We start from the raw sequence: 124,505 nt of genomic DNA, 5'->3' as shown, positions 1-124,505 counted from the left end.
GTGGGAATTGCAAATATTTTGGGGACTACCACTGGGCCGTGGGGAGACAGCGATGAAGCGCTTTTGGCAACTGACCCAGGTTGTGGGAGAGAATGAGGCAGTGGAAAGAACTTTGGGGCCTGGCACAAGTTTGTGGGGAGAGAATGAGGGAGGGGTTTACTTTGGGGACAGACACAGATCTGTGGGGAGAGAATGGTTCAGTGGGAGCACTCTGGGGACTGAGACACGTCCGTGGGGAGAGAAGGGGAAGCGGGAGATGTTTTGTTGATTGACACAGGTCTCTAAGAAGAGGGTTGGGCATTGGGATTATTTGGCGACCGGCACGGGGCTGTGGGGAGAGAGTCAGGCAGTGTGTGTAGTTTGGACTGACACTGATCTGGGGGTGGGAGTGATGAGTCTGAGTACTTAAGCAGAAAACACAGGCCTGTGGGGAGACAGCAAAGCAGTGGGAGCATTTTGAGGACTGACATGGGGCCTTGGTAGACATTGGCGCTGTGGGAATACTTTGGGGACTGACACGGGCTTGTGAGGAGAAAGTTGGGTACTGTTATTATTCTGATATCAGAAATCGATCTGTGTGTAGAGAGTGCGACAAGGTAATACTTTGGTGTCTGACACAGTGCTGCAGGGAAAGAGTGGGTCAGTGGGAGTGTTCCGGAGACTGACACAGGGCTGTGCTGGGAAAGTGGCGTTATGAGAGATTTTGGGGTGCCACAGGTCAATGGCGAGGGAAGGTATCAGTGGTTTGGGGAATGACTGCTGGAGCTGCGTTGAAATTTTCTACCCCTCTTTGACAGGAAGGTGGCTTCGAATGTCGTGTACGGGATGGACGATGAAGACCCCGAATGAGGTGTAAGTTCATATGACTTTGAGAATAAAGCTTGCAGTCAGGTTCGTTATCGCTTCATCTTTGAGAAGTCTGCAGCTTTGTGCCCAGATATTTCTGAAACGTCCAGGGTCTCTGTCAACAACCAGTGGGACCGATTTGAATTTAATGATAAAACACTCTTTCTCCTCCATTTCTCCTAATCACTCGCACTACCACTTCCGCGCTGCTGCCCCTCACCCTTACCCTATTCTCCTGTTTAATTCTATCACAATCTTACTCACCATCTTGTGCTCTCTTTGTCCTCGTCACTATAAAGTCTCTCTCTTATCCATCTCCACTCCCACCTCCTCTGTTTCATCCTTATTTTCTTCACTGTTCTCCTCTATCCTTCTATCGCAATCTTACTCACAATTTTGCCCTCTCTTTACTCGCGTCAGTATAAAGTTTCACTCTCATTCCTCTCTTGTCTCGCCTCCTCTCTTTCATCCCCATTTTCCTCACCCCGCTTTCTTGCTTTCCTCTCCCCCAATTCCCCGTTCTGTTCCCGGTCTCTCCCTCCATTTTATCTAACCCGGCTCGCTCCAGACTTCTGTCTTTAGCTACTCTCACCTCGAACATGTGCGTTAATGTTCTCGATACCCCAGTCCTGGGGAAATAGAGTGCACGCTTTCGCCTTATCTGTGTCTCTCGTGGTTTTCTACACCTCTGTAATGTCACTGAAAAAAGTCTCAGAATTCCCAACCTCGCTCCATAACTCATTCCCTCCTGTCCCGGCAGCATCCTCGGAAATCGCCCTCTGCAATCTTTCCAGTTCGTTGAGATTTCTCTTAGAGCAAGGCAAGCAGAACTGAACTCCATACTCCAAGTGCGGCCTGACCGACGTCATCTGCAACTGCAACGTGACCTCCGACTCCCGTGCTCAGTGTCCTGACTGATGAAGGCCAGCGTGTCAAATGTCCTGTCCACCTGTATCGCATCTTTTCGACCGGATTCACGGCCTGTTTTATTATCTGAGAATTAGACCATCTGAGATTTGTTCTTTTGAAGAATCAGTAAGGCACAAAAATGTAAAATTATTGTCAAATGCAAAAAGATCATAAATGCCGGACATATGAGGAGGTGGAGCTGGTGCGTTCAAGAATATGCTGGCGGAGGGGAAGAAGGTGTTCCAGGTTTATTGAGTTTTCAGTTTCCAGTTCGTCGTCAACCCTCCTTCCCAGTCGTCCATCCTCGTCACCGTCATCCACGACTTTCCCTACAGCACTCCCTGATTCCGCCACCGCCATCTTCTTCCACATACCCTGTCTCCGCCATCCCTCCGTCCCCTACTCTCCGTGCCGTCTCCGTTATCTCCTCCTTCCCCAAATCCTCACACCGTCTCCCTGGCCCGCTCCATCCACTGCAGGTATTGCAGGTTTCCACTAACGCTCTTCCTCCTCTGCACGTCTCCCTCTCTCTGATTATATGGATTTATTGGGAGGAAGGGTGAGAGATGACGTCTGGTGTGACATCACCCAGCCCCCTTCCACCGGATATCGAGCTCTCGGTTCTGAGCCTCTGCACTGTTCTATGTGAACAGGCTGATGGCTGAGTTCGATAACACTTCATCCCAGTGACTGATATCTCACCAGCACGCCCGGTCTCCTACCAAAACCACCCTCTCTTCCAATTCTCTCCTGTTCCCTGCACATTCACTGAACAGAAACACTCCAAGCCGGACTTACAATTCAAGTCTACTGGAAAGGCGGAGTTCTGTGGACTGGTGAAAGGGAAGGAGCTTCTGAACATGGGAGTTTCTGTAGGGACCCAGGGGGAGCAAGCTTCAATTTGTGTCTGAACCCGGGTGTGTGCGATAGGATGGTCGGGAGAAAGCGTCGACCAGTGTCTGACTTCAGGAGAGTGTGATGGACTGTGTAGAAGGAGCTTCAGTCTACGTCTAAACACAGGTGTGTTGGATGGGAAGGGTATGGAGAGATTTTCACTCAATGTTTGAATGTGTGTGTGTGTCTGTGTGTGTGTGTGTGTGTGCGTGTGTATTTGTGAGCGTGCGTGTGTGTGTGTGTGAGAGAGAGAGAGTGTGTTTGTGTGTGTTTATTTGTGTGCGTGCGTGTGTGAGAGAGAGAGAGAGAGAGAGAGAGAGAGAGAGAGAGAGAGAGAGAGAGAGAGAGAGAGAAGGAGAGACAGATGAGCAGGAGTAGAGGGTAAGAATTGGATTTGAGTGGAAGTTAGATGGTCCATCTCTGAATCTTCAAGGATGAGACTTCAGGGAGAGAAAACACAAAACAGGTAATTGGTTTGTTTTCAGTTGAAATATTGTTTCTTACTATGTAATCGCACGATCAGTGCCTGGCAGGAGAGTTGAATGCTTGCCTTGAAGGTTGTGGGAACGAGATTCCTCGACGGCATTTTGATCAGTATATAGGGAGATAAATGGAGGCTGTTCTCCAATATTATGTATCTGCAGGTGTAGCCAAAATTAGAAATAATATTGAGTTTAAAAGTGTTAGGGTTGGATCGAGGTTTTCTGACATGTGCATCATCAGCTCTCTTGCTCGGAAGGTGCGACTTCTACAGACGAGACAGTTTCATTTCATTTCAATTCAATTCAAGTTCAATTGCAATTTCATCGCACATGTATGCCCATATGTATATACAGTCAGGACCAAGCTGCAGACACAATACCAACTCACACGCGCGGCAAAAAGCGCACATAATATCCATAAAATAGAAAGATATCAAACATATGTAGGATATCAGTAAAATACATTCACTCATTACGTACACACGCGTACAGTAGCGCGCGCGCACACACACACACACACACTCTCTCTCTCACACACACACACACACGCACGCACGCACACACACACACACACACACACACACACACACACACACACACACACACACACACACACACACACACACACACACATATATAAGCAGCTTGAGGTCCTAGGCACTTTAAAAGTGACCCGTCCGCGTAACCCACCCCATCATTTAAACCCCAACCCGTCTTCGTCAAACTCTCCTTCTCCTGCAGGACTCCCTGTCTCTGTCACACACTCCTTACACTTACAGTCAGATCTCCCTCACAGGCTGCCACGTCTCCGTGACCCATTCCATCCTCTCGCTTATCGCCTACCTTCCGGCAGGGGCACCTCGCATGTCTCCGTTACCTCCCTAATCCCCTAAAACTATCTCCATGTCGGTCGCCGCCGCAGACAACTGTGGGGACTACGACGGAGAGATGGCGTCTGTTGCTACACCTCCCGCCTTCCACTGGATATCTCGCACCAACTCCTGAGCGTCTCCACAATTCTGCACGCACAGGCCGTGTGGTTCCAACACCAATTGGATGAGTGACTACAATCTCACCACACTTTAACTGGCCTCCCCTCTCCTGCCCTTCTTTCCTCTTCCATTAGCACGCCATCCGGTTTCACACACACACTCACACACACACAAACACACCTACTCCGAGAGTCACACACAATTCGAGAGTTCTCGCCAAGTTCGGATTGGGCAGACCGAGATAGGGAGCTGCGCACTGTTTCTGACTGCTCCCCACCGTGACAGCCGCACGTCATTTATAGTGACACCAAAGCACGGACACGCCCTGCCTCGTAGCACTGACACACCCCGTCCAGTCTCCATTATCCCGTTCCCTCCATTAACGCTTCCGATCTCCCTGACTAACGCCCTTGCCTGCACAACTGCAATTCCCCGTCATCCCTTAACTCCACTAAGCCCCCACCCCAGTCTCCGTGACCAAATCTGTCCCCAAGAGAACTCCACATCGTAGTGTTTACACCTGCCCCCTTCCGCAGGTTATTAATCTCTCGATTCCGAGTCTCCCCACAGCTCTAAATGCACAAGTCGGTGGTGTGTACGGACACCACTCCCTCCAAAGTCTGCAATCTGAGCACTCTGTCTATGGGCTCCACTCTCCTGCCTTCCTTCCTCTTCCCTCAGTTAACCATCGGGTAACACGCATACTCAATCCCCGGGAGACATACACAATTCGGGACGACTGAACGCCGAAGTGCTGAGTATTGATGAGAGGGGAGAGTGGGGGACGGAGGGAATTTCGCCCTTTCTTTGACGCTAGTAGAGTGTGAGGCGATGATTCGGCGTTTAATCAGACTGCAGACAGCGGCAGGGAACGAGAAATTGGAAACCCACACATTCTGCGGACTGCCTGGAAAACAGTTTCGGAAGTTACGGCGTTTGAACAGCGACCAATCACGGAACGGGATTCATCAGCAAGTGCAAAGAAACACAAGGCAGAGCAAGCGGAGCGGCATCTGTTGGAGAGGACAGTGTCCAACTGGTCTTTAGAGGCTTTATTACTGCGATGCTTCAGCGAGTAGAGGTTTCAGCGAGATCAGGCATCAAACTTCAGAAACATTTTTGTTGCCGTTTATTTATTCTTTTCTTCTCGATGATGCTTAAGTTGGTGTTCTGACAACTGTAGGTCATGGTCCATGTACGGACCAATGACATCGGTATGAATAGGGAGGTGGTTATGCAAAGTGATGCCGCCAATTTACCTGTGAATTTGATTTCCCGGACCATTACTCGTCCCAGTGAGGCCAGACTAGCGCTAGGGTTTTCTTTGTTAGGGGAACAGAGAAAAGGAATTCCAGACAAGAATGTGGTTTCTCGATGGTATGCGGTCGTTATAGGTACCTGTGTTACAGCTAGGAGGAGGGGGACGGTTCTGTATCTGCTGGTGTGGCCAGAAATAGAAAGAACATTCAGTTTAACAGGTAGCTGAAGCGTTAGAGTCGGGACGAGGACTTCAGATATCTGGATGATTGGGCTCTCTTCCAAGGAAGGTGCGACCTCTACAGGCGAGACGGTTTCATTTCTTTTCAATTCATTTCAATTAAAGTTTATGACGTCAAAAAGCGGAAGAAATTAAAGGACGAGGGGTGACATTACTGGGCAGAGATAATGTCACCGCGGTGCTCAGTCAGGACAGACATGATAACTCGTCAAAATCAGGCCCGATCGTTGGAAATGAGGATTAAGAAATAAATGACCATGTTCTTGGGGGTACTTCTATATAAATACGAGAGACACAGGTAGAACAGGCATGCGGTATATTTTTATTTTCTGGAGTGGCGTAGGCTGACAACAGAGAGACATACAGACAGACATCCTTGATTGATCCAGAGGGAAATTGGGGTTCGTTACGGTCGGACCAAACAACAATAGTGTAGAAATATAGCAATATAAACCGTTAAAAATTAAATAATAACAAGTTAATTATGCCAAGAGGAAATAAGTCCAGGACCAGCCTATTCTCACTCTGTGTCTGACCTACAGACACAGGGTGTCTGACACTCTGAGGGAGGAATTGTAAAGTTTGATGGCCACAGGCAGGAATGACTTCCTATGACGCTCTGTGTTGCATCTCGGTGGAATGAGTCTCTGCCCTAATGTACTCCTGTGCCTAACCAGTACATCATGGAGTAGATGGCAGTCATTGTTCAAGATGGCATGAAACTTGGACGGAATCCTCTTTTCAGACACCACCGTCAGAGAGTCCAGTTACACCCCCACAACATCACTGGCCTTACGAATGAGTTTGTTGATTCTGTTGGTGCCTGCTACCCTCAGCCTGCTGCCCCAGCACACAACAGCAAACATGATAGCACTGGCCACCACAGAGTCGTAGAACATCCGCAGCATCGTCCGGCAGATGTTAAACAACCTTAGTCTCCTCAGGAAATGGAAGAGAGCAGATATAATTCTATATCACTTCGGGAGACAGATATAGACGATATAAACTGTACATTTCACCACTAGGATGGGAACTTCGGATACTGCTGAGTTAAAGGTGAGAGGGGGTATTCTTACAGGAGCTGTGATGGACGAGGTCTTGTTCACACAGAAAGCGTGGTTGACTGGACTGTGCTGCCAAGGGTGCTGGGTGAGACAATTCGACAGAGGAGATTTAGTAGTTCTTTGACAGGCACGTGGATATACAGGAAATGGACACTGAACAGGCAGAAATGATTCAGTTTAATTGGTTTAGCACAAGATAGCGGACAGAAGGATCTCCTTTGGTCTGTTGTCCCATTTCTCTGCACTGGAGGAGGGGAAGAGAGTGATTTCACCCAGGAGGTGGGAAGAGCAGGGGTGGGGTAGAGCAAGAAATATGACCATGAATTGACATAGACAAGAGGTGATTTTTCCGCAGACGACATGGACAGTGAATGACCCACACGGAGAGTCCGATCAGACCCAAGCATATGGCTAATCTGCGTTTTAACACCGACCCTCATTATCACGTGTATCTTCTGGAGGATTTAAGGTGAGTTTTACACCGGTCCGAACGACCAAACCACAGAAAATAAAAATGGCCACTGTAACAGCAACACCTTTCCAACATTAACCAGAAACACCCTTCACCGCGAGACCAACACAACTCTTACTGTAACACCGAGATGCCTGTCACCGTGACACAGACACACTACTCACCATTACCCTGGGAGTGTGTGATAGGTCGGTGCGGAGGGAGATTCACTCTGTGTCTGTCCCCTGGAGAGTGGGTTTGCACGGTGTGGAGGGAGATTCACTCTGTGTCTGACCACGGGAGTGTGTGATGTGACGGTGTGGACAGAGATTCACTCTGTCTGACCCCGGGAGTGATTGATGGTACTGTGTGGAGGGAGATTCACTCTGTGTTTGAACCCGGGAGTGTGTGATGGACGGCGTCGAGGGACAATCACTCTGTGTCTGACCCCGTTAGTGTGTGATGGGACGGTGTAGAGGGAGATTCACTCTGTGTCTGAACCCGGGAGAGTGTGAAGGAACGGTGTGCAGACATTCTCACTCAGCGTTTGAATGTCTGTATGTATGCGTGTGATGAGCTAGATTGGAGGGAAAGAGTTGCGGGAAATTGTATTTGAATGGAAGTTAGAGGTTTTATATCTTTGAATCTTTAAAGAGGAGTGTCTTGTCCGAGAAACGGTAAAAAAATAAAACTGTAAGATGATTTTTTTTCAGTTTAATTATTGTTTCTCTCTTTATAATCACACAGTCAGAGCAGTATCAGTGTCTGGCAGGAGAGTTGAATGCTGCTCTTGCGAGATGTGGGAAGGCATGGAGACCTCCAGAGCCCCTGACAACTTCACCTGTAAGAAGCTGAGTTGGTGACAGTGAGGACACATAGAAAATTATTAACAGGTGAAGAATACAGGAAACTGGGTGACAGAGCGGAAGGTGAAAGGGGTTAAATAGACAGAGCCAGTGCAGAACCCCTTGTGGCCAACCCGTACAATAACAGGTAGACATCTTTGGATACATCCGGATGGGAGGAGAGAGGTGCAAGTGACCAATCAGGGGAAAGTCTCACCGGTAATGTATCTGGAACTGACTATATTTCTGTGGCACAGAAGGGTTGTCTTTGTTATGGGAACGGTAAAGATGTAATGTGGACGAGAACGAAATCCCTCGATGCTATGTGGTCGTTATCTTGGCCAATATCTAGTTAGGAAAAGAGAGCCGGTTCTCTAATCTCATGTACGTGCAGGTGAGGACAAAATTAGAAAGAACAATCAGTTGAAAATATGGCTAAAGAGATGGGGTTGGAACGAGGTCTTCTGATATGTATATCACTGTGTTATCTCCCTTGGAAGGTGCGACATCTATCAGCGAGACGGTTTAATCTCATTTCAATTCAATTAAATTTGAGTTTAATTGCAATTCCATCACACATGCGTGCCCATGAATACAGTCAGTACAAGCTGCAAAACACAATGCGAATTGTCACATAATATGCATGAAATAGAAAGATCGAAAGCACCTGCAATTTTTCAGTAAAATACATTCACGCATTATGTGCACACGCACACATGCACCGCACGCGCGCATATATATCAGCAGCATGAGGTCCTAGGCGGTTTAAAAGCTACCGACACCGACAGACTGCAACAACTGAACTTGTCTTCTGCCGAGCGAACGCTCGGGGGCAGCACAGAGTCCTGCTTGGAGGACGAGCCACACCTCCCCACGTTGTGCGGCCTTCATTTTCTCCGCCATCCAACAACTCTCACAGTTTCCACCTGAACAGAAGTGGAACTAATGTCCCAGCGGGAAGGTTTGTCCTTAAAATAGGGGTCGTTGTGGTGTTTAATCGAGCGTTGCGGAAGGATGATAACCAGAATGATTGAACAGATGGTGGAGTCATTGTCGGGACAGATGTTGTTAAGACCTCAGACAAAGTCAGGAAGCAAAACGTTGAGCCTGCTGGGACTCATGTTCGGAGCGGCGTACGTTTCAAAGCGGTAAGTACCGTACGGAAGACAGATGAGCTCAGGGTAGGGGCCAGCGACTGGAAACATGACAGTTTAGCCATTAGTAAGACTTGGTTGCAGGAGGGGCAGGTCTGTTAGCTCAACCTTCCAGTTTACCGTTGTTTTAGTCGTGATAGCACATGCATAATTTAGGCAGAGTCGAGGCTTTCAAGACTGAACTGAGGAATAAGAAAGGTATGATACCGTCCATGGGTTTACATTATTATGTTTCAGAGCCGACAGGTAATGTTGCAGAATTTTAGACCCCTGCTCAGGTATTGGGGGTTACTTGACATTTGACCTGCGTACCAAGCAGTTTCTCGTATTCTCTCTCTCCTTCCACTTCCTCGGTCTCATCTCCCTATTACCCGCCTTCCACCTCCTTCGGCTCCTCAACCCTCTGTCACTTTTTCGCCCACCCCCCATGCACCCTCCTTCAATTCCCGCTCTCTCCCTCCACAACTTTCCTCTTCCTTTCTCCCCGATTCCTTTTCCTTTCCTCTCCCTGTTTCGTGAATTAGCATCCATTGTTTCATTGTGCAGAGATTTCCACAAGTTCACCACTCTCTGAGAATAACACCTGGTCCTCACCTCCGTCCTCAATCTCAACCCCGCATCCTGAGGCTACGTCCCTCGTTCTCTTCTGACTTCCAGTGTCCCTCACTTCCCGTTTTCTCCCACCACACCTTTCCTCTTTCCTTCCCCCCGATTCCTTTTCCTTTCCTCTCCCTGTTTAGTGAGGTAGCATCCATTGTTTCATTGTGCAGAGATTTCCGCAAGTTCAACACTCTGTGAGAATAACACTTCGTTCTCATCTCCGTCCTAAATCTCCCAACCCGCATCCTTAGGGCTATGCCCCTTCTGTCTAGTCTGACCTGCAGTGAAAACTGACTCTGTCTTATCTATCTATCCCTTTCATAATTTTATATGCGTCTATAAGATCTCCTCTCATCCTTCTGAATTCCAGCGAGTACAGTCCCAGGTGACGCAATCTCTCCTTGCTCTGCACAGGGCCTTGGAACATCTGGACAATAACAAGACCTACGTTAGGCTGCGGTTTACTGACAGCAGCTCAGTGTGAAAGTAATCATTTCCCAAGTTCTAATCAGCAGGCTCCAAATCCTGGGCCTCGGTATCTCCCTCCACAAGAGAATGTGTGACTTCCTCAGACAGACAGACGGACATACCAATCATGCCAAGTGGAAATAAGTCCAGGACTAGCCTATTGGCTCAGGGTGTATGACACTCCGAGGCAGGAGTTGTAAAGTTTGATGGCCACAGGAAGGAATGACTTCCTATAACGCTCAGTGTTACATCTCGGTGGAATGAGTCTCTGGCTGAAGGTACTCCTGTGCCTGACCAGTACATCATGGAGTGGATGGGAGTCATTGTCCAAGATGGCATGCAACTTGGACAGCATCCTCTTTTCAGACACTACCGTCAGAGAGTCCACTTCCACCCCCACAACATCACTGGCCTTACGAATGAGTTTGTTAATTCTGTTGGTGTCTGCTAACATCAGCTTGCTGCCCCAGCACATAACAGCAAATATGATGGCACTGGCCACCACAGACTCGTAGAACGTCTTCAGCATCGTCCGACAGATGTTAAAGGACCTCATTCTCCTCAGGAAATTGAGACGGCTGTGACCCTTCTTATCGGGAAACCACAGACAATGTAGATCTGTCATAACTGTTCCCAGCTACAGGGAGTGTTGAAGACAGCTTAGTGAAATGGGCAAATGAGTACAATGGAGTACAGTGTGGAGAAGTGTGTGGTCATACACTTTGGATGAAGAAATAAAAGTATAAACGATTTGCCTAAGTGGGGAGAAGAGTCAAATATCTGCTGCGCAGAGGTATTTGGGAATCCTGTTGCACGATTCCCTGATGGTTGACTTACAGATGGAGTCGGTGGTGAGGAAGTCAAATCGAATGTTCGCATTAATTTCCAGAGGGCAGGAATATACAGCAAATGCAAGGATATAATCTTAAGGCTTTAAAAGACACAGGTCAGGCCTGATTTGGGGGAATGGGAGTAGACTTGTTTTCCTTAGAAAATAATTATAGGAAAGATGTCAGGAAAATAGAGAGAGTACCGAAAAGATGTACTAGAATGTTACCTGGGTTTCAGTACCTAAATTACAGGGAAAAGTTTATCAAGTTGGGCCTTTATTCGTTGGAGCGTAGAAGGTTGAAAGGGAACTTGATAGAGGTATTTAAAATTATGGCAGGGATATATAGAGTTGACGTGGAAACCTTTTCCATTGAGAGGAGGGGAGATTCAAACAACAGAACAGAAGTTGAGAATTAGGGGGCAAAAGTTTAAGAGTAACATGAGGGGAGATTTCTTTACTCGGAGAGTCGTAGCTGTGTGGAACGAGCTTCCACTAGAAGTGGTAGAGGCAGATTCGGCATTGTCATTTATAGTAAAATTCGATAGCTATATGGACAGGAAAGGAATGGAGGATTCTGGGGTGAGTGCGGGCTAGTGGGACTAGGTGAGAATAAGCGTTCGGCACAGACTAGAAGAGCCGAGAAATCCTGTTTCCGTGCTGTATTTGTAGTAAAAAGGTGTAGTAACAAGCCCCAAAAAGTGTTACTGCACCTTTCCCATTCCTAAAATCCACTCTAATTGCCTCCCTTGAGGAGCCCTAGACTTTGGAGTGTGTTCCACGTGGGTGAAGGAAAATGATTCCGGGATTGAAACGCTTCTCACAGGAGGAGCATTTGATCTGGGTCCGTCCTGAATGGAATTCAGAAGAATGAGGGGTGACCTCATTGAAACTGTGAAATGTTGAAGATCTCGATAGAGTAGCTGTGGAGAGAAGGCTTCCTAAGGTGGGGGCGGGGGGATACCGAAACTAGCAAACACGGCCTCAGGATAGAGGGATGTCAATTTACAACAGAGATTGGGAGGAATTTATTTTGCCAGAGACGGGTGAATCTGTGGAATCCGTTGCTACAGGCTGCCGTGGACGAGACGTTCCTGGGCATATTTCAGAAAGAGAGTAATAGATTCTTGACTAGACAGAGCATACGGGGATACGGAGCGAAGGCTGGGCATTGGGAATACGTGTGCATTTGGCGTGATCAAATGGTGGACTGACCCGATGGAGCAAATGGATTAATTATACCACTCTGTCGTATATTGATGTTTGATTTTCCTGGGATACGGGGTATCAGCATATCAGGGGGTCTACACTGGGCGCAACATATTCATGTAACATGAACATGTGTCATGTTCCTGACAAAACAGTCTCAGGCATCCAGGTATTAACAACCCCATTGTTCGGAGAGTAATTCGCTGCCATGGATAGAAAACTGGTTGGCAGATAGAAAGCAAAGGGTAGCAGTGAATGGGTGTTTCTCGGACTGGCTGGAGGTGACTATTGGGGTACCACAGGGCTCTGTATTGGGACCACAGCTCTTTACGATTTATGTCAATGATTTAGATGAGGGCATTGAATACTATATCAGCACGTTTGCTGACGATACTAAACTGGGTGGCAGTGTGACATGCGAACAGGACGTTAGGAGAATACAGGGAGTCTTGGATAGGCTGAGTGAGTGGGCAGATACTTGGCAGATGTCATTCAATGTGAATAAATGTGAAGTTCCACTTTGGAAGCAGGAACAAGAGGGCAGAGTATTGGCTGAACGGTGTAGAGTTAGGTAAGGGAGAAATTCAAAAAGACCTAGGAGTCCTAGTTCACCAGTCAATGAAGGTGAATGAGCAATTGCAACAGGCAGTGAAGAGGGCAAATGGAATGTTGGCCTTTGTTACAAGGGGAATTGAATACAAGAGCAAGGATGTCCTTTTGCATTTGTACAAGTCCCTGGTGAGACCACACCTGGAATATTGTGTACAGTTTTGATCTCCAGGTTTAAGGAAGGACATTCTGGCAGTTGAGGAAGTGCAGCGTAGATTCACTAGGTTGATTCCTGGGATGGCAGGGCTGTCTTACGCAGAGAGATTGGAGAGATTGGGCTTGTACACGCTGGAATTGAGGAGATTGAGAGGGGATCTAATTGAAACGTTTAAGATAATTAAGGGATTTGTTAGGATTGAGGCAGGAAATATGTTCCAGAGGTTGGGAGAGTCCAGTACCAGAGGGCATGGATTGAGAATAATAGGTCAGTTATTTAAAACAGAGTTGAGGAAGAGCTTCTTCTCCCAGAGAGTTGTGCAGGTGTGGAATGCACTACATCGGAAGACGGTGGAGGCCAATTCTCTGGATGCTTTCAAGAAGGAGCTAGATAGATATCTGATGGATAGGGGAATCAAGGGATATGGGGACAAGGCAGGGACTGGGTATTGATAGTGAATGATCAGCCATGATCTCAGAATGGCGGTGCAGACTCGAGGGGCCGAATGGTCTACTTCTGCACCTGCTGTCTATTGTCTCTTGTCTATTGTCACTCACTTTCTCTTTTAGACTCAGACTGCCAATTATTGTCCGCCGATGTTCCTTCATGGAATGTCTGTCGGTGAAGGCCTCTCGCCGAGCACTCAGTGCTCAACCGTACGGGATCCATTTCTTGTACTGTTGTTTGTGACTTTATCTTTGGATTTCATCACTGTGGTCTTGTATAACTCGAGTCTGCGCCGGAGTCTGTTCTGGACTCTACCATTCATACCTCTCTCGGTACAGAGGGGATTGCAAGGTTAGGAGATCGAGGGGATGTGGTCTTTCATTGAGGACTCGCCAATTTCTCCGGATGTACTGTAGAGAGCGTTCTGACTTGTCTCATCGCCGCCTGGTGTGGAGGCTGCAACGCAGTGGGTCGCCAGAGGCTGCAGAGGGTTATAGGCTCAGCCAACCCCATCACGGGCACAAACCCTCCCCTCCATCGAGGACATGTTCAAGAAAGAATGCCTCGGGAAGATCACATCCATCAGCGAGGACCCTCTCCAGCCGGGAAATGCCCTGATCTCATCGGTACGATCGGGGAGTGGGTACAAGCGCCTTTAAACTCAACAATGTACAAACAGTTACTTCCCCTACGCCATCAGATTGCGAACGCTCTCTGAACAGAAGCACTCCCTCGATATTCACCTTTGTTGGAGTATTTATTAATTCTCCCAATTAACGTTAATTTTACATCTTTGCACCGTATCGGGGTCACATTGAAGTTGTACAAGGCGTCACTGAGGCCGCACATGGAAAGATGCCACTGAGCAGCAAAGAGTGCGGGGGGAGATTTACGAGGATGTTGCCGGGTCTCGAGGGTCTGGGTTCTGGTGAGAAGGCAAGAATGATGTGTCTGCGTACCTTGAAGCGTGGATATGAAGCCAGGAGGGGCACAGACAAGTTGAATGTGTACAGTCCTTTTCCCCTGGGTTGAGGAATTGAGAGCCAAAGTGCACACAATTGAGGTTAGAGTTTGTGGAGAGAACGGAGAGAGAAGAGGCAGAGAATGGGGACTGAGGGGAAGAGGAGGGGTGGAATGGGAGTGAGTTAGAGAGAAGGGGAAAAAGAGAAATGGTGTAGAATGGGGGAGTAAAAGTGGGAGCAGGGGAGCGGGGCAGAGAGGTATGGATCAGAGAGGGAGAGTGGTGGGGGAGAATGGGGATACCAGTGGAGGAGGAGACTGGGGTAGGAAGGAGGAAAACAGCAATTGGAAAGAGGTGAAAGGATGGGGGTTTGAGAGTGGGGTATATAGAATGGGGAGAAGTGGGGTGAATTCACTTGATTGAATTCAGCCCAACAGGCTATTGACAGAGACCTTTAATCTCTTCAGGAACATCCGGGTATAAATGTGTTGACTTCTCGCAGATGAATCTGTGTTTCCTGTTGCAACTGTAAGTGTGACTCCAACCGTACAAGTCACACTTACTGCAGGTGGGCGGTCTGTTAAACGTCTTATACAGAAGATTAGAGTCCACATTCCTATCAAAGAGATCAGACAATTTCATCAGAGATAAAACAGCTCGAGCAGACAACCGGAGACGTCGCCAAACCAATTCCTCTAATCTGCGCTCTCCCCACAGCCCCTTGTCAGCCACTGAACTAATCCCATGATACCGCGCTCTCCCCTCAGTCCCGGGTCCATGGCCGTACGAATTCCACTGCACCACACTCCCCCACAATCCCGACTCAGTTCCCAAACTAATCCCACTGCACCACCCTCTCCCGACAACCCTGAGACAGTCAACAGATGAATCCCAATACCCCACTCTCCACACAGACCGGTGTCAGACTCCAAGATTATCCCACTGACCCACTCTCTCCCCACGGCCTCGTGTCAGTCCCACACGACCGAAATGTAACTGCCCAAACCTCACCCGTATCTACATTTTCCAATCCAGTACGTTCTGAATCGATGGCCGATAGATGTGGAAAGAAATTTCTGTGAAATTAAATCAGTTAGATTAATGTGGATGTAACGCCCTGGGAAAAGTTTTACTGCTAATGTAATGGTTTCTCTGTAGAAGCAGTGTGTTTGTGTTATGACGAGAGATATGCGTGGCGTGGCGTTCAATGATGGGAGGAGTTTTCGTTCCTGTGTGACCGAAAGCGAGGGACTCGCGGGCTTTTGTTCGGCAGAAAATGGAGAGAGAAGATGTCAGAACGGCGAAATCGTAGACTGCAGGCCTGAGCGAACTTGGAATGCGGTCGGGAATCGACCACGCCCGGGGGAAATCGATGGAAAACGGACGGACGGGAAAACAGTCAGCTCCAAGGAGCGTATTAGACTGTTTCTTTAAAATGGGCCCTTTTCCTCTTTGTTTTCTGTACTAACCCTGGAGTCAAATGAAGATTCATAAAGCTCAACCGTTTAATTGCAAATGGTGTACTGTTCGTTATTTCGTGGGATTGATTTGTAACCGGGCAACACATCACGCAGCAACCACACAATCGAGATTTCTCAGTCTGATCGGTCCGGAGGCAGTATCGCCCCCGAATCCCGGACAAACGCATGCTGGTCAAAGCTGAGGGATACATTTATCCTCCCTCCATGTATAACCACAGGAACATGAGAAGAGATGGCACAGAGATGGATTCATCCAGTGTCTGATCGCAGGAATGTGTGATGGGACGGCGTGCAGGGTGGTTCGCTCTCTGTCTGACGCCGGGATTGTGTGATGGGACGGTGTGGAGGGAGATTTACTCTGTGTCTAACCCCGGGAGTTTTTGATGGGACCGTGTAGAGGAATAATCACTCTGTGTCTGACCACCGGGAGTGTTTGATGGGAGGTGTGGAGGGAGATTTACTCTCTGTCTAATCCCGGGAGTTTTTGATGGGACCGTGTAGAGGAATAATCACTCGGTGTCTGACCCCGGGAAGTGTTTGATGGGACGGTGTGTAGGGAGATTTACTCTGTGTCTAACCCCGGGAGTTTTTGATGGGACCGTGTAGAGGAATAATCACTCTGTGTCTGACCCCGGGAGAGTTTGATGGGACCGTGTAGAGGAATAATCACTCTGTGTCTGACCCCCGGGAGTGTTTGATGGGACGGTGTGGAGGGAGATTTACTCTGTGTCTAACCCCGGGAGTTTTTGATGGGACCGTGTAGAGGAATAATCACTCTGTGTCTTACCCCGGGAGAGTTTGATGGGACCGTGTCGAGGAATAATCACTCTCTGTCTGACCCCGGGAGTGTGTGATGGGACGGTGTGGAGGGAGATTTACTCTGTGTCTGACCCCGGGAGTGTGTGACGGGACGGCGTTAAGGGTGATTCACTCTCTGTCTGACCCCGGGAGTGTGTGATGGGACCGTGTAGAGGAATAATCACTCTCTGTCTGACCCCGGGAGTGTGTGACGGGACGGCGTGGAGGGACTTAATTCGGTCACACTGAAAAAAAACTTCTATAGTTGTACCGTGGAGAGTATTCTGACAAGCTGCATCACTGTCCGATATGGAGGGGCTACTGCACAGATCTGAAATAAGCTGTGGATGCTTCTAAATCTAGTCAGCTCCATCTTGGGCACTAGTCTACGAAGCACACAGGACATCTTCAGGAAGCAATGTCTCAGAAAGGCAGCGTCCATTATTAAAGACCTCCAGCACACAGGGCATGCGCGTTTCTCTCTGTAAGCAGCCGGAAGGAGATACAGAACCCAGAACGCGCAGACTACGTGATTCAGGAACATCTTCTCCTCTGCCATCCGATTCTTGAAGCTTTACACACTCCTTCACTTTTTATGATGTGCGCCATTTCTGTATTTTTTTTACATTTTAAATAATCTATTCAATATACTGAATGATTTACTTGTTTGTTTTAATTCTTTTTTTATTTTATTTATTATTATTTCTCCCTGCTAGATTATGTATTGACTTTGATTGCTGCTGCTAAGTTAACAAATATCACGTCACATGCCGGTGATAATAAACCTGATTCTGATTCTGCTTCTAGTGGGAATTTTGCTCTGTGTCTGTCCTCGGGAGTGTGTGATGGGACGGCGTGGAGGGAGTTTCACTCTTTGCCTGTCCCCGGAAGAGTGTAACGGGACGGTGTGGAATGATTCAATCTATATTAGAACCCGGGAGTCACATACCATTTCGAGGTTAGAATTTATTTCGAGGAGCCTTGCATCAAAGTTTGAACAATGATCCCTCGCTCCATCATAAGATTTCTCAAAGGTGGATATGAAATAACACCGATTTTCGTTTTCATTCCAGTTCTGTGGACACGTTTGTTCTGCAAATCAGGAACAAAAAAAAAAAAACAAAACAAAAAAAAAAAACAGTGAATCTCCTTCCATAACTCCCATTGAACCCACTGGGATCAGGAAAAAAGTCCACCTCCCTCCACAACGTCCCATCCCGGATTCAGACAGCAGGTGTCGCTGCTTTCACACTGTCCCATCATGCATTCTTGCTGCCAGACACAAAGTGAACCTTCCTCCGCACCGTGCCATCGCACACTCCCGATTCTAACAGAGTGCGAATCTCCCTCCTTACGTCCCATCACACAATTCCTGGCGAGTCACAGTGAGGCTTTCTCTGAAACGTCCCATCACACACTTCTGTGTTCTCACACAAAATGAAGTTCCGCGCACAACGTCCCATGGCTTACTCACGGGGCCAGACTCCCTCCACAATATCCAATCACACAATCCTGTTCCACATAGAATGAACATCCCTCTGCACTGTCCTATCAAACACTCGCGGAATCGGTCACGGAAACTCTCTCTCTACGATCCCATTTCACACTGTGACAGTGAGACACAGAGGGAAGCTCCATCCACACCGTCCCATTACACACTCCCAGATTCAAACACAGTATTTATCCATTTCTGCAACTTCACATCACTCACTCCCGGATTCAGACACAGAATGGAGCTCCCGCTGCACCGTTCCGTCAAACACTCGGATTCAGAGTGAAACTGCCTCTCCAAGTGTCAGACATGGGGTGGATTTCTCACAATCCCGCTGTCAGACACAGAATGAAGCTGTATCTATACTGTCCCATCAAACATTGCAGGAGTGAGACATGGAGTGAAGCTGTAATGTTAAGTCTCACAATCCCGTGGTCAGACCCAGAGTGAATCCACCTCCAGAACGTCCCATCGCACTCTCCTGGATTCAGTGATAGAGTGAAACTTCTTCCTCGCAGCCCTACCACACACTCACCGGGTCAAACACAATGTGAATCACTCTCCATACCATCTTTTCACACACTCCCGATGTCAAGCACAGAGTGACGCTTCCTCTCTCCATGCCTGCCCTGTGATGAGGAGCGGGTGAAAGAGGGGGATGATGCCTCACCTCTTCTGCTGGTCAAGAGCTCACAGATTTGAGCCTTGGTTTCATTGACAGATCTGTACATCGTTTCCATCTCAGTGAACTGGTGACGGAGATCGCTCTGCATTCGATTGAGATCGGACAGATTAGAGTTGAGCGCAGAAAGCTTGGATTGAAGGGTTTGGTTTAACTCATTGTAGTTTCGGTCGGAGATGACCCTAGACTGATGGATCTGTGATACTAAGAGAGATGGTGAAGGTTGTTTAGCTTTTGCAGTGACACCTGAATCAGCGTCACGCTACCGAAAAGTTCACAGAGAGTGTTGAGTCAGTGTCACGGTGAAGGGTGGAACAGTAAATGATGAGCAGTTTGCACAGTGAGAGGCGTCACGCTGAGGTGTATGCCGGTGTTACCGAGAGCACTTTGTCGGTGTCATTGTGAATTTAGGTGTTTATATCACGTTAAGGGGTTTGCCTGTGCCAGGGTGAGGTGTGCTGATTACCTCAGTGAGAGGTGCATCTGTGTTAATGGTGAGGGGTGATACTGTCTCGGTGAGGGGTGTTACAGTGACGTGTGAGATAAAATTAAGAATGAATGGGAAAAAATAACTTTAACTTTCCTTACCTACAGAGAAATGGGAGAAAATTTTACACTTCGTTAACTGTTCCTCTCTATGTGCTAAACACGCGTTGATACAATTTAAGGTGGTGCATCGGGCCTATACGTCTAAAGACAGAAATGCTCGTTTTCACTCCCAGAATAATCCTATCTGTAAAATAATCCATCCCAAAGCAGCCTCTTTGACTCACATGCTCTGGTCTTGTCCTTGTTTTTGGACAAACATTGGAAAGATATTTTGTTGGTATTATTTCAACAGTTATGAGTATTAATTTACATTCTCCCACTACTTCTGCAATTGTTGGCTTACCAAAGACGGATAAAAGTTATTTATCCCCATCAGCTCGTGGGATGATTGCATTTGTTGCATTAATGGCAAGAAGATCCAATCTACTGTACTGGAAAGAGATAAATCATCTGACTACATTCTAATGGTTTTCCTAAACTATATCTTGTTTTAATTTAGAGGAAATCAGAAGTGTTATTTTTGACCCTTCGATTAAATTTGAAGAAAGCGCGAGACCATTTATGCAACACTTTCATATGAGCTAAATCAACATTTCCTGAACCGTTTTTATTATCCTTAAATATTTGGATAGATGACCGGAGTTGTTGATGCGACTGTTTATAACCGTTATAATATAATATACTATTTTTGTTCAGTTTAATTTGCAAGTTAGTTAGTTTTTATTTCAATTTGTTTTCTGTTCTTCTATACAAATACGGTATGAGTTTGGGAGTGTTGGGACAGTTGTGTTATCAACAATTTATACTTGTATATACTGCTATATTAACTATGTATTCCCAATTTCCCTGTATTTCTAATGTTACTATGTTTTGTATGACATCGTCAGGAGCATGTCCATGTTAGTGAGGGGTACATTGAGGTCAGTGTGACAGCAATGTGTCTGTCATGGCGATGGTCGTGTCAGTGTTGCGTTTAGGAATGTATTTGTGTCTCGTTGAAGGTCGTGGCCATGCTGCGGTCAGAGGATTGTTGATGTGATGGTGAATAGCGTGTCGGTGGCAGGACAAGTCTTGATTTTGTTATTGTAAAAGCCATGTTTTTATCACGGTTAGGGGTGTGCCCGTGTTATAGAACATAGAACATAGAATAGTTCAGTACAGTCCGTTCGGCTCACAATGTCTTGTCGACCCTTAAACCCTGCCTCACCTATAAACCACGACCTTAATTTACTCCATATACCTGTCTTGTAGTCTATTAATTTCACTTGTGTATCTGCCTCCACCACTGACTCAGTCAGTGCATTCCATGCACCATCCACTCTCTGAGTTAAAGACTTTCCACTAATATCCCCCTTGAACTTTCCTCCCCTTACCTTAAAGCCATGTCTTCTTGAATTAAGTAGTGGTGAACTGGGGAAGAGACGCTGGCTGTCCGCTCTGTCTCTTCCTCTTAATATCTTGTACACCTCTATCATGACTCCTCTCATCCTGTTCCCTCCAAAGAGTAAAGCCCTAGCTCCCTTAATCTCTGATCATAATGCACACACTCTGAACCAGGTAACATCCTGTTTAAACTCCTCTGTTCCCTTTTAATGCTTCCACATCCTTCCTATACTGACGCAACCGGCACTGGACACAGTAGTCCAAGTATGGCCTAACCAGAGTTTTACTCTATCCCACGACTTATGAAAGCTAACACCCCATAAGCATTCTTAACTACCCTATCAACCTGTGAAGTGTCTTTCAGGGATCTGTGGACATGTATCAACAGATCCCTCTGCTCCCCCCCACTACCAAGTATCCTGCCATTTACTTTGTACTCTGTCTTGGTTTGTCCTTCCAAAGTGTACCACCTCACACTTTTCCAGTTTGAACCCGATCTTCTACTTTCAGCCCACTTCTGCATCTTATCAATTTCTCTCTGCAGTCTCAGACAAACCTCTAAACTATTCACAACAACACCAACCTTTGTGTCGTCTGCAAACTTACCAACCGATCCTTCTACCCCCTCATCCAGGTCGTTAATAAAAATCACGAAAAGTAGATGTCCCAGAACAGATCCTTGTGGGACACCACTAGTCACAGCCCTCCAATCTGAATGTACTACCTCCACCACGACCCTCTGCCTTCTGCAGGCAAGCCCATTCTGAATCCACCTGGCCAAACCTCCCTGGATCCCATGCCTTCAGACTTTCTGAATGAGTCTGCTGTGTGGATCCTTGTCAAATGCCTAACTAAAATACACGTAGATCACATCCCCTGCACTACCCTCATCTATATGCCTGGTCTCCTCCTCAACGAAATGTAACAGGCTTGTTAGGCGCGATCTGCCCTTCACAAAGCCATGCTGTCTGTCTCTTATCAGACCATGATTTTCCAAATGCCCATAGATCCTTTCTCTAAGAATCTTTTCCAAGGACTTTCCCACCACAGACGTAAGGCTTACATGTCCATTGTTACATGGACTATCCCTACTAAATTTATTTGAACAAGGGGACAAGATTCCCTTCCCTACAGTTCCCCGGTACCATTCCTTTAGGCAACGAGGACATAAGGATCCTATCCAGAGCCTCAGCAAACTCTTCCCTCGCCTCGTGGAGCAGCCTGGGGAATATGCCGCCTTACTGCATTTTAACAAATTCAACACCTCCTCTTCCATAATATCAACATACTCCAGAACTTCAGTCTCACTTATATTGTCTTCGCCGTCAACAAGTTCCGTTCCACTCACCATAGATTGAGAGCCCGGCCACTATCGTGACGAGACCAAACGTAACTAAGCAGAGCAGGCAGATCTTACGGCACGATCTATTTCCGGTGTTCTGCACCGGCTCATGTTTCTGCGCACCTGTAGAGTGACCATTCAGCGTGTGTGTGAATTCAGCCATCTTCCCCAATTGGACTCACTCCCACACCTCATCCGCGCTTTCTTCTTACACCACATTCACCCCCTCCCTCTCTCAATCTCATCGACTTTCAGCCGTCATCACCGACAGTCCCAATTCCTTGATTTAGCAAAGGCTGACAGGTGTCTGACGGATTCCAGAGATCAGTCAGATCTCCCCTGAGCCTCCTCGGCTCCAGAAGAAGCGACCCAGGTGTCCGACCTCTCGTTGTAACACACGCCACCGAATCCCGGCAGAGTCCTGTTAAACCTCTCCGGAGGCTCCCCAACGCCCTGACATCCTTCCGATAATGGGGTGACCAGAACTGTAAACAATACGCCTGATTCAGCCTAGCTAGTGATTTTTATAAAGTTGCAACATAACTCCCTAACATTTGTACTCAATGCCTCGACTAATAATGTCAAGAAAGCCATCGGACTTAACCATCCCATCAAACTGTGCAGCCCCGTTCAGGGAGCTATGAACATGGACCCCAAGATCCTCTGCCCATCTAAAGTAAGGACATGTTCGGCACAGCACTGTGCTGCGAAGGGCCTTTGTTGTGATGTCGGTTTTCTGTGTTTCTCTGTTTCAACACTGTGTGTCATTTCTTTCATTTGACCTACCAATGTGCAACATTTTAGCGATACACACAAACTGCTGGTGGAACACAGCAGGCCAGGCAGCATCTATAGGAAGAAGCACTGTCGACGTTTCGGGCCGAGGCCTTTCTTCAACGACTAACTAAAAGGAAAGATACTTTGAGATTTGAAAGCAGTAAGGGGGGGAATGCGAAATTATAGGAGAGGACCGGAGGGGGTGGGATGAAGGATGAAGCTAACAGCTGAAGTGGTGATTGCCAAAAGTGATACAGCTGGAGAAGGGAAAGTATCATGGGACGGGGAGGCTTATGTTGAAAGAAAGAGGGAGGGGAGCACGAGAGGGAGTTGGAGAACAGGCAGAGTGTTGGGCAGAGAAAGAAAATATCAAACAACTAAATATGTCAGGGATGGGGTAAGAAGGCGAGGAGGGGCATTAACTGAAGTCAATGTTCATGCAACATTTTAGGTTTGTTCCTGTTCAACTCTATCTCTCCGTCTCCAAGCAATATCTGTAACTCAGCTACATCCTACTGAATTCCTTACCAGCCTTTTCCGCTCTCTACAGCACCAACTCTCGCCGTATCATCTGCAAACCTACTAAATCTACATTTGCATATAATATATACAATTTAATGCAGGTCATTTATTTACATTTAAGAGCCGAGTGGTAATTTTGCAGTTCTATAGGATCCTGTTCAGATCCCACTTGGGAGTATTGTGCTCAGTCCTGGTCGCATTGAGAAAACGTGGAAAACATATGACGGTCGCAGAGGAGATTTACAAGGACGTTTCCTGGATTGGACAGCATGCCTTGTGAGAATAGGCTGAGTGAACGCGGCCTTTTCTCCTTGCAGCGAAGGTGGATGAGAGTTGAACTGTTAGAGATGTTATGAGAGACATTATGAGAGGCTTTTCCCCAGGGCGGAAATGACTAGCACGATAGGGCCTGGAGTTAAGAAAACCAGGAAGAAGGCACAGAGGAGATGTCAGGGGTAAGTTCTTTAACTCAGAGGGCGGTGTGTGTATGGAATGGGCTGCCGGCGGCAATGGTGGAGGTGGAAACGATAAGGTATTTTAAGAAAGTTCAATTTGGTTGTATCGAACTTAGAATAATAAACGACTATGGGTAAAGCATAGTTTTTCTAAGCTAGGGACGCGCTGTCAGTTTTGTGGGCCGAAGGGCCTGCATTATGATGTATATTTTCTATGTTTCTAGGTTTCTAACCCACCCATCTGCAATTTCATCGAGATCTATTAGATACATCACAGACAGGGATTACTTGGGGAGCCGTGTGACACAGTTTTATTACCCTGATGGTGGTCAGGCTAAGGGTGACAGAGGAATTGTTCCAGCCAGATGCACTAGGAACTTGGACACCTGGGAGTATGGCACTCCGGACTGACGTCATCACGGTGAACTCTGACCTGCTTGTGCAGTGATTGGCAGCCCGCCGCGTCCGGAGGAAATGGGTGGATCTTGGTCCTCATCGATGCGCGGTTCCTCTTTCCGAAAGTTCAGCTCTGAGTAGGTGGAGTTCAGACCGTCTGGGAGAGAGAGAGAGGGAGAGAGCAGATAAGAAAGAGAGTGAGTGTTAGAGAATGTGGGAGGGTATCGCGAAGAGAAAGAATAGAGAACGTTGAGAAAAGAGAGAGAGACAAGTGACGGAGAGAGAAGGTGAGAATGAGGGAGAGAGGGTGAGGACGGAGGTAGAGAGGTGAGACTCGGAGGGCAGCAGAGGAGAGCGATGGGCAGACAGGAGGAGGTGCCGACAGAGCGATGGGCGGGAATATGTAAGAGAAATAATGGGGAAGGAGAACGGGGTGAAAGAGGCGGAGACAGAGGGGGAGAGAAAGGGGAGAGAGTCCGGAAAACGGAGAGATCAGATGGAGGTGTGAGAGAGGGCGAAAGAGAGGGGGACAGAGAAAAGGTGGAGAAAAGTGGGGAGGGATGGGGAAGAGAGAAAAGAGAATTTGAGATAGAGTGAGAAGAGTGAGGGGAGAGTGCGTCGGGGAACGGAAGAGAGCCGTGGATAGAGAGGAGGAGAGGGCGTGAGGGAAGTTGAGGGGCAAATGTGGGGACACAGCGAGTTTGGAAGACCCGGGGGGGGGCGGACCGGGAAGGATGAGAGGGAACGGAGAGAGAAGGAAAGAGCGCGAGGTGGAGAACGAGAGTGGTAGAGACGGTGACTGTGATAGAGGAGTGATGACAGGGAGAGGAGCAATGAGAGAGGATGAGGAGAACGGGACTTGTGGGAGACAGTAGGGAAAACGGGGAGAGGGAGAAAGATAGAGAGGGAGAGCGGAGAGGGTGTGACGAGGAGAGTGAGGGGTGGGAAGGGGAGAAAGGAAAAGAGAGTGGGGTTAAGAAAAGTGCGAGCGTTTATATATTTATACTGCTCTCCTTCCACAACCTCATCCCACAGAGCCCCTTCCTCCACACGGCACATCCCATGATACCTCTCCTCACCGACCCTTCTCAGAGCACACCCTCTTGAAAACATTCAACGGCGCTCCCTCTATACCGCTCCTCACAGGGCGCTCACTCCTCACAAATACCTCCCCATCGTCACGCCCAAAAATTTTACCCCTTTCCATCGTCTGTCCCACGCGTTCCCTCCGTCTTATGCTCAAACAGGCAACCATTAGGGTAACTACACTTTTGCCCTGAGATCTCTCAACAGGACTGGACATTACAGCTAAACAGGGTCAAAAGAACAAAGACAAAACTAACCTTGATCTGTCCGGACCCGGGACGCCGAGAGGGTCTTGAAATTAACTTGGGCGTACGATACATCAGGTTCAGCTGGGGACAGAACAGCGGGGTTCAGAGACAGAGTGAGGAACCCTCCACACCGCCCCATCACATAATCCCGGAGATCAGACAGAGAGTGAAGCTCCCTCCACAACGTCCCATCACAGACACCGGGGATAAGCTGCAGAATAGTGTTGTCTCCTGTCTCTCTGCCCCACTCACCTCGGGAAGGAGACCTTGAGTCCTTTTTGCCGAACTTCACATTCATGTGCCTCTCGCTCCGGTCCATCCTGCCGAGGATTCTCTGCGTCTCTGAGCTCAGACAGGGGAAGCAACCGTTGTCAGAGGAAGCCTGTGTTAACAAGCGGGTTAGACCGGCACCAACCAACGCCGGATGAAGAGTTGATGAATTGAGGAACCGAGAGCAAGGGGAGGAAGTGCGGGGAGCAGAGAGATTGAGGGTGTTGCAGTGGGTGGTCGTCAGAAATGAGAGTGGTTGGGGGAAGAGTAATGAGAGTGGGGAGAAAGAGGGGAGGATTTAGGGTCGGATTGAGATAGAGGTGGGTGACAATGGACAGACCGGCGAGAAGGGAGCGTGAGAAGGGGTGTGAGGGGAGAGGAGGGAGGAATGAGTGATGGAGACGGGTGAAATGGGCGGACAGAGTGAGACGGAGAAATAAAGGCAGCAGAGCTGGACAGTGATTGGGAAGAGAGGGCGACAGGGCGGGACGGTGAACGGAGGGGAGAGAGTGAAATCAGGATGAAACAAGGCAGAGGAGAGGAGGAGAGGAAGGATGGAGATCGGGAAGGAGATGAAGATGGATTCTGGGAGGACTGAGGGAATGTGGAATCGAAGGAGAGACATAGAACGGAAAGGATTTGGAGGAGGTGAGTTGAAACGGAGGGCAGGAATGAGGAAGGAGCGAACGTTCAATGGATTTTCTCAATCACACTGAGCCTGAATTATCCGGGACAGTTGAACCCACATTTGGTTCCTGCTTTGATGACTGAACGCTCCCACTGCTCCTGCTCATGACCGGGGCTTCAGACTCTCTGTCTGCCAGAAAGCGGGGCAGCAGGAGGTCCACCCAAAACCCCCCGATGAGAGTGAACCCCCTCCCTCCGAGTGAGGTGAACAGCTCTCCTCGAAACTCCTTCCCTCCACAGCCTTTCCTCGCTTTCCTCGTCCAGTGGCGCACTCTCTCTCTCCCTCCTTATTCCGTGGCATTCTCAGTGTCTTCGTCTCGTTCTCCTTCGACAAGCTCCACTTTTCATTCTCCCTTTCCCTCCCACCATTCTCTCTCTCACTTTCTATCCCATCTCCTTCCCCTCCTCAACACTTACTCTTTTCTCGACCTCCTCTCGCCCACATTTGCCCCAATGTCTCCTCTCCCCGATTATCTTATTCCACTCTCTACCCCATCTGCCCCTCACTTTTTCTTCTCTGCACGACCGCCACTCCTGTCGCCCTGACGCACAGATGTGCTTAAACACCTACCGATGGATTCTCTCTTCCCCCGACCCTTCCGAATGTCCACATTCATCTCCTACGGCTCTTCACCCGCCTCCCATTCTCTCCCATCGCACCTTCCCTCTTCTCTCTCCCACTCTTCCTCTCCCTTCCGTCTCCCTCATTCCCTCACTTCTCTCTTCACCATCGCCTCGCACTGGGTCCTTCTGTCCCGCTTACCTCCCCCCTTCACGACTTCCCTGTCACGCACCTTCCCTCTCCAGTTCCTCTCTCCTCTACACCTTCCCACTTTTACCTACCTTAATCGCTTTCTTTGATCCTCTTCCCTCATATTTCCTAATCCACCTCACTTTTTCCTTTACTCCTCCTTCCTCCTTTCACCCTTCTGACCCTGCACCTCCAACCCTCCCTCCCTATCTACGCCTCGCTACGCAACTACCGATAACCAGTTGTGACCGGCCCCCACGGGACGAGCTTCCCTGGTGGAGCGCTGAGATAAGGCAGCTCCACGCCACAATGCCCAACTCGGCATTGGCGACGCCGTCCGGCTCCTTTACCCTGGAGCATCAACACCTCCCTATGGAGCAGGTGTGACCGGCCCCCACGGGACGAGCTTCCCTGGTGGAGTGCTGAGATAAGGGAGCTCCACGCCGCAATGCCCAACTCGGCATTGGCGACGCCGTCCGGCTCCTTTACCCTGGAACATCAACACCTCCCTATTGAGCAGGTGTGCGAGCGGAATTTTCAGGACTGCTGTTAAGAGAACGAAGTTTTGCCGTATATGGGAGATATTTATTTCTCAAATATTGATTGGCCTCTCCCTAGAGCATGGGATTTAGAAGGGGTGGAGTCTGCTAGGTCTGTTCAGAAAAGTTTTTGACACAATATGTAGACAGGCCTACAAGAGGAGTGGCTCTAATTTATTTAGTTTTGGCGTCGCACTTGATAAGTCCTGATCTTCCACGTCTTATCCTCTTCCTCTTCACATACTTGTGGAATGCCTTGGGATTTTCCTTAATCCTGCTCGCCAAGGCCTTCTCATGGCCCCTTCAGGGTCTCCTAATTTCCTTCCTAAGCTCTTTCCTGCTAGACTTATAATCTCCCAGAACTCTAACATTACCGTGCTCTCTGAAGGTATTCTAAGCTTTTCTTTTCTTCTTGACTAGATTGATTTCAGCTATTATACACCACGGTTCCTGTACCCTACCATAACTTCCCTGTCTGATTGGAGCGTACCTATGCAGAACTCGACACTGCTAACCCCGGAACATCTGCCATCTTACTTCCGTACATATGCTTCCAATTTAAGCGTCCAATTTCATGCCTGATAGCCTCATAATTTTTCCTTTCTCTAATTAAACGCTTTTTTAACTTCTCTGTTCCTATTTCTCGCCAATGCTATTGTAAACGAGATAGAATTAACATCACTATCTCCATAACCCTCTCCAACTGAGAGATCTGACACCTGACCAGGTTCATTTCCAAATAGCTCTAGGGAGATACCAATCAATATTTGGGAAATTAAAATCTCCTATTACACCTTTCCAGGATTTGTTTCCCTGTCTGTTCCTCCATATTCCTGCTACTATTGGGCGGCCTATAAAAAAAACGCTATTGATCCCTTCCTGTTCCTAATCTCCAGACACAGAAATTCCGTAGACAATTCTTCCATGGCGTCCACCTTTTCAGCAGCCGTGACAGTCGTGGTCCATTTTGGCACCTTGCTATTTACCTTAGGAGATAGGTCTCAATGACGGTCGCAACCTGAGCACACACCCATCATCATCAGCGGCTTCACAGTGCAGAGAGCGGAAAACATCAACTTCCTTAGGCTGCAGATCTCCGATAATCTCACCTGGTCCAGGAACACCCCTGGGATTGTGAAACGGGCCCAGCAGAGATTGCACTTTCTGAGGAAACTTAAACAAGCATCACTCCCCACTAACATCTTAACTACATTCTACAGAGGCGTGGTTGAGAGTGTGCTGACCTTTTGCATCACAACCTGGTACTACAGCTGCAGTGTTGCCGACAGAAAAGCTTTGCAGGGGGTGGTTAGGGGAGCAGAGCAGGTTATTGGTGTCTCCTTACTCTGTGTCCCAGGCCTCTTGCAGAGTCGATGCCTCCAGAAGACAAGGGACAGCATTAAAGACTCCTCACTCCCTCTCCATAAACTGTTTGTTCTTCTGCCATGAGGGATACGTTACAGGAGCAAAAGAACTAAAACCACAAGGCTACTAAACAGCTTATATTTTGATTTTAACCGACATGTGGCTGTTGTGTTTTACTATTTATTGTTGTATTTACTATTTATCGTTGCGTTTGTTATGTTATGATTGCACTTGCCACTGGGAAACGCTGTCTCATTCTGCCCTGCAGAGCTGATGTGTTTGGAATGACAATAAAGTTTTTGAAACTTGAATCTTAATTCCCAATAATTCTCAGTTTCCACCTGCTTCCCGTTAGAAACTGCAGGATAAACAAGAATCCTGTGATCACAAGAAGGAGCTGCCAGTTCGTTAGTTGACTCCTGTACAAGTTTCTTTGGACGATCAGTTCTAAGTCTGGCATTGCTCCTGAATCCTCGACAAAAAAAAAAAAAAAAAAGACTGCGGTTAAAGAGTCCCTTGGCATCCATTCCACGCTCGCTACGACCGTAACTCCTCCCCACTCGGCCTCCGCGCCCGTGTTCAGCAGTAGGTCGTTCCACGGCCACGTTCTTGCAACAACTACCCAATTACTCATCAACAGTGCCACGCAGCAACCTCTCGCCTCTCTTCCTGTCCTTTCTAAAACATCCAAATTTCCGTCACCTGATGTAACCATTCCTGTCCCTGAGCCATTCAAGCTTCTGCAATGGCCACCACATCACATCTCCAAGGGACATAGCGTTTAAAATTCTGTATCATTTACCACAGCATTGCAGAGGGATAGAAACTAAAAAGTTAGCAAATCGTCGAATGCAGTAGGGGAGAATTTGATCCTGTCAGGCAGCAAGTTGGAAGCATAAATTGGGTTCAGGTCTCACAAAGCTGTACGAAATAAATGTGGCAAACCTTCAGTTGATATTTGCGTGGGGTTGTGCATCGGTCCGTTCCAAATAGAAAGGAAAGGATGGTGGAGTACAGGAACCGTGGCGTTCAAAGGCGGTTGTAAATCCAGTTAACAAGAAAAGAAGGCCTTACAAATGGTTCAGAAGACAGTTGATGACTGAGATCTAGAAGATTATAATATATGATGGAGCTTAAAAAATAAATTAAGATAGCCAGAAGTGGCCTTGGTGAGCCGGATAAATGTTACCAACAGTACATTCTATAAGTATGTGAGGAACAAGTGGATAAGACGTGAAAGAATAGGATGAATCAAGTGTGACAGTGGCAAAGTGTGCATGGAGGAGGTAACAGAGGTCCATAATCAATACATTGCTTCAGTACTCACTGGGGTAAAGGATTCTGGCGATTGTCAGTGTGTCTTTTAGCGGACTGAAAAGTTTGCGTACGAAGATAATAAAATCAAGTTGCCGAAATCACCGGGGAAGGAAGACAAGGCGACAGCGCGAGCCGAGGGAAGAGATTGCTGAGCCTCTGGCGATGATGATTGTGTCAAAAAATGGGGACGGGAGAGGTTCCGGATGATTGGAAGATTGTGGACGCTGTTCCTTTATTCGAGAAAGGGAGTAGAGTTAGCCCAGGAAATTATAGACCAATGAGACTTATTTCAGTGGTTGGTAATTTGATGGAGAAGATCCCGAGAAGCAGGATTTATAAAGAACTGCAGAGGCATGAAATGATTAGCAATAGTCAGCATGGATTTGTCAAAGTAAGAAAGAAAAGGGCACAAGGGGACATTGTTTTGTGGCTCCACAGCTGGCTTGCCCACTGAAGCAAAGAGAGTTTAAAGACTGGTTATATTGTGCATGGAGGACGGTGAGCAGTGGAGTTCATCAGGGATCCGTTCTGGGAATACTACTCGTAGTGATATTATAAACAACCTGGATGAGAATATGGATGTGTGGGTTCGTAAATTTGCGGATGATACAAAGGTTCTGGGTGTTGTAGATACCCCGAATTATGAGGTCCCTCTGATCATACAGCCGGACAGTCACAGGATGCAAAAGGGGGCTGAGATGTGGCAGGTGGAGTTCAACCCTTATCAGTGTGAGGTTGTACTTTTTGGCTGCTCAAATATGATGACAGAATATAAAATTAATGGTAAGACTCTTGGCAGTGTGGTGGATCAGAGAGGTCTCGTGTTTCCTGTCCATGTGGCACTCAACGCTGCTGCGCAGGTTGACTCTGTAGTTAAGAAAGCTTACGGTGCATTGGCCTTAATCAATCGTGAGATTGAGTTTAGGAGCAGAGAGGTAATATTACAAATATATACGACCCTGGTCAGACCCCACTTGGAGTACTGTGCTCAGTTCTGGTCGCATTACAGGAATGTTGTGAAAACGATAGAAAGGGTAAAGAGGAGATGTACAAAGATGTTCACAGAATTGGGGAGCATGTCGTATGAGAATAGGTTGAGTGACTTCAGCCATTTTTCCTTGGAGCGACGGAGGATGAGAGATGACCTGATACGGTGTACAAGATGATGAGAGGATTTGATCGTGTGGATAGTCTGTTTCATGAGAATGTGCCCTCTTCTTTGTTTTTGTTTCTTTACTAACCATATATTCAAATTACGAATTATAAATCTCTATCGGTTAATCTCATTTTGCGTACAGTTTGTTATTTCTTGACACTTGTTTGGAACAGGGAACACACCGCAGAACATCCACGCAAACGAGATTGCGAATCGATGATAGCATTCCCACTTATTTTGGTTTTGTTCTGTGCCCTTTCTTTAGCTGTTTCCAAGAGCTTTGAGTTCCCTTGTCAGACAGAATTGAATACTTCTTGTGTATTGAGTATTTCTTCATTTCTGCAATGCAGATGTCCTGCACCTTCCTCATCCCCCCCCCCCCCCAGAAACGAAAGCCACTGCTGCTCTACTGAAATCCTTTGCAGATAAGACGGAAAAATGACAGATAGAGTTCAACTCGGAAAAATTCAAAGAGATAGCACAGCAATAAAGACAAACCTGTTTCGATGACCAGAGTGATCTTGTGGCCCATGTTCGTAGCTCCCTGAACGTGCCTGCACAGTTTGCAGACGATATGAGGATATGAGGATATCAGGTAATTTTGAGGAAGTAGACAGGCTACAGAAGAACTTAGGGCAAAGACACGGCAGATGTACTTTTGTGTTGAACGATGCATGTTCATGCACTTTGGGAGAAAATAAAAAGGTTGACTATTTTCTAAATGGAGTGAAAACACACAAATAAAGAACTGATATTCAAGGGGACTTTAAAGTCCTTGTGCGGAAATCCCTAAAGTTTAATTTGCAGGTTGAACATAGAAATCTACAGCACATTTCCGGCCCCTCAGCCCACAAAGTTGTGTCGATGATGTAACTTTCTCAGGTTGAGTCTGTGGTGAGTAGGGCAAATGCATGTCAGCTTTTCGACTCGAATATAAAAGGAAAGGTGCGATGCTGAGGCTTTATAAAGCACTGGTGAGGCTTCACCTGGGGCATTGTGAACAGTTTTGGGCCTCTTATCCTAGAATGATTGTGCTCAAAGTGGAGAGGGTTCAAACGAGGTTCACAAAAATGCTTCTATGACTGCAAGGAGTCATTTGAGAAGTGCTCGATATCTCCAGGCGAGTACTCACCAGAATTTAGGAGTAAGAGGGTAACGACATTGAAATCTATCGAATAATTAAATGCCTTGATCGAGTGGGTGTGTCGCGGATGTTTTCGGTGGTGGGGGTGTCGAAGACCAAAGGTCAAAGACTTGGAAGAACAGGGTGAACTTTTAGAACGGAGATGAGGAGAATTACCTTTAGTCACACTGTGGTGAATCTGTGGATTTCTTTGCCACAGGCGGCTGTGGAGGCCAAGGTTTTTTTTTTTTTTTGTATATTTATTGCAGAGGTTCTTGATTTGATGCGGGCTTGGAGGAATACAGGAAGAAGTCAGGGGATTGACGTTGAAAAGTAAATTGGATCAGCAACGGTGAAATGTTGGAGAAGACTCAATGGGCCAAATGATCTAATTCTGCTTCAAAATCCTACTTTCTTATGATGTTACTTTGTCCTATTGTGGAAAAGCTAGATGTTGTTTCTTAGCTTGACAAGCTGAAGATTGAGGTCACGAAGGTCACAGGATAAGATGCAGACACTGCCTTGCTTGTGGGAGCTAACAAAAGCAAGCAGCATTTCATGCCGAGAATGAGGTATTGCTAAACGTTGTCCGAAATTGTCCTGGTGAAAGAGGAACTTACTGTAGACATGGAGTTCTGATTTTGTGCACCGTCCGGAAACATTCGTAGACTGTCTGATATTTAGCAAGTGCTTCTTGAAATCGCTCACTGAGTATATTTGGCTGTTGGCCATTACTCAAAATTCACTGTCTAAATTTAAGATATGACCTGAAATTGGTGAAGTCGTAAGACAATGTGATCACCTATTGAAGGGTTAACCGAACACAGAGGTCTGTGTCCTTATTTCTTGTTTGATCCCGGGATAAACCCTTTTGGATTCCAATTCGGTAAAATCGGGCGAAGCCTTCGGGAGTAATGATGTGGGAGCCAGGGAGAGATGACTGGCTGATTTGTTTGTGCAGGAACTATATCTCTCTGTTGGTATTGAGTTAAGGCCTTTAATGATATCCCAGATGGTATACACCCTGGAAGATGGAGGGTCAGGAGAGACAGAAATGAGCTGTAGTAGTGAGAGAGGGAAATAGATGAGGAGATCGGGAGCGTGGAACATAGAATAGAGAAGGTGATGCCAGATGGCGTGAGACGCAGGGAGATTTGTCGGTCTGATTTGACCGGGGATGCTGCTCGGCACGGGTAGTAGAGGTAACTTTCATCGATTTTAATAAGACCTTTAACAAGCTTCATGTTGTAGACTACACTGGAGGATGGCATGGAACTGGCTAAGACCTCTCTGACCAGTTTGATTGCGGTCAACAATATGGCGGTTTGTACGAGAATGCACAAGGAGCAGTTAATATCCTTACGAAAGACTTTAATGTTGGTGGTTTTGACAACAGTGAAGACAGTTCTCATATACAGGGGGATCTTAATCAGCTGAGGAAGTGGGTCCTGCGGAGTCACATGCAGTTCAATTCAGATATCGGCGAGTTCACTCAATCTCTTTTCAGTCAGCATGCTCCCCAGTCCAGACAACATCCTTGTAAATCTTCTCTGTACCCTTTCTATAGTTTCCACATCATTCCTGTAGTGTGCTGAGCAGAGCTGAGCACAGTTCTCCAAGTGGGTTCTGACCGGTGTGCTATAGGACTGTAACATTACCACTCGGCCGTTGAACTCAATTCTGCGGTTGATGAAGATCAATGCACCGTATTCTTAAACACAGAGTCACCCTGCGCAGCAGCTCTGCGTGTCCGATGAATTTGAACCCCAAGATCGCACTGATCCTCCACACTGCAAGTTTTACCATTAATACTGTATTACATTTGACCTATCAAAATGGACCAGCACGCACTTATCTGAGTTGAACACAATCTGCCACTTCCCAGCCCAGTTTTGCATCCTATCAATATCCCGCCGTAAACTCTGACATTACTCCCCACTATCCACAACACCTCCGACTTTTCTGTCATCAGCAAACTTACTAACCCATCGCTCCACTTCCTCATCTCTAAGAGTAAGGGTCACAGAACAGATCCCCGAGCCACTCCACTGTTGACGGACCTCCATGCAGAATATGACGCATCTACAACTACTCTTTGCCTTCTGAAGGCAAGACAGTTCTGAGTCCACAGAGCAACGCACACTTGGATACCATGCCTCCTTCCTTTCTCAATAAATCTTGCATGGGTATCACACCAAATGCCTTGCTAAATTCCAGTAACACTATATCTACTGCTCCGCTTTCATCAATCTGTTTAGTTACATCCTCAGAAAACTCGATCAGGCTCGTAAGGCCCGATCTGCACTTGACAAAGCCATGCTGACTATCACTAATCATTTCATACCTCTACAAATGTTCATAAATCCTGCCTCTCTGGATCTTCTCTATCAACTTAACAACCTCAGAGGTAAGAAGCACTGGTCTATCATTTCCTGGGCTATCTCTCCAGTGACCGTTGATGGTACACACATCATAGACAGAAGCTCAGCAAGTTCCCCGTCCCCCGGCTCGTGCAGTAGCCTAGTCGTCCTCTCGCCGGGACTTCGGCAGCTTGATGCTTTCTAAAAATTCCAGAATATCGTTTTTACTAATAGTTACGTGCTCAAGATTTTCAGTCCGCTCTAAGCCACCCTGATAATCGCAGGAATCCTTTAACCTAGTGAATACTGAAGCAAAGTATTCATTATGTACCTCTGCTGTCTCTTTCGCATCCATACCCACTTTTCCACTGTAAACCGTGATTCGTCCTATTCACTCACGTCCTATACATCTGTTCTTCACATACTTATAGAATGTCCTGCGGTTTATCTTAATCCTGTCCTCCAAGGCCTTCTTATGGCCACATCTGGTTCTCCTAATTTATTTCTTCAGCTCCTTCCTGATCTTCTAGATCTCTGTCATCAAGTAGTGTTTTGAACCTTTAGTCAGGTCTTATTTTCTTCTTGAGAGGATTTACAACAGACTTTGTACACCAACTTTCCCGTACCCTACCATCCTTTCCCTTTCCCATTTGAAAGTAGCTATGCAGAACCCCACGCAAATATCCCCTGAACATTTGCCACGTTTCTTTCGTACAGTTCTGTGTACACCTGATCCCAATTTATGCTTCCAACTTCCTGTCAGATAGCCCCATATTTTACTTAATCCAATTAAAGGTTTTGCTATCTCATCTTTTCCTGTCCCTCTCCAATGCTATGGTAAATGATGCAGAATTCTGAACACTATCTACGTTGGAGATATGATGTGGTGGCCATTGAAGAGACATAGATGGCTCAGTGACAGGAATTGTTACTTCAAGTGTCGGGGTTTAGAGGTTTCAGAAAGGACAGGGAGGTTGGCAAAAGAGTTGGCCGCTGGCACTGTTGATCAGAGATAGTGTCAGGGCTGCAGAAAAGGTGGACGCCACAGAGCGATTTTCTACGGAGTCCCTGTAGTTGGAAAGTATGAACAGGAAGGGATAAATAACTTTACTGTGTGTTTTTATAGACCGCCGAATGGTAACAGTGATATCGAGGAGCAGATAGGGAAACAGATCCTGGAAAGTAATAATAATAACGGAGTTGTCGTAACGAGAGATTTTAAATTCTCCGATATCAACTGGCATGTCCCTGGAGCAAGAGGTAAAGATGGACTGCAGTTTGGTAGGTTTGTCAGGAAGGTTCCTTGACACAATATGTAGACAAGCCTACAGGAGGAGAGGCTGTACTTGATTTGGTATTGGGAATTGAACCTGGTCAGTTATCAGAACTCTCAGTGGGAGAGCATTTTGGAGATAGTGATCATACTTCTATCTCCTTTAGAATTGCATTGGGGAGAGGTGGGAACAGACCAGTTAGAAAAGCGTTTTATGGGAGAAAGGGAAATTATCAGGCTATTAAGCAGGGAATTGGAAGCTTAAATTAGAAACATTTTCTTAAGGAATGGTACGGAATTGCATTGTCTGCATTGGTACTTTCCAATGAGAGAGGGTAGTTATGGTAAGCTACAGGAACAGTTGTGTACAAAGTCCGGAATATAGGAAGTCAAGAATAAAAGAAAAGCTTACAAAAGTTTCAGAGAGCTAGGTAATCTTAGAGATCTGGAAGTTTGTAAAACTAACAGGAAGGAGCATGAGAAAGAAATTAGGAGAACTTGAGGTGTCCTTGCGAAGGTCCTGGCTGGCAGGGTTAAGGAAACCCCAAAGGCATTCTACAGGAATGTGAAGAGTAAGAGGATACGATGTGAAAAATTAGGACTTACCAAGTGTGAAAGTGGGAGAGTGTATGTGGAAGTGGAGGAAATTGCAGAGTACTAATTGAATACTTTGCATCTGTATTCACTGTGAGAAAGGATCTTAGAGATAGTAGGGCCAACCTGCAGCAGACTGAAAAGCTTGAACATGTAGATATTAAGAAAGAAATTATGCTGGTGCTTTGCGAACGCAGCAAGCTGGATAAGGTGCTGGGAAGGGATGAGATGTATCCCGGGCGATGTGGGAGGGGGTTACTCAGCCTCTGGCGATTATCCTTGCATCATCAATATGGAAGGGAGAGGTTCCGGAGGATCAGAGGGTTGCGGATGCAGTTCCTTTATTCAAGAAAGGGAGAAGAGATAGCCTTGGACATTATAGACCAGTGACTCTTACCTCATTGGTTGATAATTTATGGAGAAGATCCTGAGAGGCGGGATTGATGAGCATTTATAGAGGTGTAAAATGATGAGGAGTAGTCAGCATGGCTTTGGGGGCGGGTCGTGACTTACGAGCTTGATTGGATTATTGAGGATGTGACTAAATATCAATCTCCGAGTAAAAAAAAACATAACCCTGCCATCTCCTTTGTACCTAATTCCAAGCACATTAAAATTAGGCTCTCTCGTGCTAACCAATTAATTTCCTTTCCTTTAACCTTTCCTTTCAACCTAACAGGAACATAACGATTCTGTACCCTCAGAAATTCACGTTTAAATGACCTCCATTTCTCCATTACATCATTTCCATTTAAAAATAAAATGTTCCACACCACTCTTTCTCAACAATTTCGCATATTCTCAGTGTTAGCTTTTCTCCACTCAAATGTCTCAACTCTGTGTCCTGTCCTATCCTTCCCATAATATATTGAAACTAACGGCATTTTGATCACTGGACCCGAAGTACTCCCGAACACATACTTCTGTCACCTGACCTATCTCATTCCCTGACAGAAGATCTAACACTGCCACTTCTCCAGTTGGTACCTCTATGTATTGCTGCAAAAACGATCCTGCTCACTTTTTACAGAATCCAATCCATCGCCCTTTGACTGTATGGGCTTCCCAGTCTGTGTTTGTAAAATCAAAATTCCCACAATCACAACTCTGTGCTTACAACAAACATCTGCTATCTGCTTGCAAATTTGTTCCTCCAACTCTCGCTCCACATTAAGTGGTCTATAATACAACTCTATGAGTGTTACTACACCATTCCTATTCCTCAATTCCAACCAAATAGTCTCTCTGGACGAGCCCTCTATTCTATCCTGCCAGAGCACCGCTGTAATATTTTCTCTGACAAGCAATGCAACACCCCCGCCGCTTACCCCTCAGATTCTGTCACACTTGAAGCAACGAAATTCAGGACTGTCTCAGTAATCTTCTCCCTCGCCTCCCAGAGTAGCCCGGTATTCATCTCATCCGGTCATCTTTCGGAATATCTAAAGGCTCCAGCTTTTCAGTCTGCTGCAAGTTGCCACTACCATAACTGGGATCCTCACCCACAGTGAATATTGAAGCAAAGTATTCATTAAGTACCACTTCAATTTCTTCCAGTTGCATATACACTCTCCCACTGTTACACTAGATAAGTCCTCTTCTTTCACACTTTTTCCTCTTACTCGTCACATTCCGGTAGAATGCCTTGGGGTTTTCTTCATCCTCCCCGCCAAGGCCTTCTCTCGGCCCCTTCAGGCTCTCCTAATTTCAACCTAAGCTCCTTCCTGTCAGTTTTATAATCTTCCGCATCCACATTACCTAGCTCTCTGAAGTTTTTTCTTTTATTCCTGACGTCATATCTTACGGACATTGTACACAACTGTTCCTTCAGCTTACCAGAACATCCCTGTCTCATTGGAACGTACCAATGCAGAACTCCACACAAGTATCACCTGAATATTTGTCACATTTCTTCCGTACCTTTCCCTGAGAACATCTGTTTCCAATATCGTGCCTGCTAGCCTGATAATTCCCCTTACTCCCATCAAACACTTTTCTAACGTGTCTGTTCCTATCTCCCCCCAAAGCAATTGTAAAGGAGATAGAATTATGATCGCTATCTCCAAAATGCTCTCACTAAGAGTTATGACACCTGACCAGGTTCATTTCCCAATGTCAAATCAAGTACAGCCTCTCCTCTTGTAGGCTTGTCTGCATATTGTGTCAAGAAACCTTCCCGAAGAACCTACCAAACTCCAGCCTATCTTTAACCCCTTGCTCCAGGGACATGACTGTTGACATCGGGGATTTTTAAATCTCCCATCACAACTCCGTTATTATTATAACTTTCCAAGGTCTGTTTCCCTATCTACTCCTTGATATCCCTGTTACTATTGGGCGGCCTATAAAAGCAAACTGTAATCTTATAGATCCTTTCCTGTTCCTAATCTCCACCCACAGACACCCTGTAGAATATTGCTCTTGGGCGTCCCCCGTTTCTGCAGCCCTGACACTATCTCTGATCAACAGTGCCAGCCCCACAACTCTGGCCACCACATCATATCTCCTACGGAGATAGTGTTTAGAATTCTGTATCGTCGGAGAGGGACAGGAACAGATAAGTTAGCAAAACATTAAATTGGAGTAAGGAAATGTATGAAGCTATCAGGAAGGAAGTTGGAAGCATAAATTGGGATCAGGTGTTCTCGGAACTGTACGAAATAAATGTGGTAAATGTTCAGGGGATATTTGAGTGATGTACTGCATCGGTACGTTCCAATGATACAGGGAAAGGATGTTAGGGTACAGGAACTGTTTGTGAATAAAGGCTGTAGGAAATCTTGTCAAGAAAAAAATAAGGTCTGACGAAAGGTTTAAACCACTGCTTGATGACAGAGATCTAGAAGAATATAAAGCTGGCAGGAAGGATCTTAAGAAAGAAATTTGGAGAACCACAGGTGGCCATAAGAAGGCATTGGAGGACAGGAATAAGGTAAACCGCAGGCTGTTCTATCAGTATGTGCAGAACAGTGGATAAGACATCAGAATGCACAAATCAAGTGTGACAGTGGAAAAGTGTGTACGGAACCGGAGGAGATAGCAGAGGTATATAATGAATATTTTGCTTCAGTGTTCACTGGAATCCACGCTCATTATCTCCTCCTCTCTCCCACCACTCCAGCTCATTTCTGTCTCTTCTAACCTTCCATCTTCGAGGGTGTCTACCATCTGGGATATTATTAAAGGCCTGAAGTCAATGTGTGTTACATATACCAACAAAGAGATATAGTTCCTACACAATCAAATCAGCCAATCATCTCTGCCTGGGTCCCACATTATTACTCCCGAAGGATTTTCCCTGTTTTACCGGATTGGACTCTAAAAGAATTTATCCCGTGATCAAATAAGAAATAAATACACAGACCTCTGAGTACGGTTAACCCTTCAGTAGGTGATCACGTTGTCTTACGACTCCGCCAATGTCAGGTTATATCTTAAGTTTATGCAGTGCATTTTGGGCAATGGCCAACAGCCCAATATACTCAGTGAGCGATTTCAAGAAGCCGTTGCTAAATATCAGACAGTCTGCGAATGTTTCCAGACGGTGCACAAAATCAGAACTGCACGTCTACAGTCAGTTCCTCTTTTACCAAGACAATGTCGGACAACGTTTAGCAATACCTCATTCTCGGCATGAAATGCTGCTAGCTTTTGTCAGCTCCCACAAGCAAGGCAGTGTCTGCATCTTATCCTGTGACCTTCGTGACCTCAATCTTCAGCTAGTCAAGCTTAGCAACAACAGTTAGTTTTTCCACAATAAAACAAGGTAACTCCTCTCACGGCGGGAGGGGTACAATCACATCGGGGGGTTTTGGGTGGTTCTCCTGCTGCCCTGCTTTCTCGCAGACACGGAGTCTGAAGCGCCGGCCATGAGCAGGGGCACTGGGAGCATCCAATGCCTAAAACAGGAACCAGCTGGTGGTGTAACTGTTCTGGATAATTGAGGCTTTGTCCGAGTGACAACATCCTCGGACGTTGCCTCCTTCTTCATCCCTGCACACCGTCACACCCCAACTCCAACAATTCATTTCCTTTCTCTGTCCTTTCTTCGATTCCACATTCTCTCAGTCCTCCCATATTCCCACCTTCATCTTCACATTTCCTCACTTCCTCTCCGCTGCCTTGTTCCATACTGATCTCAGATTCTTACCTCCAGTCACCGGCCCTCTCTCCCCAATCACACTCCAACCTTCCCGGCTTTCTTTCACCAGGTCTCACCCTCTCCGCTCACTTTTCCCCATGTCCATAACGCCTTTCGCCCTCCTCTCTCACTTGCCGCTTCCCTCCATCCCTTCTCCTCAGTCTGTCCATTGTCATCCACCTCTGTATCTCTACCCGACCCCTCCCCTCTTTCTCCCCACTCTTATTACTCTTCCCTCAACCACTCTCATTTCTCACGACCACCCTCTAAAACACCCTCAATCTCTCTGCACCCATCACTTCCTCCCCCTGCTCAGACACAGAGTGAATCTCCCTACACACCGTCCCATCAAACACTCCCGGTGTCCGACACAGAGTGAATCTCCCTCCACACCGTCCCATCGCACACTCCCTGGGTCAGACACAGAGTGAATCTCCCTCTGCACCGGCCCATCAGGCTCTCCTTTGGTCAGACACAGAGTGAAACTCCCTCCACCCGTTCGATCACGTACTCTGGGGATAAGCTGCAGAATCGAGCTGTCGTCTGTCTCTCTGCCCCACTCACCTCGGGAAAGTGACCGTGAGACCGTTTTTCCCCACTTCATATCCATGTAACTACCGTTCCCGTCCATCCTGCCGAGGGTTCTCAGCGTCTCTGAGCTCAGATAGGGGAAGCAACCTTTCTCAGAGGAAGCCTGTGTTGACAAGTGAGTTAGACCGTGACCAGCCAACATGGGATGAAGAGCTGATGAATAGAGGAACCGAAAGGAGAGGAAGGAAGTGCGGGGAGCAGAGAGATTGAGGGTGTTGCAGAGGGTGGTCGTGAGAAATGAGGGTGTGTGAGGAAAGAGTAATGAGAGTGGGTTAAAAGAAGGGAGGATTCGGGGTCTGGAAGAGATAGAGAGGCGGATGACAATGGACAGACTACAACTGCTCTTTGACTTCTGTGGGAAAACCAGTACTGGATCCAAAAAACAATGTCCCCTTGAATCCCATAATTCCTTACTTTCTGAATAAAACTTGCATGGGGTATCTCTTCAAGTGCCTTGCTGAAATCCAAATACACTATATCTACTGCTCTTCCATCCTCAGTCTGTTTAGTCACATCCTCAGAAAACTTACATAGGCTCGTAAGGCCATACCTGCCTTTGAGAAAGCCATGATGACCATTGCTAATCATATTATAGCTCTGCAACTGTTCATAAATCCTGACTCTCAGGATTTTTTCCATCAACCTACCAACCACGGAGGTAAGAGTCACTGGTCTATCATTTCCTGGGCTATCTCCTCCGTCCCCATTCATGGTACACACATAATCGCCTGAGCCTCAGCAATCACCAACACCACCCCTCGGGTCGTACAGTACCCTGGTCGTCCTTTCGCGGTGACTAACGCAACCTGATGCTTTCCAAAAGCTCCAGAACATCCTCTTTATTAATGTCTACATGCTCAAGCTTTTCAGGCCGCTGCAAGTCTCTGACAATCGCCAGAATAGTTTAGCCGAGTGAATACTGATGCAAGGTATTAATTATGTACCTCTGTTATCTTCTCCGGTTCCATGCACACTTTGCCAGCCTCACACTTGATTCATCGTAGTCTTTCACGTCTTATCCACTCGCTCGTCACATACTTATAGAATACGCTGCGGATTGCATTAATCCTGTCCTCCAAGACCTTATTATGGCCTCTTCTGGCTCTCCTAATTTCTTTCTTAAGCTCCATCCTGTTAGTTTTATAATCTTCTAGACCTCTGTCATCAAGTAGTGTTTTGAACCTTTCATCATGCCTCCTTTCCTTCTTGACTATATTTCCAACAGCCTTTGTACACCAACGTCCCTACCATCCTTTCCCTTACTCACTGGAAGGTAACTATGCCGAACTCCACGCAAATATCCATAGAACATTTGTCACATTTCTGAGAACATCTGATCCCAATTTTTGATTTCATCTTCCTGCCTGATAGCCTCATATTTTCCTTATTCAATTCAAAGTTTTTCTAACTTATCTGTTCCCAGCCCTCTCCAATGCTATGGTCAATGATGCAGAATACTAAACACTATCTCCGTTGGAGAAATTATGTTGTAGCCATTGCAGATACTTGGATGGCTCAGGGAGAGAAATGGTTACTTCAAGTGCCGGATTTTAGAGGTTTCAGAAAGGATATGGGAGCAGGCAAAAGAGTTGGGGGCTGGCACTGTTGATCAGAGACACGGTAAGGGCTGTAGAAAAGGTGGACGCCACAGAGCGATTTTCTACGGAGTTCCTGTAGGTGGAAAGTAGGAAGAGGAAAGCATCTATAACTTTACTGGGTGTTTTGATAGGCCACCCAATAGTAAAAGGGATATCGAGGAGCAGATAGGGAAACAGATCCTGGAAAGATAAAATAATTACAGAGTTGTCGTGACGGGAATTTTTAACTTCCCAATATGAATTGGCATCTCCCTGGAGCAAGAGGTAAAGATGGGCTGGAGTTTGTTAGGATGATCAGGAAAGTTCCTTGACATAACATGTAGAGAAGCCTACCAGAGGAGAGGCTGTACTTGATTTGTTATTGGGAAATGAACCTGGTCAGGTGTCAGATCTCTTAATGGAAGAACAATTTGGAGATAGTGATCGTAATACTATCTCCTTTAAAATAGCATTGGAGACAGATGGGAACAGACATGTTAGAAAAGCGTTTACTGGGAGTAAGGTGAATTATGAGGCTATCAGGCAGGATATCGGGAGCTTAAATTGGAAACAGATGGTCTCAGGGAAAGGTACGGACCAATGTGGCAAGATTTCAAGGGATATTTATGGGGGGTTCTGCATTGGTTCTGCCAGGGAATTTATGGTAAGCTACAGGAACAGTGGTGTACAAAGGCCGTGATATATAAAGTCAAGAATGAAATAAAAGCTTACAAAAGGTCCAGGGAGCTAGGTAATGTTAAAGATCTAGAAGATTGTAAGACTAATAGGAAGGAGCTTAGGAAAGAAATTAGGAGAGCCTGAAGGTTCCTTGAGAGGGTCTTGGTTGGTTTTTGTTAAGTTTTTTTTTAATGTTAAAATGAGCCCGCATTTTGCACTTCATCTGGCAGCTCATTCTACACTGCCACCACTCTCTGTGTGGAGAAGCCCTCCCACAATGTTCCCTTTAAACTTTCCACCCTTCACCCATAAACCATGTCCCCTGTTTTTTTTTCCTCTCCCCAAGCATCAGCTGAAAAAAACCTGCTTGCATTCACTTATCAACGAGTAGCTGCTTTTGAGAGCACACATTCTCCCGGGGTCAGGCACAGAGTGAAGCTCTCTCCGTACCATTCCATCACACACTCCGGGGGTCAAACAAACAGCAAGGCTTCCTCCACACCGTCCCAACACACATTCCCGTAGTCAGACACTGAATGACGTTCAGTTAGCAACGGGACATCACACCACCCTTGTGAAGCTCCTTCCACACTGCTTCATCACATTCTCTCCGGTATAGACACAGAGTAAAACATCTTCTTCCTCGTCCGTGTCACACACTTGCGGTTCAAACATTCTGTGCAGTTCCCCTCCACCCATTCATTTCGAGAGGACTGGAATGTACAAAGTTTTTAAGACCTAATAAGGAACTGTGAGGCCACATTTGCAGCATTGCGAGCAGGTTTTGATCCCTCATCAAACAAAGTATGTGCTCCTATTGGAAAGGGTTCAAATCAGATTCACGAACATGATTCCAGGATTGGACTGATTCTCATATGATACAGTTAGATGGCCCTGGGGCCTGTACCGGCTGGAATTCCGGAGAATGTGGGGTGACTTTATTCAAAGCTCTCGGTTGGTGAAATGCCATGACCGAGTGGATGTGGAGAGAATGTTTCCTGTTGCAGGGTAGTCTCGGACCTGAAGAGACAAATTTAGAAGAGCGGGAAATATTTTTAGAACAGAGATGAGGAGCATTTTCCTTCGACATAGAGTGGTGAGACTGCGGAATTTAAAGGCGGAGTTTGAAAGATTCTACATTATTCAAGGCCGGAATAGATAGCGGGAGAAGGCGGTAGACTGGATCTGAGAGGAGAATGGATCAGCCATGATGAAATGGCGAGCAGTCCCGGTGTCCTAATTCTTATCCAATGTTGTATGGCCTTAATCGAAATTCCTGGGTTCCCGGGTGTCAGCAAACGGATTTCCTAATTCTATGTCCTGTTAGAACCATAGAATCATAGAACATTACAGCAAAGAAACAGGCCTTTAGTCCCTTCTTGGCGATGCCTTAACATTTTTCTGCCCAGTCCCACTGACCTCTATCTGGACCGCATCCCTCCATACATCCTAATACATGTAACTGGCCAAGATTTTTCTTAAATATTAAAAGTGAGCCCGCATTTACCATTTCTTCTGGCACCTCATAATCCTATGTCGTATGGTCTAAGTACCGTAAAAGTGGCTTCAGAGGTAGACAGGTTCGTAAAAATAGCTTTTGGGACATTGGCCTTCAACAATCAAAGTACTCAGTATAAGAGTTGGAATGTTATGCTAAGGTTGTATAAGGCATTGGTGAGAACGAATTTGGAGTATTGTGTACAGCTTTGGTCACCAACTTACAGGAAAGATATTAATAAGGTTGAAAGAGTTCAGAGAAGGTTTACAAGAATGTTGCTGGGGCTTGAGAAACTGAGTTAACGAGAAAGGTTGAATTGGTCATGGCTTTAGTCCCTGGAGTGTCGATGAAATAGAGGAGATTTGTGAGAGGTATATAAAATTATGATATGTTGAGAGAGAGTTAATACCAGCAAGCTTTTTACACTGAGGCTAGAGGAAGAAAAAAACAGAGGACATGGGTAAAGGATGAAGGGAGGAATGTTTAAAGGGAACATTGTGGGGGCTTCTTCATACAGAGAGTGATGGACGTGAGGAAAGAGCTGCCAGATGAAGTGGCAAATGCGTGCCCACTTTTAATATTTAAGAGAAAAACTTGGCCAGGTACATGGATGATAGGTGTATAGAGGGATATGTTCCAGGTGCTGGTCAGTGGGACGAGGCAGAAAAATATTTCGGCACCGCCAGGAAGGGCCTGATGATATGTTTCCCTGTTTTAATGTTCTATGATTCTGTGGTTCTAACAGTCTGTGATATCATACAGATTTGTTTCTCCTAATCGAGCGGACTGTTGTCTGGTCTATAATGCAGACCTCTGAACATGGTCATACATTTCTTATTCTTCATTTTCACCCATAGAGACTCACTTGGGCGAGTTCTCTTGTCTGTTCTGACTGTGCTCTGCAGGAACATTTTCTCAGCCCTGTAATGTCACTCCTCCTACTTCAACTCCTTCCGCCTTCTCACGCCTAAAAATAAGGAACCCAGTCATATTCTGCTGTTCCACTTTCTCCTCTTGCAACCAATTGCCAGTAATTCTGGAACACTGAATCCCATTATTCTGCTCCACGAGATCCACATCTCACCGGAGATCTCTCATGCACAGTACTGTCAAACAATCCCGCTGGGATTTCAGTTGCCCGCCAGTTTCCATCTCTTTTGTACAGATCCCACCTTCCTTTGAAAAAAACACAATGATGCCAAATTCTGAAGCCCTCCCAACTACACCAACACTTGAGCCTCGTGTTAAAGTGCATGGTCTTCCTGTGTCTGGCCTCACTGGGACGGGTTGTGATCCTGTCCATGCATTTAACTGGTAAATCCCTGATCTCACTTTGCAAAACCACCACTTTATGCATGCCGATGTCATTGGTACCGATACGGATGCTCACTCGCCGAATTAAGAATCATAGAGAAGGAATGGGTTGCTGAGAGAAGCGGAAGGAAGGGGGCATTACTGGAGGCCACTGAAAGGGTGTTCCGATTGCAGCCTTTGGAGCAAAACATGTGAATCACCATTTTCCTGCTCCATTTTTCTATTTGGAGTCTGCTTAAACACCGAAATCCACTGACTCATGACTAGGAGTCAGAGACAGAGCTAGACTCCCTCCATACAATCCCATCACACACTCCTGGAAACATACACTGAGTAACGCTCCCTGCGCAACGTTCCATCACACACTCCCGGGGTCAGACCTGTGAAGTAACTCCCGCACCATCGCAGCACACTCTACTGGAGTCAGAAAAACGGCCCAACGCTCTCCCTCCTCCGTTCTCCACACTCACCAATACCAAGCATTTCGCTTACGAGTCTCGAATTGTGTCTGATTCTCGGAGATGGTTGTGTGTGTGACCAGTTGGTGTGCTGCGGGAAGAGAAAGGAAGGGGAAAAGAGCCGAGGTCAGGGAAAGGTTGAATAGGTTAGGACTTTATTCCCTGGAGCGTAGAAGAATGAGGGGTGATTTGATAGAGGTGTACAAAATTATGTTGGGTATTTATCCACTGAGGCCAGGGGAGAAAAAAAAGGACAAATGTAAGTTTGAAAAGGGGAAACTTGGACAGGAAAATGGATGAGAGGGGTAGGAGAGATATGTTCTTGGAACAGGTCAGTGGGACTAGGGAGGAAAAAAAATGTTACGGCACAGACAAGAAGGGCCAGGAGGCCTGTTTCTGTGCTGTAATGTTCTATTGTTTAATGTTTCTTATCTCCTTTGTGCGTCTGTTCCTCAGTGTCCCAGTTTTGTACACTGAAGTCGCTGTCTCCGTTATTATCCCATTACTCACAATATGTATTCCCGCCTCCCCCCCGTTTACACTTGCAGATCATTCCTCATACCAATAAAGTAGTATTTTCTCAAATTTAGAAACTAAACCCGAGGTCAAACCTATCCTTTTCCATAATTAACTTGTATAGAAATATAGAAACATAGAAAACATACAGCAAAACACGGGCCCTTCGGCCCACACAGCTGTGCCGAACATGTCCCTACCTTAGATCTACCAAGGCCTTACACGCAGTCCTCTATTTCTCTGAGCTCCATGTAGACATCCAGGAGACTCGTAAAAGGCTCTGTCGTTTCTGCCTCCCTCACCATTGCCACCAGCCTAGTCCACGCACTCACCACTCTCTGACATCTCCTCTGAACCGACATCCAGGAACCGTAAAGCTGTGCCCTCTCGTGCTAGCCATTTCAGCCCTGGGGGATAAAAACGAAAAAAAAATAAACGCTGACTATCCACACAATCAATGCCGCTCATTATCTTATACACCTCTATCTGGTCTCCTCTCATCCTCCGTAAAGGCCGAGGTCTCGCAACCTGTTCATGTAGGGCTTGCTCCCCAATCCAGGAAACATCTTTGTAAATCCCCTCTGCACCCTTTCTGTTATTTCCACCTCCTTCCGATAGTGAGGATACCAGAACTGAGCAGATTACTCCAAGCGATGTCTGACCTCTGTCCTATGTGGCTGCAACATTACCTCTCGCCCCTTAAATTCAATCTTGACGATCAATGAAGGGCAATACACCATTTGCCTTCCTAACCACAGAGTCAAACTGCTTTGACTGTGCAATGGATTCGGACCCCAAGATCCCTCTGATCTCCCACACTGCCGAGAGTCTAACCATTAATACTGTATACTGCCATTATATTTGACGTAACAAAATGAACACTTCACAATACTCTGGGTTGAACTCCATCTGCCACTTCTCGGCCCAGTTATGGATCCTATCAAAGTCCCGAAGTTACCTCTGACAGCCCTCCACACTATCCACAACACCTCCAACCTTTGTATCATCAGCAAACTTACAGACTCCACCCTCCACTTTGTTGTCCAGGTCGGTAATGAAAATCACAATGAGTAGATGTCCTAGAACAGATCACTGAGGCGCACCACTGGTCAATGGCCTCCATGCAGAATCTGACACTTCTACCATCACTCTTTGCCTTCCGTGGGCAAGCCAGTTCTGGAAGCACATAGCAATGTCCCCTTGGATCCCATACCTCCTTGCTTACTCAATCAGCCTTGCATGGGGTAAAGCCACCCCTTCTACTTCAATTAATTTTCATATTAGCTCTATTGAAACAGAACAAATCCCGGTTATTAATCTAACGGTCCTGCAAAAAAGTATCACCAATAGCTTAATATATCATACTTCCAGGGGTTGACCCCTGCCTTGAGCTCATCTACCTTTCCGACAATACTTCCTGCATTGAACCGTACGCAGCTCAGAATATGAGTCCCAGAAGGCTGAAACTTTTGCTTCCTGACTTGGCCTGAAATTTTAATTACTTCTCCACTATGTGTCAAGCTGTTCTGTTTTTCATACCCCTTCAACTCCAGATTAAACTCAGCCACTCCCCCTTTCTACTGGCAAAACATCACGCTGGGGTATTGTTGGTATTGTGATTTCCCTGGAGTAACTCCGTCTCGATTGGCTTTACTGGCCGTCTTCATTCGTGGAATTGAATTTTAGAGCAGAGAGGTAATGTATTGGAGCCTGGTAAGAACCCGCTTGGAGTACTGCGGTCAGTTCTGGTCGCCTCACTACTAGAATGATGTAGAAGCCATAGAAAGGGTGCAGAGGAGATTTACAAGGATGTTGCCTGGATTGGGGAGCATGTCTGATGAGAATAGGTTGAGCGAACTCGTCCTTTTTTCCTTGCAGCGACGGATGATGAGAGGTGACCTGAATGATGTGTATAAGCTGATGATAAATATTGATCGTGTGCATAGTCAGAGGTTTTTCCCAGGTCTGAAGTGTTTGCCACAAGAAAACACAGGTTTAAAGTGCTGGGGAGTTGGTACAGAGATGTCAGGGGTAAGTTTTTTACTCAGTGACTGGTGAGTGTGTGGAACGGGCTGCTGGTAACAGTGGTGGAGTCGGAAACGCTAGGGCCTTTTAAGAGACTTTTGAATAAGTATATGGAGCTTAAAAAATACAGGGCTGAGGAAAAAAAAATCAGTAAAAAAATTGTGGGTCCAAGGGTCAGTATTGAGCTGAAAGTCTTCTATGTTTCTGTGTACTCATGGATATTCATGTATAGGTGAATGATGATTTATCTTGAATTGCATACAAACCGTCTCTTATGCACAGGTCACAACTTCCTTGGAAGAGAACCCAAAGATACAGCTGTGTGTGTTCCTCATTCCTACGCCAACCCAACACCTTTTACTGAGTAATAGTACTCAGTAGAAGAGTTGGAATGTTATGCTGAGGTTATATAAGGCATTGGTGAGGCCGAATTTGGAGTATTGTGTACAGCTTTGGTCACCAACTTACAGGAAAGATCTTAATAAGGTTGAAAGAGATCAGAGAAGGTTTACAAGAATATTCCTGGGACTTGCTAAACAGAGTTAACGAGAAAGGTTGAACAGATCATAACTTTATTCCCTGGAGCGTAGGTGAAAGAGAGGAGATTTGTGAGAGGTATATAAAATTATGATGGATATGGAGAGAGTGAATGCAAGCAGGCTTTTTACACTGAGGCTAGGGAAGGAAAAAACATAGGACATGGGTTAAGGGTGAAGGGGTAAATGCTTAAAGGGAACTGTGGGGGCTTCTTCATACAGAGAGTGATGGAAGTGTAGAAAGAGCTGCCAGATGAAGTGGCAAATGCGCGCTCACTTTTATTATTTAAGAGAAAGTCCTGGCCAGGTACGTGGATGATAGGTGTATGCAGGGATATGTTCCAGGTGCAGGTCAGTGGGAATAGACAGAAAAATAATTCGGATCCACCATGAAGGGTCTAAAGGCCTGTTTCCCTGTTGTTATGTTCTATGATTCTGTTGTTCTAACAGTCTGCGATATCATACATATCTGTTTCTCCTAATCGAGCGGACTGTCGTCTGGTCTATAATGCAGACCTCTGAGCATGGTCATACATTTCTTATTCTTCATTTCCACCCATACAGCCTCACTTGGGCGAGTTCTCTTGTCTGTTCTGACTGTGCTCTGCGGGAACATTTTCTCAGCACTGTAATCTCACCCCTCCTCCTTCAACTCCTTCCTACTTTTCACGCCTAAAAATAAGGAACCCAGTCATATTCTGCTGTTCCACTTTCTCCTCTTGCAACCAATTGCCAGTAATGGTTGGAACACTGAATCCCATTTTCCTGCTCCTCGAGATCCACGAATCACCCGGGATATCTAATGCACAGTACTGGCAAACAATCCCGCTGGGTTTTCAGTTCCCTGCCTGATTAGGCACAAACCGTCTTCCATCTCTTTTGTACAGATCCCACATTCCTTTGAAAAAAACACAATGATGCCAAATTCTGAAGCCCTCCGAACTACACCGACACTTAAGCCTCGTGTTAAAGTGCATGATTTTGCTATGTCTCTGCTCACTGGGACGGACTATGGTCCTGTCCATTCATTTAACTGGTAAATCCCTGATCTCACTTTGCAAAACCTCCAATTTATTCATGCCGATGTCATTGGTACCGATACGGCCGCTCACTCACCCACTTAAGAATCCTAGAGAAAGAATGAGTTGCAGAGAGAAGCGGAAGGAAGGGGACATTACTACAGGCCACTGAAAGGGTGTTCCGATTGCAGCCTTTGGAGCAGAACATGTGTGTCACCATTCTCCTGCTCCCTATTTCTATTTGGAGTCTGCTTAAACGCCGAAATCCACTGACACATGACTTGGAGTCAGGGACAGAGCGAGACTCCCTCCATACAGTCCAATCACACTGAAAACATACACTGAGTCACGCTCCCTGCGCAACGTTCCATCACACACTCCCGGGGTCAGACCTGTGAAGTAACTCCCGCACCATCGCAGCACACTCTACTGGAGTCAGAAAAACGGCTCAACGCTCTCGCTCCTCCGTTCTCCCCACTCACCAATACCCAGCACATCGGCGTTCGAGTCTCGAATTGTGTGTGTTTCTCGGAGATGGTTGAGTGTGTGACCAGTTGGTTGGTGCTGTGGGAAGAGAAAGGAAGGGGAGAAGAGCCGAGGTCAGGTAAAGTGTGATACGGTTGCATGTTCTGATGCAAGTGGTGTGGGACCGCACAGACGGCCTGTGCAGACAGAGCTGTGTAGAGGCTCACAAGATATCGTGGAAGGGGGGAGGGTGTAATTATAAACGTCATGTCTCACTCATGCACCCCACAATTTTCTGTGACACAGAGAGAGGAGAGAGTAGGGTGCTGAAGGTGGGGTGGTGCGTCGTTGTTGGGGAGTGTTTAGCAGATCGAGTGCGTCACGGAGACGGGGAAAGGGGTATGGAACGTAAGAGATGATGGAGACGGCGAAGTGTGCAGGAGAGTGACGGCGTTGCTTGTAAACCAGGGATGGATGACGGGGACGGGCATGGCGTAGTGGAGACAGTGTGTCACGGTGACGGGGAGTTGTGTTGTTGAGGGACAGTTTGACGGAGTCGTGGAAGGGTTTTGGAGAAAGAGGCTGTTATGCATACCGGGAAAAGTGTTTCAGAGTTACAGTGCTGGGCGGGACTCTGCTGATTGGTGTGTTCCTGCTTCAGTGCAGAGCCTATCAATGTGTCGGTGTCACGATGAAGGCGTGTTCGTGTCAGATGCAGCTTGTGTCGATGACACAGAAACACTTGCATTGTCCTTTTCAAGAACATCTCCGTGTGACAATGAGGGTTATGTGTCTCGTTCACAGCTTATGTCGTCTGTGACGTGGCCGTTCCCTGAGTTCGGCAATAGATCGCCTCATTTCCTGATCTAGCCAACCCCCGGCCGACGAGTTCAAATCACTCTCTGCTCTTTCGGCAGAACAGAGCACGTCATCACTGAACAGAACAGGCCCGTCGGCAGAAAAAGATGTGATTATACAAATTAAACTAAATCCCGTCTGCCAAATATACGTCCGTCGCCCTCAATTCTCTGCACACACAAGTGCCTGTTAAAGAGTATCTTGAACGCCTCTATGAAACTCCCTCCACCACCAGCGCTGGAAGCACGTTCCAATCACAAACCACTCTATGTGAAAAAGCACTTGTCAAACTCATCTCCCAGGAACATACCTCCTCTCACCTTAGTTCATACTTCTGCTATTAGATATTCCCATCCTGCGGGTTAAAATACCCGCTCCCTTGTCTATCTTTGCCTCTCGTGATGAAATAAACAACCGTCAGGTGTTCGCTCAGACTCCCCTCTCCAGAGAAAAGCAAACAAACATATCCGACGCTGCTGAGAGATGTTGCTCTCTAATCCAAGTAAGCCCTTTCAATGTCCCAGTGAAACACTTCTGTCTCTTCCCAAACAGCCCCACACTGTTCCAGTAATGTGGCTACCAGAAAAAAATGTGTGAGCTCGGAAGATTCAAGAACAACCTCAATTCCTTTTGAATTTGCACTTTGGAAGGACAAACTCTTTACGTAAAAAGAGCTTTTGGGACATTGGCCTTCATCAATCAAAGTACTCAGTAGAAGAGTTGGAATGTTATGCTGAGGTTGTATAAGGCATTGGTGAGGCCGAATTTGGAGTATTGTGTGCATCTTTAGTCACCAACTTACAAGAAAGATATTAATAAGGTTGAAAGAGTTCAGAGAATGTTTACAAGAATGTTGCTGGGACTTAAGAAACTGGGTTAACGAGAAATGTTGAATAGATCATGACTTTATTCCCTGGAGAGTAAATGAAAGAGAGTAGATTTGTGAGAGGTATATAAAATTATGATGGATACAGAGAGAGTGAATGCAAGCAGGCTTTTTACACTGAGGCTAGGGGAGGAAAGAACAGAGGGCATGGGTTAAGGGTGAAGGGGGAAATGTTTAAAGGGAACACTGAGGGGTCTTCTTCATACAGAGAGTGATGGAAGTGTGGAAGAGCTGCCAGATGAAGTGGCAAATGCGTGCTCACTTTTAATATTTAAGAGAAAAACTTGGCCAGGTACATGAAGGATAGGTGTATGGAGGGATATGTTCCAGGTGCAGGTCAGTGGGACTAGGCAGAAAAATATTTCGGCACCGCCAGGAAGGGCCTAAAGGTCTGTTTCCCTGTTGTAATGTTCTATCATTCTGTGGTTCTAACCGTCTGCGATATCATACAGATTTGTTTCTCCTAATCGAGCGGACTGTTGTCTGATCTATAATGCAGACCACTGAACATGGTCATACATTTCTTATTCTTCATTTTCACCCATAGAGCCTCACTTGGGCGAGTTCTCTTGTCTGTTCTGACTGTGCTCTGCAGGAACATTTTCTCAGACCTGTAAAGTCACTCCTCCTACTTCAACTCCTTCCGCCTTCTCACGCCTAAAAATAAGGAACCCAGTCATATTCTGCTGTTCCACTTTCTCCTCTTGCAACCAATTGCCAGTAATTCTGGAACACTGAATCCCATTATTCTGCTCCACGAGATCCACATCTCACCGGAGATCTCTCATGCACAGTACTGTCAAACAATCCCGCTGGGATTTCAGTTGCCCGCCAGTTTCCATCTCTTTTGTACAGATCCCACCTTCCTTTGAAAAAAACACAATGATGCCAAATTCTGAAGCCCTCCCAACTACACCAACACTTGAGCCTCGTGTTAAAGTGCATGGTCTTCCTGTGTCTGGCCTCACTGGGACGGGTTGTGATCCTGTCCATGCATTTAACTGGTAAATCCCTGATCTCACTTTGCAAAACCACCACTTTATGCATGCCGATGTCATTGGTACCGATACGGATGCTCACTCGCCGAATTAAGAATCATAGAGAAGGAATGGGTTGCTGAGAGAAGCGGAAGGAAGGGGGCATTACTGGAGGCCACTGAAAGGGTGTTCCGATTGCAGCCTTTGGAGCAAAACATGTGAATCTCCATTTTCCTGCTCCATTTTTCTATTTGGAGTCTGCTTAAACACCGAAATCCACTGACTCATGACTAGGAGTCAGGGACAGAGCTAGACTCCCTCCATACAATCCCATCACACACTCCTGGAAACATACACTGAGTAACGCTCCCTGCGCAACGTTCCATCACGCACTCCCGGGGTCAGACCTGTGAAGGAACTCCCGCACCATCGCAGCACACTCTACTGGAGTCAGAAAAACGGCCCAACGCTCTCCCTCCTCCGTTCTCCACACTCACCAATACCAAGCATTTCGCTGACGAGTCTCGAATTGTGTCTGATTCTCGGAGATGGTTGTGTGTGTGACCAGTTGGTGTGCTGCGGGAAGAGAAAGGAAGGGGAGAAGAGCCGAGGTCAGGGAAAGGTTGAATAGGTTAGGACTTCATTCCCTGGAGCGTAGAAGAATGAGGGGTGATTTGATAGAGGTGTACAAAATTATGTTGGGTATCCACATATTATGTATTTATCCACTGAGGCCAGGGGAGAAAAAAAAAGGACAAATGTAAGTTTGAAAAGGGGAAACTTGGACAGGAAAATGGATGAGAGGGGTAGGGGAGATATTTTCTTGGAGCAGGTCAGTGGGACTAGGGAGGAAAAAAATGTTACGGCACAGACAAGAAGGGCCAGGAGGCCTGTTTCTGTGCTGTAATGTTCTATTGTTTAATGTTTCTTATCTCCTTTGTGCGTCTGTTCCTCAGTGTCCCAGTTTTGTACACTGAAGTCGCTGTCTCCGTTATTATCCCATTACTCACAATATGTATTCCCGCCTCCCCCCGTTTACACTTGCAGATCATTCCTCATACCAATAAAGTAGTATTTTCTCCAATTTAGAAACTAAACCCGAGGTCAGACCTATCATTTTCCATAATTAACTTGTATAGAAATATAGAAACATAGAAAACATACAGCAAAACACAGGCCCTCTGGCCCACACAGCTGTGCCTAACAAGTCTCAATCTTAGATCTACCAAGGCCTTACACGCAGTCCTCTATTTCTCTGAGCTCCATGTAGACATCCAGGAGACTCGTAAAAGGCTCTGTCGTTTCTACCTCCCTCACCATTGCCACCAGCCTAGTCCACGCACTCACCTCTCTCTGACATCTCCTCTGAACCGACATCCAGGAACCGTAAAGCTGTAACCTCTCGTGCTAGCCATTTCAGCCCTGGGGGGTTGGGGTGGGGACGTAAAGACAAAAAAAACTCCTGGTTTGACTGGCTTGTTAAGTGAAGGCGGGTGAATGTTTCTGGGGTCTGAACTTGCTGGAATTCAGAAGCATGCGGGGTTACCATTGAAAACTCTCGGATGGTGGAATGCCATGACAGAGTGAATGTGGAGAGAATGCTTCCTGTTGTAGGGTAGGCTAGGACCAGAAGACACAGCTTTAGAAAAGCGGGATATATTTTCGAACGGAGATGAGGCGAAATTTTCTTGGCCATAGTGGTGAGTCTGCGGACTTCAATGGCGCATGCTGTCGTGCAGGCCCAAACATTCAGAACTTTAAGTCAGAATTTGAAAAATTCCTCAATATTCAATGCCCGAAGTGACAGCGGGAGAAAGCGGGAGACTGGTGCTGGGAGGGGAATAGATCAGCCATGATGAAATGGCAAGCAGTCTCGATGATGAGAAAAAAAGGGTTAGATGGGGAGAGAGCTTGGTCGGTGTGTAGTAGCGGGAATGGTGTTCCGGTAAAAATGGAGAATGTAGCAGCAATAAGGGACAGAGGAGGTGAGGCGGGAATTTGAGACGATCAGAGAGTGAGTGCAGGAGAGAGAAGCTGGAAAAAGATTCATGTCGGTTCCAGGGTATGTTAAAAGAGACCCTGGATCTCTGCAGGAATATCCCAGAACAAAGGTACAGATTTCTCGCAGCCGAAACGGTCAGCCCGATTACAAGGCAAACCCCCACGCACGATTCGCACTCACTACAGGCGTTTTTTTTTTTTCCAGAGCTCATCTTGTAGAGGAAACCAGAGGCCACATTGCTGTCTAAGAGCGTCAAACATGTTCAACAGAGACAAAACAGCTCCAGCAGAAACCCGGGACCATCGTCAAACTAATGCCATTAAACCGCCCTCTCCTCATAGTCTTGTGTTTGCCCCCAAACTAATCACACCAATCCCCTCTTTCCCCACTGACCCACTGTCTCCCCACAGCCCTGTGTCAATCGGCAAAAACAATCCCACTGTCCCAGTATCTCCCCACAACCCAGAGTTAGTCTCCAATCTGATCCCACAGATCCACTGTTTCCCCAGAACCACATGTCAGTTCTCAAACGATTCCCACTGACGCACACTCTCCCCATAGCTCCGTGTCAGTCGCCAAAAATAATCCCACTACACCACGCTCCCCCACTCACTCTCTGGTCCATCGCCAAACAAATCCCACTGACCCACTCTTTTCACAGTATTCTCAGTCGCCGCACGAATGGGCAAGGCTCACGTTCTCCCCTGAGATTGTTTCAGTCTCCAGACAAATCCCACTGGCCCGCCATCTCCCCACAGACCTATAACTGTCCCGAAATGTATTCCACTGCCCACTCTCATACAGTCCCCAAGTTAATCGCATTGCCCTGCCCTCTCCCCACAGCTTCCTGTCAGTCTCCAAACTAATCGCAGTTCACCTCACTTTCCTCACAACCCTGTGTCAGTCCCCAAAATAATATCAGTGTGCTGATCCCTCCCCACTGTCCCCGTCCAGACCTCAAAGAATTCCCACTGTCCTGTTCGTCCCCGACAGACACATGACGTCCCAAAATTTTCCAATAGTACCACCCGCTCCCAACAACCTTGTAGAGTCTTCAAACAAATTCCAGTGCCCCTCCCTCTTCCCAAAACCTACTTCAGTAATATTTGTGTTTTGTGCCGCGTGTGCTTGTTGGAATTTTGTTTCTTTATGCTGAGGAACGCTGACGGGTTTGACTGCATTCATGTTTACTGATGAATGGTTGAATGACAATTAAACTCGGATGGATTGAAACGGTCTCTTATGTACAGGTCTCACCTTCTTTAGACAAGAACCCAGTGATCCAACTATCTGAAACACTCATCCCCCCCCCCAACACCTTAGCCACGTGTTAATCTCTATTACCCTCCTATTTCTGGCGACACCAACCCGTGCAGAACGTTGCCAGCTTACCCTCCCACTTGAGATTGCTGAGGACCGGATCGAAGAGGTTGCGGCCTTGACACGCGGGAGGTAAAATACTATGTAGAAATCTCTATTCTGCACACAAAACCACTGTTATGCTCCCCAAACTAGGAATTGCCGATAACCACAGCTTGTTTCATCTCGCCTTCCCTTCTGAACCACAGAGACCAACTCGAAGCCAGTGACCGGAACTGTGAGACTTTCCTCTTCACGGTCATTTCCACCCGTCTCAACCACCCAGACGTTTACAAAGTGGTATATCTGTTATTAAGCCAGTTGGACACAGGGGTTCTCTACAGTGACCGCTCAACCTCCTGACTGTCACCGAGTTTCCTGTGAACTGCACATTGGGTCTAACTTCCTATCAGTATGTCCTCCCGACCACCCCGTCACCTTCCCGAATGACGCTGAGTTCATCCAGTATCAGTTCCAACTCCATAGATCCGAGTGTTGGAATCTGCATCCGGATGCAATTATCAGAGCCGCAGTTGTGAGGGACACTGGAGGTCTCCCTGCGGTTTCAGATCCTGCAAGAGGAGCATTTAACTCTCCTACCAAGCATGCTTACTGTTCTAACTGTGCAATTTTAAAGAAGGAAACAGTGAATAAAATGAAAACAAACCTATCAACAGTTTGCCCCGACAGTGACATGCAAAAGTTTGGCAGCCCTGGTCAAAATTTTTGTTACCGTGAATAGCTAAGTGAGTAAAACAGGACCCGAATTCCAAAAGGCAGAATGTTAAAGGTGACATATTTCGTTAATATTTTAGTAAGATTACTTTTTTTTTATTTCCATCTTTTACAGTTTCAAAATAACAAAAAAGGAAAAGGGCCCGAAGCAAACGTTTAGGCACCCTGAACGGTCAGTACTTAGTAAAGCCCACTCTGGCAAGTGTCACATCTTGTAAACGCTTTCTGTATCCAGCTAAGTGTCTTTCAGTTCTTGTTTGGTGGAATTTTCACACATTCGTCCTTGCAAAGGACTTCTGGTTCTGCCAGATTCTTTGCCCGTCTTGCGTTCACTGCTCTTTTGAGGTCTATCCACAGATTGTCGATAATGTTTAGGTCGGGGGACAGAGAGGTCCCTGGCAAAACATTCAGCTTGCGCCTCTTGAAGTAGTCCGTTGTGGAGTTTGAGTTTAGGATCTCTTTCAGATGATTACCCTGTTGTAGAAGCCGTCCTCTTTTCATCTTCAGCATTTTTACAGACGGTGTGATGTTTGCTTCCAGAATTTGCTGTAATTTAATTGAATGCATTCTTCCGTCTACCAGTGAAATTTGTCCCTTTGCCACTGGCTGCAAAACAAGCCCAAAGCGTGATCGATCCACCCGGTGTTTAACAGTTGGAGAGGTGTTCTGTTCAGGAAATTCTGCACTTTCCTTTCTCCAAACATACCTTTGACGGGCACAGGATAGAGGGATGTGAATTCGCAACAGACGAGATACGGAGCGAAGGCTGAACATTTGGAATAAGGGTGGATCAGCCATGATCAAATGGTGGGCCGACACGATCGAGCAAATAGCTTAATTCTACCACTCTGCCGTATGATCGTATTTGAAGTTCCTGGGATAGTGGGTATCAGCGTCTCAGAGGGACTACACTGGGCACGACAAATTCATTAATACGAAGAACAGGTCATGTTCCTGTCAGAACTGCCTCAGGCACGCAGGTTTCAGCACTCCCATTCCTCCGAGAGTAGTTCGCTGTCACTTTCCCTTTAAGACTCAGACTGCCAATTATTGTCGGCCAGTGTTCCTTCATGGAATGTCTGTCGGTGAAGGCCTCGCGCCGAGCACTCAGTGCTCAACCGTATGGGATCCAATTCTTGTACTGCTGCTTGTGACTTTATCTTTGGATTTCATCACTGTGCTCTTGTTTAAGTCCAGTCTGAGCCGGAGTGTATTCTGGACTCTACTCGACCCTTGCCTTCTCCACCATCCATACCTCTCTCGGTACAGAAGAGATTGCAAGGTTAGGTGTATTAGGGGATGTAGTCTCTCATTGAAGACTCGCGAATTTCTCCGGATGTACTGTGGAGAGCGTTCTGACTTGTCGCATCGCCGCCTGGTGTGGAGGCTGCAACGCAGAGGGTCCCCAGAGGTTGCAGAGGGTTCTAGGCTCAGCCAACCCCATCACGGGCACAAACATCCCCTCCATCGAAGACATGTTCAAGAAGGAATGCCTCGGGAAGAACACATCAATCAGCGAGGACCCTGCCCAGCCGGGTAAGTGCCCTGTGCTCATCGGTACCATCGGGGAGGGGGTAGAGGCACCTGTAAACTCAACATCTTACAAGCAGTTGCTGCCTCTTCGCCATCAGTTTAAGAACACTCCCAACACATTTAAACGCTCCCTCGGTATTCACCTTTGAATTAGTTTTTATTATTTTTCGCTATTTACATTAATTTTGCATCTTCGAACGTGCTGAGGTCTCGTTGAAGTTGTACAAAGTGTCGGTGAGTCCGCACTTGGTGCGGTGTTCAGTTCCGGTCGCCCTGCTGAAGGAAAGATTCCACTGATCTGGAAAGAGTGTAGAGGGAGATTTACGAGGATGTTGTCGGGTCTCGAGGGTCTGAGTTATGGAGAGACGGCAAGAAGGAGGGGACTTTGTACCTTGAAGCGTAAGGTTTTAAGCCAGGAGAGGCACAGATAGGGTGAATGTACATAGTTTTTTTTTTTCCCTGGGTTGGGGAATTGAGAGCCAGAGTGCACAGAATTGAGGTGAGAGTATGTGGAGAGATCGGAGAGAGGAAAGGCAGAGAATGGGGTCCGAGTGGAAGAGGAGGGGTGGAGAGGGAATGAGTTGGTGAGAAGGGGAGAAAGAGAAGAGGAGTAGAAAGGGGGACTCAATGGGGGTTCAGGGGAGTTCGGGGTCCGGGAATTTAGAAGAATTGACTAGATGGGGAGAGGAAGAGCAATGGAGGAGTATGCGATTGCGAGTAGAGGAGGATAATGGGGTACGAAGGAGGGGCGGAGATAGTGGGAGAGTAAGAAAAGACGGGGGGTGAGAGTGGTGTAGATTAAATGGGGAAAAGTGGCGTGAAGTCATTTGATTGAAGTCGACGCGACAGGCTGCTGACAGAGACCTCCGATCTCTTCAGTAATATCCGCGTATAAATGTGCCGACTGCTCACAGATGAATCTGTATTTACGTTAGCAATTGTAGATCCAGTACGCGTCGCACATACTGCAGCTGGACCGGCCCTCGGACATTGAGTCGGAGGAGAGCGGAGGGACGACGTAGATGGGGAGCGTTTAGCGGGTGGAGTGAATCATGGAGACGGGGCGGGGCGTATGGGTACGTACGGGATGATGGAGATGTCGAAGTGTTGAGGATGTGGGTCAAGGAGACGGAATTGCTTGTAAGCGAGGACGGAAACGGGAGCGGTGCATTGCAGTCTGTGTGACGGTCACTGGGAATAGTGTATGAGTAGGGTGACAGATTCGGGGAGTGGTTTTGGAGAGGGAGGGTGTTATGCATACGGGGAGGACTGTATTCGAGTTACAGTGCAGGGCGTGACTCTGTGTTGGTATCGTTGAGTGGTGAGATCCTGCCTCGGTGTAGAGCCTGTCTGTGTCTGTGTCACGATGAGGTGCGTGTTCATGTCAGATGTGGGTTGTGCCAGTGACACCGACACATTTTCAGAGCCTCATTGAGAAAACTTCTCCGTGTCACACGGAGGGTTGGGTGTCTCGTTCATAGCTTATGCAAACGGTACTGTCCCTCCTGCAATCTAGACTCACTAATATCTGCCGTGTCCGGCTCAGAGGCGTTGACCCTTGACCTGAGCGCATCGGCCCTTCGAACAATACTTCCTGCATTGATGCGCACGCAGCTCAGAACATGAGTCCCAGCAGGCTCAACCTTTTGCTTCTTGACTTTTTCAGAAGTATTAGCAACATCTGTCCCAACAACCACTCAACTAACTGTAATGGCGTTCTTGTTTACATGTCCCTGCAACTCTAGTTTATATCACCAGTCTCCCATTTTAATGGAAAAATTCAGCCCTAGAATATTAGTTCGAATCCAGTTCAGGTGTACTTATGGGAGAGGAAATGAAGGGCCGGAGCAAGGTGGAGGAGGTGTGGCGCGGCCTCTGGGCAGCAGTCTGTGCTGCCCCCAGATGTCCCCTCAGCAGAATACAAAGTCATTTGTGAACATTGTAGATTACCGTGGCCTTCAAATTGCCCAGGGGACCTCAAGCTGCAGAGATGTGTGTGCGTGTGTGTGTGTGTGTGTGTGTGTGTGTGTGTGTGTGTGTGTGTGTGTGTGTGTGTGTGTGTGTGTGTGTGTGTGTGTGTGTGTATGTGTGTGTGTGTGTGTGTGTGTGTGTGTGTGTGTGTGTGTGTGTGTGTGTGTGTGTGTGTGTGTGTGTGTAATGCGAGAATGTGTTCACTGATATCCTAAATATGCTTGCTATCTTCATATTTTATACATATTATGTGGGCTTCAACGTTCACATTTTAGCCACGTTTTAAACTGAATGTTCAGAACCGGCTCGTTTCCTACCTAAATACTGGCGACGATAAAGACCGAACACGATCGAGGAATAACCATTTAACCATATAACAATTACAGACCATCTCGGTCCTTCTCGTCCATGCCGACGCTTACACTCACCTAATCCCACTGGCCCGCACTCAGCCCATAACCCTCCATTCCTTTCCTGTCCATATACCTATCCAATTTTACTTTAAATGACAATACCGGAACTGTCTCTACCACTTCTACAGGAAGCTGATTCCACACAGCTACCACACTCTGAGTCAGGAAATTCCCCCTCGTGTTACAATTAAAATTTTGCCCCCTTACTCTCAAATCATGTCCTCTAGTTTGAATCTCAAATACTCTCAAAGGAAATAGCCTATCCAGGTCAACTCGATCTATCCCCCTCATTATATTAAATAGCTCTATCAAGTCCGCCCTCAACCTTCTACGCTCCAAAGAATAACGATCTGACTTGATCAGCCTTTCCCTGTAATTTACATGCTGAAACCCGGGTAGCATTCCAGTAAATCTGCACTGTACTCTCTGTATTTTGTTGCTATCTTTCCTATAATTCGGCCAGACCAATGCATTATACAATTTTAACATTACATCCCATCTCCTATACTCAATGCTTTGAATTATAAAGGCCAGCATACAAAAAGCTTTCTTCGCCACCCTATCCACATGAGATTCCACCTTCAGGGAAGTAGGCACCAATATTCCTAGATCACTCTATTCTACTGCAATCTTCAATGCCCTACCATTTATGATGCATGTCCTATTTGGATTATTGCTACCAAAATGTAGCACCGCACATTTATCAGCATTAAACTCCATCTGCCATCGTTCAGCCCACTCTTCTAACTGTCCTAAATCTCTCTGCAAACTTTGAAAACCTACCTCATGATCAACAACGCCACCTACCTCAAGTAGGTGCCTTAGGTAGGTACCCACATCTGCATACTTGCTAATCCAATTTACCAACCCATGATCCAGATCATTAATGTATATGACAAACAGCATTGAACCCATTAGAGATCCCTGAGGCACACCATTAGACACCGGCCTCCAACCTGACATACAGTTCTCCAACACTACTCTCTGGCATCTCCCATCTAGCCACTGTTGAATCCATTTTACTACAAACGTACTTTAATGTTAATACCTAACGATTAAAACTTCCTGACTAACCTTCTGTGCGGAACCTTGGCAAAGGCCTTACTGAAGTCCATATAGACAAAATCCACTGCTTTACCCTCGTCAACTGTACTCGTAACTTCTTCAAAAAAATTCAATAAGATTTGTCAATCATGACCTTCCACGCACAAATCCATGCTGACTATTCCTAATCAGACCTTGTTTATCCAGATCATTATATATCCCATCTCTCAGAATACTTTCCATTAATTTACCCACCACTGACGTGAAACTTACAGGCCTATAACTGCTAGGTTTACTCTTAGAACCCCTTTTAAACATTGGATCCACATGAACAATACGCCAATCCTCCGGCACCATCCCCGTTTCTAATGACATTTGAAATATTTCTGTCAGAGCCCCTGCTATTCATACACCAAGTTCCCTCAAGGTCCTAGGGAATATTCTGTCAGGAGCCGGAGATTTATCCACTTTTATATTCCTTAAAAATATCAGTACTTCCTCCTCTTTAATTGTCATTGTATCCATAACTTCCTTACTTGATTCCCTTACCGTACACAATTCAATATCCTTCTCCTTAGTTAATACCGAAGAAAAAAAAAATCAAAATCTCCCCCATCTCTTTCGGTTCCACATATAGCTGTCCATTCTGATTCTTTAAGGGACCAGTTTTATCCCTCACTATCCTTTTGGTGTTAATATACCTGTAGAATCCCTTTGGATTTATTTTCCCCTTACTTGCCAATGCAATCTCGTATCTTCTTTTTGCTTTTATAATGTCTTTCTTAAGATTCTACTTACATTCTTTATATTCCTCGAGCACCTCATTTACTCCATGCTGCTTATATATATTATAGATCTCCCTCTTTTTCGAACCAAGCTTCCACTATCCCTATAAAACAATGGCACTCTCAAATATTTAATATTTCCTTTCAAAGTAATAGGAACATAAAGATTCTGTTCTCTCAAATGTTCACTTTTAAATTACCTCCATTTCTCTATTACATCCTTCCCATAAAACAAAATGTCCCAATCCACTCCTTCCGCCTCCTTTCGCATCTCCTCAAAGTTAGCCTTCTTCGATCAAAAATCTCTACCCCGGGTCCAGTCCTATCCTTCTCCATAATTATACTGAAACTAATGCTATTGTGATCGCTGGACCCGAAGTTCTCTCCAACACATACCTCCGTCACCTGACCTGTCTCATTTCTGAACAGAGATACAACACTACCACTTCGCTAGTTGGTACCTCTATGTATTGCACACATTTTACAAACTGCTATTCATCCAGCGCTTTTACAGAATGAGTTTCCCAGTCTATGTGTGGAAAATTTCCCACAATCACAACCATGTGCTTTCTGCAAATATCTGTTATCTCCTTACAAATTTGCTCCTCCAATTCTTGATCCCCATTAGGTGGTCTATAAGTGTTACTACTCCTTTCCCATACATCAATTCCAAAAAAATCGTCTCCCTAGATGTGCCTTCTAATCTTTCCTATCAAAGCACCGCTGTAATATTTTCTCGGGCAAGCAATGCAACATCTCCTACTCTTCACCCTCCGATTCTACCACACCTGAAGCAACAAAATCCAGGAATAATTAGTTGCCAATCACACCCCTCCTGCATTCATGTTTCACTAATAGCTACAACATCATATTTCCAGGTATCAAACCATGCTGTAATCTCGTTCACTTCCAAAATACCTCTTTTCTGCTCCCCTAATAAAGACAACCCTAGCGACATAGCTCGCCAGATTTCACAACGTATTCCCTTCTGAGCCACAGAGCCATAGTCAGTGCCAGAGACCGGACCGGTGAGACTTTCCACTGATTGGTCATTTGCACCTCTCTCCTCCCATCCAGAAGTATCGAAAGTGGTCTACCTGTTATTCTGCGGATTCGGCACCAGGGGGCTCTGCATTGACTCAGGCTGTTTAACCTCTTTCCCCTTCCTGCCTGTCTCCCAGTTACCTGTACCCGTCACCGTAGTTGTAAATACCTCTCTATATGTCTTCTCTATCACTCCCTTAGCTTCCCGAATGATCCTGAGTTCATCCAGTTCCAGTTCCAATGCTTTACGCAGAGTGTCAGCGAGATTTGTGTGGGTGTCACGGTATGGGTCCTTTAGCGTCCGGTCGGTGTTGTGTCCAAGTCATGGTGATGTGTGTGTAGGTGTCACAGTGAGAGCTGTGTGGCTCGCTCACTGCCTATGTTGTTTGTGAAGTGGCTGTTCTCTGTGTTTCGCAACCTATCGTCAAAGTCCCTGATCTAACCCACCTCCTTATCTGTCCACTCGTTGAGTTTAAATTTCTCTTTTACCCCTCCTGCAGAGCAGTGAACGTAAATCACTCAACAGAACAGACCATTCGGCCAACAATGTTGCGATATACCACTTGAATTGAATCACTTCTGACTGCACAACAATCAACTCCCTGCATATTAACGTCCCTGTTAAAGCGGCACGTGGACTCCTCTCTCCGTGCTTGTCAATGAATCTCACGTGACTTGTAAAGCCACCCCTCAATTTTGAATACCTCCCGCTTCATCACGACTGATACAACGGAAACCGGGAATGTTGAGCTGACGCTCCTGCCCGCCCTGCAACGGCGTCTCACTAATGTCTACAGTATCATAATGCCAGCGGATGACCCCTTCCCTAGCCCGACGGTCTTTCGTACAATACATCTCGCATTGAAACGGAGGCAGCTCAGAACATGAGTCCCAGCAGGCTCAACCTTTTGCTTCCTCACTTTGTCTGTGGTCTCAACAACATCTGCTCCAACAACCATTCCAACATCTGTTTTGACATTCTGTTATTCATACCCTTGCATCGCTGGTTCTATTCCCACTCCTCATCTTTTATGACAGAATTTCCCGCTGGAATATCAGTTCCAGTCCAGTCCAGGTGTAAACGGTGAGATTTGCTCTTGGCAGTGTAAAGGAAGGGGCTGTGTAGCATGGCCTCCAGGCAGGTGTATGTGCCGCCCCCTAGTGTTCGCTCGGCAGAAGACAACCTCTGGCGGTGTCGAATCCAGATTCCGGTTGCATTCTGTGGACCCCGCGACTCAAGCTGCGTTGTGGCGTATTTTAAGCCTTATGCATATAGGGTATATTGTACCTTCCTGAGAAGAGGACCAATGATGCAGACATCAGAAGCCCTCACTCATCCCAGGACACTTTAGCCACGTGTTAAGCAGTGTTATCTTCCTATTTCTGCCCACACCAGCGCGTATCAAACTTCGACTGCTCACCCTGCCACTCAAGATTGCTGAGGACCCGCTCAGAGTGGTAGTGTCCCTGACACTCGGGAGGCGAAATACCATCCACGAATCCCTCTGTCGCACACAGTACCCCTTTTCTAATTCCCTAACAAATAATCCCCCATCCCACAGCTCGCCTCATCTCGCCCTCCCCCTTCCCTTCAGAACTACAGAGACAAAATCAGTGCCAGAGTCCTGACCTGAGATACTTCCCTCTACTTGGTCATTTGACCTGTCCCCCACCCAAAAGTATACAAAGCGGTAGACCTGCTATTGAACGGGTGGGCTACAGGGAGCACTCTAACCTGGGCCTGTCTGTTAAACATCTTTCATCCTTTTGACTGGCACCCAGTTTCCTGTGAACTGCACATTGAGTCTAACCTCCTCTCAGTATAACCACCTCATCACACCTCCGCTTCCAAGCTAGAATGCCAATAATTTTAAGGCTAAATAAGGAACTGTGAGGCCACATTTGGAGAATTGTGAGCACGTTGATATCCCTTATCGAAAAAAGCATGTGGTTATATTTGTAAGGGTTCAGAGGAGGTTCCCGAAATAAATTGCCTGTCGTATGAAGAACGTTTGATGGTTGTGGGCCTCGACTCGCGGGAATTCAGAATAATGAAGGGTGCATATTGAAAGGTTTCAGATTGTGAAAGATCATGATAGAGTTGGTGTGAAGAGAATGGATCTAGGATCAGAAGAAACAGCATGAGAATATAGAGATATCTTTTAAAAAGGGGATAATGAGGAACTTCCTTCGACAGAGCGTGCTGAATCTGCGGAACTCCACGCCGCAGGCAGGCGTGGACTACCAGCCATTCTGTATATTTAAGAGATAGTTTGAAAAATTCTTCATTATTGAAGGAACGAAGGAGCGAGTTTGGAACCAGGAGGACTATGGATCAGCTATGAAACGACCAGTAGACTCGATGTCCTAATTCTCCTCCTGCGTCGTTTGGGTTTAATTGAAGTTCCTAGGTTACTGTGTGTCCACAACTCAGAGGGTCTATTGTGGCCCAACACGTTCGCGCAAACACAATGAAGGTGTCATGTTTCCGCACGTCCATTTCCCAGAGTATAGTTAACTGTCACTTTTATTCTAAAGATTCAGAGATATCGTTGTGCAATGCCACAATTCCTTATGGACAGTCTATAGTTAAAGCACTGTAGCAGAGCACTCAGTGCTCAATCGTAAGAGTCCCGTCTCCAGTCCGACTGCTTGAGATTTTGGCTTTGGTTGGCTTGGTGCCGTATTGTTTACTTCGTTTCTGAGTCTTAATGCCAGACCTGACTCTGCATTTGAGTTTCATTGCAGAAGGGATCACAGCTTTAGGAGTTTGAGGGGATGTGCTCTCTCAGTGAAGATGAGGAAAATTCTATGGATGTTCGGTGGGGAACTTTCTGACTAGCCGTATCGCCGCCGGGTGCGGATGCTGCAACGCACAGAATAGTAACGGGCTACAGAGGGTTCCAGCCTCAGCCGCCACTCTGACGGTCATCGAGGACATTGTCAAGAGGCGATGCCTCGGGAAGGCGGCATCCATCACTGAGTACTCTCCCCACTCGTGAGAAGCTCTCTGCCCGTTACCACAATCAGGGAGGAGTCGCACGAGCCTGAACACCCACACACAACGATTCATGAACATCTTCTCACCCTGCGCCGTCACATCTTTGAACGCACGAATACACACTCGACATTTCTGCGATGTTTATTAACGTTTGTAATTTACGTTAGCTCTACATATTTTTGCCGTACTGATGAAGCTTAAGAACAAATTGTATGCCGTATACATTTCAGGGCAAAAATAAAATAGCGATTCTAGTGAAAAAATTTCGGTAAGACAGGACACTGGGCACGCTGGCCTTCACCGGTCAGGACACTGAACACAGGAGTCGGGAGATCACGCTGCAGTTGTACAAAGCCTCCGTGAGGCTTTATGCTTTAGGAAAAATGCCACTGAACTGGCAAAAAATAGTACATGGAGTTCTCCGGGGATATTGCAGGAAATTGAGGGTTATGCAGAGAGGGAGGGAGTTTGGGACTTTATTCCCTGGATTAGTTTTGTAACCTTACAGAGTTCCATAAACCCAAGAGAGGCACAGACAGAGTGAAATAGGCACAAACGTTCACCGAATGTTGGGTTGTCGATCACCAGACCGCACAGGATTGACCTGAGAGTGAGTGGAAAGGAGAAAGAGTACATTATGAACACGGAGAGTACAGAGAGATGGAGAGGGAAGGCAGAGAGAGGGGTAGAAAGAGGGTATAGAGGGAGCAAAATGTGGGAAAGAATTGGCATAAGGAGAGGACAAAGAGCCGGCGGAAAAACGGCGAGGCAGTAGGGTTGGAGAAGAACGGCACGGGTTGGAAATTGCCAAAAAGCTGGAGATCAAAGGGGGCAGAGGTTTGTCGGTGTGTCGTGGGGAGAATGGGGATGCGAGCACTGATGGAGAATGGGGAGGGAAAGAAGGGGATGGACGGGGAGAGAGGTGAAAGAGAGGGGGTAGAGAAAGCAGAAAGAGCGGGACGGGGGAATGGAGGGAAAGAAGGAGATGGACGGGGAGAGAGGTGAAAGGGAGGTAGAGGGAGCAGAAAGAGCGGGACGGGGGAATGGAGGGAAAGAAGGGGATGGACAGCGACAGAGGTGAAAGGGAGGTAGAGGGAGCAGAAAGAGCGGGACGGGGGAATGGAGGGAAAGAAGCGGATGGACGGGGAGAGAGGTGAAAGCAGGACGCAGAGGGAGCAGAAAAAAGCGGGAGGAGGAAGTACGAGGTAATATTAAGATAGGTAGAAGGAGCAGAAATAGTGGGACGGGAGAATTTTGGGAAAGAAGGGGATGGACGGGGAGAGTTGAAATAGGGGGTTAGAGGGATCAGAAGAAAGCGGGAGGAGGAAGTACGAGGTGATGATAAGATAGGTAGAGGGAGCAGACAGAGCGGGACGGGGAAATGGAGGGAAAGAGGGAGATGGATGGGGAGAGAGGAGAAAGGGGTACAGAGAGCAGAAAGAGCGGGACGGGGGAATTTAGGGAAAGAAGGGGATGGACGGGGAGAGAGGTGAAAGAGGGGGGTAGAGAATGCAGAAGGAGCGGGACGGGGGAATGGAGGAAAAGAAGGGGATGGACGGGGAGAGAGGTGAAAGAGGGGGGAAGAGGGAGCAAAAGAAAGCGGGACGGGGAATGGAGGGAAAGAAGGGGATGGACGGCGAGAGAGGTGAAAGGGAGGTGGAGGGAGCAAACAGAGCGGTACGGGGGAATGGAGGGAAAGAAGCGGTTGGACGGGGATAGAGGTGAAAGAGGAGGGTAGAGGGAGCAGAAGAAAGCGGGACGGGGAATGAAGGGGATGGAAGGCGAGAGAGGTGAAAGGGAGGTAGAGGGAGCAAGAGCAGGACAGGGGAATGGAGTGAAAGAAGGGGATGGACGGGGAGAGAGGTGAATGAGGGGGGTAGAGGGATCAGAAGAAAGCGGGAGGAGGAATTACGAGGTAATGATATAAGTAGATGGAGCAGACAGAGCGGGACGGGGAAATGGAGGGAAAGAAGCGGATGGACGGGGAGAGAGGTGAAGGAAGGAGGTAGAGGGAGCAGAAAGAGAGGAACGGGGGAATGGAGGGAAAGAAGGGGATAGACAGCAAGAGAGGCTTGCCGGTGTCTGCTGGAGACAATATGATTGTGATAAGCAGAGGAATTAGTGTAGCAGGGAAAGGCAGAGAGGGTGGGCAGGGAATCTGGAAGGATCGGGGAGTGACAGTGAAGGGGACACTGGGGATAGTCATTTGGTTCACGTCGCCTCCACTGGCTGTTGACAGAGACTCTGGATCTTTTCAGGAATATGCGAGAACAAAGGTGCCGACTTCTCGCAGATGAAACGCTGACCAAGATCGCAAGGGTAAATCATTCTGTCTGATGTCAGATCACACTGAATACAAGGGGGCGTTCCAGAGGACCCCTTGGACAGGAGACCGAAGCTCACATTCCTATTCAAGAGAGTAAACAATTTCAACAGAGGCAAAACAGCTCCAGCAGAGAACTCGAGCCGTGACCGTCCCCAAGCTAATCCCATGATTTTTTTTCTCTCCTAACAGACTGTGTCAGTACGCCAACTCATCCCACGCAACCGCTCTTCACCACGGCCCGGTGCCGGTACCCAGACAGATACCACGGTCCCAATGTCTACCCACAATCTGTCCCCAACTAAGGCACTGACCCAATGTCTCCCCACAGCCCCGTATTCCCCAAACTAATCCCACCGAACCGCTTCCTCAACACTGTCCTCTGTCAGTCCCCATACGAATCGAACATGCCCACCCTCTCCCCTCTGACCTGTTTCAGTCAGCGAACAACCCCCACTCCACCACCGTCTAATCCACCTGCCCAGCTCTGTTCCCTCAGATCTACGTCATTTAGCAAACGAATCACACTGTTTCTCCCTCTCCTCACAGCCCGGCGACAAACTCCGAACAAATCACATTAACCCATTGTATGCCCATCGCCCTGTACTGGTCTCCAAACTAAACCAGTTGTCCTACTCTCGCCCTTAAGATCTATGTCATTCACCATACTAATCCGGCTGTTGCTCCCTCGCCACACAGCCCGGCGACAAACTCCGAACAAATCACATTAACCCATTGTGTGCCCATCGCCCTGTACTGGTCTCCAAACTAATCCAGTTGTCCTTCTCTCGCCCTTCAGATCTATGTCATTCACCAAACTAATCCGGCTGTTGCTCCCTCGCCACACAGCCCGGCGATTACCTCCGAACTAATCACATTAACCCATTGTGTGCCCATCGCCCTGTACTGGTCTCCAAACTAAACCAGTTCTCCTACTCTCGCCCCTCAGATCTATGTCAGTCACTAAACTAATCCGGCTGTTGCTCCCTCGCCACACTGCCCGGCGACTATCTCCGACATGATCCCACTGAACAGCGCTCTCCCACCGACATGGGTCATACCAAAATAATCCCTGTGCACTGACCTGTCCCCGCTGCCCCATGCCAGTTTCCGATATATTCCCACTGCCCTGTCCTTCCCCGATAGACTCGTGCCGGCCCCAGAAAGTTCAGACTCTATCACCCTACACTCTACCCACGTACAGTCTACAGACAAATCCCAATGCCCCTCTCTTTTCACACAAAACTACTTCAGTCCGTAAACGAATCCCAGATAATCCCATCAGCACTATCTGAATACTCAACTCTCACCCCACACATCAGTCCAAATCTTACCCGTCTTCGCATTTTCCAATCCAGTACTTAAGGTTCTTGTACAAAAGATTGTTGTATACAAAGCTCTGAGGAATTAAATTCATTTGATTAATGCCAAGAATCGAAATCTATGTAAGGAAATTCTCTCAGATGACTACAAAAGGAATCCGTGATGGGACGGTGTGGAGGGAATTCACTCTTTGTCTGACCCCAAGAGTGTATGATGGGACAGTGTGAAGTTAGCTTCACTCTGTGTCTGACCACGGGAGTGTGTGATGGGACGGTGTGGAGGGAGATTCACTCTGTGTCTGAACCCGGGAGAGTGTGATGGGACAGTGTGGAGGAAGGTTCACTTTGTGTCAGACCCCGGGAATGCTTGTCCTCACGGCATGGAGGGAGAAACGCTCAGTGTCTGAACCGGGAGAGTGTGAAGGGAAGGTGTGAAGGGAGATACACTTTGTGTCAGAGCCCGTGAGTGTGTGCTGGGAGTGTGTGTTGTGTGTTCAATCTGTGCCTGAATCCGAGAGTGTGTGATGATTCCTGTGATATATGTGGGATCTTCCCGTGCTGTGACACATACCGCTTCATCCCTTGAATTGATTTCCAGCAGCCTTGAATCACGGATTGAACATTCTTGTATCGCTTTTTGGAAAGATGCTTCAAACCTGGATACGTAATAACACCGGTCTTTATTTGTGACCCAGTCCTTGGAACTGTTTTGCTCTGTAAATCACGAACACGGAACAGTGAGACACAGAATGAATCTCCCTGCACAATTTCCCATAACACACAGCCGGGGGGACGCACACAGTGAATTTCACGCAATGCTGCCCCGCTATGTTCACTTGAGGTCAGGCACAAAGGGAATTTTTCCGCCCCCAACATCGTCCCATCGCACATTAACAGGATAAGGCACAGTGAATTCCTCCCAAACCATCCATCACACACTCGCGGAATCAAGACGCAGAGTGAATCTCGTACCACACTGTCCTATCGCACACGCCCGGGGAGAGACACAGAATGAAGTTCCCTCCACAACGTCCGATCACAGATTCACAGGATCAGGCAGAGAGTGAAGTTTCCTCTACATCATCTGTCAGAGACTCTCCAGTCAGGCACAGATTCAGGCTTCCGCTACCACGTCCCCGAGACACTCACGGAGTCAGACAGAATGTGAGGCTCGATCCACAGCAACCCATCACACAACCGGTGTGTCAGAAACAGAGCGATGCTACCCCCACACCGTCTCAACAGTCTTTGGTTTGGACCCAGAATTAAGTTCCCTCCAAACTCTCCTATCGTGCACCCCCGGTATCAGACTCAGTGGGAATTAATCTCTCTCTCTCTCTCTCTCTCTCTCTCTCTCTCTCTCTCTCTCTCTCTCTCTCTCTCTCTCTCTCTCTCTCTCTCTCTCTCTCTCTCTCTCTCTCTCTCTCTCTCTCTCTCTCTCTCTCTCTCTCTCTCTCTCTCTCTCTCTCTTTCCCTCCCTCCACTCCACAGCGTCCCATCACCATCACACATTTGCGTAGTGAGACACAGATCTCGGCGACTGTGACAGTGTCCATTCCCACACTCCAGAGATCAGACACAGTGTAGCTCCTTCAGCACCGTCCGATTACTGACACCCGGATAAAGACATGGAGTGAAGACAGTAATTTGGGTTCCATCCAAAATGTCCCGTCGCACATTTTAGGAGATAGACGAAGAATGAAACTCTTGTCTCACGGTTTCTGCATACACTCCCAGCGTCAACCACAGAGTGAAGCTCACCCCACACCGCCCCTCACACATCCCCTACGTCAGAGATCAGAATTAAGATCGCTCCACAAAGTCCAGTCACACAAGGCCTTGGTCAGACACAGTGTGAATCTCCCTCCTTACGTCACCTTACTTCCATCTGCACTCTCCCATCACACAGTCCTGGAATCAAATACAGTCCCTCTCTCTCCACGGTCCCACCACATAATCCCGAATTCAGACACAGAGTAAAGCCCGTCCCGTCACACACTCCGGGATTCAGAGTGAAGCTCTCTCTCTACGGTGGATAACGCACTTCAGGTGTCAGACATGGGGTGAACCTCTCTGTGCACTGTCCGATCACACAATCCCGCTGTCAGGCACAGAGTGAAGCTGGATCCATACTGTCCCGTCAGATATTCCCAGAGTAAGACATAGACTGAATCACACTCCATACCATAACCATACACTCCCGATGTCAAGCACAGAGTGACGCTTCATCTCTCCATGCCTGCCCTGTGACGAGGAGCGGGTGAAAGAGGGGGATGGTGCCTCACCTCTTCTGCTGGTCAAAATTTCACAGATTTCAGCCTTGGTTTCGTTGACAGATCTGTACTTCGTTTCCATCTCAGTGAACTGGTGACTGAGATCGCTCTGCATTCGTTTAAGAGACTGACGTATCTGCGATACTGAGAGAGATGGTGAAGGATGATTCGCGTTTGCAGTGATACGTGAGTCAGCATCGCGCTACCGCACGGGTCACAGAGAGTTTTATGTCAGTGTGACGGTGAAGGGTGTCCCAGTAAAGGAGGAGAAAATGGCGGCGCGTGGCAGCACGCGCGGCCTCTCTGGAGATGGATATCTGTTACCTGTTAAGTAGGGATCCGAGCACAATCCTGATTTGATGGAGACAGACGTGAGAGCGTGGAGGAACATCTGGAGAATCTTCTGAAATTCCCGCTTCGCTACCGCTGCTACCGTGCGGTCCGGAATCTCCGGAGGAGAAGGCCTCGAGACCTCGGCTTTGCTTGTTTCGGCGGCCGGGACGAGGTCGACAGTGAATGGCGTGTGGGTGTCAGGACGAGTCTTGACTGTGTTACGGTTCAGGCCGTATTTTTATCACGGTTAGGGGTGTGTCCGTGTTATGGTGATGGGTTTTACCCGGTGTTACGGTAAGGGCCGTGTCGGTGTCGTTGTGGTGTTTTACAATAACAGTTTAGTCCACTCTCTTTATTTACGGTCTGACTCCACACGGAGCCGGTTCCACTCACCATGGATCGAGAGACCGGCCACTGTCACAATTAGGGCAGATGTAACTAGGCAGAGTAGGCAGATCAGACGGAACGGTCTATTTCCGATCTTCACTTTCGACTGTTGTTCATGCGCAGCTGTGGGGAGACCACACGACCAGAAGATCACAATAAATATTTAATAAGACAATAGGAACTGCTTAATGAATACTTTACTTCAGTATCTTAGTGATTGTCGTGATGACTTGCAGCAGACTGAAAAGCCTGAGCATGTAGATGTTACGAAAGAGGATGTAATGGTAATTTTGGAAACTATCAAATTGGATAAATCGCCGGTACCGGACGAAATATAGCCCAGGCTACTGTGGGAGGCGAGGGGAGAGATTGCTGAGTCTCTGGCGATGATCTTTGCATCATCAATGGAGACGTGGGAGTTTCCGGAGTGCTGGTAGGTTGTGGATGTTGTTCCTTTATTCAAGAAAGGGAGAGGAGATAGCCCAGGAAATTATAGACCAGTGAGTCTTACCTCAGCTTTTGGTAAGTTGATGGAGAAGATCCGGAGAGGCAGGATTTATGAACATTTGCAGAGGTATAATATGTTTAGGAGTTGTCAGCATGGCGTTGTAAATGGCAGATCGTGCCTTACGAGACTGATTGCATTTTTGTGGGGATACTAAACACATTGATAAGGAAGAGCAGTTGATGCAGTGTATATGGATTTCAGCTTAGCATTTTGTAAGGTAGCCCATGCAGGGCTTACTTTGAAAGTAAGATGGAATGGGATCCAAGGGGATATTGCTTTGTGGATCCACAACTGGCCTGCCCACAGAAGGCAAAGAGTGGTTGCAGACTGGTCATATTCTGCATGGAAGTCGGTTACCAGTGAAGTGCATCAGGGATCTGTTCTGGGACGCGTATTCTTCGTGACTTTTATAGATGAACTGGATGATGACGTGGAGGGATGGGTTCGGAGGTTTGCGGATGACACAATGTTTGGGGTTTTGTGGACTGTTGGAGGGTTGTCAGATGTTACAGCGGGATGCAAAACCGGCTGAGAAGTGGCAGATGGAGTTCAGCCCAGTTATGTGTGACGTGCACGACGAGTGAATCTGCAGATGATAGAAATAAATAAACATACAAAATGTTGACAGAACTCAGCAGACTGGACAGCATCTATGGGAGGAGGTAGTGACGACTTCTCGGGCCGAAACCCTGTTGAAGTGGTTCATTTTGACAGGTCAAGTACGATGTCAGAATATAGTATTAATGGTAAGACTCTTGGCAGTGTGGAGAATCAGAGGGTTCATGGGGTCCTAGCTCAAAGCAGCTGCGCAGGATGACTCTGTGGTTAAGAATTCGTATGGTGTATTGGCCTTCATCAATCGTGGAATTGAATTTAGGAGCCGAGAGGTAATGTTGCAGATCTATAGAACCCTAGGTCAGACCCTACCTGGAGAACTGTGCACAGTTCTGTTGCCTTCACTATAGGAAAGTCGTAGAATCCAGAGAAAGGGTGCAGAGGAGGTGACAAGAATGTTTACTGGATTTGAGAGCATGACTTATGAGAATAAGTTGAGTGAACTCAGCCTTTTTTCCTTGAAGCGATGGAGGATGAGAGGTGACCTGATAGAGGTGAACAGGATGATGTGAGGCATTGATCGTGCGGAGAGTCAGAGGCTTTTTCCCAGGACTGAAATCGCTCGCACGAGAGGACTGGCCTTTAAGGTGATTGGAAGTAGGTACAGAGGAGATTTCAGGGGTAAGTTTTTTTTTACTTCGCGAGTGGTGAGTGCATGGAATAGGCTGCAGGCGGCGGTGTGGCAGGCGGAAACGATCGGGTCTTTCATGGGTCTCCTGGATGGCTACATGATATAGAACCATAGAGGGCTATGGTTAAGTCCTAGGTTGTTCTAAGGTAGGGACATGTTCGTCACAACTTTATGGACCGAAGAGCCTGTATTGTGTTGTCTGTTTTCTATGTTTGAATGTTTCTATATCCATCACAAACAGGAGTGGTCCTGCAGAATAAAGCGTCACGGTAACAGAGAGAGGACAGTGCAGGCCGACGATAAAGTGTAAGGGGCCACGACAATGTAGATCGTGAGGTGAGGAGTCCATCTGATCGTCCGGGGAGGCCGTTATATCACCCGATAGAACCGGGCCAGAAGCCGTCCTTGAGACTGGTCCGACGTGCTTTCGTACCTTTCTCCCCGATGGGAGGGAGTCCGGATGTGTTAGATGGGAGTTTATGGTTATTCTGGCTGCTTCACGGAGACAGCAGGAAATGTAGACAGTGTCGACGAGAGAGAAAATGTCAGAATTCCATCTTTGGAGTGAGACAGCTGGACGGCTGATCAGCGCAGTGTTCCAGGCGTGATGGATAGGGACTTCAGTGACCTATTGTTGGGCTGCTCTGTATAAGGGGGTTAGGCCAGGGGAGATTAGACTGATTTGATTCCGGTGCACCTGTTTGCCTTGATTGGTTGATAAAATGTACACTGACTTTAACAAATACTGTCACATATCCCAGATGGTAACACTCTGGGAGATGGAAGTGAGAAACGGAGGGAGAGACGGAGAATGAAAGGAGCGGTGAGAGAAGGAGGGAGGGGGGAGATCCGAAGGGTGGAAGATGGAGGAGGGAGAGAGATACTGGATGGCCTGAGACCCAGAGAGAGTTGTCGACAAATTTACTCGGGAAGGACAGATCAGGCACGGGGAATAATGCAATCTACCTGGACTTTAACAAGGTCTCAGATGGTACACCGCTCTGGAAGATTATGGTACAGGAGTCGGGAGGTCACGTGGCAGATGTACAGTGACGCCGCTCTTGGTCAGTGTCGGTCGCCCTGATATAGGAAAGGCAACTGTGCTGGATGTTTACGAGGATGTTGGACTCGGGGGAGTGAGGCATGGAGAGAGGTCGGACAGTTCGGGACTTTATTCCTTGGAGCGCAGGGGCGACCTTACAGAGTTGTATAAAACCACGAGGGGCACAGACAGGGTGAATGAACACAGACTTTCCTCAGGTTTCGGAAACGAGAGGGCACAGGATTGGTGTGAGAGTCGCTGGGAGGGCGAGAGTGGGGCGAGAGAAAGTGACAGGGAGGAAATAAGGGTAGGAGGGAGTACAGGGAGGGAGCTGGGGAGAGAGGACGGACGGGTGGTGTGGGAGAGATGGGGAGAAAGAAGGCCATAGGTGGGGAAATGTTTGTAGGAGATTGGTGGGGAGAATCTGGATACAATGCAGGAAAATGGGGTAGGAGAGTGGCGCCGATGTTTGGGAGGGTAATGTGTGAGTGGAGGAGAGAAAATGAGGAGAACAATGTTGTCGGGACTCGAGGGACTGAGTTCTGGAGAGAAGTCGCGCAAATTTGAAGTTCAATTTAGGGGTGCACTGCGGCCGTTCCCATCAACTATACGTATACAGTTTTGGATACTGCAGGTGGAGACGACCTACCAGGGACAAGTTGCAGTTGTTACGTCTCTGGCACCGAGACTGGAGCCTCAGCTCAGAAGGGAAGGAGGGAAAAGAGGAGAGCAGTACTGATAGGGGATTCGATGGTATCGGGGACAGATAGGAGATCCTGTGGAAGAGAACAAGGTTCCTGCAAGGACTGTTGCCTCCCTGGTGCCAAGGTCCGCGATATCTCGGATGGAGTTCTCAGTATTCCCAAGAGGGAGGGTGAGGAGATGGATTTCGAGGTCCATAGTTGGATGAACTTAGAGCATGGATTGATACATGGAAACATGATGTTGTTGCTATTAGTGAAACATGGCTCCAGGAGGATTGTGATTGGCAACTAAATATTCCTGGATTTCGTTGCTTCAGGTGTGATAGAATCAGAGGGGCAAGAGGCGGAGGTGTTGAGTTGCTTGTCAGAGAAAATATTACAGCGGTGCTGTGGAAGGACAGATTAGAGGGCTAAGGTCTAAGGTGTAGTAACGCTTATAGGAGAGTATTACAAACCATCAAATGGGGAGCAAGAAGTGGACGAGCAAATTTGCAAGGAGATGGCAGATATTTGTAAAAAGCACAGGGTTGTTATTGAGGGAAATTTTAATTTTCCACACATAGACTGTGAAGCCCATACTGTAAAAGGGATGGATGGTTTGGAGTTTGTAAAATGTATGCAGCATAGTTAATTGCAGCAATACCTAGAGAAACGAATCGGAGAAAGGTCAGTGTTGGATTTTCTGTTAGATAATGAAATAGGTCAGGTGACGGAGGTATGTGTTTGGGAGCACATTGGGTCCAGTGAACACAATACCATTAGTTTCAATATAATTATGGAAAAGGATTTGACTGGAACTAGGGTTGAGATATTTGATTGGAAAAATGCTAACTTTGAGGAGATGTGAATGGATTTAGAAGGAGTGGATTGGGACAATTTGTTTTATGGGAAAAATGTAATAGAGACATGGCGGTCATTTAAAGATGAGATTTTGAGGGTACAGAATCGTTACGTGCCTGCTAGGTTGAAAGGTAAGGTTAAATGTTTGTGAAAGCCATGGTTTTCAAGAGATATTGGAAACTTGGTTACGAAAAAGAGAGATATGTACAAGAATATTGGCACATGGAGGAAATGAGGTGCTCGAGGAATTTAAATAATGTAAGAAGAATCTTAAAAATACATTAGAAAAGCTGAAAGAATATACGAAGTTGCTTTGCAAAATGGCAAGTAAATCAAAAGGGTCACTGCAGTTATATTAATAACAAAAGGATAGTGTGGGATAAAATTGGTCCCTTAGAGAATCAGAGTGGAGCCGAAAGTGATGGGGGAGATATTGAACATTTTTTTTTTCTTCAGCATTCACTAAGGAGAAGGATATTGAAATGGGTAAGGGAAGGGAAACGAGTGGGGAAGTTATCGAAACTATGACGATTACAGAGGAGGAAGTCCTGGCGCTTTTAAGGAATATACAAATGGAGAAATCTTCGGGTCCTGACAGGTTATTCACTTGGACCTTGAGTGAGGTCAGTGTAGAAATAGCAGTGGCTCTGACAGAAATATTTCAAATGCCATTAGAAACAGGGATGGTGCCGGAGGATTGGCGTATTGCTCATGTAGTTGCACAGTTTAAAAAAGTGTTCTAAGAGTAAACCTAGCAATTATTGGCCTGTCAGTTTGACGTCAGTGGTGGGTAAGTAATTTTAAATTATTCTTAGAGAGCGTATATATAATTATCTGGATAGACAGGGTCTGATTAGGAACAGTCAACATGGATTTGTGCGTGGACGGTTGTGTTTGACAAATATTAATTTTTTTTAAGAGGTTTTGGGGAATGTTGACGAGGGTAAAGCAGCGGATGTTGTCTATATGGACTTCAGTCTATATGCACTATATTTGACCAGGTTAAGCACGGAAGGTTAGTTAGGAAGGTTCAATCTTTAGCTATTAATCTTGAAGTAGTAAAATGTATTCAACAGTGGCTGGATAGGAGATGCTAGAGAGTAGTGATGGATAACTGTTCGTCAGTTTGTAGGATGGTGACTAGTGGTGTATCTCAGGGATCTGTACTGGGTCCAAAGTTTTTTGTCTCATACATTAATGATCTGGATGATGGGGTGTAAAATTGGATTAGTAACTATGCAGATGATACTAAGGTAGGTGGCGTTGTGGATAACGAAGGAGGTTTTCATAGTTTGCAGAGAGATTTAGGACAGTTAGAACAGTGGGCTGAACGATGGCAGATGGAATTTAATGCTGACAAGTGTGAGGTGCTACATTTTGGTAGGAAAATCCAAATAGGGCACAGACGGTAAATGGTAGGGCATTGAAGAATGCAGTAGAGCAAAGTTATCTGGGAATACTGGTACATAGTTCCCTGAAGGTGTAATTTCACCTGGATAGGTTGGTGAAGAAAGCTTTTGGTATGTTTGCTTTTATATATCAGAGCATTGAGTGCAGGAGTTGGGATGTAATGTTAAAATTGTACAAGCCATCGGTAAGGGAGAATTTGGGGTATTGTGTACAGTTCTGGTCAACGAATAACAGGAAAGATGTCAACAAAATAGAGAGAGTACAGAGAAGATTTATTAGAATGTTACTTGGGTTTCAGCATCTAAGTTAGAGGGAACGATTGAACAAGTTAGGCCTTTATTCCTTGGAGCGTAGAAGGTTGATCAGGGACTTTATAGAGGTATTTAAATTTATGTGGGGATAGATAGAGTTGACGTGGATTGGCTTTTTTCCATTGAGGGTAAGTGAGATTCAAGCAAGAAATGTTCATACACGTGTTCAAGGGTAACACAAGGGCGAATTGCATTACTTAGAGAGTTGTAGCTGTGTGGAACATGCTGCCAGTAGAAGTGGTACAGGTAGGTTCCGTATTGTCAGAGTAATGGAGAGTTATGGGCTGAGTGCGGGTCAGTGGGACTAAATGAGAGTAAGCGTTCGGCACGGACAAAAAGGGCCGAGATGGTATGTTTCCGTGCTGTCATTGTATGTTATATATATGGTAAGTAGGGGTGACTTACACGGGGGAGTAAAACTACTAGCGGTGATTGTGTACAGCTATTTTCCCTACACTTGGAGAAAAGAGAGCAGAGGGTACAGGTCTAGGGTGAGTTGATAAAAGGTTTTAATTAGGGTGTCAAGAGACAATCACTTTTACCCAGATGGTGGTCAGCCTATGGAACCTAACAGAGGAAGAGGTCGATGCAGATGAATTGGAAACAGGGACACTTGAGAGTGAGTCAAGTGACCCCTTGGAATGACTTCATCACTGTAAACTCTGACCGCTTGTGCAGTGGTTGACAGCCCGTCTGATCCCGAGGCAAAGGGACGACCTTCGTCCTCATCGATGCGGGGACCCTCTTTCCAGAAGTTCACCTCTGATTAAGTGGAGATAAGACCGTTTGGTAGAGAGTTGGTCATGCAGATAAGAAAGAGCGTGACAGACGTATGAATAGGGGAGGGAATAAGCGGATAAAGAGAAATGAGAACGGGAGAGAGAAGAGAGAAGCAAGTGATGGGCAGACATGTGAGACAACAAGAGAAAGATTTAGGGAAAGCAGTGTGAGAGAGAGGAGAGTGACAAGGAGGCAGAGGAGGAGCGCGATGGGCAAAGAGGGGGAGAGGGTGAGGGGGCGATTGACAGGAAGTTGCGTGAGAAAGAATGAGGAGGGAGAACGCGGTGAGAGAGGCGGAGGTAGAGTTGGGGAGGGAGGAAGAGAGGTGCTTGCTATCTTGAGGCAAATCAGAGTAGATAAATCCTCAGGACCTGACAGGGTATTCCCACGAACATTGAAGGAGGCAAGTATTGAAATTGCAGTAGCCCTGGCAGATATATTCATAATGTCGGTATCTATGGGTGAGGTGCCGGAGGATTGGAGGACAGCTCATGTTCTTCCGTTGTTTAAAAAGGCTCTAAAAGTAATCCAGGAATTTATAAATCGAGGAAAACTGCAGATGCTGGAAATTCAAGCAACAGACACAAAATGATCCGATCCCAACGCTCACCTTATAACACTACGACGAAGCACATCTTCCCATCAGCCCTCTCTTTCTGCTTTCTGCTGGTGTCCGGTTCTCCCGGTGCGGCCTTATATATTGTTGAGACCTGACGCAGACTGGGGGCCGTTTGGCTGAACATCTACGCTCTGTCCGTCAGAGCAGGCAGGATCTCCCAGTGGCCACAAATTTTAATTCCATGTCCTACTCCCATTCTGATATGTCTATCCATGACCTCCTCTACTGTCAAGATGAAGCTACACTCAGGTTGGAGGATCAAATCCTTATATTCTGTCTGGGTAGTTTGGATTGTTCAATCACTAGGTATACATGGTGAGGCAGTAAATTGCATTAGACATTGGCTCAATGCAACATATACTTAATCATCGACCACATGGCCATAGTACATTTCCTTGCAAAAACATCTTCCCAATTCACACACTCAAGTGTCAACCCTTATAGCCTCATAATCTGCCTTACCCCAATTAAAATTTTTCCTGCTCTCTAGAAAATAGGTATAGATAGAGTGAATGCAAGCAAACATTTTTATTCCACTGAGGCTAGAGGGAAAAACACAGAGGACATGAGTTAAGGGTGAAGGGGAAAAGAGAAGATGGGGTGGGGGCTTCTTCACACCGAGAGTGTTGTTGAGTGTGGAATGAAATGCCAGATGAAGTGGTAAAAGCGGGCTAACTTTATATTTAAGAAAAAAACCTGGAAAGGTAAATGGATGAGAGGTGTATGGACCAGGTTCCGGTCTGTGGGACGAGGCAGAAAAATGGTTTTGGACAGGCAGGAAGGGCCAAAATGCCTGTTCTACATGCTGTAAACTTCTATAGTTCTAAGATTCCATGGACGTAGGAAGAGATCACAGTTGAACATGCAGTTCATTGGGGTGAGAAACTCTTGATTTTAGACGGGCATTCAGCAACGTCACTTTCATGGGAGATACATTGACAAGGTTGCGGTGACTGGGATTCACGGTGAACTGGGAATTTGGGCTCAGAGTTGGCCTGGGTACAGACCTCAGAGAGCGGCGGACGTCCGTGAATCGTGGTGTAGTGCACCGATTCGCCCTACGACCTCTGTTCCTAGTGGCAAGGATTTGGATGGAAATCTGGATATTCAAGTAGGCTTTGTGTGTTTAGAATGTCCTGCCTCGTAGATTTAGTAAATTGTTTTATTATTTCCAGGTATAGAATAGAGACCACCCATCGGAGTACAGGAATGGGCCTGCAATGTTGTCCCGAATGCATTCCCTCTGATATGAGATATTTCAACTTTGGAAAAAGGTACTGTCTGTCGACTCAGTCTATGCCTCTTGTGATCTTAGAAACATCTGTCGGATCTCCCGTTCAAAATCTCCGGAGGCTATCCAAGGCATTCTAATCCTCCCAATAATGTGGTGAACAGAACTGTGTACAATACGCCGGATGCAGACTAATCAGAAATTTTGATAACGCTGCAACATAACTTCCTGAATATTTGAACCCGGTGCCCCCGAAGATAAAGTCAAGCGTGTTCTATGCCTGGATAAACACCCCAGAAAGGGTACCCACGGATAACGACTTTGGCCCCTAATCTCCTTCTGCTAATCAACACTGTTTAGGGTCTTGGTTTTCAGTGTGCGCTATCTCTTAATATTTGACCTAACAAGGTGCAACATTACACATTTGTCCGTGTGATACTCCATCTGCCGTTTCTCCAGCCCATATCTGTAACTGATCCATATCCCACTGGATTCATTTCTGGTCTTCTACACGATCCACACCATCACCCATCATCGTAGCATCTGCTAACGGACCAAACCACTCATCTCAACTGTCATCCGGGACACTCACATACATTGCAGACAGGAGAGGTGCCAGTTGCATACCGAGCACTTCATGGCAGTGTTGCATTTGGAGAAGGAAGTCGGAGGGTCAGAACGGGAGTTCGTAGAGAGCCATTTTGATTTTTTTTTCTTCTTCTCATCGGAGTTAAGAGTGTCGGAACTGCGCAGGCGTGTGACGTCGGGCAGTGAAGCGGGGAAGATTTGAGAAGGACACAGCCTTATACAGCTGGCAGTGGATTGGCCGGGAGCTGAGTGAAGGCTTAAGGACATTGGCTCAACGAGCTTAGGCGGAAACGGGCGAGGCAAGGTAGGTTTAGGTTTCAGTTTTTCCTGTTATGCAAGTTAATTTGGGTAAGTGCAAGCTGTTTTATTTCAGGAAGACAAGCAGCGTGAGACAGTCACTGTGAAGAGGAGGATCTCTGGGAAGTATTAGAGAATAAATAGCCACAGGGCTACGCGAAAACATTTCCCAGAAATTAAGGTCAAGGGTGGATAGGGCGGTAAAGATTGCATCTTCATCAATCAAGGCTATGAGTACAGGAGTCGAGAGGTCACTTTGCATTGTACAGGACTTAGTTGTACAGGACCCTGGAGTATAGTGCTCAGTTCTTGTCCACCTGCTCCATGTGAAATGCCACTGAGCAGCAAAGTTTGCAGAGGGAGCTTTACGGGGATATTGGCGAGACTCTAGGGACTGAATTATGGAGAGAAATCAGACAGATTAAGATTTTATACCCTGGAGTTCATAGGTGACTTACAGAGGTTTATAAAACCACGTGGGGCACAGACAAGGTGAATGCACAGAGTCATTTTCTATAGACTTGGAGAATTAAGGAACAGAGCGCACAGTTCCGAGGAGAGAGCAGAAAGGGATTTAACTGTGTACCAGGATGACAATTTTTGTTTAAAAAACGGTGCGCCGTCTGCGGAAGGAACTGCCAGAGGAAATGGTCGATGCAAATGCATTACCACTTGTACACGTGTGCGTTTTTCACGTGACTACTTCAGAATTACGTCATCAACGTGAACTCTGACCTGCCTGACTTCCTCGTCCCGACGCAAGAGGAGGATCTTCTTCCTTCGCGATGAGAACTTCATTTTGGCGAAGGTTCAGCTGAGAGTAGGTGGGGTCCAGTCCATCTGGGAAACAAAGCAAGAGAATGTGAGAGAGAGACAAACAGAAGGGCAAGGGACAGGAAGAGAATGGTGTGGCGGAGTGAGAGACGGTGACACAATTTGAGGGAGATGAGGAAGTGAATGGAGAGAGAGGTGGAAACAGAGCAGCCGATAGAGGGATGGATCGATAGCGGAAATAGGGTCAGAGATGAAGGCGCTCGGCTGGAGAATGGGAGAGAATGGGGCGACAGAACGAGGAGAAGAAGTCAACAGGCTGTGTGGATGGAGAAGAAGGAAAGGGACGGTTTGCACCTTAACAGGCGGGGGGCCAGCATTCTGGCAGGTAGGTTTGCCACTGCTACACGGGTGTGTTTAAACTAGTAAGTGGGGGGAGCGGGGACGAACTGTAAATACAAGGATGGAGTTAAAGGAAAAGAGTGAATAAGAAAACGTAAGAACGAAAGCAGAATTAAAGCGGCAGAACGCTCAGGAAGTGATCGGAGAGTATGGCCAAGTGCAAGAGGGATCGATGTTAGAAGCGAGGGAAGTGATGGATGAAAAGTAGTATACATGAATGAACGAAGTATAAGAAATAAAGCGGATGAGCTTGAGGCTCAGTTGGAAAATGGCAAGTAAGATGTTATAGGAATAACATAGACATAGCTGCAAGAGGACCAGGGCTGGGAAAAGAACATTCAAGCGTATACGTCCAATCAAAAGGACAGACAGGTGGGCAGAGAGGGTTAGGTATGTCAAGCTGTGGCAAGGGTGCTGGGGAACGACACAAACACTTTTTTATTGGTACAATAAAATGGTGTTTCTTACTCGCTACATAGAAGATCGGAAAATCAAGGTCAAACAGGAACACGAACCTCAGACTAGGGGGACTAGGGACTAGGATCGCCGCGAACCTGGGACTTGGAAACAGGGAGCTGGTATCGCCGCGGAACATGGAGTCGGACAGGGGGAGCATGGAGTGGGTGAACAGGACATTAGCCTGACTATAGGCTAAGTCAATTATAAAAGATTAAATAGCGGCACATTTGGATAGCAATAGCACGATCGATCGAGTCATCATGGATGAAGTGGGGGGATAATGCTTGATTAATTTCTGGAATTTGTTGTGGATGTAATTATGAAAATGGACAAGGAGAGCCAGTGGATGTAGTGCACCTGGGCTTTCAGAAAGCCTTTGATGAAGTCCCACATAGGAGAATAGTGGGCAAAATTAGAGCACATGGTATTGGGAGTAGGGAAATAACATGGACAGAAAATAGGTTGGCAGACAGGAAACAAAGAGTAGGGATTAACGGGTCCTTTTCAGAATGGCAGGCAGTAACTAGTGGAGTACCGCAATGCTCAGTGCTGGGATCGCAGCTATTTACAATATACATTAATGTTTTAGATGAAGGGATAAAGAGTAACATTAGCAAATTTGCAGATAACACAAAGCAGGGTGACAGTGTGAAATATGAGGAGGATTTTAGGAGAATGCAGGGTGAGTTAGACAGGTTGGGTGAATGGGCAGATACTTGGCAGATGCGATTTAATGTGGATAAATGTGAGCTTACCCACTTTGGTGGCAAGAATCGGAAGACAGATTACTATCTGAATGGTGTCAAGTTAGGAAAAGGGTAAATACATCGAGATCTAGGTGTTCTTGTTCATGCAAACCATGCAGGTACAGCAGGCGATGAAGAAAACCAATGACATGTTGGCCTTCATAACGAGGGGAGTTGAGTATTGGAGCAAAGAGGTCCTTCTGCATTTGTATACGGCCCTGGTGAGACCACAGCTGGAGCATTGTGTTCAGTTTTGGTTTCCAAATTTGAGGAAGGACATTCTTGCTACTGAGGGAGTGCAGCGTAGGTTCACGAGGTTAATTCCCGGGATGGCGGGACTGTCATATGTTGAAAGATTGGAGCAATTGGGCTTGTATACACTGGAATTTAGAAGGATGAGAGGGGATCTGATTAAAACATATAAGATTATTAAAGGATTGGACACACAACAGGCAGTAAACATGTTCCCTATCTTGGTGGAGTCCAGAACCAGGGGACACAGTTTAAGACAAAGGGGTAGGACATTTAGAACTGAGTTAAGGAAACGCTTCTTCACCCATAGAGTTGTGGATCTATGGAATGCTCTACCTAAGAAGGCAGTGGAGGGCAATTCTCTGGATGTTTTCAAGAAAGAGTTAGATAGCGGAGACAAGGGATAAGGGGTGAAGGCAGGAACGGGGTACTGATTGTGGATGACCAGACATGATCGCATTGAATGGGGATGCTGGCTCGAAGGGCTGAATGGCCTACTCCTGCCTCTATTGTCCATTGTCTATCGGCTATTGCGTACAAGAGTAAGGCGCTCATGTTACAGTTGTACAGGACGTCGGTGAGGTCACACGTGGAGTATGGTGTTCAGTGTTGGTCGTCCTGTTCCTGGAAAGATGCCATCGAACTGGAAATGAGTGCAGGGGAAATTTTCGACGACGTTGCCGGGAGACCGAGGACTGAGTTAGGGAAAGAGGTTGGGTTGATTGCGACTTTATTCCTTGCAGCGCAGGGATGACCTTTCAAGGGTATACAAAGACACGAGGAGCACAGTCAGAGTGAATGGGCGCTATTATTTTCCCTAGACTTGGTCAATCGAGGACCTGAGCGTACAGGTATAAGGAGAGAGGGGAAAAAAGATTCAACTGGTGAGCCGATTGACAACCGTCTGTTACCCAGTTGGTGGTCAGTCTGTGGAACAAGCTGCCAGGGAATTGGTGGAGACGAATGCATTACACAGTTGAGCATTTGGGAGTATGACATGTGAGCCCTCCAGAATGACGTCGTTGTTCCATCACTGACCTGCTTGTCTATTGCTGAGGCGTTCGACTTTCCGAATGTTCAGCTCGGTGTAGGTGGAGGTCAGATCGTCTGCGAGAGAGAGATAAACAAGTATGAGGCAGCGCGATGGAGAATCGGGGACAGTTAGGTGCAGAGGGAAGTGAAGAGGTTACAGAGACGGTGGGGGGATAAGGTTGGGGACAGCGTACGGGTTGAAGGGAGGCAAGAGAGGGAAGCGAGATAGGGAGTACAACGACAGAGAGAGTGAAATGGATCGATTGAGTTGTTGAGAGTGGGTGACTGAAGAGTGGCGATGGGTGGGAAAATGGAGCAGAATTGGGGAAAGAGAACGAGGAGAAATAGGATAGAGAGGGGTAAAGTGAGGTGAGGGGAGTGAGGTAGTCAGTGCGGAGAGTAGGATTAGGAGGCGAGACAAAGGGGTGAGAGAGTTGAAAGTACAGGATGGAGAAATATTGGGGGAGAGAGGATGGAAGAGTCAAAAGGAACGAGAGAGTGAGGGAAAGAGTGCAGAAAGAGATCCAGAGTGGGTGTCAGGGGAATGGTGACAGAGGAGAGAGGATTAAGAATGTGAGCAATGAGAGACGGAAAAGTTAATGGGTAAAAAGGGGTAGAGAGATACTGGGAGATAGTTAGAGAGCGGACAGAATAATCACGCGAGAGGGAGGCAAAAGAGGAGGTAAAGAGGGAGGGAAAGGGAGAGAGTGAGAGCGAGGGAATAGTGGGACAGATAGCGAGCAGGGAGAGAGGGGCACGGAAGAGAGAGAGGTTCAAGGACGAATAGAGAGGGGAGGGGGCGTTAGAGAGGAGCCAATGAGAGAGAGCAGTATGGGGAGAATAGTTAGAGGGTAAAGAGAGGGGATGATGAGGGCCAAGGGGGAGAAAGAGAATAAGAGTGGGGAGAGTCGATGCGATGGGAAAAGAGGGATAGATTGAAGAGAGGGGAAACAGAAGAATGAGTGTGAGAGGGAAATGGAGAGAAAAGGGGAAGAGGTAAGGTTTGTCCAGAATGCGGGGGGGAGGAGATGGAAAATTCGAGAGATCAAATATATATTTTAGGGGGCTCCCTCATCACCGCATCTCTCATTGCCCTCTCTAAACACCACCCTTCTTACGGTGCTCCTTATTCACCTGCCATTCCACAACCCTCCCTCCTTTCGCCTTCTAAGCGCTCCCCTCTCATTCACCCTTCCACCCCACCGCCTCGACCGCGTCACTTCCACAACACTGCCCCCCATGACATTCCGTTCTCCCACCTCACACTCTCTACACCCCACTCCACAATGGTGCCTCGATAATGCCCTCCTATGCCAGTCGCTCCATGCCACCCTTCCCAAAGCACGCCAGCGTCACTGACGTCCCCACCCCCTCACATTGCTCCCTCTGTGTCGCCTGTCCTGCGCGTTCCCTCTGACATATTCTCAAACAGCGAATCATTCGGGTCAGCTGTCAGTTTGCCCTGAGGTTTCTCGACAGCAATGGGCAAATTACATGACCACAGTAAAGGCAATAAAGATGAATCTGACTTCCTTCTCTACGGACATGGGGCACAGAGAGGGTTTAGGCTTTAGGCTCCACGTACGATATATCAGGTTCAGAAATTGGCTGAGGCTTCCTCATCATCGACCCAGTCAAACACAGAGTGAATCTCCCTGTGCAGCGTCTCACAAGTCCTGGGCTTTGACACAGAGTGACGCTCCCTCCCCAATGTGCCATCACAAGCCCCCAGGGTCAAACGCAGAGGTGGTTTCCATCCACACTTCCAACTTTCACACTTCCACTTTCCGCTCTCGGAGTCAGACTGAAATTGAAACTCCTTCCCTCCGTCTTTCTGCCCCACTCACCTCGGGAAGGTGCCCGTGAGCCTGTATTTGTGCGTTTCTTATTCATGGAAGCTTCGCGGTCGTCTATCCTGTCGAGGATCCTCTGCGTGTCTGAGCTCAGGAACGAGAAGTAACCGTTGTCAGCGGAAGCCGGTTTTGACAACTGAGTCAGACTGACAACAAAAAACACAAGCTGAACAGCTGTGAAAGAGAGGAAGCGATAGCTGGTGGTAGGAGAGGTACCGTGGAGATGGAACGAGAGTGCGAGAAAATGGCCTGCAGAGATGGACTTCAGTAAAGCCTTTGACAAGGTCCCACATTGGATGTTAGTTTAGAAGACTCAGTTGCGAGGTATCGATGGTAAAGTAGTAAACTGGATTCGACATTGGCTCAATGGGAGAAGCCGGAGAGTGGTAGTGGATAATTTATTCCCTGAGTGGAGGCCTGTGACTAGTGGTGTGCCACAGAGATCAGTGCTGGGTCCATTGTTAATTGTCATCTGTATCATTGATCTGGATGATAATGAGGTAAATTGGATCAGCAAATTTGCCGATGATACAAAGATTGGAGATGTAGTGGACAGTGAGGTAGGTTCTCAAAGCTTGCAGAGGGATTTGGACCAGCTGGACAAACGGACTGGAAAATGGCAGATGGTGTTTAATACAGGCAAGTGTGAGGTATTGCATTTTGGATGGGAAAATCAAGGTGGAACATACAGGGTTAATGGTAGGGCACTGAGGAGTCCTGTAGAACAGAAGGATCTGGGGATACAGATACACAATACCCTAATTTCCTTTGTAAATACTGATGCAAAAACCCCAGCTAATATCTCTCCCATTTATTTTGGTTCCATACATAGCCTACCACTCTGATCTTCAAGAGCACCAATCTTATCCATTACTATCCGTCTGCACTGAACATACCCATAGAGGCTCTTAGGATCATCCTTCACCCTGACTGCCAAAGTAACCTCATGTCTTCTTTTACCCCTCCTGATTTCTTTCGTAAGTATTTTCTAACTCTTTTTTACACCTTCGAGGGATTCACAAGTCGATAGGGTTGGAAAGAGAGCTTTTAGTACATTGGCCTTTATAAATCGAAGTATTGAGTATGAGAGTTGGGAAAAAATGGTGAGTTTGGATAAGACATTGGTATAACCGAAATTGGAGCATTGTGTGCAGTTTTGGTCACCGAATTACAGGAAAGATATTTATAATGTTGAACGAGTTCAGAGAAGGTTTGCAAGGACATTACCGAGACTCGAGAAACTGCGTTACCGAGAAAGGTTGAATAGGTTAGGACTTTATTCCCTGGAGCGTAGAAGAATGAGGGGAGATTTGATAGAGGTATATAAAATAATGATGGGTATAGATGGAGTGAATGCAACCAGACTGTTTTACGCTGAGGCTAGGGGAGAAAAAAAAAGGCATGGGCTAAGGGTGAAAGTGTTGGTGCGTGGCTTAGTGGATAAGGCATTGGTCTAGTGATCTGATGGTCACTGGTTCAAGCCTCAGCTGAGGCAGCCTGTTGTGTCCTTCAGCAAGGCATTTAACAACTCATTGCTCTGCGACGACACCGGTGCCAAACTGCTTGGGTCTTCGTGCCTTTCCCTTGGAGAGCTTGAATAAGAATAAGGAACTTTTGTTCTCGGGGGATTTTGGAATTCTGATGGAGAAGAATCGAGAGATGTAGAAAATGTATAGGCAACAGGGAGGAGATCATTTGCTTGAGGAGTATAAAAAGAGTAATTTTTATATACTTTTAAGGAGTATAAAAAGTATACTTAAGAAATAAATCAGGAGTGCTGAAAAAAGACATGTTGTTACTGTGGCAGTCAGGGTGAAGGATAATACTAAGAGTATCTACAGGTATTTTAAGGAAAAAAGGATAGTAATGGATAAAATTGGTCCACTTGAAGATCAGAGAGGTCGGCTATGTATGGAGACAAAAGAAATGGGAGAGATATTGATTGTTTTTTTTTTGCATCTTTATTTACTAAGGAAACTGGAATGGAGTCGAGGAAAACAAGGCAAACAATTAGGGAGGTAAGGGAATTTATACAGATTAAAGAGGAGGAGGTGATTGCTGTCTTGAGGCAAATCAGAGTAAATAAATCCCCAGGACCTGACAGGGTATACTCTCGGACCCTGAGAGGGACAAGTCTTGAAATTGGAGGGGCCCTGGCAGAAATATTTACAATGTCGATATCCACGGGTCAGCTGCCGGGGGATTGGAGGGTAGCTCATGCAGTACCGTTCTTTAAAAAAGTCTCAAAATGTAAGTCGGAATATTATAGGCCGAAAAGTTTGACATCGATAGTAGGTAAAATATTGGAAGGAATACTAAGAGATAGGATCTACAAGTGTTTGAATAGACAGACACTTATCAGAAAAAGTCAGAGTGGCTTTGTGTGTGCTAGGTCATGTTTAACAAATCTATTAGAGTTTTCCGAGGACGTTACCAGGAAAGTGGATGAAGGGAAGGCAATGGATGTTGTATACATGGATTTCTGTAAGGTCTTTGGCAAAGTTCCGCATGGAAGGTTAGTTAGGAAGATTCAGTCGCTAGGTATACAAGGAAGGGTTGTAAATTGGATTAGATATTGGTTCAATGGAAGAAGCCAGAGATTGGTAGTGAAGGATTGCTGCTCTGAGTGGAGGCCTGTGACTAGTGGTGTGCCACAGTAATTATTGCTTGGTCTGTTGTTATTTGTTATCTATATCAATGATCTGGATGATAATATGGCAAATTGGATCAGCAAATTTGCTGATGATACAAAGATTTGAGGTGTAGTGGACAGTGAGGAAAGTTTTCAAATACTTCAGAGGGATTTGGACCAGTTGAAGGAATGGGCTTCAAAATGGCAGATGAGATGTATTGCACTTCGAAAGGTCACACCAAGGTAGACCATAATAGGTAAATGGTAGGACATTGAGTAGTGCAGTAGAACAGAGGGATATGGGAGTACAGATACATAACTCACTAACAGTGGCTTCATAAGTAGATAGGGTTGCAAAGAAAGCTTTTAGAGTTGGAATGTAATGGTGAGCCTGTATAAGACATTGGTGAGATAGAATTTGGAGTATTGAGTGCAGTTTTGGTCACCTAATTATAGGAAGGATATTAATAAGTTTGAAAGAGTGCAGAGAAGATTTAAAAGGATGTTGCCGGGACTTGAGAAACTGACTTACAGTGTAAGCTTGAATAGGTTATGACATAATTCCCTGCAGCATAGGAGAATGAAGGATGATTTGATAGAGGTGCATAAAATTATAATGTGTATTAACAGAGTGAATGCAAGCAGGCTTTTTCCACTCAGGCCGGGGGAGGAAAAACAACAGAGGTCACGGCCTAAGGGTGAAGGGTGGAAAGTTTAAAGGGAAAATTGGGGGGAGGTTTCTTCACGCAGAGAGTGGTGAGAATGTGGAAATAGCGGACAGATGATGTGGTAAATGCGGGCTCACTTTTAGCATTGAAAACTTTTACAGGTACATGGATGAGAGGTGTATGGAGGGATAGGGCCAGGTGCCGGACCGTGGTCTAAGCAGATAAATGGTTCGGCACAGTGAAGAAGGGCCAAAAGGCCTGTCTCTGTCTTGTAATGTTCTAAGATTCTACGGTTCTATGGATCAGCCACAATGAAATGGTGGAGCAGGCTCGATGACCCAAACGGTCTAATTCTGCCCCTACATCTTACGTTGCTATGATAAGTTTCTTTTGCTTTATTGTGGAAATATTAAATGCTGTTGCTAAGCTTGACTATCTGAAGACTGAGGCCCCGAAGACCACAGGATAAGATGCAGACGCTGCTCTGCTTGTGCGAGCTAACAAAAGTTAACAAAGTTTCATTCCAAGAATGAGGTAATATTAAATTTTCTCCGACACTGTCGTGGTAATGGACGACCTGACTGCAGACGTGCAGTTCTAATTTTGTGCACCGACTAGTAGCATTTGTAGACCGGCTGATATCTAACAAGTGCTTCTTGAAATCGCTCGCTGAGTTTATTTGGCTGTTGGCTGTACCCTACCATAACTTTCCTGTCTCCTCAAAAACATCCCCTGAACATTTGCCAGATTTCTTCTGTACTTTTCCCTGACACATATATTTACAAATTGAGCTTCCATGTTCCTGCCTGATAGCTTCATAATTGACCTTACTCCAATTAAGTGTTTTTCTAATTGTCACTTCCGATCTCTCTCCATGCAGCTGTGAAAGAAATATAATTATGAACGCTATCTCCAGAATGCCCTCCCACTGGGAGATATGAAACCTGACGAGTTTGTTTTCCCAGTACCAAATCAAGTACAGCCTCTCCTCTTGTAGGCTTATCTACATGTTGTGTCACGAAACCTTACTGCAACACACGTAACAGACTCTACCCCATCTGAACCCCTTGCTCTAGGGAGATGCCAATCAATATCTGAGAAATTAAAATCTGCCGTCGCGACTACATGTTATTGTTACAACTTCCAGGCTCTGTTTCCCTATCTGCTACTCGATATTGGGCGGCCTATTAAAAACACCCATAAAAGTTATTCAACTCTTCATGTTACTAATCTTCAACCGCAGAGACTCCGTAGATAATTCCGGCATGGCGTGCACCTTTTCGACAGCTGCGTCACTATCTCTGTTCAACAATGCCACTATCCCACCTCTTTTGCCTCCCTCCATGTCTTTCTGTAACGTCAAAACTCGACCCCGAAAGTAACCATTCCTGTCCCTGAGGCATCTAAGTCTCTGTAATGGCCACTACATCATAACTCCAAAGGAGAGAGTGATCACACACTACATCTTTTATCATACCATTTAGAAGGATAAGAACAGATAAGTTAGCAAAACGTTGAATATGGCAAAATAAGGAGCTCACAGGCAGGAGGTTGGAAGCATTAATTGGGATCAGGTGTTCCGAAAGGTGCTCTGATCAGGTGTACTGTAAGAAAGTGTTATCGCACATGTTTACGGGATATCTGCATGGAGTTATGCATAGGCATGTTCCAATGAGATGGGAAAAGGATGGTAGGCTACAGAAAACGTGGTTAACAAAGGCTGTTGGAAATGATGTCCAGAATAAAAGAAGGCCTTACGAAAAGTTCAAAAGACTAGCAGATGACGGAGTATTCGAAGATTATAAAGCGAGCAGGAAGAAGCTACAGAAAAAAAAATAGGAGAGCCAGAAGGTGCCAGAAGAAGCCCTTTTAGGTTAGGATTCAGATGCACCGCAGCACAATCGATAAGTATGTGAAGAACAAATGGATAAGACGTGAGAGATTAGGACGAATCAAGTATGACCCTGGAAAAGTGTGGATGGAACCGGAGGAGACAACAGAGGTACATAATGAATACTTTGCTTCAGAATTCACCAGGGCAAAGGATTCTGGCGTTTGTACGGGTGACTTAGAGCGGACTGAAAACCTTGAGTATGTACACATTAATAAAGGCAAAATGCTGGAGATTTTAGAAAGCATCAAGTTGCAAAAGTCACGGGGAATGGACGACCAGGCTATTGTGCGAGCAGAGCGAGGAGATCCCTGACCCTCAAGTGATGATGTATTTATCATCAGTGGGGACGGGTGAGGTTCCGCAAAATTGGAGGGTTGTGGATGTTGTTCCTTTATTCACGAAAGAGAGTAGATAGTCCAGGACATTATAGAGCAGTGAGTCTTAATTCAGTGGTTGCTACGTTGAAGGAGAAGATCCTGAGAGGCATGATTTGTGAACATTTGTAGAGGCATGGATATGCAAAGACAGGTCGTGCCTGATGAGCCGGATTGAATTTTTTTGCGAATGCGTCTGAACATGTTGATGAAGCTAGCGCAGTAGATCTAGTTTATAGTGATTTCTACGAGAATTTGATAACGTACCCAAGGAAGTTTTATTGGGAAAGTAAAGGTGCATGGGACAGAAGGGGACTTTGCTTTCTGGATGCAGAACTGACTTGCCCACAGAAGGATTGAGATGGGTCATATTCTGCATGGAGTTCAGTGAACAGTGGCCTTCCTCTTCGTGATTTTATAAGTTACCTGGATGAAGGTGTGGAGGTGTGGCTTCGTACATTTGCGGTGTATACATGGTTGGGGTTGTTGAGATACCCTCAATAATGAGGTCTGTCAGAGCTTACAGCGGGACAGTCACAGGATGCAAAACTGGGCTGAGAAGTGGCAGATGGTATCTGGTGTCCAACCCAGATAAGTGTGAGTTTGTTCTGATCTGGAGGTCAAATATAATGGAATGATTGTCGGCAGTTTGGTGGATCAGAGATATCTTGGATGTACGAGTCCATAGGACACTCAACTATGCTGCGCAGGTTGTCTCTGTGCTTAAGAAAGCATACGGTGCATTGGCTTTCATCAATCGTGAAGCTGAGTTTAGGAGCAGAGAGGTAATATTACAAATATATTGGACCCTGATCAGACCCCACTTGGAATACGGTGCTCAGTTCTGGTCGCCTCATTACAGGAAGGTCGTGGAAACGATATCGAAAGGATGCAGAGGAGATTTACAAGGCTGTTGACTTGATTGGAGAGCATGCCGTATCCGAATGGGTTTGGTGAACTCGGCCATTTCTCCCTGGAGCGGCGGAGGAAAGAGATGACCTGATAAGGTGTATAAGATGATGAGAGGTTTTGATTGTGTGGATAGTCAGAGGCCTTTATTTTCCCAGGGGTGAAATGGATAGCACCAGAGGGCACAGTTTTAAGCTGCTTAGAAGTAGGTACAGAGGGGATGTCAGGGGTATTTTTTTATTTTTGCCGGAGAGACTGGTGAGTGCGCCTATTGCGCTGCCGGCCACGATGGCGGAGTCCGACATGACAGACACTTTTAACAGTCTCATGGACAGGTACAGTGATCTAGGCATTCTGTGTTTCTATGTTTCTATGACCGCTGGACGGAGCGGTCTGAGGAGAGTGGATCCGAGAGTCGGCTACGCTCGAAAGAGGTCGACGGGAGCAAATGGACGACACTGTGAGCTCCAACGTTGGAATATTAGACTGAGAACTTGCCCCTCTCTTATTTTTTTATGTTGCTTTACTAACCATATGGACAAAATACAAATTGAAAGCTCAGTCGTTTACTCTCATATTGTGTACTGTTTGGAAACATCGTACAGCATCCACACAAACGAAATTTCGAAAGTTTCTCGGGCCGGGGTCTACCATCACCCGGATGAAGCCGCGAGCCGAACCAATGATTGCATTCCGACTATTTTTTTTAATTTTCTTGTAAGCCCTTTCTTCAGCTTTTACAAGATCTTTAAGTTCCCTTTTCGGCCACAGTTGAATACTTCTTGAGTACTGAGAACTTCTTCAGTTTGGAATACACATGTCCTGCACCTTCCTCATCATTTACTAGAAACGAAAGCAAATGCTGCTCTGCTGAAATCCCTTGCAGATATGGTTGGAGAAATGGCAAATGGGTTCAACCCGGGCAGATAGAAAGATATAGCACACTATTAAAGATAAGACAGGTTCGATGAGTAGAGGGATCTTACGGTCCGTGTATGCAGCTCCATGAACGTGGCTCCACAGTTTGCAGACGATATGAGGATAAGTTGAGGGGCAGTTAGTTTTGAGGAAGTAGACAGGCTACAGAAGGTTTTATACAGGGCAACGAAATGGCAGATGCTCTGTTGTGTTGAAATATGTATGGTCATGTCCTTTGGCAGAAAATGAAAAGGTTGACTATTTTCTAAATGGAGAGAAAACGGAAGAAAAATCACATATTCAAGGGGACTTTAAAGCCCTTGTGCCGGATTCCATGAAGGTTAATTTGCATGTTGAACATAGAAATCTGCTGCACGTTCCCGGACCCTCAGCCCACAATGTAGTTCCGACGATGTAACCTTGTCAGGTTGAGTCTGTGGTGAGGAGGGCAAATGCGTGTCAGCATTTCGACTCCAATGTAAACTGAAAGGTGCGATGATGAAACTTTATAAAGTACTGGAGAGGCCTCACGTGGAGTATTGTGAACAGTTGTGTGCCTTTTATCTTAGAAAGATGTTGCTCAAAGGGAGATGGTTCAAACGAGGTTCACAAAAATGAATCCATGATTGAATGCCGACATATTAGAAGTCCTGGATATCTCTAGGCCTGCACCCTGTGGAATTTAGAAGGAAGGAAAGTGTTCCCATTGAAATCTACTGAATATTTAAATGCCTGGATCGAGGTGGTGCGGAGAGGATGTTTTCTATGGTGGGGGAGTTGAAGACCAGAGGACAAAGACATAGAAGAGCAGCGCGTCTTTTTAGAACGGAGACAAGGAGACATTTCTATACCCAGAGTGTGATGAATCTGTGGATTTCTTTGCCACAGGCGGCCGTGGAGGCCAAAGCTTTCTTTTATTTAAATATATGTATGGCAGTTTTCTTGATTGGTTGGGGCTTCAAGGAATACTGGAAGAAGGGAGAGGATTGAGACTGAGAAGTAAATTAGATCAGGCAGGATGTACGGGTGGAGCAGAATGAATGGGACAAATGATTTAATTCTGCTCCAAAATCCTACGTTCTCATGATCAGTTACTTTGTGTGAATGTGAAAGAAATGAATGTTTTTGCCAAGCTGAACTAGCTCAAGATTGAGGTCACGAAGGTCACAGGATAAGATGCAGATGCTGCCTTGCTTGTGCGAACTAACAAAAGCTAGCAGCATTTCATACCAAGAATGAGCAAGTGTTAACTTATCCAACACTGTCTTGGTAAAAGAGTAACTTACTGCAGATGTGCAGTTCTAATTTTTTGCACCGCGGGGAAGCATTCGTAGACTAGCTGATATCTAACAAGTACTTCTTGAATTCGCTCACTGAGTATATTTGGCTGATGGCTCGTGCCCAAAATTCAATGTATAAATTTAAGAGATAACCTGTCATTGGCGGAGTCGGAGGGCAACGGGGTCACCGAGGGGTTAACCGAACACCGATGTTTGTGTTTTTATTTCAGTTTGATCCCAGGATAAATTCTTTTACATTCCAATTCGGTAAAAAAAGTGCAATTCCTTCCAGAATAATGATGTGGGACATAGGGAAAGACGACCGGCTGATTTGATTTTGTATGAGCTATTATTTTATTGGGATGTGTAAGAAACATAGATATGTTCATTAAGAACATCCCAGATGGCAGACACCCTGGGAGATGGAGGATTGGGAGAGACGGACATGAACTGTAGTTGTGAGAGAGGGAAAGAGAGGAGGAGATTGGGAGCGTGGAACATCGAAGGGGAGGGAGGTATCAGATGGCGTGAGACCCAGGAAGAGTTGTCGGTCTGATTTGACCGGGGAAGGTAGATCACGCACGGATAGTAGATGTGACTTTCATGGAATTTAACAAGGCTTTTGACAAGGTCCAGTTTGCAGACTACATTGAAGGATGATGTGGAACCCGCGAACACCTCTCTAAGCAGTTTGATTGCGTTCAGCTATATGGCGGTTTGTATGAGAATGTCCAAGGAGCTGTGAATAACCTTGCCACAGAGAGTAGATTTGGCGGGGTTGTCTCTGACTATCCACACGATCAATGCCTCTCATCATTTATACACCGCGGTCAAGTCACCTCACATCCTCCGTCGCTGCCAGGAGAGAACTGCGAGTTCACTGAAACTATTACTAGAAGGCATGATCCCCAATCCAGGCAAAATCCTTGTAAAGCTCCTCTGTACCATTCCTATAGTTTCCACATTATCCTTGTAGTGTGTTGTCTAGAACTGAGCCCAGTTTTCCAAGGTTGGGGGGGGGGGGGATCTGACCGGTGTACTATTGGGCTGTAACATTACCTCTCGTTGTTGAACTCAATTCCACGGTTGATGATTACCGATGCATCGTATTCTTAAACACAGAATCAAACTGCACAGCAGCTGTGAGTGTCTGATGGACTCGGACTGCAAGATCCCTCTGATCCTCCACACTGCAAGGTTTACCAATAGTAATATATTCTGCCATTATATTGAACCTACACAAATGAGCCACCTCCCACTTTCCTGGGTTGAACGCAATCTGCCACTCCTCAGCCCAGTTTTGCATCCATAAGACCATAAGACAAAGGAGCAGAAGTCGGCCATTCGACCCATCGAGTCTGCTCCGCCATTTTATCATGAGCTAAGCATATTTAGTGCCACTCCCCCGCCTTCTCACCTTCTCCTTTGATGCCCTGACAACATAGATAATCTCTGTCTTAAATGTACCCAATTACTTGAACTCCACTGCCGTGCGTGGCAACAAATTCCATGGATTCACCACCCTCTGGATAATAAATAAAAAAATCTTCGCATCTCTGTTTAGAGTTGGCGCCCTTTAATCCGTAAGTCATGCCTTCTCGTACTGGACTCCCACACCATGGGAAACAACTTTGCCACAATCACTCTGTCCGTGCCTTTTAACATTAGAAATGTTTCAATCAGTCCCTTCCCTTATTCTTTTAATCTCCAAGGAGTACAGTCCAAGAGAGGTCAAACGTTCCTCATATGTTAACCCTCTCATTCCCGGAATCACTGTAGTGAAGCTTCTCTGAAACCACTCCAAAGTCAACTCAAACTTTTTCTTAAATAAAGATCGCAAAACTGCACACAGTGCTCCAAGTGAGGTCTTACCAGTGACTTATAGAGCCTCAACATCACATCCCTGCTCCTGTACTCTATTCCTCAAGAAATAAATGCCAGCATTGCATTCGCCTTCTTCACCACCGACTCAACCTGGAGGTTAACATTAAGGGTATCCTTCATGAGGACACCCAATTCCCGTTGAATCTCAGAATTTTGAATTCTTTCCTTATTTAAATAATATTCTACCCGTTTATTTAACCAGATAACCATATAAAAATTACAGCACAGAAGCAGGCCATCTCAGCCCTACTAGTCCGTGCTGTCGCTTACACTCACCTAGTCCCACTGGCCCGCACTCAGCCCATAACCCTCCATTCCTTTCCGGTCCATATACCTATTCAATTTTGCTTTAAATGATAATACCGAACCTGGTATTATCAGTAACACTTCTACTGGAAACTCATTCCACACAGCGACCACTCTCTGAGTAAAGAAATTCCTCCTCGTGTATCCTTTAAACTTTTGCCCCCGAACCCGCAAATCATGTCCTCTTGTTTGAATCTCCCCTACTCTCAATGAGAAAAGCCTATCCACGTCAGCTTGATATATCCCTCTCATAATTTTAAATATCTCTATCGTCCCCCCTTCAATCTTCTACGCTCCAAAGAATAAAGACAAAAGTTGTTCAGCCTTTCCCTCTAACTTAGGTGCTGAAACCCAGGGAACGTTCTGGTAGATCTTCTCTTTATGCTCTCTATTTTGTTGATTTCTTTCCTATAATTCGGTGACCAGAACTGTACACAATAAAGCAAATTCGGCCTTACCAATGCCTTGCACAATTTTAACATGAAATCACAACGCAATGCTCTGATTTATAAAGGCTAGCATACCAAAACCTTTCTTCCCCACCCTATCCACATGAGATTCTACCTTCAGGGAACTATGCAACATTATTCCTAGATCACTCTGTTCTACTGCATTCTTCAATGCCCTACTGTTTCCCATTTGTGTGTCCTATTTGTATTATTCCTACCAAAAATGTAGCACCTCACATTTATCAGCATTAAACTTCATCTGCCATCGTTCAGCCCACTATCCCAACTGGCCTAAATCTCTCTGCAAGCTTTCTTCTACAAAAGTGCATGACCATGCACTTTCCAGCCTTGTTTTTCATTTGCCTCTTCTTTTCCCATTCTCCCAGTCAGTGTTTCCTCAGCACTACCTGCCCCTCCACCCATTTTGCATCATCAGCAAACTTTGCCACAAAGCCATTTATTCCATAATCCAAATAGTTGATATACAATGTAAAAAGAAGCGGCCAGAACAAAGAGCCCTGTGGAACGCCAAAGGTAACCTGCAGCAGACCGGAATGGGATCCCTTTATTCACACTCTCTGTTTCCTGCCAATCAGGCAACGCTCTATCCACGTATGTAACTTTCCCGTAATTCCATGGACTCCTATCTTGTTTAGCAGCCTCATCTGCGGCACCCTGGCAAAGGCCTTCTGAAAATTCAAGTATACAACATTTACTACATCTCTCTTTTCTAGTCTACTTGTAATTTCCTCAACATCCAATCGATACCCCGCTGTAACCTCTGACAGCTCTCCACACTATCCGACCTCCATGAAGAATATTATCCTTCTACAACAACGCTTTGCCTTCTGTGGACAAGCCAGTTCAGGATCTACAAAGCAAAATCCCCTTGGATCCCATACAGCCTTTCTTTCTTAAAACGCGTGGCATGGGGTCGCTTATCAAATGCCTTGCCGAAATCCTTTAACTCTGAATCTGCTGCTCTTCCTTCATCAATGTGTATAGTCACATCCCCAAAAAATTCAATCAGGCTCGTAAGGCACAAACTGCCCTTTATGCTGTCTATTGCTAAATATATTATACCACAAATGTGCATAAATCCTGCCTCTTAGGATCTTCTCCATCAACCTATCAACGACTGAGGTTGGAGTCACTGGTCTATAATATCCTGGGCTATATCCACCCCCTTTCTGTAATAAAGGAACAACATCCGCAAACCTCCAATCCTCCGGAACCTCGCCTGTCCCCATTGATGATGCAAAAATCATCGCCAGAGTCTCAAGAACCTCCTCCCTTATCTCCCTGAGTAGCCTTGCTTACATCTCATCCGGGCTCGGCGACTTATCCAAACGATGCTTTCCAAAATCTCCAGCACATCCTCCTTTTTATTATCTACGTGCTCAAGCTTTTCAGTCTGCTGTAAGGCATCACAACGATCACCAAGATCCTTTCCATAGTGAGGTCTCACTGAGATCTAACACCTGACCAGGTTAATTTTCCAATACCAAATCAAGAACAGATCTTCGTCTTGCAGGCTTATCTACATATTGTGTCAAGCATCTTTCCTGAACGCACCTGATAGACTCCAACCTAATTAAACATCTTGCGCTAGGGAGATGATAATCGATATTTGGGAAATTAATATCTCCCATCGCGACTACTCTGTTATTATCATAACTTTCCAGGATTTGTTTCCCTATCTGCTCCTCGATACTACCGCTACTGTAGGGCGGCCTATAAAAAAAAATCCAGTAAAGTTATTGAACCTTTCCTGTTCCCAATCGTCACCCTAAGAGTCTCCGTAGCTAATTCCACCAGATCGTCCAGATTTTCTGCAGATGTGTCACTATCTCTGGTCAGCAGTGCCACACCTCCACCTCTTTTGCCTCCCCCCCCCCCCGTCCTTTATGAAAAATTTAAGAAGTCGGCACTTGTATCATCCATTCCTGTCTCTGAGTCATCCAAATCTCTGTAACGGCCGCCACATCATATCTCCAAGGGATTACTTCTTCAGTTTGAACGGGGCACGACTGCGCAAGCGCGTGAAATTCGGTCCGGGAGAGTTTAAAAATCGAGCAGATTAACGGAGCGGGGGACGCAGTGGAGGGAAACAGAGTAGGAAGTATTTTGTTCCAGAGGCTTCGGCGAGCAGATGCTGAGGACGAGTTTGCTCCCAGTGGGGTAAGGCCGGGTAATCTCCTTTAATTAATCTAATTAGCTTTGGGATAGGTAATAGAGGCGGCATTTAGGACAATCGAGTGCTCCGTTTGCAGTTTGTGGGAAGTCAGGGAAGTCACTGTTGTCCCTGATGGCTACAACTGCAAAAGGTGCATCCAGCTGCAGATCCTGACAAACCGTGTTAGAGACCTGGAGCGGGAGCTGGATAAACTTCAGAGCATTCGGGAGGCGGAGGCAGAAATAAAGATGAGTTACAGGGAGACACTCACCACGAAATGTCAGGAGGCAGGTAGCTGGGTGACTGTGAGCGGAGGGAAGGGGAATAAACAGAATGAGCAGAGCACCCCTGTGGCCGATCCCACCAATAATAAGTATACCGCTTTGGATACTGTTAGTGTGGACGACCTACCAGGGACAATTTGTAATGGCCACGTCTCTGACACCGAGACTGGATCCTCAGCTCATGAGGGAAGGAGTGAAAAGAGAAGAGCAGTAATGATAGGGGATTCAATGGTTGGGGGGGGGGGTGTAGAGATAGGAGTTTCAATGGAAGAGATCGAGAATCGCGGATGGCTGTTCCCTCCCTGGTGCCAGCGTTCGCGATATCTCGGAACTAGTTCTCAGTATTCTCAAGAGGGAGTGTGAGCAACCGGATGTCCTGGTCCATGTAGGGTCAAATGACGTGGATAGGAAGAAGGAGGAGGTCCGGCAAAGGGAGCTTAGGGGGTCAGGTGGAAAGTTGAAGGGGAGGACCTCCAGCGTTACAATCTCAGGATTGCTTCCCGTGCCACGTGCCAGTGATCCCAGAAATTGGAAGATAATAGAGATAAATCCGTGGCTAAGGAATTTGTGCGGGAAGGATGGCTTTATGTTTCTGGACAACTGGGCCTTGTCCCAGGGAACGAAGGACTTGAACTGACGGGACGGGTTGCACCTGGACTTATGTAGGAATGTTTGCTAGTGTTGCACCGGGGGGTTTAAACTAGATTTGCAGGTGGAGGGGAACCAGTGTGTCAGAGCAGCTGGTGAGGTGGAGACGGATAAAGGTCATGCGAGAGCTGCAAGTACCGTGCATGGAGTAAAGCCAGATGTTGCATTTTCGTAGAAAGAAGCAGAATAAAGGTTGTAGGTAGTTAGGTAGAAGGGCGAAAGTGCATGTCCGACAATGCAAGAAACATTAGGATCAAAGGTGATGACAAATTGCCCTTACAATTCCTCAGTTCTATCCATACTGACTCTACATCTCCTGATTCTAAGTCACACCTCGCAAGGGACTGAATTTCATTCCTCACCCGCAGAGCCACACCAACCCCTCTGCCCACCTGTCTGTCCTTTACATTGGACGTTTTCGCTTGATTATTCATTTCCCAGTGAAAAGTGGCAGATACGTTCACCTCGGAGAAGTCTGAGGTGGTACACTTTGGAAGGACAAATTCCAAGGCAGAGTACAAAGTAAATGGCAGGATACTTGGTAGTGGGGAGGAGCAGAGGGATCTGGGGGTACGTGTTCACAGATCCATGAAAGTTGCCTCACAAATAGATATCTTATGGGGTGTAGTCTTTCATATGTCGGGAAATAGAATAGATGCAGCTCTATGAAACCCTGCTCAGGTAACACTTGGAGTACTGTGTTCAGTCTGGTCGACCCACTATAGGAGGGATGTGAGATCATTGGAGAGGGTATAGGGGAGATATTCCAGGATGCTGCCTGGTTTAGAGAGTATGCATTATGATCAGAGTTTAAGGGAACAAGGGCTTTACTCTTTGGGGAGAAGGAGGATGAGGAGAAATGGTAGAGGTATACCAGATTTTAAGAGGAATACATAGAGTGGACAGCCAGCGCCTCTTCCCCAGGGCACCACTGCTCAATACAAGTGGACATGGTTTTAATGTAAGGGGTTGGAAGTTCAAGGGGGACTTTAGAGTAAAGTTTTTTACTCAGAGAGTGGTTGGTGCGTGGAATGCACTGCCTGAGTCAGTGGTGGAGGCAGATACACTCGTGAAATTTAAGAGGCTACTAGACAGGTATAAGGAGGAATGTAAAGTGGAGGGTTACATAGGGGGAAGGGGTTAAGGGTCGGCACAGCATTGTGGGCAGAAGGGCCTGTAATGCTCTGTTCAGTTCTGTGTTCTATGTTGTATCAATGCCATACATTTCTTATTCGTCATCTCCACCGAAAAAGCCTCACTTAGACGAATTTCCTTGCCTGTCCTGACTGTCCACTGCGGTAACATTTTCTCAGACTAGTAATGTCACCTCTCCTCCTTCAGTTCCTTCCGCTTTCTCACGACTAAGAATAGGGAAACCCGAAGTATCGTGCTCTCCTGCTTGCTCCTCTTACACCCAATTCTTAGTAATAGCTACAATGTCAGAATTCACTATATTGATTCATTCCCAGAGCTCAACTGCCTTTTTTTAAAAGGTTCCTGCATTGAAATATACGGAGCTCTGTGTACTAGTCGCATCATGCATAAACTCTTAATAGCTGACTTCTTTCTGCGGTCTTAAAAACATCTGTCTCCATATCGACTCCGCTATCGGCTCTGGAGATCTGAATCCCACCACCCTGCAACTCGAGTTCAACAACTCTCCCAAAAACTCTCCTGCACAGTCCTGACAATCCTTCCTGCTAAGATGTCAGTTTCCCTCCAGTTCGGGTGTAAACCGTAAACCGTCTTCCATCTCTTCTATACAGACCCCACCTTCCTTGGGAAAAAATACAATGATTCTAATTTTTACACCACGTGCTAAACAGCAAGGAATTCCTATGTCTGGACACACTGGGACTAGTAGTAGTCCTGTCCTTTAATTCAATAACTAAATCCCTGAGCTCACTTTGAAAAAAGCACCTTCCCGTGGATACTGATTTCATTTGTACATCTATGCTGCTCACTCTCTCCCTTAAGAATCAGGGAGAAGGAATGGTGTGCTGAGAAAAGACGAAGGAAGGGGAGTAGTGTGGGGCCTCAGAACGAGGGTTTATATTGCAGTCGTTGGAGCAGAACGTGAGAATTGCCATTTTCGTCTTCCATATCTCTAATTGGAGTCTGCTTAAAGCCCAAAATCCACGGGCCCATCACGAGGAGTCAGAGCGGTAGCAAGAATCCCTCCATCGAATCCCATAACACAATCGTGGAAACATAGACTGAGTAAGGCTCCCTCAGCAACGATCCATCACACACTCCGCAGTCATACATAGAGTAAAGCTCTGTGAGTGGACTGTGTGCTGCCAGAAGAGGAAGGAAGGGGAGGAGAGAGGAGGCCAGTGAAAGGGTGGTGAGATTAAAGATTACGAGAAGGTTTGCCAGTGCTGCATCGGTGGTTGTAACTAGATTTGCAGGGGGAGGGGAACCGAAATGTTAGAGCAGATAGTGAGGTGGAGAAGGATAAAGGTAATGCAAGAACTGCAAGTATAGTGGATGGAGTAAAGCCAGATCTATCATATAAAGATTTGAGGAAAGAGAATCAGAAGAAAGGGTGTAGAAATAGTAAGGTACAAGGACTAAAGTGTGTGTTGCAATGCAAGAAGCATCAGGAACAAAGTTGATGAACTGACAGCTTGGATACATACATGGAATTATGATGTACTGGCCACTGCGGAGATTTGTCTGGCACCAGAGCAGGAATGCATTCTCAATATTCCTGTATTCTGTGATTTAGAAGGGATAGATAGCGGGGAAAAGGGGAGTAGGGGTGAAATTACTGTTTAGGGATGCAATTACAAATGCAAAAAGGTGGGTAATGTAACAGGATCCTCTTTTGTGTCAGTATGGGTGGAATTCAGAAACAGGAATGGAGCAGTTACTCTGTTGGGAATAATTTTTGGCCCGCTGGTAGCAGCAGAGATATTGATGAACAGACTCAGGAGGCAGATTTTGGAAAGGTGAAAAAATCACAGGTTTGTTATCATGGGTGGTTTTAACTTCCCTAATATTGATTGGCACCTGATTAGTGTCTATGCTTTGTATGGGACAGAGTTTGTTAAGTGTGTCCAGAACGGATTCCTGTCACAGTTCGTTGACAGGCCGACTAGAGGGAATGCCACACTAGATCTTGCATTAGGTAACGAACCGAGTCAGGTCACAGATCTCTCAGTGGTTAAGCATCTGGGGGACAGTGACCACCGCTCCACGGCCTTTAACATTATCATGGAATAAGATAGAATCAGAAAGAACAGGATTTTTTTTAATTGGGGAAGGGAAAATTATGAGGCTACAAGGCTAGAACTTGTGATGATGCCTTTGCATGGAAATGTATTATGGACATGTTGAGGTTCTTTAGGGATCTCTCGCAGAATGTTAGGGTTAACTTTGTCCCGGTGAAAAAGATAAAGAATGGTAGGGTGAAGGAGCCATGGGTGACAAATGAGGTGAAAAATCTAGTCAGATATAAGAAGACAGCATACACGAGGATTAGGAAGCAATGGTCAGATGGGGATATTAAGGAATATAGGGTAGCAAGAAAAGAACTTACGAAGGGGCTGAGGAGAGCAGGAAGAGGGCATGAGAAGGCACTGAAGAGGAGGGTAAATGAAAATCTCAAGCATTCTTCAATGAATGATGTGAAGAGCAAATCGTTGACAGAAGTGAAGGAAGGACTGATAAAGATGGCCAGATGTGCCTGGACGCTGTGGAGGTGAGCGAGGTACTCAATGAATACAACTCTTCGGTATTCACAATTTTGAGGGAACTTGATGACGTTGAGGACAATATGAGTAGGTTGAAGTTCTGGAGCATGTTGATATCAAGGGAAAGGCTGTGTTGGAGTTATAAAAATACTTCAGAAAGGATAATTACTCGGGACCTGACAGAATATTCCACTTGCTGCCCCACGTGGCGAGGGAAGAGATTACTCTGCCTCCGGCTAGGATCTTTTTGTCCTCGATGTCTCCGGGATGGTACCGGAGGATTGGAGGGAGGCGAATGCTGTCTCCCTGTTCAAAAAAGATAGTAGCGATAGTCCGTGTAATTATAGACCAGTGAGTCTTACGTCTGTGGTGGGAAAGCTGTTGTAGTTTCTTAGAGATTGGATCTATAAGCATTTAGAGAAATATGGTCTGATCAGGAAAAGTCAGCATGGCTTTGTGAAGGGCGTATTCTGTCTAACCACCCTGACATCGTTATTTGAGTATTTGATCAGGCATATAGATGAGGGTAGTGCAGTGTATGTGATCTACATGGATTTTAGTCAGGCATTTGATAATGTTCCACACGGTAGGCATATTCAGAAATCAGAAGGCAAGGTTTCCAGGAAGGTTTGGCCAGGTGGATTCAAAATTGGATTGCCTGCAGAAAGCAGAGTTTACTGGTGGAGGGAGTACATTCGGATTGGATGGTTGTGACCAGTGGTGTCCCACCAGGATCGGTTCTGGGACTCCGACTTTTTGTGGTTTTTACTAACGACCTGGATGTGAGGGTAGAAGGGTGGGCTGGCAAGTTTGCAGACGGCACAAAATTCGGTGGTGTTGTGGATAGTGTAGGGGATTGTCGAAGATTGCAGAGACATTGATCGGATGCAGAAGTGGGCTGAGAAGTGGCAGGTGGGGTTCATCACAGAGTAGTATGAGGTGATACACTTTGGAATGACCGAATCCAAGGCAGAGTAGAAAGTAATTGATAGGATGCTTGGTACTGGGAAGGAGCAAAGCGATCTGTGGGTACATGTGCACAGATCCTTGAAAGTTTCCTTACAGATAGATCGGATAGTTAAGAAAGATTATCTGGTGTTAGCTTTCATAGCTTTCATAAGTCGTGGGATAGAGTTTAAGAGTCGCGAGGTAATGATGCAGCTCTACAAAACCCTGATTACGGCAAACTTGGAATGCTGAGTCCAGAGTGGGTGTCGCACGATAGGAAGGATGTGGAAACTTTGGAAAGGATACAGAGCAGATTTACCAGGATGCTGCCTGGTGTAGAGAGTATGGATTATAATCAGAGATTAAGGGATCCAGGGCTGTACTCTTTGGAGAGAACGAGGATGAGGGGAGCCATGATAGAGGTGTACAAAATATTAGGAGGAATAGATAGAGTGGACGACCAGTGCCTCTTCCGCAGAACACCACTGCTCAGACCAAGAGGATATGGCTTTAAGGTAAGGGGAGGGAAGTTCAAGGGAGATATTAGAGGAAGGTTTTACACTCAGAGAGTGGTTGGTGCGTAGAAGTCACTACCTGAGTCTGTGGTGGAGGCAAATACACTAGTGAAATTTAAGAGACTACTGGTCAGGTATATGGAGGAATTTAAGTTGGGGGGGGTTTATATGAGGGGCAGGGTTTAAGGGTCGGCAACAACATTGTGGTTCAAAGGAGCTGTACTGTGCAGAACTATTCTATGTTCGAAGTTGTAACAATGCCATACAATTCCAATTTGTCATTTCCACCATAAAGCTTCACTCAGACGAATTTTCTTGCCTGTCCTGACTGTGCACTGCTTTGGCATTTTCTCAGCCGAGTAATGTCACACCCCACCCACCCCCGAAATTCCTTCCGCATTCTCACGACTAAAATCGGAAAACACGAAAATTCGTGCTGTCCTGTTTGCTCCTCCTGCACTCCATTCTCAAGAATGGCTGTAATTTCATATTCACTGTGTTGATTCATGCCCTGAGCTCAACTGCGCTTCTTAGATGCTTCCTGCATTGAAATATACGGAGCTCAGGGCACCAGTCGCATGATGCACTTCCTTTTCAATCCAGACTTTTTCTGAGGTCTGAACAACATCTGTCTCCATATCGACTCCGCTATCTGCTCTGGAGATCTGAATCCCATCCCCCTGCACCTGGAGTACAACAAGTCTCACAAAACCTCTCATGCACAGTACTGACGAACCGTCCCGCTAGGGTATCGGTTCCCTTCAATTTTATCTGCAAGCCATCTTCCATCTCTTCTGTACAGATCCCATCTTCCTTGGAAAAAAGATGTAGTTATTCCAAATTTTGGAGCCCTCCCACTTACACCACGTGCTAAGCTGTATGGACTCCCTATATATGGACACACTGGGTCGGGTACTGTTCCTGTCCTTTATTTTAATAGCTAAATCCCTGACTTCACTTTGCAAAACCACCTCCCCGTACATACCGATTTCATTTGTACATATCTGCTGGTAGGTAGGTTTGCTAGAGAGGCTTCAGTGGATTTAAACTATATACGAAGGGGCATGGGGAACCAACGTGTTGGAACAGATTTATGTGAGAATGAAGAAAAAGATGACAGTAAAGTTATTTCTACGGTCCGAGATAAACAGAGAGGAAGAGGTGGAAAATGTCTTAATTGGAATTATTTTAATGCCCGGAGCATTGTAAGAAAGGTGGTTGAGCTTAGAGCATGGATTGATACTTGGAAATATGATGTTGTAGCTATTAGTGAAACATGGTTGCAGGAGGGGAGTGAAAGGCAAGTAAATATTCCTGGATTTCGTAGCTTTAGGTGGGATAGAATCGAAGGGACAAAAGGGGGACGTGTTGCGTTGCTTGTCAGAGAAAATATGACAGCGTTGCTCTTGCAGGATAGATTACAGGACTCATCTAGGGAGACTATTTGGGTGGAATTGAGGGATAGGAAAGGTGAAGTAATACTTATAGGGTTGTATTATAGACCACCTAATGGGGAGCGAGAATAGGAGGAGCAAATCTGCAAGGGAACAGCAGATGGTTGTAGTAAGCACAGGGTTGTGATTGTGGGAGATTTTAATTTTCCATAATAGATTGAGAAGCCCGTACTGTAAAAGGGATGGACGGGAGAGTTTGTGCCGGACAGTTTTTCTGCAGCAAAACATAGAGGTACCGACTAGAGAAGGGGCAGTGTTGGATCTTGCGTTAGGGAATGAGATAGGTCAGGTGACGGAGGTATCTGTTGGGGAGTTCTTCGGCTCCAGTGATCACAATGCCAATAGTTTCAGTATAATTATGGAGAAGGGTAGGACTGGACCCAGGTTTCAGACTTTTGCTTGTAGAAAGACTAACTTGGAGGAGATGCGGAAGGATTTAGTAGCTGTGGATTGGACAATTTGTTTTATGGGAAGTTTGTAATAGTGAACTGGCGGTCATTTAAAGGTGAAATTTTGAGGGTGCTGAATTTTTATGCTCCTGTTAGGTCGAAAGAAAAGGTTAAAAGTTTGAGAGAACCATGGTTCTCAACGGATAATGGAAACTTGGTTCGGAAAATAAGAGAGAGATCTACAATGAATACAGGTAGCATCGAGTAAGTGAGGTGATCGAGGAATATAAATAATGTAAAAAGAATATTAAGAAAAAATTTAGAGAAGCTAAAAGAAGATACGAGTTTGCTTTGGCAGCTAAGGTGAAGATAAATCCGAAAGGGTCTACAGTTATATTAATAGCAAAAGGAGAGTGTGGGATGAAATTGGTCCCTTAGAGAATTAGATTGGACAGCTATGTGTGGAGCCGAAAGTGGCGGGGGCGATTTTAAACAATTTATTTTCTTCGGTATTACCGATGGAGAAAGATATTAAATTGTGCAAGGTAAGGGAAACAAGCTGGGAAGTTATGGAAAATATGACAATCAAAAAGGAGCCCGTACTGGCGCTTTTAAGGAATATAAAAGTGGATAAGTCTCCGGGACCTGACAAGACATTACCTAGGACCTTGCGGGAATTTAGTGTCCAAATAGCAGGGGATCTGACAGAATATTCCAAATGTCAATAGAAACGGGGATGGTGCCGGAGGATTGGCGTATTGCTCATGTGGTTTCATTGTTTAAAAAGGGTACTTGACGTCAGTGCTGGGTAAATTAATGGAAAGTACTCTTGATAATGGTATAAATAATTATCTGGATAGACAGGGTCCAATTAGGAACAGCCAGCATGGATTTGTGCGTGGAAGTTCATGTTTGACAAATCTTATTGAATGTTTTGAAGATGTTACAAGGAAAGTAGACGAGGGTAAAGCAGTGGATCTTGTCTATATGAACTTCAGTAAGGCCTTTGACAAGGTTCCGCACGGGTGGATAGTTAGGGAGGTTCAATCTTTAGGTATGAATATTGAAGTAGTAAAATTGATTCAACAGTGGCTGGATTGGACACGTCAGATAGTAGTGGTGGATAACTGTTTGTCAATTTGGAGGCCGGTGACTAGTGGTGTGCCTCAGGGATCTGTACTGGGTCGAATGTTGTTCGTCATATACATTAATGATCAGGATGATGGGGTGGTAAATTAGATTAGTAAGTATGTAAATGATACTAAAGTACGTGGTGTTGTGAATAATGAAGTAGGATTTCAAAGCTTGCAGAGATATTTAGGCCAGTTAGCAGAGTGGGCTGGTCTATGGCAGATGGAGTTTAATGCTGATAAATGTGAGGTGCTACATTTTGATTGGAATAATCCAAATAGGACATGCCTAGGAAGTTGCAGGACATTAAAGAAAGAAGTAGAACAGAGTGGTATAGGAATAATGGTGCATAGTTCCCTGAAAGTGGAATCTCACGCGTAGAGAGTGGTGAAGAAATCTTTTGCTGTGCTAGCCTTTATAAATCAGAGCATTGAGTATGGATTGGGATGTAATTTTAAAATTGTACAAGGCATTGGAAAGTCCAAATTTGGAGTTTTGTGTACAGTTCTGGCCACCGAATTATAAGAAGGATGTCAACAAAATAGAGTGAGTACTCAGAAGATTTACTAGAATGCTACCTGGGTTTCAGCACCTAAGTTACAGGGAAAGGTTGAACAAGTTAGGCCTGTATTCTTCGGAGCGTAGAAGTTTGAGAGGGGAATTGATAGAGGTATTTAAAATTATCAGGCGACATACAGTGTCGACGTGGATAGACTTTTTCCATTGAGAGTTGGGGAGATTCAAATAAGAGGACATGAGTTGAGAGTTAGGGGGCAAATGCTTAGGGGTAACACTCGGGGGAATTTCTTTACCCAAAGAGTGGTAGATGTGTGGAACGAGCTTCCAGTAGGAGTGGTAGAGGCAGGTTCGGTATTGTCATTTTATGTAAAATTGGATGGGTATATGGACAGGAACGGAATGGAGGATTATGGGCTGAGTGCGGTTCAGAGGGAATAGGTGAGAGTAAGCGTTCGGCACGTAATAGAAGGGCCGAGATGGCCTGTTTCCGTGCTGTAATTGTTATATGGTTACAAGGATGAAAGACGGAGGCCGGAGTGGTGTAGTGGAGGGAGTGCGTGACGGTGACGGGGAGTGTTATAGGAGACGGTGTTTTAAGGAGTCCTTGAGTGGTTTTGGAGAGGGAGGAGTATTTTTGAGTGACAGCGCAGGGCGTGACTCTGTGTTGGTATCGTTGACTGGTGAGATCCTGCTGTGGGCCAGATCCTGTCAGTGTGTCAGTGTCACGATGAGGCCGTTTTCATTTCGGATATGGATTGGGTCTGTGACACAGAAACATATTCTGTGTCCCTTTGAAGACGATCTTCGTGTCACAGTGAGAGCTGTGTGTTTCGTTCACAGAATATGCAGTCTGTGAACTGGCCTTTCTCTGTGTTTATCGATCCATCGCCATATTATCCGCTTTGCCCAATACACTGCTCTTCCCAGTAGTCGAGTTCAAAGGGTTTTAATTCGGTGATGAACCGCAGAGAAGGTTCATCACCGAATTAAAACCCTTCCTCCCAACAAGTTGAGATCTGCCAATTAAACTAAATCCCTTTGCCGGCACAGCGTCCGTCTCCCTCCATTCCCTGCACAGTCCCGTGTCTGTTCCAGAGCCTTTTAAACGCCTCTATAGATCTCCCTCCACCGCCAACGCTGGGAGCATGTTCCAAACACCCAACAATCTTTGTAAAAACAACACTTGCCAAATTTACCTACCTGGCACGTACCCCCTCTCACCTTAATTCATGTTTCTGATGTCAGTTATTCCAAACCCGCGGGTAAAAATACCCGCTGTCTGGTCTGTCTGTACCTTTCGTAATGATATAGACAACTGCATGTGTTCTCTCAGACTCACCAGCTCCGGAGAGAAAAAAAAAAAGCTCCGAGTTCTGCTTACAGATTTTACTCTCTCAGGCAGCGTCCCAGAAAACACCTTATGTATCTCTCCAAAGAACCCCACTCTCATCCCGTAACGTGGCGAACAGAACTAAATTAGTGAACACGGAAACGTCAAAAGCAGAGAGAGGGAGAGTGAGCGAAAGAGTGGGTGTGGAATGAGAGAGACTGAGAGAATGCTGGTAGAGACAAATTGAGTGAGAGAGAGTCGGGCTAGGAACAGAGATTGAGAGAGTCCTGGTAGAAATGGACTGAGTGAGAGTGATTCGGGCTAGGAAGAGAGACTGAGAGAGTGCTCGTAGAGACAGATTGAGTGAGAGTGATTCGGGATAGGAGGAGAGACTGAGAGTTGGGGCGAGAAAGAAAGATAGAAATATCGTCACATCGAAAACCTGCAGCAAAATACAGGCTCTTCGGCCCACAATGCTGTACCAAACATGTCCTTACCTTAGAAATTATCTGGATTTCGCATCACACTCTATTTTTTGGCTCAGTGTGCATACACAGGAGTCTCTAAAATAACCCTATCGTATCCGCTTCCAGACCGACGCCGACAGACCATTCCAAGCACTCACCACTCTGCGTTAAAAAAAAAAATCCCTAACATCACCTCCGCATTGAATTCCAAGCACCTTAAAAACGCCCTTTCGTGTTAGCCATTTCGTCCCTGGGAAAAAGCCTCTGACTATCGACACGATCAATGCCTCTCATCATCTCGTACACCTCTATCAAGTCACCTCTCATCCTCCGTCTCTCCAAGGAGAAAAGGCCGAGTTCACTCATCCTATTCTCATTAGACATGTTCCCCAATCCAGGCAACATCCTTGTAATTTTTTTCTGCAACATTTCCATAGTTTTGACATTATTTTTGTAGTGATGCGATAAGAACTGAGCACAGTGTATCCAAGTGGGGTCTGATCAGAGTCCTATATAGCTGCAACGTTAGCTCTCGACTCCTAAACTCAGTCCCACGGTTGATGAATACACAGCACCAACTCTCCACTACCCAACATTTCAGCGTTTCCGCACTCTCCAGTTGAATGTGCCTCTCGCAGATGGTAAGTGTGTGAGTGACTGACTGTGAGCGGCGGGTTGAGCAAGGATGGGGAATAGAGAAGAGCCAAGAGAAAGTGTATTAAGTTTATAGATACTGAGGCAAGTGGTGCGGAACCAAAGACCGGCCTGTGGAGAAGCTCAGATACTGTTGATAGATTTCCAATAAAGTGGGCGAAGTGTAATACCAGACGTAAACTCTCCCTCATGCTCCCAACAATTGTCCGTGACACAGAAAGTGAGAAGAGTCGGGAGATGGGGGGGGGGGGGGGGTTGAGACGTTGATTGGGAGCTTTTAGCGGAAGGAGTGTTTGACGGAGAGGGAGACGGGTATAGGGATATTACAGGATGTGAGAGGGGATAGAGAGAGTGTGAAATAGAGGCGGCACAGCAAAAGAGCAGGGGTAAAAAAGGGAGAGGGCGAGAGGGTGCGTGAGACAGAGAGAGTTGGGAGTTAGCGACAATATGTGTGGGTGGGCGTAGAGCGTCAGAGAGAATGAGAGTGAGAGAGAGAGAGAGAGAGAGAGAGAGAGAGAGAGAGAGAGAGAGAGAGAGAGAGAGAGAGAGAGAGAGAGAGAGAGAGAGAGAGAGAGAGAGAGAGAGAGAGAGAGAGAGGGAGAGAGGGAGAGAGAGAGAGAGAGAGAGATCAATAAGAGAGAGAGAGCGCCCTTGGACTGCTGAACAAAACACAACTGGGGTCAGGCACAGTGTGGATCTCCCTTCACACCGACCCATCACACACCCGGGTATACACTCAGAGTGAAACTCTCTCCACACCGTCACATCACACACTCCCAGGATCAGACCCATATAGACAATAGAAAATAGACAATAGACAATAGGTGCAGAAGTAGACCATTCGGCCCCTCGAGTCTGCACCGCCATTCTGAGATCATGGCTGATCATTCACTATCAATACCCAGTCCCTGCCTTGTCCCCATATCCCTTGATTCCCCTATCCATCAGATATCTATCCAGCTCTTTCTTGAAAGCATCCAGAGAATTGGCCCCCACCGTCTTCTGAGGCAGTGCATTCCAGACCTCCACAACTCTCTGGGAGAAGAAGCTCTTCCTCAACTCTGTTTTAAATAACTGACCTCTTATTCTCTTATGACTCTTATGGCAGCTCCATCCACATCACACATCCACATCCCATCACACAATCCCGAGCTCCCTCTACGCCGTCAGATCACACACCCCCGATGTTAAATACAGAGTGAATCTCCATCAACACCGTCCCATCACGCATTCCCGGTGTCAGATAGAGAGTGTATCGCCATCCACAACTTCCCATCTCACAGCCCCGCGGTCAGCCACAGAGTGAATCTACCTCAATACCGTCCATCACAGACTCCCGAGGTCAGACACAGAGTGAATCTCCCTCCACACCGTCACATCACATAGTCCCGCATTCCTCCATACAGTACGAACACATTTCAAGGGTCAAAGAATCAGATCCCTCATCATCACAACACACTTTAATGGAGTCAGAAAAAGTGCGCAACCCCTCCTCCGTTCTCCCCACTCACCAATATCCAGTATTTTGACACCCCTGTTGACTCAAATTGAGCGTGCCTCTCAGAGATGGCGTGTGTTTGTGTGACCGGATGGTGCGCTGCGGGTTGAGGGAATAGGAGGAGAGTAGAGGCGAGAGAAAGGGTGTTAAGATTGCAGACACTGAAGCAAGTGGTGTGGAAAACATACAACCGGCCTGTGTACGCAGAGCTGTGAACAGACTCAGAACTTTTGATAGATATCAAAAGTAGTAAATAGTAAATGGTAAGGCATTGTGGAATGCAGAGGAGCAGAGAGATCTAGGAATAACAGTGCATAGTTCCCTGAAGGTGGAGTCTCATGTAGACAGGGTGGTGAAGAAGGCTTTTGGAACACAGGCCTTTAACAATCAAAGCTTTGAGTACAGAAGTTGGGATGTAATGTTAAAATTGTACAAGGCATTGGTAAGGCCAAATTTGGAATATTGTGTGCAGTTCTGGTCACCGAATTATAGGAAAGATATCAATAAATTAGAGAGAGTGCAGAGTCGATTTACTAGGATGTTACCTGGGTTTCAGCACTTAAGTTACAGAGAAAGGTTGAACAAGTTAGGTCTCTATTCAATAGAGCGTAGAAGGTTGAGGGGGGATTTGATCGAGGTATTCAAAATTTTGAGAGGGATAGATAGAGTTGACGTGAGTAGGCTGTTTCCATTGAGAGTAGGGGAGATTCAAACGAGAGGACATGAATTGAGAGTTAGGGGGCAGAAGTTTAAGGGAAACACGAGGGGGTATTTCTTAGAGAGTGATAGCTGTGTGGAATGAGCTTCCTGTAGAAGTAGTAGAGGCCAGTTCAGTTGTGTCATTTAAGGTAAAATTGGATAGATATATGGACAGGAAAGGAGTAGAGGGTTATGGGCTGAGTGCGGGTAGGTGGGACTAGGTGAGATTAAGAGTTCGGCACGGACTAGAAGGGCCGAGATGGCCTGTTTCCGTGCTGTGATTGTTATATGGTTATATTATATGTTATATGGTTATATCCAGTGGAAGGGGGGTGGCGTAATACAAGACGTCATTTCTCCGTCATACTCCCCACAATTGCCTGTGCCACAGAGAGTGAGGAGAGTCGGGAGAGCTAGGGGTGGGAGGCGACCGAGATGTGCAGCGTTTTCTTCGGCATTCACTAAGGAAAATGATATTCTCTAAGGAGAAGCATTGAAAGAAGTGCATGGAGTAAAGCCAGACCTAACATATAGAAAGGCTTTGAGGAAAGAGAGGCAGATTAAAGTGTGTAAAGCTGGTAAGGTAGAATAACTAATGTGTGTGTACTTCAATGCAAGAAGCATCAGGAACAAAGGCTATGAACTGAGATCTTGCATACATATATTGAATTATGACGTACCGGTCATTACAGAGACTTGACAGGAATGTATTCTCAATATTCCAGGATTAAAAGGGATACGGGGGGGGGGGGGGGGGGGGATGGTGAGGAGGTGTGGCATTACTGGTCAAGGATACTGTTACTGCTACAGAAATGGTGGGTAATGTAGCAGAATCCTCTTTTGACTCAGTATGGTTGGAAGTCAGGTCCGGGAAAGGAGCAGTTACTCACCTGGAAGTATTCTATAGGCCCCCTGGCAGCAGCAGAGATACCGAGGAGCAGATTGGGGGGCAGATTTGGAAAGGTGCAAAAATAACAGGGTTGTTATCATGGGTAACATTAACTTCCCGAATATTGATGACATTTGATTAGTTTCAAAGGTTTAGATTGGACAGATTTTGTTAAGAGTGTATAGGATGGATTCCTTTCACAGTATGTTGGCAGGCCGATTAGGGATATTGACATAATAGATCTAGCAGTAGGTAGCGAAGCGGGTCTGGTCACAGATCTGTCAGTGGCTGAGCATCTGGGGGACAGTGTACACCGCTCCCTTGCCTTTACTTTTAACATGGAGAAGGGTAGAATCAGAGAGGAGAGGAACACTCTTAATTGGGGAAGGGCAAATTATGAGGATAGAACTTACTGGTGTGAATTAGGATGATGTTTTTGCAGGGCAATGTACTATGGACATGTGGTCGATGTTTAAAGTCTCCTGCAGGATGTTAGGGGTAAATTTGTCCCGGTGAGGAAGATCAAGAATGGTAGAGTGAATGAACTATGGGTGACTAGTGAAGTGGAAAATCTAGTCAGGTGGAAGAAGACAGCATACATGAGGTTTGGGAAACAAGGGTCAGATGGTTGTATTGACGGAGAATCTCTTTTGGTCCCTCAACATCAGCTCCATAGAAAAGAAAGCCCAGCAGCGTCTCTACTTTTTGCGAAGGCTGAGGAAAGTCCATCTCCCTCCCCTCCATCCTCATCACATTCAATATCGGTTCTATTGAGAGCATCCCATCATACTCTCCCAGGGACAGACACCGAGGGAAGCTCCCTCCACACAGTCCTGTCACACACTCCCGCTGACAGACACATAGAGAAGCTGCTTCCACCCCGTCCCATCACAGTCTCCCGGCATTCAGACACAGAGAGAATCTCCTTCCACACTGTCCCATTACACGCTCGTCGACTCCTCGTGTCAAACACAGAGTGAAAGTCCCTCCACAATGTCCCACAATTTGGCAGAAGAATCCAGTGGTGGAGAGGATTTTGTTGAGGGTATAAGCATTCTTGAGACAGGTGGTCTGGTGGTCTGGCAGAGGACAGTAGGGAATTCGCGTTTATCCTGGAAACGTTCCAATGCATCTCATGGACATTTAGACGATATTAGCACCTGTTCCTGTTCAACTCCTGATATTGTTCCCAAAGAGACTTCTAGTCCCGGTCGGAAGTGATCAGAGAGTGAGGAATCTCTGTCAGGAAACAAAGAAATGCTTACGATGAGTTCATAGAGCGAGTAATGTTGGAGATCTAGAAGACTATAAGGCTAATAGGAAGGAGCTTAAATTGGAATAAGAAAAGCCAGAAGGGCCATGTAAGACCTTGGCCGGCAGGATTAAGGATATTCCCAAAGTATTCTGCAAGTATGTGAAAAGCAAGAGGATAAGACGTGAAAGAATCGGACCCATCAAGTGTGACAGTGGGAAATTGAGTATTGAACCGGAGGAAGTAGCAGAGGTACTTAATGAAAACATTGTTTCAGTATTCCCTATGGAAGAGGATCTTGGCGATTGTAGTGATGACTTGCAGCAGACTGAAAAGCTTGAGCATGTAGAAACTAAAAAACAGGATGTGCTGAAGCTTTTGAAAAGATCAAGATGGAGAAGTCGCCGGGACCGGATGAGATGTACTTCAGGCTAAAATGGGAGGCGATGGAGGAGATTGCTGGCCTCTGTACATGATCTTTGAATCATCACTGGGGACAGGAGTGTTTCTGGGGGATTGGAGGGTTGCGCATTCTGTTCCTTTATTCAAGAAACGGAGTAGAGATAGCCCAGGAAATTATAGAGCAGTGGGTCTTACCTCACAGGTTGGTAAGTTAATGGAGAAGATCCGGAGAGCCAATAGTTATGAACTTTTTCAGATGTATGATATGATTTGGAATAATCAGAATCGCTTTGTTAAGGACAGGTTGTGCCGTCCGATCCTGATTGAATTTTTCGAGGATCAGGCTAAACACATTCATGACGGAAGAGCAGTAGATGCAGTGTATATGGATTTCAGCAAGGCATTTGATAAGGTACTCCAGGTAATGATTAATGAGAAAGTAAGGAGGAATGGGATCCAAGGGTACATTGTTTTGTGCAACCAAAACTGGCTCACAGAAGGTAATGATTGTTTTTAGACGTGTCATATTTTGCATGGATGTCGGTCGCCAGTGGAGTGCCTCAGGGATCTGTTCTGAGAACCTAACTCATAGTGTGTTTTTCTTAATGACCTGGGTGAGGAATGGAGGGTTGAGGCCGAAATGGGAATACATGGGTGGTGATATAGTAGGGCCTCCAGGGAGTGGTGTCCAAGCAGACAAGGGGTCACCGATGCAAAGTTGCACCGGCACCATCGCAGAACACTCTACTGGACTCAGAAAAACTGCGCAACGCTCTCCCTCCTCCGTTCTCCCCACTCACCAATACCCCTCCTTTTGTCTTTCGAGTGTCTAATTGAATGCTTCTCTCGGAGGTGGTATGTGTGTACGTGACCGGATAATGTGCTGCTGGAGAAGCAAGGAAGGGGCGGAGAGAAGAGGCGAGAGAAAGGGTGCTAAGATGGTAGATATTGAAGAAGTGGTGTGCAACCACACCACCGGCCTGTGCATACAGAGCTGTTGAGAAGCTCAGATCCTGGTGATAGATATAGAGTGGAAGGGGGAGGTGTAATACTAGACGTCATCTCTCCCTTATACTCACCACAATTGCCTGTCACACAGAGGGAGGAAGGAGGGAGCGGGGTCAACGTAGATGGGGAGCGTTTAGCAAATGGAATGTATCTCGGATACAGAGATGGGCGTAGGCAACGTACAGTATGTGAGGGGGTAGACAGAGTGTGTCAAATAGAGGCGTCACAGCAAAAGATAAGAGAGTCAGCGCAGAAGGAGGGAGAGGGAGAGGGAGATAGTGACACAGAGATTTGTGTGTGGACAGTCTGTGGGCGTAGAGTGAACCAGGAAGAGAGAGAGGGAGGGAGAGAGAGAGAGAGAGAGAGAGAGAGAGAGATACTGAGCAATAACCCATGGAAAGTCTGAACAAACACAATCGGGGACAGACACAGAGTGAAACTCCCTCCACACCTTCCCATCGCACACTCCCGGGGTTAGCCGTAGTGTGAAGCTCCCTCCACGCCATCCCATCACACACTCCCGGGGTTAGCCGTAGTGGGAAGATCCTTCCATACCGTCCCGTCACAGAATCCCTGCGTCAGACATCGACTCTTTCGCACTCTAGCTCTCTGTTTGATGTAGATGTAGTGTATACGGATTTCAGCAAATCATTTGATAACGTACCCCGTGGGTGGCCTATTGAGGAAGTAAAGAGGTATGGAATACAAGGCGACATTGTCTTGTGAAGCCAATACTGGCTTGCCCATAGAAAGCAAAGAGATGGTGTGTTCTGGTCATATTCTGCCGGGAGGACAGTGACCATTGCGGTGCGTCAGGTATCTATTCTGGGACTCTTACTGTTCGTGATTTTTTAATGACCTGGATGAGGAATTGGAGGCATGAGTTAGTAAGTGTGATGATGACACAACGGTTTGAGTTGTTATGGGTAGTGTAGAGGGCTGTCAGAGGTTGCAGCAGGACATTGGTTGGATGCAAAATTAGTCTGAGAAATAGCAGATGGAGTTCAACCCAGATACGTGTGAAGTGGATCTGTTTGGTAGGTCAATAATATGTCAGAATATATAATTGACGTTAAGAATCTTGGCACTGTGGAAGATCAGAAAGATCTTTGTGTCCGACTCCACTGGACGCTCAAAGCAGCTGCGTAGGTTGACACTTTGGTTAAGAAGGAGTGAGGTGTATTTGCCTTCATCAATCATGGAATTGAATTTAGGAGCCGAAAGGTAATGTTGCAGAGATATAGGACTCTCACCAGACCGAACTTGCAGAACTGTGCTCAGTTCTGTCTCCTCACTACGGAAAAGATGAGGAAGCCTTAGAAAGGGCGCAGAGAATATTTACAAGGATGTTTTCTGGACAATGGTGCATGTGATAGTAGGTTGAATGAACACGGCCTTTTCTCCTCGGAGGGACGGAGGATGACAGTTGACCTGATAGAGGTGTAGAAGATGATGAGAGGCATTGATCGTGTGGAAAGTCAGAGGCTTTTTCGCAGGGCTGAAATGTCTATCAGGAGTAGGCACAGTTTTAATGTGCTTGTTAGTAGGTACAGAGGAGATGTCAGCAGTAAGCTCTTTACTGAGTCAGTGATGAGTTAGTGTGATGGGCTGCCGACAACGGTGGTGGAGGCGGATACAATAGGTTCTTTTAAGAGATTTTTGGATAGGTGCATGGTGCTCAGTAAAATAGAGGACTATAGTTAAGCTCAGTAATTTCTAAAGTAGGGACATGTTTGGCAAAACATTTTGGGCCGAAGAGCCTGTATTGTGCTGTAGGTATTGTATGTTTTCATGAAGACTACGCAACACAGAACTTGGGTCCCAGCAACACACCATTCAGTACTCTCGTTCTCTCCACAGAGTCTCCGTCTGTTACTCATTTTAACAAATCCTCTGTCACGAAAGCTCAACTCTGCTTTCCCTCACATTCCCTTCTGAACTACAGGACATTAAACAGAGCCACAAAACTGCTGTCCGCAACTCCCACCACACACACACACACACACACACACACACACACACACACACACACACACACACACACACACACACACACACACACACACACACCAGGATTTAAGAACTTTTTGAGTAAACCAGTATCCGAAGAGTATGTTTGTGTATGTGTGTTGGCGGCGGTGTGGGGGCTTGAGGCCGGAATAGGAATATGTGGGTGGTGATATAGTAGACCCTCCAGGGAGTGGTGTCCAAGCAGACATGGGGTCACTGATGCAAAGTTGCTCCGGCACCATCTCAGAACACTCGATTTGAGTCAGTAAAACTGCACAACGCTCTCCTTACTCCGTTCTCCCCTCTCACCAATACCCAGCCTTTTGGCTTTCGAGTGTCGAATTGTATGCTTCTCTCGGAGGTGGTATGTGTGTACGTGACCGGAAAATGTGCTGCAGGAGCAGCAAGGACGGGGCGGAGAAAAGTGGCGATAGAAAAGTTGCTAAGATTGTAGATACTGAAGAAGTGGTGTGGAACCACATCAACAGCCTGTGCAGACAGAGCTGTTGAGAAGCTTAGATCCTGGTGATAGATATCCAGTGGAAGGGGGAGGTGTAATACTAGACGCCATCTCTCCCTTATACTGACCACAATTGCCTGTCACACAGAGGGAGGAAGGAGGGAGCGGGGTCAACGTAGATGGGGAGCGTTTAGCAAATGGAATGTATCTCGGATACGGAGATGGGCGTAGGGAACGTACAGCATGTGAGAGGGGGTAGACAGAGAGTGTGAAATAGAGGCGGCACAGCAAAAGAGAAGGGAGCACAGAAACAGAGAGAGGGAGAGTGAGATCGTGACACAGAGATTTGAGTGTGGACAGAGTGTGTGTGTGGGCGTAGAGTGAAGCAGGAAGAGAGAGGGAGGGAGGGAGGGAGAGAGAGAGAGAGAGAGAGAGAGAGAGAGAGAGAGAGAGAGAGAGAGAGAGAGAGAGAGAGAGAGAGAGAGAGAGAGAGAGAGGGAGATACAGAACAATAACCCATGGAGAGTACGATCAAACACGATCT

General features: G+C 46.4%; 1 protein-coding gene across 1 annotated transcript; it reads right to left on the bottom strand.

Annotated features, from left to right (window-relative positions):
- Positions 1-22,466: 22,466 nt before the first annotated feature.
- Positions 22,467-90,362, bottom strand: LOC132386523 (uncharacterized; the record flags this gene model as incomplete). Its single annotated transcript, XM_059958813.1, has 11 exons — positions 22,467-22,603; positions 24,330-24,449; positions 25,636-25,707; positions 25,879-26,008; positions 70,891-70,894; positions 72,735-72,846; positions 74,418-74,549; positions 75,132-75,248; positions 85,437-85,541; positions 88,370-88,438; positions 90,211-90,362. Coding segments are annotated over 11 exons (1,150 nt in total), but the record flags the coding sequence as incomplete, so codon positions are not given.
- Between the last annotated feature and the right edge of the window lie 34,143 nt (positions 90,363-124,505).

The sequence above is a fragment of the Hypanus sabinus genome, unplaced genomic scaffold (genome assembly GCF_030144855.1).
Source record: "Hypanus sabinus isolate sHypSab1 unplaced genomic scaffold, sHypSab1.hap1 scaffold_1192, whole genome shotgun sequence".
Taxonomy (NCBI): domain Eukaryota; kingdom Metazoa; phylum Chordata; class Chondrichthyes; order Myliobatiformes; family Dasyatidae; genus Hypanus; species Hypanus sabinus.
The sequence above is the reverse complement of the archived record's forward strand: the minus strand, read 5'-3'. Positions and strand labels throughout refer to the sequence as shown.